This window comes from Nyctereutes procyonoides, unplaced genomic scaffold (assembly GCF_905146905.1).
Source record: "Nyctereutes procyonoides isolate TBG_1078 unplaced genomic scaffold, NYPRO_anot_genome, whole genome shotgun sequence".
Classification (NCBI taxonomy): Eukaryota; Metazoa; Chordata; class Mammalia; order Carnivora; family Canidae; genus Nyctereutes; species Nyctereutes procyonoides.
In genome coordinates this window covers 6,943,927-7,088,105 of record NW_026575122.1, presented here as the reverse complement: position 1 = coordinate 7,088,105, position 144,179 = coordinate 6,943,927, and positions in this window count along the sequence as shown.

The window sequence follows — 144,179 nt, the reverse complement described above, 5'->3', positions numbered from 1 at the left end:
CAAAAGTTCAGTTGCTTAAGGCTTCTCCATAATGAGACCATGTCCTCTGCATAGAGAGGGATGGTTATCTTCTAATTTATGGTGTTAGGAAGGGCTGCATCCAAATTATCTAATCAGTAGATAAGTTATCCAACTGATGTTTTGCCTCACATTGATGATATTTACCACATACTCTCACGGATGACGTCACTCATTGCACAGACTGATTCACAAGTGTTGGGGAAGTTGGAGGACGTATCACCCTAAGGTGATGCTTCTCAGATCAGGCTGTTCAACACAGTCACTCGTGGAATTAATAAAAATGCAGTCATCTGATTTACCTTGCTACAATTTCATCCGATTAACATTCCTACATTTCTGATTGAGCGTAGCTGAGAAGGGCCTGGCTATATGATATGTTTGTAGAATTCTACTCACTTCGAAAGCACAAATGGTCATGAAAACTATTTTTCAAGGAGGATCTAGAATCTTTTGCATACAGAATAGAAGAATTTCTTTGATTAAATAACAATGACAATGAGATTCCAAATATAATGCTGTCACTCTGCCTGAACTGAGTATTCTAGAAGGGAGCTGATAAAAATGCTGGATGGTAGGTGTATTTACAGACTCTGAGTTCCAAGTCTGTGCATGAAAATGCCCATTTTTCTTTCAACCATGGTCCAAATCTACTTGAAATAGCAACAAACAAAATGTAAAATATAATTACTTAAAAGTCTTGAGATAAAAAGTTTGCAATCCCACAGAGTGAAAGTGAAGAGTAATTTTTCCCAAACAAATCCTGGAAAGGAGCAGGAAGGGCAATGATATCTGAGACATTGGGATCAGGGAAGATGTGATCACGAAAAGAATTTAGTGGGTGAACCAGGGGGTTCATCCCCTTAGGGGATGCACCAGGACCTGTCTGAGAGAAGCTGACTGTAGTTTATGTTCCCTTCCTAAAGACAAGACTGTTTTAATAACGTAGAATCCTGTAACTATTCTAATGAAGTGGAAAATCTGTGATGGTGGTTCTCTGTGGAGGTATTTGGGTCTGGAGAGAGTGCCTGGGAACTGCCCAGATGTCTTCCATTTGATAAAAAGAAAAAGAAGCTCAAATATCCAAAATGTAAGCCGGTTATGTCATCAGATGCTCAAGCCAAAAATCTAAATACAGCTTTGATTGATCATTTTTCATCACACCCCCCACCCCGACACCCAGTTTATCAGACATTCTTAGCGGCTTTAATTGCAAAATTTATGTCACCTTTATACACTTCTCTCCATTTCCACAGCTACTACCATTCTGTTCTGTGCCAGCATCATTTCCACTTGCTTGACTGTGGTGTCTTTCTAGCTGGCCTCATAATTTGCATCCCTATTTGATCGCTATCCATCTAATCTCCACACAGCTCCCATAATAATATTTTAAAAACATGAAATCAGATTGTGTTCTGCACATGCTTAGAGCCCTGTCATGGTTTTCTCCTTGAAAGTTGAATTAAAAATCAAACTCCTTTTAGTGGTCTAAGGGGTGTTGCTGTTGCATATTCAGTCCTTCACATCTCTCCTTAGCAACTGTCCTCCCTCCCACGCAGGAGAGCATTCTTGATTTTTATGCTATTTTATTGTCCCAGGTATATGACTCAGGGTAGGACATGTCCTCCTTGATTATACAATAAATGTTAAATAGCATTGCCAGAGCTATAATTGTAATAATTTATGTCAACCTACTGATGTCCTATTGCTTGAGAGATGTGAGTTATCTTTTTAAAAAGTGATGAATAAAATATTTCTGTGTCTTAGATCACAAGAAGTTATTACTAAATGGAAAAAATATTTCAATGTGAGAATATATTTGCAAATTTATAATCTCAGATAAACATCATTTAGTGGGGAGTATATGGCAATTCTTGGGTTATTAGCTTTACATTTCTAATCAAGGGTTTTGTATTTCTGCTTCTTATTTGCTGAACTTTACTTCAGTAATGGATATATTAGAACAAGTTGAGAATTAAAATTCTTGCTTTTAGTATTGCTCCTCCCCACAGGGAATCATACTCGGCAAAACATGGATACTGGAAAAATAAGAGGAGAAAGAATGTTTTCCAAGATGTATGTATGGAGAAATCCATATTTCCTATGAATGATATTTTGACAAACCAACAGAACTGAATGTAATCTAACCCCTGAAATTTTATTTATTTATTTATTTATTTATCTATTTATTTATCTATTTATTTATCTATCTATTTAAAATATTTTATTTATTTGACACAGAGAGAAAGAGCACAAACAGGGGAAGCAGCAGGCAGAGGGTGAGGGAGAAGTAGGCTCTCTGCTGAACAAGGAGCCTGATGTAGGGCTCAACCCCAGGACCCTGGAATCATGACCTGAGCTGAAGGCAGATGCTTAAACGACTGAGCCACCCAGGTGCCATAGCCCCCTCAAATTTTAAAATTCAGATGATAAATGCTTAGCAGATGGTCATAATGGTTCTAGACACATCTGAAGGATTGCTATGTGCATCAGTAAGAATTCCGTATTCCAAGCCATATCAAGATCATCTTAAAATTATAGTAGACAAGAAGTTATCTTAGGTAGATAAGAGTTTAACACATAAAAAGTCAAAGAAATTTTATAACTTGCTGTACCAAATTTGTATTTGTTGAAATCTGAATAAAGAATGGCATAAAGGGGGATCCCTGGGTGGCGCAGCGGTTTGGCGCCTGCCTTTGGCCCAGGGCGCGATCCTGGAGACCCGGGATCGAATCCCACATCGGGCTCCTGGTGCATGGAGCCTGCTTCTCCCTCTGCCTGTGTCTCTGCCTCTCTCTCTCTCTCTCTCTCTCTCTGTGAGTATCATAAATAAATTTAAAAATAAATAAACAAAATGTCTAAAAAAAAAAAAGAATGGCATAAAAAAAGAGAATGACATAAAACATTAAACAAAAAAGTGAATCCGTTTAAAAAGATATCAAAGTAACTATTTGGTTTTTGTTGTGGTGGTGTTTTTTTTTTTTTTTTTTTTACGATTTTATTTATTTATTCATGATAGAGAGAGAGAGAGAGAGGAAGCAGAGACACAGGCAGAGAGAGAAGCAGGCTCCCCATGAGGAGCCTAATGCAGGACTTGATCCCAAGACCCCGGCGTCACACCCTGAGTGGAAAGCAGACGCTCAACCACTGAGCCACCCAGGCGCCCCCCAAGTAGCTATTTGAAAATGAAGTTAAAAACTCAGAACTGTCAAGTGGTGAGCATCACTTTTTTTTTTTTAACTCAAATTACCATATCAAGATACTTGGAGTAGTGTCTTCAAATATCTTTGTGATCAGAAAAGTACCATCTTTTCCTTTGGGGCTTAGTAAGTTTTTATACCATAGTAACTGAGTGTTACCCTCCTAGAATTTGATAGGCTTGACTACTCCAACTTAAGTAAATATATTCTTTTCCTTTGGTTGCGGGATCATGGTATGCTTAGCCAGGTAGGTATATGACTGAAGAACAAAGGCTAACTAAGAAATTAGGCACAAATTGATACTCATGTTCTATTGTTTATTAAATGTAAGTTGGTAATGAAAAAATGGCACTAAAGAACCAGGATAGATAATATTTTTGTCAAGGAGTTATTGACCTGGAAAGCTTCCAGTGGTGTGATAAAATGATTAGTTGTTAAAAAATCAGACAGGTAAGGAAATTTGTTGTGGAGGAAGGGGATGTAGAGCCTCCAGATTCTGACCGTAGCAGAATAGCCTATAACAGACTCAAGTGCTTACTGAAAAGCACTGTCAGCCAGACTCACTACATACAGCTTCCTCTTAAAAGCACTGGAAAAGGGCCAGTGTAGCCAGGATTGGCAAGGATAAAATTCCTGTCAGAAGAGAGATACTCAGAAGAGAGCTACACAAGCTACACATTTACTCTGTTTTGGTTTCCTGGAGGACCAATTCACAGAGGTATTCACAGAAGAGAATGCTAAGACTTAAAAACGAGGTAAGTAGGATAAAAATACATGAGTCGATGTTTAGAGCTGCTAAAGTGGCTGAGACTTGAGTAAAGTCCCAGAGTTGGAAAAACTCCATGGACCTGAGTCAGTGTACTACCCCTGAAGCTATACAAAGGAGCTAAGCATTGTGAACTGAAGGATCTATTTCCTTGAGAGTGATTTTGAAATCTTGGTGAAGGAAGAGGCCTAGCACCTGACATGGATATTGACCAGAAAATTCTATGAAATGCTTAATGCATCTAGATCTGTGCTGGGAAGCAATACGTATGCATATTTAGGAAAAGGTCATGCTTACGACAGTATATAGCCAACAACGATCTGGTGCCTCAAGTATCAAGTATTTTTGCCATGAAATTGGATTTCTAAAAATGGAAGCATTCTTCATGGCAGAGGTAAAGTTTCTTTAAGCAGCTTCAATGAGAGGAGCCATTGCAACATGGAACATGAGTAAGAGATGAAGAGCAGTATAGAATTTATATACTGAAAGATCTCTAAACATACACATGTGCTCTTTAACAGTTTCCAAGTAATTAGGAATTTCTTGAAAAAGTCTGCTTTGTGTGATGTATGCTTATGCATGGGTATATGTAAACAAGAAGACTGGAATCTATCCTACTTTGGTTATGATTAAAAATATGATTTAAATCCTGGTCATAAGTTAACCCATGGACATCCTGGCTCGATTACAAGCATGGATAAAGCCTTCTAAAGGCTTCTTTAGAAGTCAATAAATACATAGTAAAACGAATGCAGGCATTGTCTATTGCGATTGCTTCCACATAAATCTCCCGCAATCTCAGACCAGCTAACATGAGATTATTACTAAAACCAATAAAAGGCCTCTATCTTTACAAGAGCGATTTACAGGATAAAAAAACCCAACAAACAAAACAATGGTCTGGATGATGTCTTAACATATCACTTGAAAATAAACAGGCATGGAAATTAAAAACAATAATTTCTAATCTTAGTGTTGGAGAAAAAAGAAATTCAGATTCTGAAATTGTAGGAAGCGGTGGCATGTACATATTTCCCAGTCAAAAGGTCCTTAGTTCCATGAACAGATGATCTTCAATTGACTCCCAGTCACCAAAACGCTAAAAATCTTTGAACATAAAATAGCCCTGAACTAGGATTTGGGAAACAAGAATTCTAGTTTGAGCAAATCAGTTAACTATTGGCCCTATAAGAACAAGGAAGTTGAACTAAATGCTTCTATGCAATTTTCCATCTGGGACAGTCTGTGGTTTTCTTTTTGTTTTTAAGGACAATGAGTTATTCTTGCAATAACTGCACTAAGCATAAGTAAATGGTAAAGTCCTCGTTCTACTCAGCAGCTTATACTTTGTAACTTCATTGATTCCTGAGGGAGAGAAGAAAGGATCAATAGCCAACCTTGTGGAGTGAATGGCATGACTTCTAGTTAATTATTCTTTAGCAGTCATTTTTGTTTGTTTGTTTGTTTTCCTGAGTCTGTACCTCCCAGGTAATATCTCGAGCATTTTGGAAAAACCCTGGCTTTTTCAGATTTTGGATACCATCGTACTTTGTCACAGGTAGAGTAACTCCTCATTTAAATGGCATAGTTGAGAATTAATTTGATCTCTACATAGGTGAAATTAGTTCTGAGTGCATAAGCTTTAGGGTATGAGCTTATGGCATCCTTTTTGGTGGCTTAGAGGTCTATCTCATTCCCTGGTTTGGGAGTATCTTCTGAATAATAAAATTTGTTAGAAAATGTGCTACGCTAACTAGTACCATCGGTTGGAAAATTTTACTTTCCTCGAAAGAGTATAACGTAATTTTAAAGTGATTCTGATTAAAGAGAATAGACAAAATTTTACTTAACACTAAAGAAGAGCTTCATGCTTGCAAGGAAGATTCTGCTAATCAGAGAAGTACATGTTCATTATACTGTTTTAGCAGAAATCCCAGGTATTAGAACCTAGCTGTAAGGGATTTCTTTTCTTTCTTTTTTTTTTTTTCTTAAAAAATTCCCTTCTTCCCCTGCCCTTAAAACTTGTATAAAAGGAAAGTTTGTTCTAGACCCAGAAATTAATGGAGAAATTACCCTTGGGTAGTTAGTAATAGGAGACATAAGTTTACAATCTGGTAACTCTAAATTTCACATGTAGATGCAGCAGTTGAGAGTTGGAACATAGATTGAAGACGTAATGAAATTATCATACAGAGGAAACATCTAACCCACAGAAATCCAGCAAGAAGCTACGACTATATTGATATCACTTACAAGCATGTAAATAATGGCCTTAAAATTTCATAGGGAATTCGGTAGAAGTTTTCTACAAATGTGAAGGGATGATACAAAATAGAACTTGCTGTAGTATCACCTGTTAAGAAAAAGACAGTTTTTTCTTTAATGTAAAAATATGTATTTAACCTCTAACACACTTTGAAATCCATGAAATTGTAATCTACCTTGGAAATCAACCTGAGATGGAATGATTCGCAAACCGAACTACTAATTTCATTTTGTTAAAGGGATATTAGTGTAGTAGAAAAGTAACCCTACAAAAAAATTGAATTTACAGTAAATTATCACTGATACTTTTGAGACACAAAAACTACGTTTATGTGGATAGCACATACAGTATATACTTTTTCCTTTTACTTTATTAACACACTGTGATAAATTTCTGAAAAATAATATCACATGTTTAAGTTATGCTTCAAATAATTCAATTTTAAGATTTAAATAACTAAATTTTATGCTTCAAATAATTAAAAAACTATAACAATTATTTTCTTGATGTGTAGTAAATCTTTTCAGATGCAATTCTATCTGCTATAAGATTCCTTTATAAAAAAATCTTTAAACTTTACTCAGAAATGATTAGATTTCTAAGAATTATTTTTGTAAATTACTCATGTCTCCTCTGTACTAATGATATACATACTTTTTCAGTAGGTATAATTTAGAACAAAATAAAATATAAATTGATTATAGTGGTCTGAGGTAAAGTTAGATTATCATGGATTGGTACAGTCCAAGAAAATTTGGTGGAGAAAATAGTTAAGCTTACCTAAAGCAAGGGAATTATCAGAACTGAGAATTGTGTCCTGGAAAGGAGAAGCAGGATATGGGAATTAGCATGGCATACATAGGCAGGAACAATGAAGAATAAAAGCGTAGAAAATAAGGATTCATATAAAAAGAACTGAGGTAGAAGGTGAACAGATGCTGTTAGTTTTTAGTAGAAAAACAAACTGATTTAGGCTTAATGTAGAAGAAAACAGGGAATCAATGTATCTGATCGTTACTTTTTAAGGCTGGATAAAGACATGATGTTAATGTGATTTTCGGAAGATTAATCTTGGAGCAATATTCAGGCTGATGCTGAGAAAGGAAAAGAAATCACCAGAAAATACAGGAGAAAAACCCATTTTAATAATTCTAATGTAAGAGCATGAGCACCTGTTCTTTGTACAGATAAAATACAGATAACAGGGTGGCAGACCAAGGACCAAACAATGTTCAGGCCAGGTCAGAGGCTATGGGGAAGTGTATTGCTTGCAGAGGATTTGAAAACAAAAAATAAAACCGAGTAACATTTTCTCTGCTTCTAATGTCAATGATAAGATACTTATTCCTGAAAAAAGGAAATCTTATTTTTGGTTTCCATGCCTAACAATTGCCCTTGTTACTGAAGAGTTTCAATCATATATATATGCATGTTTTAACTCAGGCCATTTTTAATAACATTTCATTTAATGAATGTTGTGCCTGAGAGATATTAATTACAAAGAACTCCAAGTTATAAAATCACCTCCCATTACCCGTGCCTCAGTTACATCAGTTAATTTCAAGACTCAGTTCATGAGAACTTGAAATCTTTGAGTTCACTGCAGGTAGAGTCTGTGTTTCAAGCCCCATGGTATTAGATATTTCTGTAATGAAAAGCAACAAGTTTGAAATAAGCAAAGAAGGTAAAGTGATTTTTTAAAATAAAGAAACAATTTGATTATTTTATTTCTGTGATATTTACATATCAATTTGTATATTTTCACATGACATGGTTAGTTATATGAGAGTCAATAAAACAAAATGTTCACTTTTTCGTGGTCATCATTATTATTTGTTTATTTTAAAATAATAATTTTCCTGCCTGGAGAAGGTGGGTGTTAAAAAATAATCCACTTCAGGTGTCAAATATACTAAGTACGCTATAGAGATAAAGTGCCAATAGAGGCATTTGTAGGTCTATACATGAGATAAGTGAATTTAAATCATCAAAGGATTTTGTGGTCTTTTTTTTTAAAGATTTTATTTATTTATTAATGAGAGACACAGAGAGGCAGAGACATAGGCAGAGGGAGAAGTAGGCTCCATGTAGGGAGCCCAGTGTGGGATTCGATCCCAGGAGTCCGGGATCACTCCCTAAGCCAAAGGCAGACGCTCAACCATGGAGCCATTCAGGTGTCCTGGATTTTGTGGTTCTTATTTAGAGATTGGGATATTAAACATAAAGAATTTGGGGGAAAAATCAATTGGTTAGCTTGTGAAGAAAAAGATGGGGAGAAAAGTTAGTGAGTTTGGGTTTTTGTATATTTGATTTGATACAATGATGGCTACTCTAGAGGATAGAACATATCTATCCATACACACACATATATTAAGGCACTGGTTATATGTTGCATTAAGTGACTTGTTGAAATGTTCATTTCTTTGGACTTACTGTGAATCCCTGAACTCAGCAAAAAGCATGACATAGATCAGCCACTCAAAAGCGCTCAAAGATTAAGCACATGAACACATGTGAATCAGTATTGGTCCTGAAAATAGATGAGCTGTGAGGATCAGAGTATGTAATTTGAAATCATATTATTCTCTTCCCAAGGGCTAACCAATACATCCTTTTTTAAAAATTTAATTCAATTTAATAATAAAAACTTTATATTTAAGACATACAGCATGTTTTAATATACAATATGCAGTGAAATGATTACTCAAGTCAAGGTAATTTATTCATCTCACGTAGTTATCTTTGTGTGTGTTGAGAGCACCTGAAATCTACTCTCTTAGCAAGTTTCCTGCATACCGACAGAATTATTACCTAGAGTCACCAAGCTGTACATTAGACCTCTTCACATAATTGTAACTTTGCAGCCTTTGATCAGTATCTCTCCATTTCCCCCACCCCTCTACACCTGGGAACCATTGTTCTATTCTCTGCTTCTATGATTTCAAGTTCTTAAGATTCCTTATGTAAATGAGACCATGCAGTGTTTTTCTCTGTCTTAATGTCTTAGCATAATGTCTTCCTGACTCATCCATGTTGTCACAAGTAGCAAGATCACCTTCATTTTTAAGGCTGAATAATAATTTGATATCTATATATATGTATGTATAAAGTGAATTATATATATGTATATAATTTCTTTATCCATTCATTTGCCAACAGATACTTAGGTTATTTCCATACTTGGCTCTTATGCATAATGCTGCAGTGAACATTAGAGCACAGATATCTCCTTGAGGTATTGATTGAATTTCCTTTACATATATACCCCGAAATGAGATCGCTAGATCATATGGTAGTTCTATTTGAATTTTTTGAGGAAATCTATGTGGTTTCCATAATGGCTACACCAATTCACATTTCCACCTATAGTATGGAAGTGTTTTCCCCACTTCCTTGCCAACTCTTGTTATTTATATCTTTTTGATAATAACCATCCTAAAAGATGTGAGGTGGTACCTCATTATGGTTTTGATTTGTATTTCTCCACGATTAATGATATCGAGCACCTTTTACATGTTGGCCATTTGTATGTCTTATTTTAAGAGATTTTTATTCAGGTTTTGTGCCCATTTTAAAACCTGGTGGTGATGATGATGATGATGATGATGATGATATTAGGTTATATGAGTTCCTTATATATTTTGGATATTAAACCTTTATCAGATATATAGTTTGCAAATATTTTCTCCCAATCTGTACATTACCTCTTTGTTTTGTTGATTGTTTTCTTTCCATGCAGAAGCTGTTCCATTTGGTGTATTCCCATTTGCTTATTTTTTTTTCTTTGGTTGTTTAGCTTTTGGTGTCATATCCCAAAAAATGTTTGCCAAAGTCAATACTGAGGACATATTTTCTTGTTTTCTACTAGGAGTTTAATAGTTTCGCATCTTACATTTAAGTCTTTACTCTATTTTGAATCAATTTTTACATATGGTGAATGATAGCAGTCTAATTTTATTCTTCTGCATGTGGCTACCCAGTTTTTGCAATACCATTTAATAAAGAAACTATCATTTCCCCATTTTGTATGCTTAGCTTTATTTCTGGGTTCTTGATTCTGTTCCCTTGATTTATGTGTCTACTTGTTATGCCAGTATCATACTGTTTTGGTCACAATTGCTTGTTTTTCTCAAGATTTCTTTGGCTATGTGGGGTCTTTTGTGGCTCCAATGAATTTTAGAATAGTCTTTTTCATATTTGTGAAAATGCCATTTTATTTGGTATTGTATTGAATCTGTATGTTGCTTTGAGTAGTATGGACATTTTAACAATATGAATTCTTCCAATTGATGAACATAGAATATCTATTTATTTGTATTTATATCCCAATTTATTTTTTTAGTGTTCTACCTTTTTCTTTTTTTTTTTTAGTATACAGATCTTCTCTATCCTTCGTTAAATTTATTCCTAAGTATTTTTTATGCTATCATAAATAGAATAATTTTCTTGACTTCCTTTTCAGATAGATTAGTGTTGGTATAAATAAATGCAACTAACTTTTACATGTAGATTTTGTGTCTTGAAACTTCATTGAATTTATTGGTTTTAAGAGTTCTTTATGGAGTTTATAATTTCTATATGTAAGATCACGTCACCTGCAAACAGATTTTTTTTCCTTTTTGAATGCTTTTTATTTCTTTTCTTTTTTCCTTTTTTTTCTTTCTTTTTTTTCTTTCTTTCTTTTTTTTTTTTTTTTTTTTTTTGATTGCTCTTACTATACTTCCAGTACTATGCTGAATAGATATGGCAGGGATGGGCATTCTTGCCTTGTGCCAGATTTCAGTTTTACCCCATTGTTTATGATACTAGCTGTGGACTTTTCATAAATGGCTTTGGTTGTTAAAGTAACTTCCTTCTAAGTCTATATATTGAGAGTTTTTATTATAAAAGGATGTTGAACTTTGTTAATGCTTTTTGCGTCTCTTGAGATGATCATGTGTTTGTCTTTCATTCTTTTAATGTATATCACATTGATTGTTAAACCAAACTTGCATCCCAGTAATAACCCCAATTTAGTAATGATGTACAATTATTTGATGTGTTGTTAAATTTGATTTGCTAGTATTTTATTGTGGATTTTTGTAGCTATCCTCATCAAAGATATTAGCCTGTGCATTTATTTTCTTTGGGTTCCTTGTCTGGCTTGGTATCAGGATGATGCTGGCCTCATAAGTTGAGTTTAGAAGCATTCTCTTTACTTCTATTTTTTGGAAGAGCTTAAGAAAGATTCCATTAATTCTTCTTTGAATATTGGGTGGAATACAGCTGGAAGCCATCTGGTCTTGGGCTTTTCTATTTGGGGAAGATTTTTATTTCTACTTAAATTTCCTTATTTGATATTGGCCTGTTCAGGCGTTCTATTTCTTCTTGAACTACTCTTGGTAGGCTACATGCTTCTGTGAATTACCCGTTTCTTCTAGGTTATTCAAATTCTGCATGGCTGGACTCATCCCAGTATTCATCTTTAGTTTAGATTTTAGTCTCTCAAAGAATTTCTCTGAATATCTCACTAAAGTTTTCCCAGTCATGATCTCTGAGTTACTTTCTATATTTATTTTCTGTATAATTTCAGTTGACATTAGTTGAAATTATGTGTTTTCTTACATATTTGCTCTCATTAGAATAATTTCCATTTTTGCCTGCCTTGCACAATTTTTTATTAAAAAGGTAGTACAATGTTTAGCATATATTTTTTTAGAAGAAATAAGTAAGGAAATATATTTTTCTATAGATATTTAGAGGTACAATGATTATTAGTACTTTATAGTTCAAAAGATTTTCAACTAACACCAATTTTTAAAACATTAAACATTGTACAAACTTTAAAAATAATTATTTGAACACGAGAAGCACTACCATGTACTTCATTCAAATTCTTTACTTGTGTGAAAACTTCAGGTGATGTCTTATAATATTTACCAAAAATGTATCATTGGTTATTGCATTAATAATTAAACACACACACACAAAATTATTAAACACATGGCATTTCATAAGATGTGCCTCATAATATAGAAATTATGCAATGATATTGTGGAAGAGCTAGTTATAGACACTATGGAATATATACAGCTTCCTTTCTCTATTTAGTCTGAGAAACTGGAACAATGAAACTGCTCCTAGAGGAGCCTAAAAGTCAGGTAGGTTTGTTGCTAATGAATTAGAATAGTAAGCTATTTTTTATGTATCATTGCCTCCACAAAGGAAACGTAGAGTTTCTTTTAGTTTCGATGCTTGTCTACTATTTAAATTATCTGATTACATGATGTATCATTGCCTCCACAAAGGAAACGTAGAGTTTCTTTTAGTTTCGATGCTTGTCTACTATTTAAATTATCTGATTACATGATGGCTTTGGTAAAATTACTCATAAAAGATTATCTGTAAAAGGCAGACTCATGATCATGGCTGCTTCTCAGAAAAATAATGTGTTTTTTCTAGATGCTATATACATAATATTTCTCTGTTGTGGGTAACTCATGATACAGCATGAGTTTGATATAAAGATTTAAAGTTTTGAAGAAAGAAGAATACAAATGCCTTTCATTAAAATCTTATATGTATATTTTTACTGTTTACTTCTACCATATATATGTTGACTCTACAAAGATTATTCTATGTCATTCTCTACCTAAGCTAATATGACTTAGAGTCAAACTGAGTTGTATAAACGTTTACCTATGTATAGATGGTAGCTAGAATCGGGATCAAGACTTTCCTGTGTCTCAGGCAGGACTATCCTGAAACTGGAGTTTCATTATCTGGTAAATATTACCCATTATGCAGCTACTTGCCCACCACTTAGCCTTAGCTTGCTATTTTGGCATACCTCAAGTAAAAAATCAAACATGTCTCTTCTTTCAATTTTCCTTTCAGTCAATTCTGTCAAACTGAGAAGACAAGAAAAAAAAACAAAGAAAAAAATGCAGTATATTTTGATAGCTCTCCTTTGAATGGACATGACACCTGTCTAATTATAAGACATTGAAATGCAACAAAGTCCTTAAACAGACAGCCATCCTGTCTATCCTTGACAACCTTCCCCTGCCATTTCTATCATGCTGAGCATAAGGTAAAACTCATAAATATGACCTCACTGATTTGGAATTTGTTAAGACTAATCCATAAGCAACACAGTTATTTATTTTTATTTTGTTTTAATTTTCTAAATTTTAGGACATTTTATTGAGGATTCAGTAACATTTCTTTTTTATAAAGGCATAGTTTTAAAATGTTGCATGACAAAATATATAGGGTCTTGGAGATAACATGTGGTCAATAATTAATACTTTTAAAACTTAGGAAAATTTGTAGTTTTATATATTGTTGATAATTCCTTTTTCTTAAGAGAAAATTACTATTATTTTTAGATTAATAGACATACTTAAATATGTACCTATATAATTCTTTTTACTAAAATGTGTGATGTCTAATATTAAAAATATATTCTGTATCTTACTTGTTAATATTTTATATTTATAATCATATTCATAATTATAATCATAATTTATATTATTATAATTAGAATTATAATAATTTATATTTATTCATAAAACAGTTTAATGAAATATGCCTTCATAGTCATATTATATATTTATATGAGGTATACAATCCATTATCTGTTAGGTTATCTGTGTGTGGATTCCTTGACAGTTATTTTCTTCTATTATATTCAGTGCTTGATACATTCATCAAAATATGCAGCACAATGTTGTGTGCAAGTCAGCTGAATCAACTGACTGGTTTAAAAACTGAATTGAAGGGCAGCCTGGGTGGCTCAGCAGTTTAGCGCTGCCTTCAGCCCGGGGTGTGGTCCTGGAAACCCAGGATCGAGTCCCACGTCAGGCTCCCTGCTTGGAATGGAGCCTGCTTCTCCCTCTGCCTGTGTCTGTGCCTCTCCCTCCCTCTCTTTCTCTGTGTGTGTGTGTGTGTCTCTCATGAATAAATAAATTAAATCTTTAAAAAAATTTGAATTGTGAAAAAAATTATATCTACATTTTCTCCTTTAGTCTTGAAGTACTGAGAGCAAAACCCAATATCAGATGAATTTATCCATGGGCCCATTTGACACCGAAGACATTCATACATATCATGAAAAATTTCTGTTTCCAATTCTAATTAAAAAAAAAATTAGTTCTTTGTAGCTTAAGAAGAAAATGGGAAAATGGGAAGGGGGGCCACATCTTAGAAAAGATAAAGACAAAATCATCGAACTCAAGAGATTTGTAGTGAAATTAAGGATTTAGTCAAAAGCATATCTTGCTATTTGTTTGATTAACTCTGTTAAAAACAGTTTAATTATATGTCTTTAAGCCAGAGTACTATATTCTTCTAATCTGACGATGGAAGTGTTCATTTCATGCAATAAAACTAGAGCATGTAAGTGTGCTTCTTCATTATAGTAGAATATGGCTTTCTCATTTTATCCCCAGAATGTCTCCATGTCCCTCCTGGCCAAAACTTTGTTTCTTCCACTGTTTGCCATCTTAGTAACTGTTGTTACCGACATCACTTCCCTCACTGGAAACTTGAGAGTCACACAGGATTCCTACTCCTGAACTCTTCTCACATGTTGAAAACAGTTCTCTATTCTCATTATCACCTCTTTAGTCCAACATGTCATAGTCTCCCCCAGTGACAACTGCCAGTCCCCCATCTGGCCTCTCTGCATCTACTTTTGTGTGCCACGGTTTCTTCAACAAATCACAGAGTACATTTTTTAGAACAAAAATCTAATTTTTAAAAAATCCTTTAATGTCATCCTATTATTCTTAAGGCAAGTTGAAAATTCTTGCTTTGATTTCTGGATTATTTTCTTATTTTACTATCAGAGTCTCCTTCTCCTGATTAATCCTCAAGATAATTTGTGGCTCCCAGCAGATTATCACTTTCATTTCTCCTGCCCTCTGTCAGTTCCTTTCCTGCCTCCTCCCTTTCCTCCCTCCCTTTTTCCTTCTTTATTCTTTTCATTCCCTTCCCTTCCCTTCCCTTCCCTTCCCTTCCCTTCCTTTCCTTTCCTCTTTCCTTTCCTTTCATTTCCTTTCCTTTCCTTGTCCTCTTTCTTTCATCCTCTTCTGTGTTCTGTGTCTTCTGATAAAATTTTTATTTTACAAGTCCTTAGAATATGACTGAAGCTTAGTTCCTTCCTTATTAATCTCTTCTCCATAACTTCAAAACAAATATTGAGTCACACTTGTCCATAAAAAAGGAAAAAATATAATCATTCCAGAATTTTAAAAGAATTTTTCAACAAGAGTTGTCATTGGTCTTTATCAAAATATATTTAGCTCAGAACCAAGATTTTTTTCCTTCAAAATCATATTAACTTCTGTTTTATTTGTTTATACAAGAAGTTTTAAAAACTAAAATCAAACAAATCCCAAAATTTGCACTGCCTCCCCACCCCTCACCTTTTTATTTATAAATAACAAAGCCTTTCCTTTTGCTTTCTATGTCTGACACAATATTGGATGCTAGGTTATAATATAATAAAATTGAAAAAAAATAAATTAAATTGAAGGGAGACTAGATAACAAGTCCAATTAGGGCTTTATCTATGTTCTCATGGCTGTAGTGCTTGATAGTATTTACATTGTTCCTGATTACTCAGCATGAAGATGGATTCTTGAGTCACGATGAGAGTTTTGGGCTCTTGAGCAGCTGCAGAAAAATCTGACTAGGCATAAGGACTGCAAAGGAGAACACCATCAACCTGCAGCTAAGCATGATCAAGTGACTACCCAGGGAAGGGTAGGAGTATGGGCAGTAAGAAATGTCTTGACTCCAATTTTCTTTTATTCTGTATGCAACTGTACAAGCATAACAACCTGAAACACAATCTTCTGTCTTATTTAGAACATTGATAGATGGATTTCTCAATAATCTAGTCTCAATATTTTTATAGTCATATATGGATGTCTGTCTATTAATACAATATAAAGGTTGGTAGTAATCCAGCAATTCCACTTCTGGGTATTCACCTGGTTTATTCAAGCAAATGCTTGAATAAATTCATATATGCATGTTCGTAGCAGCATAATTCACAATAATCAAAATGTGGAAACAATCCAAATGTCCTTCAAAGAATGAATAGATAAACAAAATGTGGTGTACACATGTAACAGAATAGTAGTCAGCTTCAAGAAAGAATGAAATTCTGATACATATCACAAGACAAATGAATCTCAAGACATTTTACAAAATGAAATAAACCCCCACAAAAGGACAAATATTTTATGATTCCAATTATATTAGATACTTGGAATAATAAAATTAATAGAGATAAATAGTGGTAAAAGTGTGGTTTTCAGGGGGCTTGGGTAGGAGAGAATTATTGTTGAATGGATACAGAACTTCAGTTTGGGATGATGAAAAAGTTTCAGAGATAGAAAGCGGTGCTGGTTGCACAACAATGTGAATGTATTGCCACTGCATAAAAAACTTAAAATAGGTTAAAATGATGAGTTCTGTGTTATATATATTTTACTGTAATAATAAACTTATATAAAATGTATTTTCATGCAGGCATCTTACTGTCTCAAGAAATCCCTATGTCCTTTTTAATGTTTATTCATAGTAATTTATGGATTATTCATTCTCATACACGTGAACACTGACATAATTGTCCATCATCAAATTGTTTATGACACACTTACATTATCCAAGATATTCCTAGATTTGTATATTAAATGGTGGTTAATAGTTCCTTAAAGTTTTCAAAGCCATGCTTATGCCTAAAGTATTATATAATTTTATTTAATTCAGGACAAAAATAATATAAGGCATAACACACACTTGAAACTGAATATTGTTCCCAATAATTCTTGGGTATCTAAGATAATTTTTAAATCTTAAGTGGAAAATAAGATTTGAAAAAAAAGAAGGTGGAGTTCAAGTATGGATGGATAAAGACATTGTGTTACTAACTGTGGGACATAGTGAATCACTCAAGTTGCATGTACCAGGCCAGAGCAAGGAAATAAAAAATAGAATTTTAAAAGAAAAGCTGTAGGATGCTAGGCAAGGCACATAGAAGAGAAGGCAAATTCTTATGTCGCTTGGTTTTCACTTCCTTTGCTCTGTGTATTTGTTAGTTTTTTGCTGCATATCCAACTGCCCCAACACTTAGTGGCTTGAAATAGCAATCATTTATTTAGCTTCCAATTCTGTGAGTCAGTGGTTTGGGTTGTGGTTAGATGGTGGTTCTTTTTGGTGAGTCTGAGCTCGGATCACTCATACATCTATGGTTAGTGACTGGTGTAGGCTGAGGGTTATCTCGTGTTGGTAGTTTGCCTTTACGTCACATGGTCTCTTATCCCCCAGCAGGCTAGCCTGTATTTATCAACAACACAGTGACAAACTTAAGCATGCTAAGACTTTTTTTTTTTTTTTTAAATTTGTTTTTATTTTTATTTATGATAGTCACAGAGAGAGAGAGAGAGAGGCAGAGACATAGGCAGAGGGAGAAGCAGGCTCCATGCACCGGGAGCCCGACGTGGGATTCGATCCCGGGTCTCCAGGATCGCGCCCTGGGCCAGAGGCAGGCGCCAAACCGCTGCGCCACCCAGGGATCCCCATGCTAAGACTCTTGAGGCTGAGGTTATAACTGGCACAAAGCCACTTCTACATTTTATTAGGGGAAAATATCATAAAGAAAAAGCAGAATCAATTGTGAAATAGGCTACATTTTAATGGGAAGACCTTCAGAATCTCATTTTAAGAGAGTATGGATAGAGGGATGAAAAATTCATACATTTTTTCAATTTGTCACACTCTTTAAGAGAAGAATTAAAGTCAGTTTTACGTTAAAATGAATAAGACATGATCTTTGCATTCTGGAATCTCTATAATATGATTAGAAAATGGTGCATTTCATAGGAACTGGGAGGATGAAAATGCAATAAGAATGTAGTAAAAATAAATATCTTCACAACATTAGAGGAGGTCTTCTGGAGTACATATAGTTTTGTATTAGTCTTGTCTTAAGAGTCCTTGTAAGAGTTCTAGCAATGCAGTACTGGTCTGACATAATTTGTACCTTTTCTCAGTTTTAAAACTGACTTGGAGAGTGGCATCAGTACTGAAAGAAATGGTCTATAGTCATGGTTTAGTGGCAACAACAGCAAAATGAAAGATAAATAAGTTTTTTTAGAGAATGACTCAAAGCTATTTTAAAATTTCAGTATGTATTTCACACACACACACATATATGTGAAAGGAGAAGAATTGCTAATTTAAAGAATAGACAGAAAAAGGTCAAATGAACACCTATTTCAATTGCCATGGCAGGGAGAAGAAAATATTGTACGGAAAAAGCTCAACTTGACACTGAATTCTCGATTTTAACAGAATAAACGAGCAATGGAAATGCAGCTTATCTTATGGAATATTTTTAATATTTCCCATAGTGTAAAACGCAGCTTCACAAGAAAAAAATAGATAATGACATATAAATTGTATTATTCCTGTAGTAGTTCTTGGAATTTTTTCCTTGACAAAAATGTGAAAATGATCTTTTTCTTTAGAATACCAATTTCCCAGGCACATAATCTTCTTCAACTTCTAGAATTCAGTGGTGTTTATTATTGAGACGTTCTTACCTCAATCAACCTGAAGTTTCAAGATAGTCTGTTATTGGTTGATAATTTATTATTACAAAGCTATACTGTGTGTTTGAAATTTTCAAATGTCAGTTTAATTATGTGTAAAGTAGTAAGTAATCTTTTAAAGTCATTTTAAGGAGTGGCCTAATCAGTTAAGCGATGGCATTTGATTTTTCATCTCCTCACTTTTACACCTTCTCCTTTGGTGCAGGGAGTGAGGTACTGAAAACTTCATTCTCCTTGGTTAGCTGACTTCTCATTGAGTACTGCCAAAAAGAAATGCAAGAGGGCGGTTTCAAGACATGAAGGCACAGAGAATACTAGCTTCTTCCTGTTTTGTACCACCCTAGTAGTGGCTCTTTCTTCCCTTAGCAATCGTTGCTTTTAGTTTCCAGATTCTAAGTATATTGATATAGCTGCCTTTACCCGGGATTCTAGATTTATGAATTAGATCAAGCACCTGGAAATGCCTTCAACAGTATTTGTTTAATTGATTTAAGTTTGGATTTATAATGATTGAAATGGTACAGGAAATTCAATGGCAGAAAGATTTCTTTGGAAGAAAGAAATGGTGGAGTGCATTTATCATGTTTGACCTGTGTACCATCCTCCATTACATCCCTAATAGGGCCTAAAAGATACTCCATTCACTAAGACATTGATGAATACATTAGTGAAGGAAACACAAGAGAACATGAAGATCTGTGTGGTGGCAGTCCCCTGTAGGCTTGAAGTGACCATGTGAAAACTGCCATTAAAAAGGCTTCACCTGGGATCCCTGGGTGGCACAGCGGTTTGGCGCCTACCTTTGGCCCAGGGCGCGATCCTGGAGACCCGGGATCGAATCCCACATCGGGCTCCCGGTGCATGGAGCCTGCTTCTCCCTCTGCCTGTGTCTCTGCCTCTCTCTCTCTCTCTCTCTCTCTCTGTGACTATCATAAATAAATAAAAAATTAAAAAAAAATTAAAAAAAAAAAAAGGCTTCACCTATTTTAGTAGGTATAATATGGTCTTGGAGCAGTGAGGGTCCAGTGCTAGTACTTAACTCGGATAGACAGGTGTCACAATTACCATAGTGTGCAGCAGGGACACAATAGTGATCAGAATGTTTTGATATCTTGGGACTCTTGCTAGTGGTTAATGGTTAATTGCATATAATATCCCTGAGAATAAACAGATTGTCAGCCTACCGAAATATTCCTCAATCTCCATTACAGCAAAATGCCAGATCTAGGGACTCCTGGATGGTTCAGTGGTTGAGCGTCTGCCTTCGGCTCAGGGTGTGATCCCAGGGCTCTGGGATCGAGTCCCACCTTGGGCCCCCTGTGAGGAGCCTGCTTCTCCCTCTGCTTGTGTCTCTGCCTCTCTCTCTGTGCCTCTCATAAGTACATGAATAAAACCTTAAAAAAAAAAAAAGCCAGACCTAATGCCAGAAACTTGATAAAGGAAAGTCACAATCCAACACCATGTTTCCCTTCTTGTCACGTGACATATTGAAGTTTTCTGTTGAGAAGGAAATTGAGGCAACTGGGTGGCTCAGTCAGTTAAGCTGTCAGACGCTTGATTTCAGCTCAGGTCATGATCTCAGGGCCCTGAGGTAGAGCCCTACTCAGGCTCTCTGTTCAGCATGGTGTCTCCTTCGGATTCTCTCTCTTCCTTTCTCTCTGCCCCTTTCCCTGCTTGCTTTCTTTCTCTATCTCTAAAATAAATCAATAGAATCTTTAAAAAAAAAAAAAGGAAATGGTATTCCCTGAAAATTTCAGGTTCTCTCACATGACTGTGAGACTGTTATTTTCTTTGAACTACTGATGAATATAGGGTGCTATTTTTTCCTGATCAAATATCAGTCTAGAAAACAAAGAACCAAAGAGGGATTGGCAACTTTTATTATTATTCCTTATGACTCATTCAAAATTTAAAAAAAATATGTTTCTAGCCTCATAAATTTGGGATTTAGTGAGCTGGAGGTACTGGTTCCCAAGGGAATAATTTGTGGTTCCATGAAATTGAATGCTCAGACTAATCCCTGGTTATATTGAGATCTCTTACCTTTATTTTCACAAACAAATATGAGTAGTATTATATTGTTTGTGAGGATTACAAAGGAAATTAGGGGATCCCTGGGTGGCACAGCGGTTTAGCGCCTGCCTTTGGCTCAGGGCGCTGATCCTGGACACCCGGGATCGAGTCCCATGTCGGGGTCCCGGTGCATGGAGCCTGCTTCTCCCTCTGCCTGTGTCTCTGCCTCTCTCTCTCTCTCTCTCTCTCTCTCTCTCTCTCACTATCATAAATTAAAAAAAAAAGGAAATTAGTTTTCTACTCTACAATGGTGATAGGGAGATCCTTTTCTGGTTTTGTTTTGTTTTAGATACAAGTAATTCTCTGGACGATACCTTAGCTTCTTTATGTCCAGTAATAACAGTTAAAGAGACCCACAATAGCCAAAAAAAGAATTGCTGAGGATTTCAATTCTTCAGGAACATAATTTTGGGCCAACCAAACAAGTAAAATCCCCAACCACTGCGGTTGTGGCTAAGGATAAAGGGAACAGGGAATGAATGAAATGGGACGTGGAACAATAAACTAATAGATATACAAGGGTCGTTATAGAATTGCAGCACTTATGCATATTGTTTCCCTGCTTGTTAAATGTATGTGTGCTTGAATTTTTTTATTTTCCTCTTTCTATTCCTATATTATTTTACATAATTATTTTTCTAGGTTAAGAAGTTGGCATACAAATTGAAGAACAATTAACATCACCCAAAATGTGATTAACATGATGATTGAAATGCAGGGATTCTCTTCCTTTGGGGAAGAGAGTAAAAATATTTTTATTTGTAAGAAATGTTTACATTGTATGGAAGTTCGCATCTGTGCATAGGAGTGGACTGTGAGGCTGGGGTTAATTCCACCTTTCTTCTTTGCTGACTTCCTGTTAGCTTCTACCAATAAGTGATGCAAGAGCAACACTGGAAAGCAGGAGTAAGAAAAAGAGACATGGTTCTACCCATTGGCTTCCGATTTCTGCCGTTGTCACCTCAGCCACTGTTTTTCATACCAGGAGAGGCAAAAGGTTTGTTTCCAGCTTCTTCCAACACTCCCGGATTTAGACTCATTCTCCTTAGAGCATCATCAACTATAAGCTGTCCTTTGGACACATCAATGTGACAAAAGCTTGAAATTTCAGACAACACAGAGCAAGGAACTGGAGATCTGCCAACAGCCATGTGTATGACGCATCTTGCAAGGGGCTCCGCTAGGCCCAGGTAAGCCTTCAGGTACATTTAAGCCCCAGCCAACACTTACCTTTAGAAACTATGAGATATAATAAATTTGCACTTTTTATGATACTAAATACAGGGATAGTTTTTTACATATCAAAAAATATGCCACATGCTTTCTATCTTGTAAAATTGAGTTTTAATTGTCAGAGTATGTCCAATATTTGAAATGATGTTTAGCGTTTGTGGCAACAATGTCTAGAGCTTCAGAATGTGATGTAATTGTGTGTACGTTATATCTGTCTTCATTGCTCTCCACAGTTAGAAAGTTTTGGGAGCGGAGGACCCAAAAAGATGAGACCTCCTGAATTACTTAATTACTTTGAGCATGTTATTAAAAGCGTTAAGCATGTATTATGTCTCCCTCTCTGAAATTTTTAATAGTAACAGTTTGTATCTCTTTATTTAAGCGATGAAAATGAAGCTGAAATTTTTCAAAAGGAATATATTTAGGAAGAAAAAAGTCCTCCAGAACCATATGGAGCTCTAGGGCTTGATATCTTCCCATTCTTAGATTCATACTTCTTTGTTTTCCTAGTCTGTAACTTCTAATAAATCTTAATCTCATGTTAGTATTGTTTTGCTTGCTTAAACTCTAAGTGTTCCCCTCCTCTCAGCTCTTCAATTTTTATATTTCCCTTTTATTTCTTAAGTCCGTATACAAGAATTGCCTGAAACTGTATTTGCTTCTAAAATATATATATATTTTCTTCCTTGTGAGGAACCACGCTAAATTTAATTTCTTTTGGCTTAATATTCTTGGTTTATAAGCCAAAGGTTTCACATTTATGTCTTTGCTTTTCTAGTCTTTTCCAAAACTGCTGCTCATGTAGTCACTTACCTTGGTCACTTAGCTTGATCACCTAGTGATAATTCATTCCTAAAATTACAACAAATTTTTTTTAAAAATGTGCTTTCATAACAGGGCTAATCAGAAGAATTTTAATGGAACAGAATTTTAAGTAGAAATATATTTTATTTTGTTTGATCTTGTTATAAGTACTAAGACATGCTCTGTACCTGCTTTCTCTGCAGTGCCTGTACATAGAAGCATTATAATTAATTTCTTGTGCATAACTACATATGAACCAACCTTCATTTATGTGAATACATGTTTTCCATTTTACTACCTCTCCAATTTTGGAAAATAATTGTGGCCCAGTGCTATATTTATTTAGTAACTTTACACCTTTATTCAACAGGTATTTACTGAGTTAAATCACCACATCACATATAACATGGACAATACTGTCTTGGATAATGAAAAAAAAAAAAGAACTATATTGAAGGAGCCTGAATTTCAATAAAAGAAATAAGATATCCATCCAAATAACTACTGGCATTACCAATGTTGGGGACGAAGATTTTTTGTTTACCCTTCAAATTTCTACCAGCTGATCTAAAAAATTAAATTGACCTAAAACAGATTAATAGGAGAAAGTCAAATTTAATTTTGTACATTCAGGGACTGCACACACATGAGAGGTTAAAAGACACAAAGGTATAATGAAATAAATACAGATATGCCATCCTGAGCTAAGGAATGAGATAGGGGCTTCAAAAGTGAAGAGGGAAATTCATGGAGCAATAAGTTGAGCAGATGTTTGGTAATTAGATGTTTGTCCTGTCATACAGATGGGTCACTCAGATAAAATTTTTCTAGGGTAATAATTCTTATTCTAAGAAAGACACCCAATTTAGCTTGCACCAGGCAGTTAAGGGAAGGGCAAAATTTCTCTAGAGTCTGCAGAGCCTTGATTGCTTTCAGCTCAAAATAGTCCACATGCCAAAGTGGCACATTTATGGAAAACCTTACTTGAAACCCATCACTAGGATTTTACTATCAATTTAATATATTTTGATGAGTTATGGCCATAGGATATTAGATGTCATCAATAAAATTATATATTGCTAATACAAATATATAAAAACATAAACAATTTGATAAAAAATTTGTTAGTTTCTCTGAGACATATCCAATGTTTTAACTTTCAACATTATATGAGGCAATTAATTAGCTTAATAAAAAATTCCTTCTATTGTTTTTTCTCTAATTCTTTCTTTTCTTTTTTCTCTCCCTTTCTGTCTCTCTCTCTTACTCTCTCCTCTCTCTTTCTCTGTCTTCTTTTTTCTCTATCCTCTCTCCTGACTGAGGCTTTTCTCTAAGTTCAAACATTCTGAAATACCAAGGTGGATGTTCTATGGATCTTCTGCTAATCCTGTAGTTCATATTTATGCAAAGATTTAAAAAGAGGAGAAACCTGAGATTGGGAATAGTTTTTGGCAGAATAGAAGGAAATACTTTTTAGCAGATCTTGGATGTGATTTATGAAAGAAAAGGAGAAATCTGGATGTCAATCAGAGGATGCATAATCAAAGAGGAATCCTTAACTTTGGATTTGGAGAATAACATCTACTTATAGAAATTAAATTAAGATGGAACCATTTCAAAGTATGATATTATTTTATGGGTCCTTAAATTTTATTTTATAATTCTTTCCTTTCACTAACTTTAAAACAAAATTTTGACGTACAGTTTGGTGGCTATATAATAATAATACTGAATTGTATATTTGAGATTTGTTGAGAGTATTCTTAAGTGCTACCCACATTTCTCAAAACAAATCAAAAAACAAGCATAACTATGTGAGGTGATGAATGTTTTAACTTGCTTATTAAGTTAAACAAATATGTTTTTACCAAGCCCCCTTAATTTTAATTCCCCGATGCAAATAAATAAGATTAAATGGAAAGCAATAAAAAAGGTAAATCAGAAATCCTAAAAACTTGGGAAAAATTTGAAATATTTCACCAAGACACTTCTTGTTAAGAAAAGGAAGTCGAATTTTTCAGGACATGTCCAGAGGATAACTGAGAAGATGGAAATTGAGTTTATAATGATGTGACATCCAGGGCTGGGTTCCAGGTTTAGCATCCCTCAAAGGATTTAGTCAGATTGCCTGGGGTAAAGCACTCTTTGACATATGCCAAAGGCTTGCGGATTACATGCCCCAGGGAAGAGAAAAAAGACTGCAATCACTCAAGTCAAATTCCAACTGCTTCTCTAGTTGGCTTTGGCATAATGAGAATAAATATCAAATAAATTGTTTCTCTCCTTCACAGTAAGTGGTAAGACTGATATTCCCTGTTCAGATGCAAGGCTGTCCCTATGAAAAGATGTATGAAACTCTTCAGGTGGAGTGATTTATGGAATATTAAACACTTCCATCTGGCCAAATAATTTATCTTGAAATGTCTTTGTGTTGGGGAGCAGGATAGTTGTCCAAATCCCCACCTTTAACATTGGAAGTCTTTGGATTAAAGCAGTGCATATGTCTATTTCAAATGGAAAACTGGCAAAGTTTAATAAATTTGATAGCATCTATACTGCCTAGTGTATATCATGTACTGTTAAGGCATATTTTCATAGCTTTTTAGGGGAAAAAGAAATATATAAGCATCAAAATTTAAAATGAAAAGAGATTTGTATATAAGTTGGCTTCAAGGTTTTGATAGTACATGCTGCTCTATACACATTGTAAAATAGAGTAAGTACTCATATTTATTATTTACAAGTCCAAGAAAACTGTGAATAAATGTTCACTAGTAAAAAAAAAGAGGTTAAAGGAATCAATACAGATGTATATAATGAAGCAATTTGAAAAATACATCTGTATGAGTTTATTAAAGAAAGATTGCCAAGACAAATTTTTGAGATGAAAGGTACAAAGAACAGAAAACAGTGGATTTTTTTTATAAATACACTTGCAGACATATATTTATATATACATGAATTATAGCTAATTGCCTAACTTGAAATATTTCACATGTACATAGAAATTCCTGAATAGCTACATAAGAAGTTGTTCTTAGTGGTTACATATGAATGGTTAGGATAATTAATTTCACATTTCATTTTATACCCCAAATTCTCAAGTCACCTGTTTCTTAGATTCTCATCTCCAAACATTTTTTATATCTCTTAATCTGCCCCACCTCTCATTCCTTTCCAAAGACTAACATATTTTGCAATTCACAGTCTACCATCAATAAAACTTCTTTATCTTCCCCAATTGTTCCTTTGCTTTGTCACCCTTACCCAAACTGAAACTTGTATCTCCTGTGAGCACTCCACTTCCATTGGGATCCTGTCACATGGTGATTAGATGGCTAATCCATTTCTCCCTTGTTTCTCCTTGTCATTTCTGTCCTTACTGCCGTCCTAACACTCAGATCTAACTTTCTTGTTACCAAGTAGTATCTACACAGTCTTCCCTTGGTTCCATCGTCTACTGAGTCATTCTTGTTTTTTTAACATACTTTGCCATGGAAAATGAGACTCCTGCATCATTTTTAAAGATTTTATTTACTGATTTTATGGGGGGGGGGGCAGATGGAGACAGAGGGAGAGAGAAAATCCCAAGCATACTTAGACCTGAGTGCAGATCTGAATGTGGGAGTTAATCTCACAACCCTAAAATCATGATCTGAGCTGAAACCAAGATTCAGAGGCTTAACCAACTCTTGTTGGCATACAAAAATAAGTAAGGAGGGACATTTTATCTTCTCATAGTTGTGCTTTTTGGAAATTTCCATCAGCCTCAAGTAAAATAAATATCAGTTTGATATTGGAAGCTGTGTGTAAGATTGATTCAGCATTCCACATGCTTGCTTTAAAAATTGAGTCCTGAGCCATCCAGGCACCCCTCTCATTCCTCTTAAACTTACTCAGGCCATGCTTAGTTCTTACAACTCTGCATTACTATTGATTTTTACATTACTGCATTCAAAGATTACTACTTAGGCCATGTCTTACTAGACCTATTAGTATCATTTGAAAGGCTGAACACTTTTCTTGAAATCTATTCTTTACTCATCATTGAGGACACAATTATTCTGTTTCTTTTCCATCTCATCAGCTTCTGTGTTTCAATTTCCTATGATGGTTCCTATTTCTATCTCTGATGATTAAATATTGGTGTGCATGGATATTAAACTTTTTGAATCCCTGTTTAGATAGTAAGGTTAATGGGTTGCAAAACTCTCTCATTTATGCCCCAACCTAACACTATGCATCAGCAATGTGACGCTGTGGCTGTTGCCATCAAAAGGTGGAGTCTATTTCTCAATCCCTTCAGTCTGGGCTCACTTTAATAGACCGAGACAGAAGTAATATTATGCCTGTTCTAAGTATAAGCTTCAAGAGACTTTGCACACTTCCATTTTCTCTTTGGAAACACTATGACCATCGTATGAACAAGGCTGGTTTAGCTTCCTGAATGAAGAAAACATCATGATTCAACAATATCTGCAGTCCTGGATGAATGTCAGTAATTGTCAGATACATAAAAGAAGCCAACTTGAAATAGCCAGTGTCTGGTCAACCTAAGATTGACCACAGGCTTATAAAACAAACACATACAAGATCAATGAGCCTGTCTAGATCAACAGAACTGCATAAATGACCTATAGATTTGAAAACACTAATGGATATGTATTTCAATGAATTGAAACCAATTCATTAGTAGCGGTTGTTCTAACTACTCATATGTGAAGGAAGGAAGAAATGTGTGGCAAATCCTTCAAACTGTTAGACTCCTGGACTGGAGAAAAATTAATCCCTGCATAATTGGTATGTTAAAGCCATCAAATAACTAGAGACCTCTTTGTTCTGTCAGATTCTAAGGCTTATTCTTTTAACCAAGAATGTGAAGGAAGGGATGTAGAAGGGTCTGGGGCCACTAGAGATTAAAGCTTAAATAAGATTTAAAGGCCTTGTGAACTAAAACTGAGAGGTCTCATCTTTCTCAATTCATTGTTTGCCTTGTAGAGAGCCTAGGGACTGTGCAAGAACTAGATAAAATAAATGTAAAAGTTATGTCAGTAAGTAGAAAGTGATGAGGATAATAGAAGTTATCTGAATATTGGTTTTAAGAGAAAAAAAAGTGACTATATAAGAAATTGGAAACAGTTTATCGCAATAGTCAATTTGGGACTTTCCTCCCTTCCAAATTTCTTTCTTTAAAAATTATAAACTTCTATGCTAGGATTATTTTAATCCTTTTGCTGGTATCTATAGAGAAATAAACATTTTCTTAATTGTTAGATGAGTTTCTAACCAAGTGAGTTTGCTTTAATTTCTTTTAAACTACCTTTTTCTAGTTTTATGTGAGATATGAGAATTGGTTTATCTAAATAACTTCATTACATAACATATTGCATGATATTTACATAAATAAATAATGTTGATATATTATTAGTTTATATCTAGGAGAAAATGTTGCCTTGTAGCAAGAAAACTTGAAATTTTTAAGAAAGATGGAGGAAGGAGAAAAAAATCTAGAGGTTGAAACATTTTGGGGATGAGAATTTATGATGCAATGGGGGCAGACATTACAAAACTGGATATCAGGATATCTGATTCGGGGACACACACTCACGATCGATTTCATATACAACGATTTAGCTTTTATTTTTTTTTATTTATTTATTTTAAAAGATTTTATTTATTCATGACAGAGAGAGAGAGAGGGAGAAGCAGAAACACAGGCAGAGGGAGAAGCAGGCTCCATGCAGGGAGCCTAATGTGGCACTTGATCCCGGGTCTCCAGGATCATGCCCCAGGCCAAAGGCAGACGCTCAACCACTGAGCCATCTGGGGATCCCGATTCAGCTTTTACATTAGCAGCTGTGATTTATTGTTTTTTTCTACTAAAATTGAATGTGGACTCTCAGTGGTAGGATTCTCACATCCAGCAACCAGAAAGGGATTTTATATCATTCCCCAATAAAAGAAACTGAGAACTCCTGCATGATGCTAGGACTGGGATAAGAAATACTCATAGTTTCCTTTCAGGAAGTAAGGAAGTACATATACACATACAAACACACACTGATGTAAGTATGTCAAAGGGACATAGGATCCAATGAAATAGCTCTCAACTGCCAAAGCTAGAAAAATTTAAGCGAACTTTAAAAGAAAGATAGTAATAAATAAATAAATAAATAAATAAATAAATAAATAAACAAATAAACAAACAAATAAATATAGGTTTGGCTTATACCCAAAGTATGAATAAAAATGTATGGGTTCATTCTGATGCAAATAATTGATTGGATAAATAAATAGATACATAAATACAAATATCCCACACAGAATTCCAAATAATTAATGTAGATACTCCCTTCTCAAGAAGAGAGAGCCTCCACAACTTTTTCCAAAGAGTAAAGTATAAAAATGGATGACAGATTACAGCGGGGAAGTATGACAAAAACCTCAGCCGGGTGATGAAGGTTAATGTCAACATTGGCAAGCATATTGGTAGAAGGGACTCTTGATATGATGCTATGAACTTGGCATTTCATCTCTATGAACTTTTTCTAGGCTAGTAATCAGAAAAACATCAGACTATCTTCAATTGTGGTACATTCTAGACATTATCTGATCAATAGTTCTCAAACTGTCAGGTTCATCAAAAAACAAGGAAAATCTGAGAAACTGTCACAACCAAGAGGACCCCAAGGATATCCAAATACTAAGTGCATTGTGAAATGTGGTATTGGATCCTGGAATAGAGAAAGGACATTAGGTAAAAATTAAGGAACTTTGGGTAAAGTATGGATTTCAGTTCATCAGAATGTGTCAAAATCAGTCATCAGCTGTGACAAAAGCAACATACTAAAGAAACATATTACAATTAGAGAAAATTAAAAAAATAATAATAATAAATAAATCCATATATATTTCCCTGGTAGACTGAGTGCCCTGGACATGTTATACTCCTGCCCTTTACTCCAAGACATAGTTTAGTTGGAATAGGTATAGAATAGGAACAGATAAGGAATAAACACATCTTGCATGAAGAAATGAGAGAATCTCCTCACAGAAGTTGCCAGTGATGAGAGAAAGAACAGAAGCAGGGAGCTACTAGCACAGGAATGGAGGAGGTGGGAGAGCAATGTTTTCTATATTCTGAGATTGGGACCATTTGTGGGGTCAGACAATGGTTTGTAAAAATAGAATAGAATAAATAGGGATGAATATAAAAAAAAATAAAATAAAACTAGAGAAAACTGGATCTACTGCATAGGGGAAGCCCTTGGAATGTCTTCACAACTTTTCAGTAAATTTAAGGCTACTCAAAAAGAAAAAGAAAAAAGTAAGAATTAAATGTGGAGCTCAGTTATACACAATAGAGACAAAACTGTGTTTGCTTTGTGTAGAGTGAAAACACTGGGCTTGTTACTTAGCTTGCATGGGTTCTACAGATGCTGTAAATCCCTCTCAGTGGCCTGAAGGCTCTACTAGGTTACACTGAAGCTGCACAAAACACTATTAAGAATCCCCTGACCCGGGGCCCCTGGATGGCTTAGTCAGTTAGGCATCTGCCTTCAGCTCAGATCGTGATCCCAGAGCTCCCCGCTCAGCCTCCAGTCTGCTTCTCCCTCTACACCCACCCTCTGCTTGTGATTTTTCTCTCTCACGCTCTCCCTCTCAAATAAATAAATAAAATATTTTTAAAAAGAATCCACTGACCCAAAGAATAGGATCATGAATCCAATACATTCTAGCAGGAAAAAAAAGTTATGAATTTTAGCACTCGTTTTTATTTCCCCCACATCATACACTGGTCCTGTACTGGCATGGAGAAGCTGCCTAGGAATGGGGAGCCAGCATTCCTAATGTGTGTAATGATCACTATGTTATGTGTGTGTGCACAGAAAAAGGAGAGACTGGTAAGTGGAAAGATAGAAGTAAGATCTTTACAGAATTCCATCACTTCATAATGCTTACTATTTCCCTTATTTGTTCTAAGGCACTGTGCAGATAAGATTTATGATTGTCTCGTTGCCCCAAATCATAAAACCATATACATTGCTTCTATCATTTAGGGGAACATGAGTCAAATAAAGCTCTGGAAGCATCTATATTGGAGCACTCCATCTTTAAAGATGTTACAAATGGTTCTTGTATCTCTCTTTTCAGTTGCAAGGACTATTCTTCACTCCATAACATACACCATACTATTAAAGATGCATATTTCTCTTTTAGGGAGGATGACAAGATGGTATTTTGGTAGCTAGAAAAAAAACCCGAATTGGATATTTTCTAAATCCAGTGTGGACTGGCTTTGTAACAGTCCCTCAGTGAGTGATATCTATGAACAGAATTTGGTTTGCTGATGAAACAGAAAGGGTAATATAACATTAGCAAAGGCATTTGGGGATCATTATTGGTTTTGATAATTTTGTGAGTTGATGGAGAGCTGCGGAAAGCTGTGGTCTGCACTTTGATAAGATATTTTGCCATTCCATCTAGGAATAAACTCATTTTTTTTCTGACTGCTTTAGCACTGATATGTTCATTTAAATTTAAGATGCTCTCAAATCGAACAAGCATCTAAACAGCAGTAAAATTCAACCATAAAAAATGAATTCCCTGACTGACATAAATGAAGTAACTGTGACATCTGAAGGGAACACATGTCCTTAGATCATTGATGACTTTCACTTCAAAATGCTGATTTTTCAGTACCACGATAAATTTACCTGTAATGACATTATCACCTACACGGTGTTTTCATAGCTTTATCCTCTATGTTAGGTTAGTTTCCTCCCTTTTTCTTTAGTACAATGGATCATCAAAAGATCAACTCAAGGAGAAATAAAAAGAAGAGCACTTGAATCTAATAGTTTCATGGATTTTAAAACCAGGCTTAGACTTTGATCATTTTTCGTTTGATCAAAGGGCATTTGGTATCCTTTGAAGGAAACTGTATTATTGTTGTTTCCATCAGACTTGATCCACAATTTAGTTATGACAAGAACAGGAGAAAAAAATCTCCTTTTATTGTGCATTGAAGGTGTTTATATGAAGCAAGCACAGATGTATATACATACCTAAATTTAATTTAAAAATATCTAATCACTGTTCTTGAGTAAACAGATATCATCCATTATAGGCAAAAATAACTGAAATAAATAATGTAACGAAAAATTAAATAAATGCAGTAGTATTCAATCTTCCATGAGTATTTTTAATCAGTTCATGTCTTACTATATGTGTAAGTTTGACAATGACTTGTCACAGTATTTCTTAAAGAATCACTTAAGTAATAAATACATTAAATCTAACAATGACTTTTTTTTAACTTCAAACTTAAGTACTGATTGTTCTTTAATTTATTATATTTTTTTTGAAGCACTGATTCTTTAGACAAATTACTAAATATAAATCTGCTTGGGTTCTAAGACACTCCCTATAAAGTTAGGTACATTAGAGGGAGAAAACAAATAGTTTCATATCCAAAGATATCTAAAAATAGAAAATAATTTAGTTATATTTCAAATGTTTGGCCACCTGTGTAAATACTTTAACATTTTAACTGACAACTCCATGGAAACTTATATTATTTATTTTAATATGGTGTTTAATTATTTCTCATACTGTGATAAATGTCGTGAGGTATGTACGTGTGTGCGTGTATGTGGGCACACGCGCATGTGCAGGTTGAGGTCTTAAAGCTTACAGTATAAGTCAGAATGCATTTTATTCTCTATAGTGTCCGGGACATATATACAATATAGAATATCTAAGTTGAAAAACAAGATAGAAAATCTGAGAACTTTGTTTATATAAATTCATAACCTCATCTCATTAGAAATTCATGACTTTTTGTGGTCTTATTGAAATATTCTAAGCTATTGATTGAGAGCAGTTTAGATATTAGAACCTACTAACCATTGGTTTACCAGTGATTTTGCCTCAGTAAATAATACTGATAGGATTATTTGCCTCAGTGTATAGTTTTGCTACATTTTTTTTATTTCTTAGAAGGAAAAAATGGTATTTAGAGATCTAAGTATATAAAATTGTATATTTTGCCAAGTGCTGGTAAAACCCATAGTTGTCTTTTTCTTTACTTTGTCTCAAGATCAATTTAGACATTAATAATTCAGATTAAATTTGGTAATGCTTGGAAAGTAAAATGTTATCTTTTTGCTTTAATCATTTACTTTATTGAAAGGAGGGTTGAACATTTTATTAGGATAATTTTAACTTAAGTTTTCTTGTAAATTAAACCTTTCTTAGAGTGATTCAAAAAATTATTTGTAATCCTTTCCTTCTAATTTAGTCTTTTTTCACATTTAGGTATTATTATTATTGTAGGGTGACTTTTTAGGGTCTTCTTTTTTAATATTTTATTTATCTATTCATGAGAGACACACAGAGAGGCAGAGACACAGGCAGAGGGAGAAGCTGGCTCCATGCAGGAACTCTGATGTGTGACTTGATCCCAGGACCCCAGGATCACGATCTGAGCCAAAGGCAGATGCTCAACCACTGAGCCACCAAGGCATCCCACAGGGTCTTCTTATCCTCTTTTGTTAGTTCTATTAATTACTAACTGAAAGTAATAGACTGTATTCAGCCTTACTAAATCTACAGATACGGTTATTTTTTCTGCCTCCTCTACTACCACACAACACACACACACACACACACACACACACACACAGATAAACACACATTAATAGATAAAATGTTTATAGATAGTTTATCAAAAATCTAAGCAGCAAATAGAGATAAAACAACGGTCAAGAACAGAGTTACAATCAGACACAAATGATAATTAATGTTGGCAAAAGTATGGAGAAATTGGAACCCTCATGCATTATTTTTAAAAGTGGAAAATAGTACAACTACTCTGGAAAACAGTTTGGCAATTCCTCAAAGCATTAGCCACAGAGTTATCATATAACCTAGCAATTCTATTCCTAAGAGTACAAAGGAAAATGAAAACATACCCTCACAAATAGACTCACACATGAATGTTCATCACCTTATTATTAATATCAAAATCTGGAAAAAAAACCCTCAAATGTTCATCAATTGATGAGTCATTAAACAAAATGTGGTATATTCCAAGAGTGTTGTATTATTTGGCAATGAAAAAGGGTAAACTATTGATACATGTTACAACATGGATTAACTTTAAAAATATTATACTAACTGAAAAAGTCACCGAGGAGCACGTATTTTATGATTTCATTTAAATGAACTGTGCAGAATAGGCTAATCTATAGATTTACCTAAGGCAGGTGGTGGGAGGGCAGGAGGAGAGGGGAGATAATTAGGAATGAATACTAATATTTTAGGGAATTCTGAGTTAGTAATGATCTAAAATTAGACTGTGTGGTTCCACAATATTTTGTAGTTGCCCCATGGATGTTGGGATCAAACTCCTACCCAAAATTAGTTTATATATGGAGACTGATGATGTCACACACATCAGAAGGATGTAAAAAGGTTTATTACTCACATCATGGACTCTCTAAGGAGAGTAGAACTGACAAAAGTCTTTCCAGGTGACAAAAGTGGAGAGGCATGTGATTTTGGCTTTTTTTTTTTTTTTTTTTTTTTTTGTGACTAGGCAGTAGGGCCAGAGTGAGAGGTTCTTGCTCAAGGGGCAAGTTTTGTGGCTTGAACTTTGAACTATGTCAAGGGAGGGAGAATAACAGCTTTCCCGTTGCCTTGCTCATATATAAGACAAGAAAGGGAGAAAGAGGGTAGAAAGAGATAGTGTTTGAAAGCTTTCAGGATCAAACACCCAAAATTGAGTCTCTCTCTTTATTACACATAATTCCGTATACGTGAAAACAATAGAGTTGTACATTTTAAATGGGTGAATTTTATGGTCTATATATTTCAACAAAGCTTCTTGAATAAGAAACTCACAAACACAACATTTTGGCTAAGGTATAGAACAAGCAGAAATCTCATATATTGCTGATGGGGATATAAAATAATAAAATAACTTTGTAAGATGTTTTGGGAAATGTCTTTTAACTTTAAACATTAACTTACCATTTGAGCAAGCAAGTCACCTCTTAGGTATCTTATTCCAAGAGGCAATTCTATTAAAAACATATGCAAGGATATTAACAGAATCTTTACTTATAATAAATTGAAACTTTAAGAAATCCATCAACAAGGGAATGGATACACAAATTCTGGTATATGCACACAATGGATTAAATATTGCAACATGCAACAACATGGATGAATATCATAGATATTATGCTGTGTGAAAGGAGCTAAATACAAGTTATATGATTCAATTTTTGCTATATTCTTGAACTAGCAAAACTGATCCATAATGAAAATAATTAGAAAGATGATTACCCGTGTTGGGAGGAATTAACTACAATGGCCAACATTTTAGGATCACAAGGGCTTTAGGTTAAATAATTGTATTGTATTAATTTGTCAAGTTTATACAGTTTGAATGAATGAAGTTCAAGGTCCATTATCTTTGCCTCAAAAAAAGACTATAAAAATAGTAATAAATAGGGGAGCTTGGAATTGGGGTAGGTATCAACAGTATCAATAGTATCAATTTATTGAAGGTAGGAGATGTGTACATAAGATTTATTATTCTATTTGGTTTGTTTTGTCTATACTTAATATGTCCCATAACCAAAAGCTTTTTCAAAGAGTTTCATGGGCAAGGTGCTTGAGAGAGCCCGAGTTCTCTACAAAGGAAAATGATTTGGTAGACCAGTTCTTTTACTGACAACATATAGCTCAGTCCAGTGAGTTAGAGGCTTTACTGTGATAGAAAGCTACACACATGGGACACCCGGGTGGCTCAGTGGTTGACCATCTGCCTTCGGCTCAGGGCATGATCCTGGAGTCCCAGGATTGAGTCCCACATTAGGCTCCCTGCAGGAAGTCTGCTTCTCCTTCTACCTGTGTCCCTGCCTCTCTCTCTATGTCTCTCGTGAATGAATAAATAAAATCTTAAAAAAAAAAAAGAAAGCTACAAACAAGGATTAAGCATCCAATGAGGAGAACTCATTCAGATAATAGCAAAATAATATCAAAAATTATTTTTAAAAATTATTAATGTGCTTGAAGAGAGGTACAGCATTCTTTCAAACACACTATACTCCCATGGGATGGCCTAGTTTGTACCTCTACATACCTTTGTACATTTAAAAAAAAATATTTGATTTATGTATTTGAGAGATATAGAGAGCAGGAGGTGTGGGAGGGGGTTGGCATGATGGAGGGTGGGAGGTAGAGGGAGAGGGAAAAGCAGACTCCTCTGACCAGGGAGCCTAAAGAGGGGCTCAATCCTAGAACCCTGGGATCATGATCTGAGCTGAAGGAAGTTGCTTAACAGATTGAAGCACCCAGGTATCTCTCTTTAAGGATTTTTAAGAATCTATTTAATATATTGTGGTATTTCCAAATGCATAAAGTTGTGAAATACATAACATTTTGGGTTTTAATTCATAACACTCTATTTATGAATTATAGATTTAAAGTATCATTAAAGTATCATATATTTTACTCATGCATATATGCACCAAGTCATACTTTTAGGCATTGGCAAAGTCAACTTTGGAGTCTCCAAGTCAACTTTGTTTTCACTCAATTGTTTTTAAAATTATATTTTAAGTGCATTATTCAGGGTTATAACATAAACTTGTTGCATACTTAAGGCTTGTTCTGAATTTTTAATTCCCAAATCAATTCTATACTAAAATGAATTTCCTGTTTTTTCCATGTTGGAAGGTAATGACCACATTTGAAAAGTCAATTATTATGCCTCACAGTAAGATATAAAGATATTGCTTCAGAAATTTACCTTTTGTAACTTCAGATAAGTATTTTTGAATATTTAAGAGTTCATATATTTTCTTCAGAAATCACATAAATATGTATTTGAGTAAAGTATATATGTAAATATGTATACTATAGTTTAAACCAGTTTTGTGCAACTGCATGTATATTATTTTTCTTATCATTTTTGTTTATTTTTGAAGGATCAGTAGTCAATGAGGAATATAAGATGAAAAAAGCTCATTATCTAGACTTGGACATAAGCTTCAGTTCATCCTCGGATCGTTCACAAGGAAAAAAATCAATGAAATTTCCATACTTTTTCATTATTAGCATATCGATAAGTTGAATCAAAATAATGCTAGGCTTTAAACTCACAACACATGGAAATCAGATGATATAGTTGAATCATTAAATTATGACAGCTTAATCTACAATTTTTGAAAATAGAGTGTTCAGTATTCAGAGTTATAACTAACAGAAAAATAAGATTATATGTTTTAAATATAAAGAGCAAGAATGAGAGTGCTAGTACATGTCAGGACGTATTCTGACTACAACACTGACATGATTTTGTTTTAAAAAGCAACTCCTATTTTTCCTTGCCTTCCTTCTCACCTTATTTTTTTCACTCCTCACTCTCAAAGGTCCTGCTTCAAACAACCTGGTAATTGTCAGTGCATACTGATAAATCAAGTTGAACCTTCACATGGCTTTTGGGAAACTACTATCAGTTTTCTTATCATGATGGCTGCTCCTTCTCAATTTTTTTTTTTTTCTGACTTTGCTTCATCACTTTGGCATCTTAGGACTCAGTTCTCTTCTCCTTCTTCATTTAGACCTTTGTAGTTTCTATCCAGTCTTTGGCTTTAAATATCATCTTTGTGCTGATGACTCACAAATTAAATCTACTTTTCCTTGAACTTGAGATTTGTATATACCTGCCTACTTGACATCTCTATTTTGATGTCCCAGAGGTATCTCTAACTTAATAAATGTCCCTCAGACATTTTTATATTTCCTACCTCCAAGTATGCTCTTCCACATTTTTACCTATCTCAGCTAAGGGATACTGCATCCTTCTAGTTACTTAGGATAATCAATTGGGAGCCATCCAAGATTTGTCTTTCTCTCATATCTCACATTCGATCTTCTACTCTTGATGCCACTTTTATGTATCCCTAGAGTCTGAAACTTTGTTTACTTCTCTTCCCTCTATCATCTTAACCCCAGTCACCATTACTTCTGCTTAGAACACAACAGTAGCTCCCTAATTTACTTTCTTTCCCTAAATTATTCCTTTTGTTTCCAGAAATCCATTCCTAATACAGAAGCAAGAACAAACCTTTCAAATTTTAAGCATATAATATCACATCTGGGCTCAAACCTCTCTAGTGATATCTTATTTCACTCAAGGTAAAAGCCAATGTCCTTAAAATGCCCTTTAAGTCCTATAAGGTATGGACCCTTATTACTTTTATGACCTTGGTTTCTGTTTCCTCCACCATTGTTCACTGGATTGCAACCAGACTGAATTTTTTGAAGTTCCATAAGCATGACAAGCATTTTTCCATTTTTCCACCTCCTTTACTTTGACACTTTATCAGAAATGATATTTTCTATTCCTTTGTCTTTAGGTTTCCCATGTCTCTGTTCAAATATCACCTTATAATAGAAATTTTTCTCTTACACTCTATATAAAAATGTAACTCTTTCTCAATATTGTCAAGATGTCAATTCTTCCCAACTTGATCTATAGATTCAATGCAATCTCAATCAAATTCCCAGCAAGTTATTTTATGGATATCGACAAACTGATTCTAAGTTATATAGAGAAGTAAAAGAGACAGAATAGCCAACATGAAATTAAAGAACAAAGTTGGAGTACTGATGCTACCTGACTTCAAGACTTACTAGAAAGCCACAGGAATCAAGACAGTGTGGTATTGGTGAAAGAATAGACAAAGAGATCAATGAAACAAATAGACTCCCATGAATATGGTCAATTATCTCTGAGAAAGGAGCAAAAGCAATACAGTGGAGCAATACAGTTTCTTCAAACGATGATGAAACAAATAGATAACTTCATAAACATAGACTTTACATACTTCAGAAAAATTAACTCAAAATGGATAACTGGCTTAAAACTAAAATGCAAAACTGTAAAAGTCCTAAGAAGAAAACATAAATGACTTTGGGTATGGTGATGCCTTTTGGATACAGCACCAAAAACATGATCCACGGAAAAACTAATTGATAAGTTGGACTTCATTACATGAAAATTTCTGCTGTGCAAAAGACAGTGTCAAAAAATGAGAAGATAAGCCCCAGATTGGGAAAATATATTTTTGAAAGACACATCTGATAAGTGATTGCTATCCAAAATATACAAAGCTAAAAAACAAAACAAAATATACAAAGCACACTTAAAACTCAACAATAAGAAAATAAACAACCCAATTTAAAAATGGGCCAAAAATCTCAACACATATCTCACCAGAGAAGATATACAGATGGCAAGTAAGCATATGAAAAGTAAAGCAGGTAATATGGTATCATATGTTATGAGGGAAATCTAAATTAAAACAACAATGAGATACCACTGCACATCTATTTGAATGGCCAAAATCTGGAATATTAACAACAGCAAAAGTGATGAAGATGTAGAGCAATGGGAACTCTCATAGATTTCTAGTGGGAATGCAAAATGGTACCGCCACTAGGCATATTGTTACTACAATCCAGCAAATGTACTACCTGATATTTATTTACTCAAAGGAGTTGAAACTTAAGTCAACAGAAAAACCTGCACATGGGTGTTTACAGTACATTTTTACATAACTGCCAAAACTCGGAAGCAACTAATATGTTCTTCAGTAGGTGAATGAATAAATATAGTATATTCAGACAATGGAAAGCTATTTAGCATTAAAAAAAAAAAAAGAGCTAGTGAGCCAAGAAAAGATCAATGGTTGCCATGTTTCTCATCTTTCTAAGGTTAACCTTATCCCTGGAAAGATAGGGGGTCATTTTGTTCTCTTTCATAAATTACAGAATTATGGTACATGATGATTGGCATCTGAGTAAAATAAAATTTTGTGAGCTAGGTAGGCAATGATGTAATTGTGGTGAGAATACAGATGTGTATACATATTTAAAATAGAGCTTAGTACTAATTCCAGCTCTTTCACTTAACCTCTTTGAGCATAAGTTTTCTTATTATCCTAAATGAAGACAATAATGCCTGCATTGCAAGGTTATTGTAAGATGCATTGGTTGTCTATTGCTGTGTAATACATTATCCCAAATTTAGTGTCTTTTTTTAATTTTTTTTATTTATTTATGATAGTCACACAGAGAGAGAGAGAGAGAGAGAGAGAGAGGCAGAGACACAGGCAGAGGGAGAAGCAGGCTCCATGCACTTGGAGCCCGACGTGGGATTCGATCCCAGGTCTCCAGGATCGCGCCCTGGGCCAAAGGCAGGTGCCAAACCACTGCGCCACCCAGGGATCCCCCAAATTTAGTGTCTTAAAGAAACACAAGTTTGTCATCTCACAATTTCTGTGGGTCTGAAGTCTGATGGTGGTATTATGGTTTCTCTGCTTGTTTCTCACACAACTGAAATCAAGGTGTTGGCTGAGTTTGAGATTCTCATCTGGATCTCTAGTTCCTCTTTTCATTCAGGTTCTTGGAAAAGTTTAGTTCCTTGTGGTTGTAGGACTGAAGTGTCTCTCTTCTTATTGGCTGTCAGCTGGGATTCACTTTCAGCATCTAAAGGTTACCCTCACTCCCTACCTGCATGTTCCCCTCCTTAGGCAGTTTATAATATGGCTGTTTGTTTTTCACCTAGTCCAATAATAGTGTGTTGCTGCTTGTCTTTGTAAGGACTCACTTGAATAGGTTATGCTCACTCAAAATAATCTCCCTTTGGATCACTTCAAAGTCAAGTGATTAGGAACTTTAACTGCATCTACAAAATCCGTTTTATCCTATAGTGTAATCTAACCACGTTCGAAGGTCTCAGTCCTGCTTAAAGAAAGAGCATTATACAAGGGCAGGAATCACTGATGGTTATCTTAAATTCTGACTACGATTTGAAAATTAAAATAATTATTGTATATGAAGCCTTTCTCCTTGACTCCTAGACTCTTGGTGCTCAGTAAAGGAGTTCTGTCATTACTTTCATTGTTTTTAACCTCCAAATATATAATGTTTTCATACTTTTGGGAGTAGCTTACACTTTTCTAATATTTATAATTTAGAAAAATTACTGATTGCACAGATAACGTAAAAGTTTTTTAGGTCTTGAATTAAAGAAGACACTGATAAGATGTATGAAATACCTGTTCAATTTTACCTCCATTTTAACTGACTATTTCTTCACTTGAGCAATTTGCCCATTATGTTCCCTAGGGAACTGTGAAAATTGTACGTGTGAGATGTTGCAAAAAGAAACTTCCATGGCCTTCAAGTACAAGTTACATTATTTATTATCAGATCAATGTTCTGGCAGTGTTGCTTGTGAGTAGATATACTGATTTAATCTTAAGATCAGTCAGGTGAGCTGAATTTTGCCTTGGGCTATAGGATAAGGAATGCATCTTACTTTGCTAGTACATTTGAAGTCAAGTTCATTGAAGAAAATAATCAGATGTACAGCAATTGTTAACAATATACTCTGCTTCTTTGGCTAATGTAATTGAACAAAAATGAAATTTTTAATTGAAATTATTCTCATATATATATAAAGAAAATTATTCTCATATATATCAACCATGAAATTTTGGCAAAGACATGATTCTCAAAGTAAAGATGAATATTATTAATTGAATATGTAAACTAGTTCCTTTATTTTACTTTGACATAAGTGTTATTAAATATATGTTTTTCATTGTTCTATGTTAGTGTTACTTATTGCTGATCTTTTATTGTGCCTCATTTAAAAATTAAACTTTATTATAGGATGTATGTATAGGAAACATACATTTTAGTATTATCCATGGTTTTAGACATCCACTAAGGTGTTTTGGCATGTGTTCCCTGTAGATAAGGATATTCTGTATACAGAATATTTGTTTGTTTGTTTAAACTTTTAAAATTTGAGTATATTTCACACAATGCTATATCAGTGTTAGGTGTATGATATAATGATTCCACAACTTTATACATTGCTGTGCTTACCACAAGTGCTGCAGTGTCTGTTACTATACAACAATTTTAAAATATTGATGGCTATATTTCTTATGTTGTGCTGTTTATTCCATTCATTCCATAACTGGAAGCTTGTATTTTCTACTTTTTTTTTTCTTTTAAGATTTTATTTATTTATTTATTTATGACAGAAACAGAGAGAGGCAGAGACACAGGCAGAAGGAGAAGCAGGCTCCATGCAGGAAGTCCGATGTGGGACTCAATCCTGGGACCCCAGAATCACACCCTGAGAAGAAGGCAGGCTCAACCACTGAGCCACCCAGGCAACCCAATTTTCCTCTTTCTTACACTCATTTTGCCTATTCACCTACTTTTCTCCCATCTAACAACCATCAGTTTATTCTCTGTACTTATAGATCTGATTCTACTTTTTGTGTAAATAAATTAATTCTTAATGCTATGTCTATGAATATAAAAAGCTCCTAATATATAGCTTCTCTTATGATGTTCAGCTTTTTTGGTTATATCAGCAAATTGTTGAACATCATCAAAAATTATTTATATTACATAACAAAGTATGATGCCTTCATAAAAGCACAATCATTAATGTTCATAACTATTATTAAAACAATCCTTATATAAAAGATAGGAAATAAAATAGCATTATTTAGAAAGATTACAACATCAACTAAGTGCAATCTGCAAGAGGCAAATCCCATTTGGACAAAAGAGAATATTGTGTTCTCAGTAGAGTAATGCAGTTGGTCAAGGAGCTAACCCATGTCAATGTCTTGATCCAGGTGAATCTCTGTGAGAAATGAATAAGCCATTTCTCAAGATATTTCACCCAGCTAATGATCTTTTTTGTTTTTTTAAAGTGGCTTTTGATCTGCTCACTAAATTTAGTCTTGGGTGAATTTTGCTATTGCTCCTCTTATTATTAGTTTTCATTATATTCTCTATATTATACTCATTTATAAATACTTTCTTGTCTATAACTCTCATGCTTCCTATTAATAAGTAGAAATATTCAGGGGCACCTGGGTGGCTCAGTCAGTTAAGTGTCTGTCCTCAGCTCAGGTCATGATCCCGGGGTCCTGGGATCAAGCCCTGCATAGGCTCCCTGCTCAGAGGGGAGCCTGCTCCCTCCTCCCCTCTGACCCTTTGGTCCTGCTCTCTCTCTCACTCATGCTTGCTCCCTCTCAAATAAATAAACAAAATCTTAAAAAGCAAAAAAAGAGGTATAAATATTCAGCAGATCCAAACGTTGATTACTTATTTGTATTATTCTGTATCTTTTTTACTACATTTCCACTGTCTTTTGCTAAACCTAATAATTCCCTAGTAATTTCCAAATACTATACTTTTTCAATAATTATCATTATTTCCAAGTACAATACTTCCTTCCAATATGTGCAAGTATATTTGACAGTTGTTTTTGTATATTCAATTTTGTAGGATTGGCTTTACTTAAACATGTTCTTCTGCTATCTGTTCTCAATGTCTAATAGCCTAACCCCCAGACTAAATGCCTCATGCATTACAGCAATCAATTTATAAAATGCTTGCAGATTTTTAGGAGATTAAAAAAAGGTAGGGAAGAACCTAAGAATGCAAGAGGGAGTAATCCCTTTTTTATTATTTCAGGATTGCTTCTCTGCTCATTCAAAGTTGGATAATGATACAGTTTCTTTACAATTAACCATATTTATTGATTTTGCCTGATGACATAGGCCACATGATAATTTGAATTTTAAAAATTATAATTATCAGCAAGAATTTGTATTTAAATTTAAACTAAAAATCTAGACTGCTTCAAAAGATAGGAACTTTGAAATAAAATTATTTTCTTTGAATTAATATTTTTTCTTCTAGACATTAGAAAAAGGAGTCTATTTTATCAATTTTATTGAAGAATAGTATTCATATGTAAACAAATATAAATAAAAAATGTAGAATGAAAATGCTTTGCAAGAACATCTAGGATTTCTTTTTACTAAAACAAAACATTATTTGAAATCCAGAAGTTGATCTTGAGCGACTTTCCATTCTCCACAATCATTTTTCTAACACTGTAGATTAATTTTGTGTATTTTGAACCTTATACAAGCAGAATTAACTTGTACTTTTGTTTTCTGGCTTCTTCCAATATATGTCTGTGAAGACAAATACAGTTTTATTTTGTTAATATTTAGTGCTGTGTATAACATTCTGCTTTATTTACATTTTACAATATACTTATTTGCTCTAGGATTCATGAACATGTATTTTATTTTTGCTCATTATTAGAAATAATTCCTTTATGAAGAGCTTGCTCCTATCTTCAATTTGGGATAGAGGTCAAGGTTCTTGTTTTTTAGTTTGTTTTCAAATGAAATGCAATTGACCCAGAACAACTCTACTGTACTTCGGTATCACCTTTGTAATCAATGAAATTTAAAGGAAACTGTATCTCAGCTATTTGAGACCTTCATCTGCTTTTCTATCCTTGTGCAAATACCACACTGTTTAATTTATATCACTAAATAAGTCTTGATATAATTCGATTGGTCTTCCAGTCATATTCATTTTCTTTGAAATTATCTGTATTTCCATGTTTTAAATAATAATTCATCCTGTCAGTTGTTTTAAATAATTTTTTAAATGTTTTTATTTTAGAAAGAGAGAGAGAACAAGCAAGGAAAGGGGCAGAAGGACAGAGAATCTCAAGTAGACTCTGAGCTAAGTGCAGAGCCAATGTGGGACTCAATCCCAGGACCCTGAGATCATGACCTGAGCCGTAATCAAGAGTCAGATGCTTAACTGACGGAACCCCCCTCATCTTGTCAACATTTAAAAGAATTCTTCTGATATTTTGTCTAGAATTGCTTTGACTAGGTAAGTCATTTTGGAAAGAATTGATACTCTTACAATATTAAGATTTGCAATTCATGGACATAGAAATATTCCTCCATTTATTATGTCTTCAATTTATGTCTATAATAAATTTTATATTAAAGATCATACACATTTTTAAAAGTTTAATTTCTAGATTTTTACCATATCTGATGTTACTTTAACTGACCTATTTGTGTTATCTAGATATATTGACAGTTTTATTTTGTTCTTTCTGATGCCTATGCCTTTTAATTTATTTATTTTATTTTTCTTCATTGCATTGTTTAGAACTTCCAGTATGGCACTGAGTAGAAGTGATTGAGGACATTATTGTTCCATTCCTAATGTCAGAGGGTGTATTAGTCAGTGTTCTCCAGAGAACTTGAACTGATATGATAGAAATATTGCATGTGGTTATGGAATCTGAGAAGTCCCAGGTTGTGCTAGGTGCAAACTGGAGAACCACGGAAGCCAGTCGTATAATTCAGTTTGAGTACAAAAATCCCACCAATCAAAAGGCCAAGGGTGAAAATTCCAGTCTGAATTCAAAAGCCCAAAACTAGGAGCTTATGTCCAAGAGCAAGGGAAGATAGATATCTCAGCTTGGGCAAAAAAGCAAGTTTATCCCACCTCCAAGTTTTTGAGCTCCCAATAAATTAGATGGTGTACATCAGTACTGATGAGGGTGATATTCTTTACTCAGTTTATTATTCATATGCTAATCTCCTGGAGGCACCATCAGGGACACAGCCAGAAATATTTTACCAGCTATTTGGGTATCCCTTAGCCTGGCCACATTTTCACATAAAATTAACCATCAGATATAGAAAATTCCACCAATTTATTGTTTAATATGATTTTTCTCTAAAATTTTGTAGGCACTATTGATACAATTAAAGAAAGTGTTTACTTCCAAATTGATTCCCCCAAAATCCACATGTTTTTATGCTTTTGAATTCTTCCTTTTCTTTGAGTATGGGATAGGTTTATTGACTCATTTCTATTTAATAGAAGAAGGTAAAAGTGACTTGGAGAATAGGTCAAAAAGGTCACCTTTGGTCTCTAATGAGTTATTTATTCCAAAAGGCAGTTGCCATGTTGTGAGATAGCCATATGTTAAGAACTTGAGGTCTCCAGCCAACAGCCAGCAAGGAACTAAGACCTGCCAAAATCCTTGTGAGTGATCTCAGAAGAGATTCTTCAACCCCGGGTAAGTCTTGAGATAACTGTGGTACTGGCAAACAGCTTGACTACAAACTTATGAGCGACCCTAAGCCAAAATCACCAGCAGAGACTCTTTCAGGTTCCTGACCCTTAGAAATTATATGAGATAATAAATATTTGTTGTTTTATGCTGTAAGTTGGGAAATATTTGTAAGGCAGCGATTGATAACTAATATAAGGAAATTGCCTCTTCCCTATTTTCCTAAGATTTTTAATTATAAGTGGTTATCAATTTCTCCTTTTTTTCTGCATCTGTTGAATTAGAAGTTTATTATTTGCGTTTAACAAATTTCACATATGGACAATAAGAACAGAAGAGCAAATAATTAGATGTGAATATTGAAAAATTATTTTATTTTCATGATAAATGATCTCTGTCTTAATGAGTGCAATATGTGAATAAGAGTAAGAAGACATATCTATCTCATACTTTTGTCTACATGTGCATATTGTCTCTGTGGTTTTCTTCATTTAAAAATGTAAAACATTATATATATATATATATATATATATATATATATATATATATAATGATGTGTTCTAAAAGCTAAATAATGCTAATTACTATGTTAAAACTTTCAGGACAATATTAGTAAACTGATATATTTTCTTCTTCATCACTTTAGAGATGAGAGTATGTTTTGCTTGCCAGTAAGACTAATAAAGATTCCTTTGGGACAGTCGATATGTTCTTTATTGCATAGAGGTATTTCTAAGCCTATTTGCTTTGCAACTCATTGCAATATTTGAAAATTAACTTTATCTTCTTTTAGAATGACTCCATGCTTTAACTGACTGTGTTCACACGCTCTGTCATAATGATATTTTATTTTTATCTACTGTGTATTTGCTAATCGTTTATTAGTTTGGTTTTAAGCTAGTTTATATTTTAGGACTAGTACCTTATAGTATACATTCATATTTCTCAGAGTTCCACAGAAGCAAATATAATAGTGATTGCCAAGGCATGGGAGTGGGGAAAATGGGGAATTGTTCAATGGGTAAAAACTTTCAGTTTTACTGCATAAATATCTTCTAGAGATCTGCTCTACAACACGGTGGCTTTTTATTAGCAGTAGTCTGTCGTATACTTCAACATTTGCTAGGAGTAGATCTCACGTTACATGTTCTTATCACACATACACACACAAAACAAAAAACAAAGATGCACAGGAAACTTTTGGTCATAATGGATATATTGATTATCTTGGTTGATATCAGGGATATATGTCAAATTAATCAAACTATATACATTAAATATGTGCAGGGTTTTGTATATCGATTATCTCAGTAATACTGTCATGAAATATTCCTTGGGCTCTGAAGGAATTTAATAAATATTTACTGATGTGCTGCAAATAGTCATGAGAAACTCTAGTTAAATGTAAATATTAGCTAAATGAATTTACTAATTCAAAATAGTCATTTTTCTAAGCTCCAATACTAGAAGATTTGTAACTCTAAGTTTTTACACGCAAAAAAAGCATTCTTCTTAATATGACAAGCTCACCTTTTGAATTCTGAGTATAGCTCGATAGATTCTTAATTTTTAATTTTAAAGACCTAACTTTTTGCTGAATCTCTTTATAGATTAAATTATTAAAATTCTGGCTGTTAGTAATATTGTTTAAGTATCAACTTTCCAATTAAGCCATGACCAACAATATTGGTTGATGTTGCTACTGAATCTGTGGGTAATTTTGTTTTAAATAAAGCTATTTTCTGAACAATATTTAAAAGACAAATATATGTAAAGAGAAATACAGCAACCATAATTCAATAAGAAAAACAATGATGAAAACCTTAATAGAAAAATAAGTGAAAGGTAAGAACAAGACATTCAAAAAAAAAAAAAAAAGAGAGAGAGAGAGAGAAAATGAAAGCTTCTCCTAAGCTGGTGAAGAAAATATTCAACCTCAATTACAAAAACTAGTTTTAGGATGGAATTGTGGAAAAAAGGTTAGAAGTTCAATGAGTAAATTATTATTGCAGACTGGATAAAGGGAGGTTCACGTTATGTATTGATGGAACATCAGAAGAGTGTTGCCTTCTGTAACTTGGAAGACAGAAAATCTGCGCAATAAACCTTTGGATCTAACTAAGAAGAATTTTAGGCAGAATGTTGAAGTGATAATTGTGTTTTCTTAGTGGTGAGTCATAAGGTATTGCAAAAGAAATATAAGGTAAAGAACTCTCATTGTCAAGAAAATTTTCAATAACTAGATTGGAAAATAGAACTGTTTCTCATTTCCAACTTTCTAGCTAGTAGCAATTCCTCAAAATAATAAAGGCCTCAGGGCAAAAAAAAATCACATGTAGGGTATACTCTAGGGTATGTAGGGTATACATGTAGGGTATATCCATATCCTCTCATCGATAGAAAAGTTAATGAGCAGAAAGAATAATTGAGTAAAGGGTTTTAACCTCCATATTTATTTATCTTGAAATCAAACATGAAGTTTTTGGACCATAAATCAGATTTATTATTGCTTACAACAATAGCCATGCTTGTTCTTCATACCCTGTTTTCTCGCTTGGAGTGACATTATGAGAGTAGATGGACCCAACATGTACAGAGAGGCTCTATGCCAGAGAAATCTGAAATTATGGAATTCAGAGCTGATACAAGAATTCCTGCAAGGCAGCTCCTCCCTTCCTGAGAAAGGGAGAAAAGTCCTCATTTTTACTATTGTAAGTGTACCTGCCCTGGGAAATTGGGAAGGCCCCTAGAGCATAAAATACTTTTGAAAGCAAACAAATAAATGGCTCTGGGAAAAATCAGCCTGTAAATCTCAACAGGTCTCCAACTTGCAAGGCATGCTTACCATGTAAACATCCTTTAACCCAAGTGGTTAGGAATTTTTACACAGAAATCCCTGACCATTAAGAAACATGGAGATATTGTCCCCCAAATTTTTGCCCTTTGTTTCTCATGATATGGCTTATATCAGATTTTCCATTTCTTTTTTTTTTAAGATTATTTATTTATTTATTCACGAGAGACAGAGAGAGAGAGGAGAGAGAGAGAGAGAGGCAGAGACCCAGGCAGAGGGAGAAGCAGGCTCCATGCAGGGAGCCCGATGTGGGACTCAATCCTGGGTCTCCAGGATCAGGCCCTGGGCTGAAGGCAGGCGCTAAACTGCTGAGCCACCCGGGCTGCCCAGATTTTTCCGTTTCTATGCCACTCCATTGGCCACTCTGATTGCTCTTACCAACAAGGAATAGTACCAGTATGTTTGGTTGGTCTTACATAGCACTTATCAAGAATATTACAGCAGAACTCCGAGCAGTAGTCTGAAGACGCCGTGGTGTTAATCTCAGCCATGCCCACCAGTGGGGTCAGATCCCACCAGCCAAACAAATTCCATTGACTTTTAGAATCTACCTTAAATCGCTATGTGGCCTGACCTGTCCCTCTGGCTCAATACATTAATCCAAATACGAGAGGATATTTTAATAATTTGCACAGACTTCACTTCGGCCTACAAGGAGCAAGTCTATCACCCATAACAAACCAGAGATGAGGCTGACCCGAGTGCCTTCAAGGGCAAAGATACTGTCATTTATCATGTTAGCTCAAATTATAGACAGATTTAATATCACCCTTTCTACTTCAATGACTCCCATAAAGGTAAAATTGCCCACAGATTATGCATCTAAGATATTTCCTTAAAGACTTGAATGTTTCTGTTAACTACTCCTACAGACAAATCATAGCTAGTACTGAAGACAGGAACGGCTCCTGCACACACTACCTAGTTTCAAATTAACTACACATTTCTGAGACAGACCCATGACTTCAGGGGAACCTCTGAGTTAAAGGTCCCCAAAGAGCCAGCGGCTGTGGTTTTGCTTCAGCCACGAGAGTGCCATGTAAGGCTTTCTCCTGAAAGGACCAGGGCCACTTTCTTGTGTAAAGACAAAATAAATGCTGGGACTGAAGAGCTTCATTCTTATATACCAACTCCATGTGGCAGGCAAAGCACTTTCTTCTTTCTTTTTTTTTTTTTTCTTTTTACTTTTTACCATGTCAGCCATAGAGTCCACCCCAAAAATGGATATTCACGCCTGAGAGTCACAAGCCTGTATGAGTCAACCATTTAATTCCAGCAACAGCTCAGTGGCAAGTGTTTCAAAAGAGACATAGCTAGTGGTCCTGGCCAACACTCCAGATAGGTACCTCTAGCTGAAGCCTGTTTTCCTCTACATACGGTCTCCCTTTATATATCACTTGCTTTTTGGTGGTAAAAAGTCAAAAAGACAGCAGTTTTTCTCTGATTAAGGGACTTCAAAGGTTAGAGGTATCTGTGCTATATCCTAACACCCACTAGTGGCAAGCAGCAGGGCTTTCATTCAACTAGCATGTATACTTTCCTCCCTGCAGATTTTCCCAATTGGGATGATGCGCTCAGGTATTTTGAGCTGGGGACTTAATGGATACGATACACCGCATCAATTTCCAAGCATTTATATAGAAAAAAAACAGAAAAACACAAAATCCTTTGAACTTCATTGTTTTCTTCAATACATATTTGTTCAGTACATGCTGAACATGTACTATTTAGTCAGCATTCAAAGGTTAAAATCATAGCTTCTTCTTACCTCCCACCTGGGAGTCTGGGAATGCTGGGGTGAGAATTCAGCAGAGGTTAGGTGACAGGGATGACTGGTAAGGTACCTTTTTTTTTTTTTGTCTTTTCTTTTTTTCCTTTCCTTTCGTCCTTCCCTTTCCTTTTCTTTCCTTTCTTTTTTCTTTTCTTTTTTTCTTTTTTTTCTTTTCTTTCTTTTCTTTTCTTTTTTTCTTTTCTTTTCTTTTTTCTTTTCCTTCTCTTTTCTTTCTTTTATTTTCTCCTTTTTGGTTTCTAGCTCCATGATTCACTTCTTCCTCTGAATACTTTCCACAGCCTGGGATGGGCTCAGGTCTCAAGAGATTTCTCTTTGCCTTCCAACATGCTACCATGGTTCCATCCTACATATTTCAGTATTTTGGGTCATCCTTAAATCTAGCACTTTTTACCCCCATAGATCTAAATATGTAGGCATATTTATCCAACAGAACCGCAACTTCAAATCTCTTCAAATCTCTGGTTCAAATCTCTAGTCTCCTTGACATTTCCCAGTATATTCAGAAAGTGTGGAGCAGTGCTGTTCTACTTGGGACAGGTTGACTTGAGCCCCATCCTGAATCCATAAGGCAGTTGAGGTCAAGACAGGAGGGCAATGAGAATTAATGGGCCAGGGTAGGCCACTTTATACTAGTAGGCATGACACATTTGCATGGTTTGAGAAGCATAGAGGCTGCTCTGCCCAAGCCTTGCTCAGCTTTGACCACTAATTGAATCTTTCTCCTCCCATTTGGCAGAGAAATCAATATGCAAACCTTATATGATTGGCCCATGCAAGGCACAACTTTGGGGATTCTTAGACCCATCTGCCTTCTTATTGGAAAGAAGAACCTAATCTTAGAATATTCTTATCTCTCCAAAAGTCTTGTGTTGGCTTTGGGAACTCCCAGACTCTTTTCCTTCTCTTTGAGAGGAGAAAATGAAAAACAAAATCACCATCTGGGCTGCTTCTTGTAAACTTACAACCCAGGACCTGGCTAAAAACCATCTTCCTGATTACTTCTTAAAAGGTAACAAAGTGCAGAAACAGTGTAGTCAACATACCTGCTATCAATTTTCATCTCCGCAGGTCTGTGAAACCCCTTTCTCTTTCAGAAAATTATATTTCCCAAAGGATCCTGTTCTTATCAAGTATTAACACTGGTGTCTAGTATCTATACTTATTTATTTTTTTTCCGAAAGTGAACACACACATAAAGATCAGCCTTATTGGGAATTTAAAAAGTACAAATTAAAATGTATTGTAAAATATCATCTTATTTTAATGTTTTATACCCACTGTTAGTGAAGAAAAACATAAAATCATTGTATAACATATATCATACTCTAATCATACCATGTAAGTTTAGATGTCTGTGAAGTGGAATGAAGTTGTTCTAAGTGTCCTGGAGGGAGAATATATTCAGAATTAATCCATTATTATAAAATCCACTGTTTAAGATAGAATCCATTGGATGGCTCAGCCAGTTAAGTGCTGACTCCTCATTTCGGCTCAGGTTATGATCTCAGGGTTGTGAGATGGAGCCCCACATTCATGCCCAGCATGGAGCCTGCTTCACATTCTATATCTCCGTCTGTTCCCAGAATAAATAAACTAATTAATCAAGTAATGAATTAATTAATTTAATAAAATGCATTGTATTGTCCATTTTTGGTTGTTAATAAAAAAGACAAAAACCTCTGCATATGTATATAGAAAATATTTTTCGGAATATTAACTGAATAATTAAAAGTGTTTTTTCGGGGATCCCTGGGTGGCGCAGCGGTTTGGCGCCTGCCTTTGGCCCAGGGCGCGATCCTGGAGACCCGGGATCGAATCCCACGTCGGGCTCCCGGTGCATGGAGCCTGCTTCTCTCTCTGTCTGTGTCTCTGCCTCTCTCTCTCTCTCTGTGACTATCCTAAGTAAATAAAAATTTTTAAAAAAAAGTGTTTTTTCTTTGGGTATAAGGATGGGAACAAAAGGAAGTTACAAGGCTTTACTATTTTTACTTTAAACCTTTCTCTACTATTTGTGATTTTAAATAAACATCATTTGGGACGCCTGGGTGGCTCAGTGGTTGAGTGTCTGCCTTCGGCCCACGGCATGAACCTGGAGTCCTAGATCGAGTCCCACATCAGGCTCCCTGCATAGAGCCTGTTTCTCTCTCTGCCTATGTCTCTGTCTCTCTCTCTCTGTGTCTCTCATGAATAAATAAATAAAATCTAAAAAAATAAAATAAAATAAACATCATTTAGGTTAATATTGAAACGTAAAGAAAAAAGAAATGATCATAGAGGATATTTCTTTTTGAGTATAGTGAACAGTGTGATTCTATTTTTCTGATGTTTCTATAATTCCAGGCTTTTATAATTAAAAAATAATAAAGAAATTCCAACAAAGATTAGAAAAAAAAATTGATTTGCTTCATGGTCCTACTTTCAGCTACATTGTTTCAGTATATTTCTTATTATTTTTCGTAGTCCTGGGGCTAGCTGCATAAAATATGTCCTACAATCCCACTTTGAGAAAGTAAATACCAGCTTGATTAGGATGCTGTGATACAGGCTCCTTCCAACTGTCCTTTATGTCACATAGTCTCATAATGAAAGACTTTTTATTTTTTTAAGATTTATTTATTTGAGAGAAAAAGAGAGGGAGAGAACACATGAGGGGAGGGGCAGAGGGAGAGAATCTTTCAAGGAGATTCCCTGCGGGGCATGGAGTGTACGACATGGGGCTTGATCCCATTACCCATGAGATCATGACCAGAGCTGAAACCAATAGTTGGATGCTTAACCGACTGAGTGTCTCACCTCTCATAATGAAATATTCTTATTAGCCCAATTTCTTCCTCTTTGTGGCTCCCATTACATGTGATGATACTATCACACCTCGAGGATATGGCTTACTTCATTCACTCAGCAAATACTTAGCATTGACAATTTGCCATCTGCTTTGCAAGTTCCTAAAATAAAACCATGAAGAAGGTAGCTGTTTATTTCATTAGTGTGGTAGACTAAATAATGACCCTCCAAAGATGTCCATGTCATAATCCTCAGAACCTGTAAATAAGTTACCTTCTATGGTAAAAGGGAGTTTGTAGATATGACTCAGGGATCTTGACATGGAGACATATCCTTAAATTATCTGGGTAGACACAGTATAATCTCAAGATTACTTACAAGAAGAAGGCAAGAGGATCATAATCAGAGAAAGATGTTAGGATGGAACCACAGGATGTAGAGATGTGCTTTGAAGATGGAGGACAGGACCATGGACCAAGCAGTGCAGGCAGCTGCTGGAAGCTGAAAAAAAGCAAATAAACAGATTCTCCCTTTGAGCCTCAAAAAGACAAACAACCCTGGTGACACCTTGATTTTAGACTTCTGACCTCTAAAACTAGAAGAGAATAAATCTTTGTTGTTTTAAGAGACTAGGATTTTGGTAAATTTGTTTTATCATAATAGGAAATGAGTGCAGTTAAGAAGGAGTTATCAATTTATGAAGAAATGAACTATACTCCTTTTGATCTATTTGAAATTGTGACCATATTTAACTTTATTTTAGGTTTGCCATTAAATTTCTCAGAAATAATCTTTTATTTTTAGACTTTGGATATAAGCTCTACAATCTGTTCCAAGGGACCATTGCAAAACAAGAGTGAAAGAGCAGAACATATTCTATTCAAATATTAAAAGTTGGTGTAGAGTCCATAGTACTAGTTTTGTCAGCCTAGAAATTGTGATATTAGTGATAGAATTTATAATTTTTCTATGTCTTAAATGCTACACAGTGTATTATAGATTATGATTAGATGTTTTGTTTATATATTTTATTCTGAGCGGTATGGAAGTGATTGGAGTAATTTTTCTCAAATCCTGTCCTTGTTCGGAAGGGAATTTGGAAAAGAAACTACACACTCAGTATTATAGTCATATAAAAGTATTTTTCTTGCATATTATGTAGTTGTTAAATAAAATATTAAATATTTTTTCTAGATAGAGTAGGTGAGATTACAATAGGTTCAATGACCAGTTACCATGTGTGTATTTCCTGGTTTCTTGCAATCAGGATTTAGAGTGATACACACATTAAGCTCCATTGGTTAGTTGATTTGAACATGGGATAAGGCACGTTGACAATGTTTGGGGCTGGAGAAGGGTCAGATCTAAGTGAGACCCATCAGTACAACAATCTCTGGATCTGTCTGGTTTTGACCACAGTTTGGACATTTTTATTAGTCCATAACTTTCCTTAGGATTGGCTCTTTATCAGAGTCTTTTAAGTCTATCATGCAAACAGAAGCCTGGCAGATCTACTCTACTTGTCTGTGGAATCTCTGTTGCCATGTCTAATCATTAGTGAATAGAGCTATGATCTCCAGAGGTCTGAAGATATGTTTGTTCAGTTAATGCAACATTAGAAGATAAAAATTAATAACTTGGGATGGCCCCCTGCTCTCAATTTATAACATTTCATACCATATACCTGGTGTATGATATCCTGCTGCTTTTATATAACTGGCCTACATCACAGAGACAAATGATTTTGCAACCCTTGGGCTATTTCTTCTGCCAATTAAGCATAGCGCTTCTTCCAATTATGTTATGTAGTTAAGGCATCCAGAGAGCAAGAAGTTGTCACTTACATTTTTTGTATCCTTTTCTTCACAATGTTTCTCTCCCTTAGTTGCTTTAAATAATTTTCAGTAAAAATCTATTAAATGATAGATGTCTATATTGATTTCTCCTATGTCTCTAAGATATCCTAACTACAGGAAAACAAGTGAAAATTGATGTGAAGAGAAAGAGCCTGTTAAATTCTTTCTAGAAAGGTGAAACATGAATTCAGAGATAGCTTGTTTCTTGAAATTTTTCTTGAGATAATACTTGATTTTCCCCAAGCAGAAAAGTTTTCCATTTCTAACTATGTATCTTTTATGTATTTCTACATTTTATAGGTATTTTCATGTTCTTTTTTTTTTTAATGTGTTTTTTTTTTAATTTTTATTTATTTATGATAGTCACAGAGAGAGAGAGAGAGAGGCAGAGACACAGGCAGAGGGAGAAGCAGGCTCCATGCACCAGGAGCCCGATGTGGGACTCGATCCCGGGTCTCCAGGATCGCGCCCTGGGCCAAAGGCAGGCGCCAAACCGCTGTGCCACCCAGGGATCCCCTATTTTCATGTTCTTAAACATGATTTTACTATGCTGCAAAAGATCTGATGTACATCCTATTTAACATATTGGAAAGGTTATTTTGTTATTTTTTCCAGTCTTTTTATGTCAACAAAAGATTTATGAAAATTATAAAAGTTCAAAATTATAAATGTATAAAAATATGCAACAGCAATGTCTATATCAAATTATCATATTTCTGGTCTTGACTATGATACTGTGTTTTCAAACATTATTTTATTATTTTTGTTATTTAGGATTCTAACATTTTATATTTCTTTTATTCGCCTTTTTTTACCGCCTTGGTTGGAAGATGTGGCTTAACTATAAAGATAGTAACAACGACTATGCATTCTAATATTGACTAAATTTATGTGTTAAATAGAAATATTCATTATAAGGTTATGAAGTCTTTTTATGATTTAACATCCTCTTGTATTATTATATTATCTCTAAAAGTTAAGTCTTTCTTAATGTAAAGTAATGACCACTTGCTCCTGCACTTACATTCCTGTCTTGGTGCTCCCATGGGCTTTTATACATGCTTCTTACATGTCGTGGCACATTGTATTTTGACTACACCTGTTATCTTTTTTTTTTTTTAAGATAGATTTTATTTATTTATTCATGAGAGACACAGAGAAAGAGAGAGGCATAGACACAGGTAGAGGGAGAAGCAGGCTCCACGCAGGGACCCTGATGTGGGACTCAATTCCGGGTCTCCAGGATCTCACCCTTGGCCGAAGGCAGACACTTTAATCCCCGAGCCACCCGGGCTGCCCTGTTTCTTTTTCATCTTTGTGATGAGCTAGAGATCAAAGAACATTCGTTACTCATCTTTGGATCACCAGCTCCCAACAAAACAATGTTTTAAGAACAAATACATGAACATGAGAGTTAAGCGAGGCCTTGTTGTTTACCTGAGTTGGATTCTCTTTGTGTTACGGCAACTCTGTGGAGTCTACATTGTGTAAAATGAACTCTCCTATAGTGGGGAATTGTAGTCCCAATTTAAAGATCTGACCTGTGACATATTTCCATGAGTTCTATTAGAGGAGCCACTTATTCTCAGTTACTGATATTTTCTTCCATGTGTAAGAACATCTATTCTCACTCCTCACTCACTCTTCCCCCAGGGAAGTAGCATGATTGTTGTGTTATTTTGAGTTTGGTACAGAGAACCGGGTATCTCAGCCACTCCGTTCTGTGAAACTTCCTGCCTGCAGAGAGCAGGTCCTCTGATTTGCTCCCAACCAAAAGAGGCTTAGAAGTCAAGGCTCTGCCTAATTGGTAGATGCCTGGAGGTTCTCAGCACGGCCGTGTCTGGGTGGGTTGTCTGTCTAATTCTACAGTTCACTATTAGAAGTCCGTAATTGTCTCATACCCAAGGCAGTATTAAACGTGCTATTTTGATCTCACTTTTGCTATGCTCTTCAGTGCTTTAGGTTTTATAGAGAAAGGCTCTCAGCAGGAGAGGCCTGTGGTTTGGGGAAGATGAGTTCAGATCTGAGATGAAGTGCTAGTAACTTGTGTATCGATCAAGGAACATTGAGACTTAAAGGAGAACTGCATAGATCAAAATGGTTTGGCATGATTGAGGCTCTGGTGCTGCCAGGGAAGGGACTAAGTGTTGGTGGCACTGAACTAAGTAAGGCAATGGGGATTAGTTATTATAGTTAGAGGAGGAGTCGTTGTTTTGCATGGAAAGTTTATAGTGGCCTATATTATGCCATATGACTATCTCAGCCACATGGTTGGCTTTCGATGGCTTAAATTTTAGACTTCAGGCAAGTGGACTCCATGGGATTTTGATTTAGGCAGGTCTGTGCATCTTATGGTTCTTTTTATATGGACCAGTGTTCATTTTTATAAAAAGCAGCCCTCATTAAGATAAAATTAGTTGGAAAGATGGGCAAAACACAGGCTTGGCACCTTATGATGCAGACTATTATTTTAGATTGAACTTGAGCAAGCATAGGCTGAAACACAAAGTGAGTTTGGAGTAGAAAGTTGTGTTTTTGTTTTTTTTTTTTTTTTTTGTTTTTTTTTTTAGGATTTATTTATGTATTCAGTCATGAGAGAAACAGAGAGAGAGGCAGATACACAGGCAGAGGGAGAAGCAGGCTCCCGCAGGGAGCCCCGATGTGTGACTCAATCCCAGGACCCCGGGATCACGCCCTGAGCTGAAGGTAGACACTCAACCACTGAGCCACCCAGGTGTCCCTGGAGTAGAAAGTTTTTGATTTGCACTGGCAAAAACAAACAAAAATACCACTTTCCTCTAGTATTAGGCATATCTGCAGGATAGGATATCAAACATCATGGCATTCACCTTGTGCCTGAGCCACAGAGCACTGGTGAGCTTCTAGATTCAATCTGTTTAGATGGCCTTGACATACTGTGTACTGCATTCAGGGACAAGAGTGAACACTGTATAAGACGATGTTGGATTTCTGTGGCTTATTCATAGCTCAGTTTTACCTTTTATGACATGACTTCATTGAGCAATTAATTGGGTTTGAACTGACTATGTATTCTATGACCATAGCTTTGAGGTTTAAAGACCCAAATTAAATTGTTTTGAGGAGCATATGGCAGGGACTTATGACTCCTTATGACTCTGGGGAATAAGCTTTAAAAGCATCAATAGAAGCATTCAGTTCAAGAAACTCCTGAGAATAATTCTTAAGGTAAAACAAACAGTGAGATTACACAAGACTTGAGTACCAGAAACACAGGCCTCAAGTGGAAAATGCAAGTTATGAATTTTGCATATACAGAAAAGCAAATGGAATATAATTCTGTTAAGGCTCAGTGACTGGAACTATCTCCATATTAAATTACTTAATTTTAAAAGAAGGCAGAAATGGCTCTAATATGTTCTCTGAATGTTAGCCTTCATCTCTACACAAACACACACACATATCATAAAAATGGATTCTGGGTAAGCAGCATCAACTGACAACATGATAACAAAGTTAAAATCACTAAGTATTGGGTCTTAGTAACAAAATATGGGATAAGAATCTCGGTAACACAACCGCTCTGGGCTCTAGAGATTGGCTTGTTTTCTAATTTCAGTGCATATGATGTCAGTGTCGTAATAATCTTGTGTCCTTTTATCAGTATGTGTTCTTAAATAGTGAGTATATTAGAGTCCTACCAATAGACTAACACTATTCCTGAAGCTCTAAATGACCCACATTTATATCAGTTAGAAATAGTTTAGGCAGTAACTATACAAAAAGGAAGAAAAAAAGTCTACTTAAACATTGATAATCTTTCTAAAAGTCGAAATAATTGATTCTGTGGGTGGCTCAGTGGTTGAGCATCTGTCTTTGGCCCAGGTCGTGATCCCAGAATCCCAGAACCCAGGGTTCGAGTCCCACATCAGGCTCCCTGCATGGAGCCTACTTCTCCCTCTGCCTATGTCTCTGCCTTTCTCTCTGTGGGCCGCTCATGAATGAATAAATAAAAATCTTAAAGAAAATAAAATAAAAGTCAAATAATTTATTAATAAATTAGGTAGATTACATTTGGGCTTTAAAAATTGTTTTTCAAATCAATATAGAAAAAGAATTTGTCTTTGGACTTAAATTCATTTAGGCTTATTTCTCAAGAGAATTTAATCTGTGGCCTTAACTTCTCCATGAGAATTTGATAATAGAAGGTAGTTAAATGTGGGGAAACATTTTCTGAGACATTGGATTGGAGTATTTTGTGAAGTCATTTGATTTCACTGAATGTTTTCTAGTAAGCAATATTGAAAAATATGGCTAGAAAAAAATTAGCATGGGAAGTAAAAGAAGGAATAAAATTTCAGCTTTAGAAACAGAGTGACCTTGCAACTAAATTAATATGGTATTATAGCCCATTTCTGGCCCTTATGTTTTCCAAAGGCCTTTAAAAAGGAGCAATCCTTGTTTTGGGGTCCTTCCTTTCTGCGCCAATAGACCAAGTTATCCTCTTTGATCATAGTATTAATGGTTGAGCACAGTGGATTAAAACACAAAAGTCTGGGGCTTTTTGAGGGGAAAATATTTTCATTTTTCACAATTACTTCCAAGTAATTAAAGACTCTTGGACTCTCTCTGGTCTTTTAGATACTGACTTATCTCATCGGAGAGACAATACATGTTTCATGGCTAATATGGCTCAGATCCTTCCTTATAGGATATTTGTCTGCAGAGACCATGTGATCAGGGTTGCTCTTGAACTTATACTAACTTAGCAGGTAAAGGGCCCTACTCTTCGGAGAAAGCCTTTCAACGGGCTGGAGCTGCTTGTGACTGATAGGGTGGGAAAGTTGGTAACTGTTGTTTAGCATTAACATTTTTGCTGTAAACTGAAGTTTTGTTCTAATACAGCACTATCAAGAAAAAAAAAATTCACTAGCATTTTACTTCCCATCTGGCTGACTCCTGATTCACTCCGATTTGTTTCAGGATGTAATTAGGAAAAAGGATATATATTCACCACCTATTAAAATCCCAAAAGACTCTAGGGAATTATGATCATTAATCTCATTGATCCTGTGTCAATTTTTGACAATTTTGAAGTATAAAATATAAAGAACATAAATGAGTAAGAAAGATTTACTATGAGTGATGAAGTTTTAGGTGAGGTCCGGAGCCGATGACAGAGAAAGAATCCTTGAGATGTCTTTGGTGCAAAATGGTAGTTTTATTAAAGTACATGAACAGGATATTTGGGCAGGAAAAGCTGCTGCCCCTGGGTTGTGAGGGGTGGCTGATTATATACATGGGAGTTGGGGGAGGTAAGGAAAAGAGAGATTTCAAAAGGATTTTCAAATGCTAAGGAGGACCTACAGGATACTGAGGCCTTGCCATTGTCAAGTTAAAGATTGCCTTTCCCTCTAGCAAGGTATTAACATTAAGACAATTGGAAACTTCCTGAAGAATGTCACATATATCATCCTGGGTGGGGTTGTTTGTGGGATATCAGTTTGGGCTTTGTCCCCTGTTAACCCTGTTCCCCATCAATGAAGAAGTTAAGAGATCATTGTAAAGTGTATTATTTATGACTTTGCCTAAAAGAGACATTTCAGACATAAAGTCATTGAAGATCCTAAAATCGGCCTCTTTTTGTGAAAAAAGAAGAAGAAGAAGAAGAAGAAGAAGAAGAAGAAGAAGAAGAAGAAATCGCTTAAAAACCCAACCAATTGTTTCTTTTAGATATTTGCCTAAAATAAATGATCAAAAAACTTCAGGATTTTCAGACGACTTTCACAAGACATGTGCTTTCCCAAGAAAAAAGGAATATGTTGATATTTTAATAGAATGGCTGATTCTGGAATAGCAATAGCTTGATGATAAACTAGCTGAGTCCTGTTGCCCAAAGTACAGATACCACAGACATGCTGTGGTCTCATGACATCAGTCAAGAAATTAAATGTTAACCTGCTGATTGAGGTGTTTCCCTAAAGAAGCTTAGAGTGCCTTACCTTACAGTTTGTCTCATCAGATAACTAAGAACTGATTTTTTCCACCTCATGACCCTTTGAGTTAGTTGCTTTTTTCCAAACAGCTTTTCTCCTTTATTCCAGCTACAATATTGATGTTCAGTTAGTTGCATCACTTAACAAAATAAAGAAATAGACAAAAGCAAAACTACAGAAAGAGTATTCTGCTGGAATTCATTATGACCATTGAAAAGCTATGACGCAATATTTCAGTATATTTTTATCATTTCCCAAGTAAATGATTCACAATGTGATGCAAGGTTATGTAACTCTTTATTTATTTTTTTATTTTTTAAAAAGATTTTATTTATTTATTCGTGAGAGACACAGAGAGAGAGTCAGAGACATAGTTAGAGGGAGAAGCAGATGTGGGAAGCCTAATGAGGGACTCCATCCCCCGACCCCGGGATCATGACCTGAGCCAAAGGCAGATGCTTGAGCACTGAGCCACCCAAGTGCCCCAGGTTATAAACCTCTTTAAATACAAAAATTGATATCTGCTATTCTGCTTATTTTTCTTACTGAAAACACAACATGTTTCATATTTATTTTTTAAGGACAAAAATGCAGCTTAAATGTGCATTGAAGGCACAAATGAAATCCAACATATACGTTTCTGTGAATACACCAGATTTTCAGTTTTTAATTTGATAAGCCTTTTCTGAATTTTTGAGTTTGACTTTAATGATTGATCTCTAGTCTTAAAAGGAGAATAATTTTTAAATGGATGTGGATTGATGTTCTCTTTGGATACATTTTTCTCTTAGCAGAATTTGATTGATTTTACTTAAGTCTGCAATTATAAGGGACATATATATGTGTACTGTTAAAAATGGGTGGTGGCAAGAGAAGCTTCAGTTTCATTATTTATTTATTTATTTATTTATTTATTTATTTATTTATTTAAAGCTTCAGTTTTATATGCTGCCTGTGTATTTGAGTTTTTATCATGAGGAATGTTAGTGGAAAATGATAAAAAATAAAATATTTTATTTCATATTCCACCTGCAGAAATGAGAAATCATTTTAATACCTGCATGAATATCTTTTTCATCTGTGATGATGATGCCAGTTTGATATTAAGGAGAGAAAGTGCTCATAGATTTTAGATTTCATATAAATTGAATCATCTATAAAAAATGACTGCCTGGCATTTAAACATTCATATCAAAACAAAGATTCCAAAAAAGTAACAACTGCAGCAAAATAGATTCAATGGGGACTCCTAAAAAAGCAACAAAATTTTTGACATTGCTCAATAAAAGAAAATTTAGAATCACTGTATTAGATGCCAAATTGGCAACATTTCTTATACTGATGCTTCATCAGAGTTGCTCATTAGCATGAAAAATAAGTCTTTATGACATTTTTGCTCATGTTAGAAGTATGTAATGAGTGAAAATAAGAAAGCATATAAAAGATGTCAGTGTTTCAAAGCAAAGCAATAAACAAAAATAATAAAAAGAAACAACCATCTTGACTTACATGCTAATTAGGATGATTTGTTACCAGTTAGCAAATGAAGTTAGAGTTAAAATATGTTGAATCAATGAACAGAGCAGAAAAATTCAGAGGAAAGATTAGTTAGCTACATAACCTAGAATCTCAAATTAAATCTGTTTGAAAATACTGCAGTAAAAGCTCAGTTTTACATTTAGCAGCATCTTTAATAAATTAATTTTGCACAATAAAGTTACCATAGAAATCTAGGCCCAAACTTTCATTGAATTTATCAAGTGATATATTCTTTAAATTTTAAAAGCAACAACTTGAAGAGATCAGTTCATCTAACTACTCATTTCACTGATGAGATGAACCCTATTTAGTTACTCAGATTTCCCACCTGAGAAAAAGCCACTTCTAGAAAACCAGCACCAAAACCCAGTTTTCCTGAACTTGATCCATTTAGCTGACGCAGAACTGATGATCTGGAGATACCACAGGAACCCAAATGATGGTCAACCTCTCAAATCCAGTTGAGACAATAACCAAATTCAGAATGGAGAAATTGTTTGCGTAAGACTCAGAAGACTCAGACCCCAAAGCCATGCACCATTTCCTCTTCCCATTGGAACAGGAAAGCCATGCTTCTTTGACCATCATGGAAAGCCCCCAGGTACATAACTGAGGAGAGAGAGACACAATCAAAGACTGCCGGATGTCCCCAAAAGCCAACTGGAATGCATTCCCAGCTTCCCTAAAGCAGATCTTAATGGAAAATCCCACCTAAAGAAAACACTCACCAAGCCAAGATTGTGGATCAAATGCTACAAAATCCCACTTTTCACTGAGATCTAGCAGATTTTCTTGAATGAATCTTTCTCAGTTTGCTACATGCTCTTTTCCAGAGACTTTAAAACTCCAGAAACTTTAAATGATTGATCTTTCTTATTTTCTCCAGCTAAATGGTAGTTTGTTGGGAAGATGATCCTGCACTTTACGGGACCCCCAAGACCAGATTCTTGAGTCTCGATGTCATAGAAATGAACCCTGAACTGGAGACAAAGAAAACAGGCAGAGTTTATTAGAGATAGCCTGTTTACAAGAGAAGCCACAAGAGAGAAGAATGTCACTCCTGGAAGGGGTGGCATGTGGGGCTTATGAAGGCACTTTTCCAGAGGGCGTGGGGCTGGGAGCGTGCAGGCTTTCAGTCCCACAGTCATTATCTCAGTGGACACAAGACAACCACAGGAGGCCTTTCTTCATGCTCAACATTGTTTTAGGGCTCCCGGAAAACAGAAATACTTGTGCAAGCAGGCCTTAAATTGTTACTTCTAATTTCGCCCAGACAACCACTACTCTCTGAAGGCTATCATCTCACCTCTGCTCTCTTTCTTAGAAGGAGATATTTGTTGATAAGCGTATGGAAACTTCTGATCCTTGCCTCAGACCAGTGGCTTTGCAGGAGTTAAGTCCCTCTCACTTTCCCTCCACTGTCTCAACCACATTTATTTTTTAAATAGCTACCTTAATGATTGTTGTGTTTTAGAGTGGACACACGTGAATTTCCTCCTCAAGTTTTCCTCTATGGTACAATTTTTTCCTGCTTTTGCTTTTAGTTTTAGTTCTTCTGGTGATTCTCTCTTTAATCCTAAGTATTAGATACTTTTGAAATAAGGATTTGTTATTGAGATATTTGGAGAATTTGTACATTCACTTGTCTCTACATAGTGCTCTGTGGAAATCAGATTTAATGACAATACGGAGTTGTTCCAAAGCCAGCCATGCAGATTATTAGAGAATTTTTTAAATCAAATCTATTGTTTTGTTTTGTTTTATTTTCTGGTCAATCCATCTCCTTTAGTCTTTGATGATGTATTTTTTTTTTCTATGTTTTGCCAACTAGCTATTTATAGTTGTACTTTCTTTGAATAAAAAAAGACAGTGAAATTTGGCTTTAAGCCACTGCATCTCTCTTAATAAAACCTCCATTTTGCTTCTGTGGTCCGACAGCCTCCTGGCTTTCTTCCAACTTCACGTCCATGCAGCTTTCTGTCTCCTTCACTTGAATTTTAAGTTTTGTGATTTTTTGGTACTCTTACCTTTCTTCATCTTCTTTCTAGCTTATCTTTTCAGTGGTCTTAACCTCTAATCCCACATTCTCCAAATTAGATATTTTGAGCCAAGACTACTAGACTAATACGTAGGACTGTCTACATAGGAAACTTACTTTTGTTAAAATGGAACTTAAGCCCTCGCACATATATGCTGGCTCCAAACTTGGCACACGTCTACACATTTTTTTTTCCAGTCAATAAGCTATCACAGAATAATAAGCATAAAACTTCTCTTCGAAATTTTCCTCATGAATGTTTTATCAGCCAAAGTTACATAAACAAAATAATTTTTAGAGTTATTATTTTTTATAATTTTAAGGGAAAAGATCACAGAAATGGCCAAGTTAATCTCCCTTTTGTTTCCAACTTTATCAACCCACTTCAAAGAAAATTGCCAGCTTACCATCATTATTTTCTCAATTCATTTTTTCTAGTAATACTTTTGAGAAATTTATAATACATCTTTGACTCTGTCATTCCATGGGGGCACATTTTCAAGCTTGGCTGCCTTTTTTCAAACTGAAAAATTTTGTCCATATCTTTAGCTTATAGCTTCAATAAATTTTCATCAATTGTTTAAGCTTCAAATTTCAAGGTGATATCAAATTTAATCTGGAAGCTAAGTTTTAAGGTAGCCTTTATGGCTTAGTTAACCCTACTTTGTATTATATTTTTTTATTTGTATCTTTATTTCTTTCTTTATTTTTTTTCCATTTTCATTGAGAAAAAACTGATTCACATCACTGTATAACTTTAAAGCATGATTGTTTGATTTACATATATAGTGAAATAATTACAATAGGTTCAGCTAACATCCATCTTGTCATATAGATACTATTTTTTTCAAGTTTTTATTTAAATTCCAGTTAGTTAACTAACAGTGTAGTATAGGTTTCAGGAGTAGAATTTAGTGATTATCACTTACATATAATACCCAGTGCTCATCACAACAAATGGCCTCTTAATCCCTATCACCCAATTATCCATCTCCCCATCCACCCCCCCAACCCCAGCAGCCCTCTGTTGGTTCTCTATAGTTAAGAGTCTGTTTTCTGGTTTGCTGCACTCTCTTTTTTTCATACAGTCATCAGTTTTGTTTCTTAAATTCCACATATGAGTGAGATCAGATGATACTTATCTTTCTCTGTCATATAGATAGTATTAAAAAAAAAAAAAAGAAGGAAGAAAAGAATACAGAAAAAAAAATTCTCCCTGTAATGAGAACTCTTAGGAATTACTATCTTAACTTTCCCATGTGTCACACAGTAGTGTTAGCTATAGTCTTGTTGACCATTACATCCCAAGTCCTTATTTCTCTTATGATTAGAAGCTTATACCTTTTGTCCACTTTCCTCCAATTCTCCCTCTTCCCAGCTCTGCCTCCACCTTTGGTAACCACAAGTCTGATCTTTTTTTCTATGATTTTTTTTTTAATTCCACATGTAAATGAGATCATACAGCATTTGTTTTTCTCTGACTTATATTGCTCCTGGAAAACATATATTTCTTATATGTTTCAAAATAGTTTTGGTGAATTTTCTTCACATTTTAATAAAGCCCCAAGAGTTCTGACTCATTAGAAGATTTAGATATGTATGTTCTATTCTATTTCTAGTACGAAATACCATATTTGAAATAGTCATATGAGTATATCCCATAGTTTTAAGTGATCTGTTCGTGCTTTTCAGTAATTCAATGTTAGTTGGATCGATGCTATCATCTTCTGCACCGTGAAGATGGTTTTGGGATTTATACTTAAATTGATCCTGAGTTTTTCACAATCTTATTAGTCATATCTTTGACTTAAAGAATTTGACATGATTATTTTGGAGTTTAAACTTTTATGTTTCTCTATCCAAATGAAAATCATTGCTTCAACTAACAAGGGATGGGTATCTTGTATATCTCTGTTTCTTACTCCCTGCATATCTACTACAGCTATATGAAAGTTTCACCTTCCATTTTAGTGTTGGTATTATTCCACATTCCTGAATGTGGCAAATTTATAATCTGAAAAGAAAAAGCAGAGGTTTTACAAAGTTAATTATAAACACTATAATTTTTTCATTCTTGTAGATGCAAGATTCCCTCTGGTATTGCTTACCTTTATCCTGATGGACTACTATGATGGAGTAGGTTTTCCAGAAATAATTTCCCTTTATTAAAATATTTCTTTATTTCCATTTTAAATCTAAAGGACATCTTCACAGAACGTGGAATTCTAGATCAACAGCTCTCTAATTTAAGCACATTAAAGGTCTTCTATTCAGAGTGGTTACTGATAAGAAATTCACAATTATGAAAAATCAACTTAACACCTTTTGCTTTCAAATTTTTCTTTTTCTTTGGTATTTAGGAATTTGATTATGATCTATGTAGGCGTGATTTTCTTTAAGTTTATCTTCCTTCTGGAATCTGTAAATGTACTCCTTTTACCTTATGTATGAAGTTCTTAGATGTTATTTCATATATGTATGTATGTGTATGTGTGTGCTTGCTGTGTGTGTATATGTGTATATTTATAAAAATAAATATATTTGTATGGCATATCTTGTTTTATTCTGTTTCTTTTTATTGCATGTTTACTGATATTGCAGCTTTTACAAATTGAAGGTTGTGGCAACCCCACATTGAGGAAGTCCATCAACACCATTTTACCAACAGTATTTGCTCAGTTTGTGTCTCTGTGTCACATTTCAGTGATTCTTTTTTTTTTTTTCATTTCAGTGATTCTTACAATATTTCAACCTTTCATTATTATTGTATTTGTTATAGTGATCTGTGATCAGTGATTATGACTCAATGAAAGGTCAGGGAGTGATTAGCATTTTTTAGCAATAAAGTATTTTTTAATTAAGGCATATATAAATATATTCAAGACATAATGCTTTTGCACACAATAGATTACAGTTTAGTTTATATATAACTTTTACACTAGGAAACAAAAAAATCCATTTGACTCATTTTACTGCAATATTTACTTTATTGCAGTGGTCTGGACCAGAACCTGCAGTATCTCCAAGGTATTCCTATGCACATGTACACACATAAGATTTTCCCTCCAATCCTCTTTTCATTTCATTCTGGGACTCTAATTCCACATATCTTAGGCTTTATGGTAGTTTCACATGGGTATATTAAAATCTGGTCCTTTATTGTAAATTTTTCTTTGTTTTTCAAATTAAAGAATTTTTGCTGGTCAGTCTTATGCTAACTGACTTTACTGTAAGTATATTCTGCTACTGAGACCATACAGTGAATTTTTCCCCCAACAGACTGAATTATTCATATCCAAACTTCCCATTTGAGTTTTTTTTTATAGTTTCTTTTCACTGGTGAAAATCCTTATTGTTTTTCATTTTGTTTTTTCTTAATTTCATGTTTGCTTCCCTTTATTGCTTTAAGTTTTTGCTATATTGTTTTGATCTGCAGTCTTATGCATTATTCAGAGGTTAGTCTGAGACATGTAGGTGGTTCAAATGTCACTTCAGCTTTCAAAGTCTTCATTATACTATTTGGATCTCTTTCACGCTGTGTAGTTTAGATGTTAGGCTAATATACATGGGGGTTTATACATAAAATTAGGAAATCTTCTCCAGCTCTCTTCCTGGAATTATCCTATACTCTATGCCTGCAGGGGATCCTTTCTCTGGACTGAAAGATGGAATTTTGAGTGTTTTATTCTCTATACACTGCTGCACTTCTTTACAACTAAGTTCCACCCTTGGGGTAAAGCCATGATAGAAGAGTACAATAACAACTATGGCAATGGGAACATTATCCCTATATGAGTTTTGACAACCTTCTGCAATCAAATCTGCTTTTATTTATTCTATAAGGATCCCAGACAGTTGCTTTTCCATTTTTCATACAGAATTTCAGGCATCGTCCTTGGAAAAGATGGGTTTGGGAGGACCTATAATCATAAGACTGTACATAATAGAATCAGAGCTTCTTTTCATATTTTCCTTCAATATAAAATATTAGACATAATTTTAAAAGTTACTAGAGGCTGTTTAGTCCAAAGTTTTCAATTTACAAATGAGGCAATGCACATCTGAATTAAACTTAAGTTATTAGCATAATTAATATTATGTAGACATGAATAATTAATATCTTCAAATAAAATGTTATATGGGAAACATGAAAACTGAGGCTCAGATAGGTAATTAAAATGATTAACATTGTGAAGTAATATATTTTTTCCTTCAGTCAACAATTTTTTATTAAGCACCAACAGAGTACCAATCACTGTCCCAGTTTTAATTTCAAATAAAATCTTGAAAGGTAAGAGACATTTAACAAAAAGGGAAAAAAATTATACATCCTGACAAATTTTCCAAAAGTGATGAAGTTTGTAAGGTGGGATAAAAATTAAATTTTCAACAATAAATCTAGAATTATTTTCAACATATATGCTAAAATTCACATTAAAATATATTTCATGGTGGAACCCTGGGTGGCTCAGCAGTTTGGCGCCTGCCTAGAGCCCAGGGTGTGATCCTAGAGTCTTGGGATCGAGTCCCACATCGGGCTCCCTGCACGGAGCCTGCTTCTCCCTCTGCCTGTGTCTCTGCCCCTCTCTCTCTCTCTCTCTCTCTCTCTCTCTCTCTCTGTGTCTCTCATGAATATATAAATAAAATCTTTAAAAATAAATAAATAAAATATATTTCTTGCCAAAAAAAATCCTATATTGAAATACATTTTAATTTATTACATTATGTTGAAACCAAATAATCTCAGGCTTTTGGTTTGTGTATCTGTCTGTAAATTTAATAATAGAAGAAATTATTCTTGTGATATTGTCAGTGCAGAGACATGGTGATGTGGACAAGAATGAAACAAACTCCATGATGTCAAAATTGTGAGATATTGAATTCTATCACTGTGGATGTAAGCTTATTCATGAACTCTTCTCCCACCCATCATATGACACATCAAGAGAATTTTCAAGAAAATATCCTTTCATTTTCCAAGAGTTTATTATACCATTTCCAAGACAATTAATTATACCATTAGGTGAGGAGTGAACCCAGTTTCCATCAATCACTTAAACAAAATCTTAAAAAAAAGAATCTCAAAGTGACTCTTTGGTGTTCTGCATATGCTTGACACTATTTTTTTTTTAAATTTATTTATTCATGAGAGACAGAGACACAGACAGAGGGAGAAGCAGTCTCCATTCAGGGAGCCCGACGTGGGACTCAATCCCGGGTCTCCAGGATCAGGCCCTGGGCTGAAGGCAGGTGCTAAACCCCTGAGCCACCCAGGCTGCCCTGCTTGACAGTATTTAAATATCTGTGGCTAACTGATTTTGGTACCCTGAAATAAAATGAATAAAGTTAGTATGTTACATTAAAGATCTCTGGATGAAGGAGGATGCAAAAAGATGTTAAGTGTCTCCTCTTCCTCATCCATGCATGTCTTTTTTTTTTATTTTTATTTTTTTAAGATTTTATTTATTTATTTATTAGCAACACAGAGAGAGAGGCAGAGACACAGGCAGAGGGAGAAGCAGGCTCCATACAGGGAACCAGATGTGGGACTCAATTCCGGGTCCCCAGGATCACACCCCGGGCTGAAGGCAGGTGCTAAACTGCTGCGCCACCAGGGCTGCCCATGCATGTCTTTTTATTCATAAAATTCATTTCTTACTCTGCTGTTGTTTTATTCTATTTTAAATTGAGAGGAGGAGTAAGTGTTTGGGGGAACTTAGGAATTATAATTGGTGCCATATGACAAGTGTAAGCAGCTATGAAGCATGGGCTGTGCTCTTTTTGTCAGAAAACTGTATTATATTTTTCATGGCCCAAGAAGAGGTTGTGGAGTATTTTATTTGCTAGTTAACTACAATGCAGTTTTTTTTTCCTCTTAACAGTTTCAGGGTCTATTAATTTATCTTATAAACCATGTCTGCTTGCTAACTTCAGCCTTCATACTGGCAGTTCGTCAGTCCAATGGTTGTAGAACATTCTCTAATGGAATTTTTATCTGGGCTGATAAAGTGTTCTTTACTTAGTGTTCAAACCTGAAAATCCTAAACTAAGTTATTTCTAACAGTTTAAAATAAGACCATGGAATAAATGGCATTGCAATAGAGTGTTAAATTATTTGTATAAATTTGAACAATTTGTCTAATGTAATCATGTACTAATTTTGAGGCATAAAATTTGGAAAAGTATCTTTCTCATTTCAGAAACCGTGTATTTGAGTAAGTTCAGTATATTTTTAGGTTTTGAGAGAAGGCACAAATTAAATTTATGTATTATATTAAGGAAGAATTTTGATTTTGAATGAAAAATGCTTTTATAATTACTAAGTGAAGAGTATATGCTTAGGTTTGTTTATTTTAATAGAGAGGTTTATATGTCCAGTTTCCTATATAAAGATGTAATTAAAGATATAATTTTTGATTTGGGATTAAGGACAATATTCCTCAGATGCCAGATGTTTCCATCAAAATACACCTGTTGGCAAAAAAGAATGATTTGTATCCTCTAGACCTTCCTGACATCACTTCATTCCAGTTACACATGAAAATAATCTGCAAAAACGCTTGTAATCTATTTTATATGAACGCAAAGTTTTCTTAATTTGCATTAAACCATAATTTACCATTCATTCTAATTTTTGTACTCAAAACATGTAGTAACAAGTCAAGTTTCAGAAAGATGTGGTAAGCTTAGCTGAGACACTCATATATTCTGAAAACATGAGGTATAGGCAAATAATTCAAGCATCAACAATTAAATAAAATTTTCACATGATGATTGTGAAATCCTTAGGAGGATTTCATAAGTTTTCCTTTTTAATCCATGAGTTAGATAACGGATAGTCATGGTTAAAAGTGAAGTATCCTAATTTACCCTGGCTGTTTTCGGCATTGTTGGGCTGTTGGTTCTCCCACCTTCTATTGAAAGGATTTTCGGGTATTAACTCTTAAGGAATGGGGCAGTGTCTGACAGAGTTTTACCCAATACTCAGACACATAAGGAAATCACTGATGCATTGGTACATTTATTTTTTTTAGCATTAAAAAATAATGTTTTTATCCTAAGAATATACTTTAAGTTTAGGAGTAAAGTGGTCTTTCTATGAAATTATGGTTTTATTTGATAAGATAACAAGTTGCTTTTTCTAAACAAATCCTATGCCTGAAGATTTGCTAGCCCATAAGGCATTAAAGTCTGGAAAACCCTTGCATATTGCATATTTAGTATGCAAGGAAACTTGCATTGTGCTCCAAGACAGAAGAGAAATACTAAATGTGGTAGGTGCCATAGAAATTGCAAAGAGCTATGAACCTCTGATCTGGGGACACCATTGGAACTTCTGGTGAAAGAGTGAGGTGAGGGAAGTTGAAGTAAATCTGATAAGAACATTCATAGTCATCTATTTCCAAAATGACAAAGCCCAGCACTGTGGAGAGAACACTACTTTCTCCATTTCTAGCTTTAACCTAGTCCTTCTATGGCATCTAGTGGATTGGTCCCTCAAAACAACAGCATTCTCACAACCAAGTAGAGCTCCTTCAATGAATATATGGAAAATTAACATCAACAGGAAGATGGTGGAACTGAAAAAGAAAAGACTGCAGTGGCTATTTAAAAGACTATAAAGGACACTGGTTTGTCATATAAACAGGGAATATTGATTTTCGCAAATGTCAAAAATAACTGAGTTTGAGGTTAGAACTCTGAAAGCAATCTTGTAGATCCTAAATGAATACTCAAATTCTAAATGAATATTCAAAGGTACTTCACTTTTCTTCCCTGCATGATAATAGCTGCTGACATGGGAACACACCCTAAACATACCATATGCTCTTAAGTAACAAAAAGTAAATATCTTCTCAACTCTTCTCTGCTTTTCGTATACCTGTTTTTCATAAGAGACACTACATAAATCTAGAACTATCCAAAACATATTCGGTTTAAATTGTTTCTCTATCCCAGTTGCAATGTATTTACCTAAAGACAATTTAACCACAACTACCCATGCAAAACATTTTATTTCCATTTTTCTTTTCTATTTTCAGGTTAGTGCTTTATAATTTTTTTTTTTGCCTGAACTGTATAACATAGTTTAAATGCACGTCATATTTCCCCTTTCCAATTGAGCAATAAAGCAATCTAATTCTACAGATGGACTCATATTTAATTTATTTTCAAAATGGCTCAATAGTCCACCAGTATCTACAGAATTAAGGTGAAATACCATGTCATACATTTATCTGGGTTTCCATCTGGCCCTTGCTTACCTGACAGCCCTCATTTCTAACCGTGTTGCCCTGTTCAGTCTATCCTCTAATCATCTCAAACTCTGCATTATGCATGGAATATGTTACATGCTGTCACATTGCCAAGCCTTTGCAACACATAGGCTGAAAGCCACCTGACCTTCTCTGTCATTAATGTTTTATTTAGGTTTCAAATCTCAGGTCAGATACATCTCCATCATGGTATTGTTCTTAATTTTTTATTTGTATTAATTGTTATATTTTCTTTGCGATCATAAACCTTGCTTCTACTTCTATTATAGTCTTTGGTTTTTATACAGCTTCACACTTATTTTAGGTGTTTGAATGATCATTTTTTTTAAAATGGAGGTAAAATTTTTATGACATGATATCAACCACTAGCCATCTTATGTGTATAATCCAGTGACGTTTAGTACATCCACAATGTTTACAGCCATCACCTAGATGTCTAGTTCAAAGACATATTCATCTCCCCCCAAAAGAAACCCCATACTCATTAAGTAGTCACTCTACAATCTCTGGCCCTTGCAAAGTCTGCTTTCCGTTTCTATAGTTTATCTTTTCTTTGTTTCATATAAATGGAATCATATAATATGTTACCTTTTGTGTTTGACTTACTTCACTTAGCTTAATGTTTTCAATTTTCATCCACATTGTAGCATACATCAGTAATCAATGCCTTTTCATGACTGACTAATATTCTATTGCATTAATATACCACATTGGCTATCAATTTAACAGTTGATGGGCCTCTGGATTGTTTCCACCTTTTGGCTTTTTGACTATTTTTTTTTGGACTATTTTTGACTATTGCTTATATAAAGATTCACACACCAGTTATTTTTGACATATACCTAGAAATATAATTACTGAATCATTTAGTAATTCTATGTTTACCTGTACGCTGACATGCCAAATTATTTTTCACAGTGACTGTACCATTTCACATCTCCCCCAGTAATGTATTAGGATCCTAATTGCTCCTTATCTTTGCCAGCATTTGCTACTTTCTTGTGATAACAATGATAATGAAGGTTTTTGAAACCTAGTGGTGTAAATTGCATCTCATTGTAGTTTTGATTTGCATTCTGCTACTGACTAATGATGTTGAGTATATTTGTATGTGCTTGTTAGTAATTTGTACTTTTTTTGGAGAAATGGCTAGATCGAAAAAGACATGCACAGACTGGGAGAAAATATTTGCAAATTATACATACTGATACATTTTAATAACCAGAATATATAAAGAACTTGTACAACTCAATAACAAAGTATCAAATTAAAACTAGGCAAAGAACTTGAGCCACTATTTTTAATCACTATATTTTAAGGGAGTGGGAGCATAGGGACTGAGTTCATTCTCATGACCCACAATAAAGTACACAGGACAGTTATACTGATGCTTAACATCGAGGAGAGTCAGATTCAAATTTTTGGATTTATTCAAAGTCTGTTTTTGTCAAGGGTCTGGGTTGAGGGCTGCGTCAAGTGTCAAAGGTGGGATGACAAATTCAGGATGGATGGCTATAAAATATGTAATTTGACTTGATTCATTAGTGCTCTCAGAAGACTGGCTTCGAATAATACATTTTTTTCACAACATATGTGATTTATTATTTTCTTAAAGTTTTATTTTTATCAAAGTTGTTATGGTGGTTGAGTTTATGTCAATTTGGCTGGGCCACGGATATCTAAATATTTTTTCAAGCACCAGTTGATGGCGCTGTAAAGGTATTTTTTGATAATATTTGCATTTAAATCAGTACACTTGGAGTAAAGCAGATTACCTTCAGTAATGTGGCGGGGCCTCACCCAATCTGCGGAGAGCTTTATGAGAAAAAGACTCATGCCTGAACAAGAGGGAATTCTGCTTCCAGACTGCCACAGCACTCAAGCTGCAATATCAGCTCTTCCCAGGCTTTCCAGCCAGGGGCTTACCTTGCGGATTTTGGATTTGCCAGCTCCCATAATTATGTGCGTCAATTCCTTAAAATAAATCCCTCAGTCGATAAGATGATAGATGGATAGATCGGTGGCAGTGAGAGACAGAGATAGAGATGATAGAGATAGGGAAAGATACATGAGCATATATGCACATCTTTCTCTGTTTTTGGTTTTGTTTTTCTGGAGAACCCTGATTAATACAATTACTCATTTCAAGGGTTAAATGATTTTTGTAAGTTTCACTATTACCTTAAAAAAGAAAAACACAAAACAGTAGCTATTATCTTTCTCCTCTCCACTTGCTTGAGAAGCAATGACTTTCAAATCTTTTAGCAAATGCTAAGGATTTTTACTCTCAACTTTCTTCCTTTCTTCTTTCTTTCTTCTTCTACCAGTTGAAAGAGTTTATTCAACAAATATTAATAGCTACATTCTGTGTCAAGGCAGGGATTATAATTGACACAGATGTGAATGAGAATGACTCATAACTTCATAAAATTTACAACATTGTGAGAAAATAAGAAAAACAGGGGGGCCAGAACTCAAATCAAGTGTATAGGCTGTCAGAACTCGCTAGTCTTACACACCATCTAAAAGAATACTCTCATACTTTTTTAAAAAGATTTTATTTATTTATCCATGAGATACACAGAGACACAGGCAGAGGGAGAAGCAGACTCCCCATGGGGAGCCTGATACAAGACTGGATCCCAGGACCCCAGGATCATGACCTGAGCCAAAGGCGGGTGCTCAACCACTGAGCCCCAGGCCCCTCATTTTTCTAACTAATATTCTTTTTTTAAAATATTTTATTTATTTATTAGAAATGGAGAGAGAGAGAGAGGGAGAGACACAGGCAGAGGGAGAAGCAGGCTTCATGCAGGGAGCCCGACATGGGACTAGTTCCTGGGCCTCCAGGATCACACTCCAGGCCGAAGGCAGCACCAAACCTCTAAGCCATCGGGCTGCCCCATCTACTAATATTCTAATCATATTCTTTTTTTTTTTCCACTTTAAGGACTTTTATGATTTTACTTTACTATGAAGGATGAAAATATGCTAATTTTATTCCTTTTTTTTCAACACATAAATTTCTAGTTTCCAAAACTTCCATTATGATTGGGATAAGTGATCATTTGGTGTATATAAATATGTGTATATGTGTGTCTATAAATATATATATGTGTCTATATGTATATTCTAGTATATTATATGTATATATGTGGATGTACATTTTCTAGTCTTACTGTAGGTCTTACCCAAAATGGGATTTCTCTCACCTTTTTCTTGTAGGAGTTTAACTATTTCCGGAGTCTTCCATTTCTTGATTTATTCTCCTGTTTTGGTGCAGTGTATATTCTAGCACTTTCTGAGAAAAATTTGAAATGGAGGCATTTGTTGAGATACTGACTTTGTGAAATGTATTGATTTAGTTTATTCTTACAATTAGTTAAAATCTAGAGACATAAAATTCCTTTAGGAAAAGTTTGAGACATCATTTTAGTGTTCTCTAGCTTCCACTGTTGCAGTAGAAAATATAAAAGTCTATTTTCTTCTCTCTGACCTGTTAAGATTTCTACATGATGGGATCCCTGGGTGGCGCAGCGGTTTGGCGCCTGCCTTTGGCCCAGGGCGCGATCCTGGAGACCCGGGATCGAATCCCACGTCGGGATCCCGGTGCATGGAGCCTGCTTCTCCCTCTGCCTGTGTCTCTGCCTCTCTCTCTTTCTCTCTCTGTGACTATCATAAATAAATAAAAATTAAAAAATTAAAAAAAACAGCTTTATATATAAAAAAAAAGATTTCTACATGATTCCGAATGTTCTAAAATTCACAAAGATATGGCTTTATTTGGAACCATTCTTATTTACTACCCTGATATATTTACATAGTAGGTTCTTACAATCATGGCAATGTTTCTTTATCAAAATTTTATTAGAAATTTATTATTTAAGGCTTAGGTTTTTCCACACTGGTTCTATAACTTTTTATATATTTAGTAACATTTTTCATCTTTCTTCTTTTTTGCTCTATTTCATCTTGACTTTCTAATCTTTCTATTGAATTTTCTTTTTTATTGTTATTTTTTATTTTTTAAGTTAATTTTATCTTTTAAAAATCATTTATTTATTTATTTATTTATTTATTTATTTATTTATTTATTTATGAGAGAGACACAGGCAGAGAGAGAAGCAGGCTCCATGCTGGGAGCGCAATGTGGGACCCAATCCGGTGGCTCCAGGATCATGCCCTGGGGTAAAGGCAGGCGCTAAACTGCTGAGCCACCCAGGGATCCCTGTATTTTTATTTTTTAAGTGGTCTTTTTTTCTGTGAATGGTCTTTCTTTATAGGAGTAGTATATTCTATTTTTCATAGATACACCACTGTCTTGTGTCTTTAAGGTTATATTAATGATATCACCTTTGAAGATTTCTTTCCCTGACTTTATATATTTTCTAAAAGTTATTCTTTTCTATTCACTTCCTTTGGTTTTTGCCTTATTATTAGATGTTATTTTCCTCAAGCACTTGGGATTCCTTAGCTATCTCAACATATTTTAGAATTATGCACTAAAAACACATTTGGAGGGGGAGGTGCCCGGGTGGCACAGTCTATTAAGTGACTGACTCTTGTTTTCAGATCAGGCCATGGTCTTGGTTGGGGTCCTGAGATAGACCTCTGCTTTGGGCTCCTTGTTGAGCATTGAGCCTGCTTAAGATTCCCTCATTCCCTCTCCCTCTCCTTCTGCCCTTCCCACCCACTCTAAATGAATAAATCAATAAGATTTGGTATTACCATGTGAGTTAATTTACTTTATCAACTGTGAATTTGATTTGATGATCTAGCGGCACTGTTTTGTTTAGAAAACTAAAACACAAGTATCTTTAGGATTTTTCTTGGGGACAGTTTATTTTTCCCTCTGAAGATGACTTCCATCTGCCAAAAAGATACTAATTAGCCAGACATGATTGTTCTGGGAGTTCTTAGAGTTTAGTGAGGGACAAAGAGGGGGTGTTCATGTGTTCATTATTCATTAATGACAGCTAACATTTATGGAGCACTGATTCTGTGCCAGGTGCTGTTTTAAAGTTCTGCTTTATTTCCTCATTTATTTCTCACATAATTCAATGAGTTTGGTATAAGAATTAGCTATACTTTATGAATGATAAATCAGATCCAGATAGATTAAATAACTTATCTAAAGTCACAAAACTGAGGAGTGAGAAAGTTGTGTTAATTTTTCAGCAATATGTTTTTTTAATTTTTTTTTAATTTTTTTTATTTTATGATAGTCACAGAGAGAGAGAGAGAGGCAGAGACACAGGCAGAGGGAGAAGCAGGCTCCATGCACCGGGAGCCCGATGTGGGATTCGATCCCGGGTCTCCAGGATCGCGCCCTGGGCCAAAGGCAGGCGCCAAACCGCTGCGCCACCCAGGGATCCCAGCAATATGTTTTTTTTTTTTTTTTTTTTTTTTTCCGTTTTGATCCTGTGACTAAAAAATCTTGGCTTCCACTGCATGTGTTAGAATGGCTTATTGTAACTTTAGCTTGTGGGGTTTTCTTTACTATTTTTTAATCTCTTCTAAAAGGAAAACTTTTGCCAATTGTGCAGACCATTTTTTTTCCAATCTAATATATGTGATATAGGTGAAAAGATGAATATATGATATGTTTTATGTTGTCTGTGTATAAACACTATGCCTCCAAAGCCATGAGAAATGTTTTGGATATCCACATTTTGCTATGAACACAATGCATTAATGAAAAAGAGAGCTACATTATCATTATTCTATCTAGTTACAGCATAAGCATTTTTTGACCTTTCATTAAAATATTCTAACTTTTCTTATATAGCTACAGTAGTCATCTTTTAACAAAATTGTCAAGGGAATTTGATTTTCTATTTATGAAGAAAAAAGTGAAGACAAAATTAAGATCTATGGATGCTGAACTTAAATATATATATATATATTTGCATCTTTTGTTAACCAAGGCTAGGTAACAGGGTAGAGAAAATGCCATTTTATATGTTTCACAAAAGTCATTAAATAACTAAATAAGGTAACAAAGTGTTGAGATTCTATAAACTATTGGGAACAATGATTGTGAGTCAAGAAGTTTGTGAAACACAAAGAGATGATGTGAATGCAGAAGACTCTAATAATATAAGTCAATAGTTGTGAGATGAAAAGCATGTAGAGAAAACAAAAGAGAACAAAAATAAAGAAGCACATTTGTTACAATACTCTTATAATTTCCAAAATAATGATTGCTCCAAATTATGTCTTTTACTCCCATGTTTTGATTCTTAGCTTCTATTATACTTATATATCTGTGACCTCGTATTTATTTATTTTTCCTTTTTATTTGCATTAGGTATGAATTTTGACAAATGCTAATCTACCAGGTTCATTTTCAGTCCATGTGCAAGAATTCATCAAGGCTGTGATTTTTTGAATGCAAATAAATCTCTAATGCAGGATATTTATTACTCCATTGCTTAAATTTTCCCTTGAACTATGTTTTCTTCTATATCTCATTATTTCTAATTAAATATTCCTCAAATCCTAACAACTAGCTGCATTGAAAATCATTTCTATCATCAGGAAAGTACAAATCAAAATTACAATTAGATATCATGTCACACTTGTCAGAATGGCTAAAATCAACAACACAAAAAACAACAGATATCAATGAGGTTGTGGAGGATGGAGAAATTCCCCTCTACTGTTGGTGGTGCAGCCACTGTGGAAAACTGTAGATAGTTTCCTTAAAAGTTTAAAAATAGAACTGCCTTATGATCCAGCAACTATACTACTAGATATTTACCCAAAGAATACAAAAATACTAATTCAGAGGAATACATGCACCTTGATGTTTATAGCAACATTATATACAATAGCTGAAATTATGGAAACAGCCCAAGTATCCATCAACTGATGAAAGGATAAAGAAGATGTGGTAAAAATACACACACACACACACACACATTATGGAATATTAGTCATAAAAAAGAATGAACTCTTGCCATTTGCAAAGACATATATGGAGCTACAGAGTATCATGCTAAGTGAAATAAGTCCATCAGAGAAAGACAAACACCATATGATTTCACTCATATATGGAATATAAGAAAGAAAATAAGTGAGCAAAGAAAAAAAAGAGAAGGAGGCAAACCAAGAAACATACTCTTGACTATAGAGAACAATCTGATGGTTACCAGAGGGGAGGCTGGATGGGGGATGAGTGAAGTCAGTGATGGGGGATTAAGGAGGGTACTTGCTGTGATGAGCACCGGGTGTTATGTGGAAGTGTTGAATCACTATATTGTATACGTGAAACTAATACTGTATATTAACAGAAATCTGAATAAAAATTACTTATTTGTATAGACACCATTTATCTTATTTTCTATCAAATTATTTTTAGATTTTAAAGGGAGTTTTCTTGATCCATCAACTAGTTATCTTACTTTTGTCTTGTCAAATACTTAATCATTAATTTCTAGATTTGTCATCTACTGGTCCCTATAAAACTTATTGATAAAGAGCATGAAATTTTGAATGTAAAGATATTCTGTAAAATGCCATAATGGTATTTCACTAAAACAATTATATTTATTGAAATTGGATTTATTTTTATTTCATTGTTCATTGCCTCAAATTGGACTTTTATCACAGGAATTGTTATATAATGTTAAAGAAAATAAGCTAACGTGCATGCAATGCATAATAATCAGATGGATAAATATATTTATGGGCGTATAATTTAATGGTATTGGGAAGAGGCTATTTTGCATAGATATTGAGAGGGAGAGAAGAGAGCAAATGAAAATATTCAGCACATAAGAGACACAGAGCAAGAACAGGATCAAATAATGCTATTATCTGTAATTTAACAACTATTTCTTTATTTCTCAGAGATGTCCGTAACACTTTTCCAATCCATGAGCAAGACATATAATTTTTACTCCAGAAATCAAATTTAATTCTATTTATTTTCCTCATCTTCATTTCCACCACTATAGTACAATCCCCAGATAGCTTACCTAGAATTCTTCAACTAAGAGCCTCTTAATTTATTTCTCATCTTCTGCTTAAACTAGGTTATGTCACCATTGTGCTTAAAATTTTCAAAAGCTTCCCATGACACTTAGGAAAAACAGCTAAAGTCTTTATGCAGCACCTGCCCTCAGACGACTACCTAGATTCTTTACTGCACATTTTTCCTTTCATAACTGTCTCCGCCAGCCTGACATTTATTTTATTTATTTATTTTTTTCATCCTCCAAGCTTTTCTTCTCCATCAGGAACCTGTACCACCAGACCTCAGAATAACTGGCCCTTCTGCATTCTCTGTCTTGGCTTTACTGTGACCTGCTCAGAAACAGCATGTGTTACATTTTCCTCTTTTCATCACAACTTTATAGTTATTCTGAATCAGATCTTACGCACTTTAAAAAAGTTATTATTCCATCGTAATTATTCTACTGCTCTCTCAGTCACTGGTTTATTTTTGTCTCTCAGAACTGGAACATGAGCTCTGTTAAAGTCCTGGCTACATGGGACGTCTGGGTGGCTCAGCGGTTGAGTGTCTGCCTTTGGCTCAGGTCATGATCCCTGGGTCCGGGGATCAAGTCCAGCATCAGGCTCCCTATGGGGAGCCTGCTTCTCCCTCCGTCTGTGTCTCTTCCTCTCTGTGTGTCTCTCATGAATAAATGAAATCTTAAAAAAAAAAAAAGTCTTGGCTACGTAGTATCAGCACTTCTAAATGGAACAGTACATATTAAACAAGTCAATATCGTAGTCTATTTATGAACAAATTACCAAGACTTGATAACAACTTTGAAACAAGAATTTTAGAAGGAAATAGCATATTTTCTTTTCTCTCTTCCCTTTAAAAATAACAGACATAATTTGTGATTTTATATCTCTGCGCTAACATATTTAAAACGTGAAGTATCCTGCAGCTGAGGCGGAGAGTGAGCGTGTCAATGGAATGGACTGAACAGATGGTGAGACCAGTGTCCACAGAAGCAGGAAGAGCATAAGAGAAGTAGAGCTGTCTGTAGAATACTAAGCAGATAGTAAGGTAAAAGGAGTATGAAGATGATTGAAAAAAATCTATAGGACTCTCTCATTCACAATCATATGCTTACCAGCCTGATACTAAAAGGAAAAGTTCACATTCATTACTATAAAAAAATTACAATTTCTTTACCACTAAGTCAAACACTTGTAGTTCTCATACTTAGACTGTTCCAGAATAGGACAATTTATGCCATGCACCATTTAAATGACTCACCACATCGGAGCAACCTTTATTTGCCCTAGTTACTTGATTTGGAATATGGTGAAACATCCTCCAAGTAATCGCCAAGTGTGGTTATAACCACACGCTGAGAATACAAAACTGTAATAACAGGGGCAAAGAGCATAAGGTCACTTTTATACCTGTTGTTAGTTTACCTTTTAACCTTCTTGAAATTATCATAATAATGGGAAGAATGTTCAGATTATCTATGTATCTCTACAGTTGCATTTATGTTTATATACAACATTATCATAGGTTATGATCAAAATTATGTATGAGACTGGGTGTCTTGTTGCTTTGTTGGCTATGAGACAGGACAAAAACCAGTGAAACAAATTGTCATGAGTTTCTTCCTTTTTGGATAGAAGTAATATTGTATTTTAGGGGTAACTTTCTTTTAGAGGTGGATCTGAAACAGAAACCATGTTAACCTTAATCTGCCCGTGTAAGGAAAGGGCATATCCATTGTGAAGAGTTGCAGGAATAAAGCAACCTAAGAGCAGATGTTAAAGATGATTATTCTGTTTGATAATGTAAACTATGCGTTTGCAAATTATGAGATTCATAATTTCTAGTAGTATAAGTATGTTGCAAGAAGTGACTCAAATCCCCACAGTCCTTTTTTTGCTGCTCCGTTGCCTCCTCTCTCTCTCAATCCATATCTATATCTTCATCAAAAGTGTCAATTTAGGAAGAAATAAAAGGTGGGCATAGTTTACATATGGTTTGGAAGATATGCCCGGCACCATCTGAAGGGAACAGCTGGGGTACCAAAACCCCACACAGGGATGCTTCTGAAGAACAAAACTAAAATAAGTTCTTCCCAGTGGGCAGATTTTTTAAGTTACGCATTAGATTGTTCATGTTTCCTGGGTGGAAGGAGAGATTTATAAACATATAGATTTGCCTTGCTTGATGGGCAGTGACGCATCGTTTGGCTGGATGGTGGGTAACTTGGAAAGAATACAATTGGGAAATTTGACACAAGGATTTTTGCTGAAGAAAGTACGGATAGACTTCTCCAAATTCACAGAGAATGTGCAGAGATACGTGTACAACATAAATGTTAACCCAGGGGAAATCTCAGCAAAAGAGAATCTTAGCAATTAGATAAACAATATTCTGTTCTGTAGACACCACTCAACCTTTTCCCTAACCATTCTGTCCTCACAAAATTGGCTCAGGGACACAGTGGCTGTGGCAGCAGGAACTAAGTTACGCATGGGCTCACTAAACAATACCTACTGCTGAGTGCCTGACTTGCCAGCAGCAAATTGGCACTTGCTGTGTGCATTCTCAGAGGTCACACTGAGCCTCCAATATGGCATCATTCTCCAAGGGATTCATCTGTCTCCTTGTGGCAGATTGCCTACACTGCGTATCCCTATCTTAGAGGATAGAGTTTCCACTTAAGCTGTGTATGGATTTACCTTTCCTGCCTGCAATGCTTCTGCCCAAAGCATTCTTCATGCATTACAGGATGACTTATTCACCGTGATGGCATCCTTTACTGCATTGTTTCTGACTGATAATTTCCATTTTCTCCAAAAATAGGAAACATGTTTATCCCTAGAATGAGAATGGAAGAGGAGATCTGGAAGGGTATGGAATAAGGAGAAGGCATGCGACAGTCTAGGAGAATAGAAGAGCGAATGCGCTAGGTCATGTAGCGGGATCCCAGAACAGCACTAAAGGCCCACCTGACATTAGTCGTTGTGAATTTAAAGTGAGACTAAGCATGTCTATAGGTATTTCTTTAGCCAGATTCAGTCATGAACTGAGTTGGATTTAATCATGATTGCTGTTTGCCAGAAAGGTGCAGCAAAGTGATAGAGAAGCAAAGAAATTTAAGTTTCTCCAACGATGGGATTTTAATGAGTGATCATAGAGTCTCCTTTGTGTAAGAGATCCTAGCGTCTGTGGGTGGTGATTTTAGGGTTGTGCTTCTCAAACTCTACCATGCTTCAGAATCCCTTAAAAAAACCTTTTTAAAAGACAGATTACAGATTCACAAATTTAAGAGTTCTGTATTCAATAGCTTTGGGGAGGATCCTGAGAATTTGCATTCCTAACAAGTCACTGGTTGATGTTTATGCTGCTGTCCTGGTAACTACCCTGGGGGACCTGGTCTATCAAGACAGTCTTAAGGCTGACTCATTATTTCCCTGCTCCCTCGCCTGTTGTTCTCATTCTCAGAGACCACTTCTCTGCATTTCATGTATTTATTGATTAGTTCACCTACAACATGTTCCTTCATATACTAATGTTAACCTATTTGAATTTCCCCTAAAGGATTTGAGATGAACAAATAACCTGTACTCTATTTTTTGTTAAATATGTTATTTATTTATTTTAGGCAGAGAGAGAGAGAGAGAGAGAGAGAGAGAGAGAGAGGGAGTCAGGGGAGGAGCAGAGGGAGAGGGAGCAGCAGACTCAAGACTACCCACAGGAGGCTGTTATCCCATGACCCCTGAGATCATGACCTGAGCTGAAATTCAGAGTGGACCACTTACCCAACTGAGCCACCCAGGTGCCCCAACCTATACTTTTATAATTATAAAAGAGTAAGGAAAAAAATATTACCACCTCCTCATCCATCCTTCTTTTTTTTTTTTTTTACCAGTCAGTCCTTTTGGCTAGAGTTTTGTTTAGTAGACTGCTTCTCATATAATTTTTTTTATTAATTTTCCAAATAGTGATGTAATGATTATCCATCTTTAAAAATAACTTAAAAGGTTTATATCACTTTGCTAGTCTAATCTGTAAATGGGTCATAACATATTTTCAAAAAAAAAAAAAAAAAAAGAAAGAAAAAAAAGAAAAGAACTTCCCCAAAGCAAACCAACATAAAAATTAACAAGGTATCTTTTCCACAGACCCTTACTCACCTTTAGCTCTTAGAGGAAAAATAGAAAGTCTGTGTTGGACCATTAATGGCAGTTTAGCTAAGTTACATGGTGCCAGAAAAATGCCTGGTTACTTTTAAACTCCAATGAGTATAGAAAAAAATACCAGGAGGTTTTCTCCAAATCAGCATGCCAAATCTGGCAGTAGGATGATGTTATCTTTGAAGAGAGTCGACAGGACTCCAGAAGGAACATTTGGTGAAGAATCTGCCAACTGCCTTTATTACCTTCTGAGCTACCTCGAAGTTACAGGTATTTCCAGTTTGGTTCTGCAGATAATTTGAGCTCCATCTGTGGTTGATGAATTATTTTTTAGTGTGCTATTACAAATTATGGCTTTAGGCACTGTCGCACCTTCTCCCTGCAAATTCAACTACATAAAATATTGTGTTTCTTGATTCTGGGTATATTTCCACAGTGGGAAATGCAGTGAGGGAAATGGGAGCATTATTTTCTGTTGGAATTTGTTGGCTAGTTTGTCTCCAACAGAAGACTGTTTTAAATTTTACGCCAAAATAAGTGATTATTATTTCTTAAGTATAAAATCCCAATAGAATCTATACTATATAGTCTTTAAGGAAATCAGAGGTATCGATAAATAAATTTTAATTCAAATAGAAATCTAGGTAGTAACTAACTATGTAGTTACTTGATTTAGTTTGAAATAAGGAAGATTTGGCTATATTTATATTGTGGATAATTTATACGATGCTCAGTTTCTAATTAGTTATCTGAGTCATAGTGGTGGGGTTATTTTTGTAATTTAGGAAAATGTGAAAATATTTTGTGGTTTGATGTTGTATTACGTTGTGGATGCATTCCTGAAGTAGTTTTAGAACATGAGCCATTATATACCGATCTGTTTTACACGGGGGGCTTAGAAACCTGGCGGGTCAATTAAGGGAGAGGTCAGAATAAGGCAGACAATTACATACTGCATGATAGAGATGGAAAGGAAGGTCAAAGTAGATGATTAAAAAACAAAGTATAGAGACTTGAAGATTCACATTGATTAGGATGTGATGCAAGTACAAAACAGCTCAGGGCATCGTAAAATTAGAGGGATTTTGAACTTTTTCTCTCCCGTCCCATGGTGTGTTAGAAAGTAAGTAAGTGTCTTACTTGCGAATAACTGTGTAATTCACAGTCAGGCCTGGGTTTAAACTCACACTTAGCTTGGCCACTCACTGAATCTGTGAATTTAGAAAATGCTCTTCTTGTTTATTTTTCTGTTAAGGTCATAAATTGCATTGCTTGATATCTTGATAAGCCCTTCTTACATTCAATGGATAAATTTCAATGATCATGATTTATCTTGGATAAACTGCTGGATTTAATTTGCCAAATTATAAAAATGGCTAGCATTTATATTGATATAAAGGAGCTAATTTATGTGATTTTTCTCTTCTTATACAATCTTTTACTAATTTTGGTATAAAGATCATGTAAATTGGATAAATAAATCTGGTAGCTAGCCATTTTACTCTGCAAAAGTTTGTGCAAGGTAAAAATTAAGGATTATTTGTTCTCTGAAGTGTTAGTAAAAATTGGCTCTATATGTATATGTGTATACATGAAATTTTCCTATTTATACAACATGTTCTGCTCATTGGTATGTTTTTAGAATTTTACATTATTGAATTAATGTAGTCATTTATGTTGATCTGGAAATACATCCATTGTGTTTGTATTTTCAAATTTTGATCCCTGAATTATTTCATAAAATTGTCCTATGACTTTTAAATCCCAAGTATATATGTAGTTAAATTTAACATCCTTATTTTACACTTACTATTGGATTGTCTTGGTGTCTTTACTGTTTTTTGTTAGTTTTATTTTATTTTGACTTTGATTAGTTTATCCTATGGTTTCTTTTTTTATATTTTATTATGATTTTTAAAGAGCTACATTTTTGTTTTGTTCTATTTTGGAGGCAGTTTCTTTTATTCTCTAACTTATCAAATTTATGCACATACCTTACTCTTGCTTCCGGGGTTGAGAGTTTACTCCACTTATTTTTAACTTTTTCTTTCTCCATATGTATTAAAAGCTACAGATTATTCATAGTAACAATTTGTCTGCTTCCCAAAGCTTTTAGATACAATGATTTCACTGTGACCTACTTCTAAACATATCTTAATTACCATGATAACTTATGGATAATTTATGACAATATTTTCAATTCTTAAGTGTGGTATCATTGAGTTTAAACAATCTGATTTTTAATTATTTCTACTTTCATTATTTTGTTGTCAGAGACATAACACTGAGTGCCCAGAGTTTCTTAAGTTATTCTTTCTGGAATATAAGATGACAATATTAGCAAATGTTTGATGTCGATTTTAAAATCATGCATATTTTGTACTGTTAAAAGTTCTATTAAAAACAGAATTACCCTATCATCCAGGATTGTACTACTATTTACCAAAAAAATGAAAATAAAAACAGTAATTGAAAGGAATACATACCCGACCTCCCCCTAAGGTTTACTGAAGCATTATTCTCAATAGCCAAACTATGGAAGCAGCCCAAGTGTGCATCGATAGATAAATAGATAAAGAAGATGGGGTATATGTACAGAATGGAATATTATTCAACCATAAAAAAGAATGAAGTCTTGCCATTTGCAATGACATGGATAAAGCTAGAGAGTATAATACCAAGCAAAATAAGTCAGGCAGAGAAAGGCAAATGCCATATGATTTCCCTCATATGGGGAATTTAATAAACAAAACAAATGAGCAAAGGAAAATAGAGAAAGAAAGAAGCCAAGAAACAGGCTCTTAACTATAGAGAACAGTCTGATGGTTACCAGAGGAGAGGTGGGTGGCAGTATGGAGGGAAATAGAGGATGGGGATTCAAGAGTACACTTGTAATAATGAAAAAATAAAGAAATATTAATCACATTGAATATGTTATTTTATTTTAAAATATTTTTTATTTATTTATTAATGAGAGAGAGAGAGACAGAGACAGAGACACAGGCAGAGGGAGAAGCAGGCTCCATGCACCGGGAGCCCGATGTGGGATTCGATCCCAGGTCTCCAGGATCAGGCCCTGAGCTGAAGGTGGCACTAAACCACTGAGCCACCCGGGCTGCCCATGTTGTTTTATTTTAATTCTCCATGTAATTCCAGTATCTGTTTCTTTAGAAAATTTGAGCCTGTATTTTTAGGTACATGAATGTTAATTATATTTATATTTTTGTGGGGTTTTTTTCTTATTGCAATGTGATATTCTCCTTTCTATCTAAAGTCTTTTTATATGATATCTTGGTATGACAACCGCATTTGGTCAGTATTTATCTGCTATGATGTTGTCCTTACATCTTTATTTTTAATAATTTTGTTTTAGAAAATGTTGTGGTATAATATATATAAGGAGAATTTTAAGGCTATTGTGAAAACCTCAACCTTTTATTTTTTTATTTTTTTAAAAAGATTTTATTTATTTATTCATGAGAGACACAGAGAGTCAGAGACACAGGCAGAGGGAGAAGCAGGCTCCATGCAGGGAGCCTGATGTGGGACTCAATCCCGGGTCTCCAGTATCACCCCTTGGCCAAAGGCAGGTGCTAAACCACTGAGCCACCCAGGCTTCCCAAACCTCAACTTTTTAATATTAAAGTTAACTGAATTGATTTACCTTGAAGTATTTCAATGGATTTCTGCTATCTTATCTTACATTTTCTATCTATTTTTTCCATTGCCTCTTTTTCTTCCTCTCATCTTTGAAGGAATCAACCTTTATTTTTTTCTCTTCTCTTCTATTAATAAGTGCTTTAGGTTTGTAGAAATTCTGAATTTCAATTATAGGTTTTTACTAGTTATCTACAAATTTTAGGTTACATAAGTAGTCATGATTTTCTTACAAAGGTGAACAGATATTTGGTGTTTCTGTTCTCTGCATTCATGGGATAAAAACATTTTGTATGTTTTTCTTTTCCTTCCATGCTTAACTCCTATGTTATAATTTTCTAAAATAGAACTTCCTAAACTCTGTGGCACGCAGTGAAGGTGTGGTATGAATGGTTTACAGGTGTGAACAAGATGGTTATAACCCCTTCCTCCACCAGGGGCCAAGGCAGGAACTGGGACAACTGGAGCTCCAGATCTAGTGGTGGGAAGTCTCCTTTATCTCAGGTTTAATTGAAATGTTTTGATTTTTTGTTTATGTCATGACATGAAAAAGATTGGTATCACAAATCTTATCTGTGCTTTTTAAAAAAATAGAACTTAGTTACCTTGAATAATTACTAGATTTACTATCAGAATATTTGAAATCCTTGGTTAGCCTTGGTCTTTGCTCATAACTCATTTGATCTAATATTTATTTTTATTTTTTTAAATTTTTAAAAAAGATTTATTTATTTATTTATTTATTTATTTATTTATTTATTTATGATAGACATAGAGAGAGAGAGGCAGAGACACAGGAGGAGGGAGAAGTAGGCTCCATGCCAGGAGCCCGCGGTGGGACTCGATACTGGGATTCCAGGATCGTGCCCTGGGCAAAGACAGGCGCTAAACCTCTGAGCCACCCAGGGATCTCCTAATATTTATTTTAAATAAATTAATGAATTTTAGGAATTGAAAATGAATGAAATCTAGCCCAAATATGCTTAAAGGAAATAGATTATTTTATATAACATTTAAGATTCAATGGCTCTAGATCCAGCGTGATGGCCATGATGGATTTCTCAGTTTTTGGCTTTCAGCTTTGGAGTTCTTCTCATATCTGCAAGCTGGCTGTAATCATGTTCTAAGGCTACATCTTACCATGTTCATAATAAGTAATACAAATTGCTTCTCTTTTGCATTGACTTATGAATATAAGCCACGTGCCCATTCCTATAGTAATACACAATAGCCAGTCTGGGTGAATTGTATTGATCATCTCAAACATAAAGGTCACTAATACTTCTAGGCACAACTATTATTTTAATTTTGCAGATGAAAACTCAGGAAAAATTCACAAAGCTAGAAAGCTGTGTTTTAAGGATTTGAAACCAGGTGGTTTGATTCCAGAGCGTGGGCTACTAAACAGTATACTATCTCATTATTTCCCTTTATCCTAGGCAACCTTGTGTGACAGGAAAAAGTGGGACCAAAGATAATTCCTTAATATCTCATGGCAGAGATATGATCAAGCTGTAAATAACTGAAGGGTAATTTTGATACTGAATATTTGATGCCAAATACGAGGAAGCTTGCATACTTCCCATTCTCAAGACTCTACCACTTGGGTCCTTTTGTGAGTATACATCCACCTGGATCTTAAATGCCACCATGTGACTGGGCAAATTTATATCCATCAGGGATTTTCATAATCATTTCCAAATCAGGAAGAGAGAGGTGACATTTCTCTTCTCATCCGAGCCTAGGGCTACATTCCCAGACCACGCTCTATTTTAAGATTTGTCATTCTTCCAGCTATGAAAATGGCTGTGTTACTTTCTTCAGGAATTATCCTATGCGCTACCCACAGATGTTGTCCAACCATATGGATCCAACAGCAGCAGCAGGAGAAGCAGCAACAGCTACAGAACATAAAAGTTGCACAAGAGCACATTTTTACTATTCAGAGTTTTCATCATTAGTGCCATAGGTGGGCCTACTACTCTGAGGAATTCAGACTCAAGTGTGCAACAGAAACTTTTACCAGAATTTCCAGTCTGCCTGCCCTACAGAGTTTGAATTTGCTGTCCTGCACAATGGTGTGATCTAATTCCTTAAAATAAATCTCTCAAGAGAGAAATAGACTGGTGGGTAGATAAAGATATATTGGCATCTGTATATCCTATTGGGTCTGTTTTTCTAGAGAACCCTAACTAAAACACTTTAATTCACAATATGTTGTAATTGCCTTGAGGGAAGTAATTACTTTTGTCTGATACATTGCTGCAGGACAGTGTTCAGTATATAAAGGGTTGGCATTAATTTTTTGTTGAGTGAATAAATGCTTTTATTTTGTGTCTTTTTTTTCTGGATAAATTCTCTGGTGTTCATATATTAAAGTTGACTTGTATTAAAACTGAAAGGATGCTAAAATGTAAAAAAAATATTTAAAAGGGGAAGACTTTTTAAAACATTTTATTTATTTATGTTAGAGAGAGAGAGAATGAGAAAGAGTGTGCAAGTGGGGGAGAGGGAGAGGAAGAGGGAGAGGAAGAGGGAGAGGAAGAGGGAGAAAGTGTCTCAAGCACACTCAAGCACAGAGCCCAACTCTGGGCTCAGTCTCACGACCCTGAGATCATGACCTGAGCTGAAATCAAGAGTTGAACACTTAACCAACTGAGTCACCTAGGTGCCCTGGGGAAGAATTTTTAGTTCTAAAAATATAGCATCTTTGGGGTCATTGGAGAGAACTTGGCTTGTTGCATTGAAGTGATTTGTAAGTGAACACAAACCATAATCAGTGGACATGAGGGAAATACTTTACCCTTAGATACACTCATCACACAAACTGTCCTGAGGCAGTAGTGATGATTTTAACCTGCAAGACGCAGTGAGGGTAGGAAGTGAGAGAGAGGGAGTGGGAGACCTCATGGTTCTCTGGGGAGAGTCAGTAAACAAATGCTTTGCCCCAAAGATGAAAAAGGAACTGAAGGGATAGTGTGACATGACTGTGTTGGAAATGTTTGTGTTTCTTTCTTAGTTCAACCTGAAATTTTATATGTATCATTAGACAAGTTATGTTATACCGTCATTGTTCCTGGAGTATTGAAACCCTGTATTAAGCTTCTACTCTTTGGAGAGATGTTGAAGTCGGACTTCTCTTTGAGGAGCTTAATAACAATTTCAAGAAAATACAGACATAGTGACTTGAAAAGGCTGCCCAAACCTAGCACCATTATGAACTATTGCCTGCAGTATTTATTAAATGTATTTATCTATCCACATACCATCTATTAGGTATACACATATACATGTTTGGTTTTAATTAATTTCAGGATATTTGTGGTTCTCTTAGAAAGGTTTCTCCTTAATAATTATTCTGTTCAGTAGTTTGGATCTTTTTTATTTGGATTAATATTATCATCATTAGAGATGCCTGGGGGGCTCAGCGGTTGAGCATCTTGCTTTGGCTCAGGGAGTGGTCCCAGAGTCCCAGGATCGAATCTCACATCAGCCTCCCCTTGAGGAGCCTGCTTCCCCCTCTGCCTGTGTCTCTGCCTCTCTCTGTGTCTTTCATGAATAAATAAATAAAATCTTTAAAAATATATTATCATCAGTTCTCAGTTTATAGCATATAATTAAATAATTATTTTCAGCTTTACTTGGTTTAAAACTCTCAACATCTTTAGTTCAGTCTCTTTTTTTTTTAATTTTCATTCACTATAACATGGTTTTAAAAAGATTTCAACCACTGTAATTGGCATCTGTGAAGAAGGGCATCAAATACTTGGCATAAAATTTTCACCTTGATATAGGAAATTTGTGCTAGTATTCCTCAATTAATTATTACTACCAACAAAACTTTTATTAACAATTTAAAGACTTTTATTCACATGTTACTATTTTTATCACCACCAATATTGCCCACCCCAAAAATCATACAATCATACAATCATACTATTTTTATTACCACCAACATTCCCCACCCCCTAAAATCATACAATCATACACCTAAAGTTAAAAATTTTGGTTCTACGTAATGGTCTTATCAAAGAGTAAACTCTTGATGTTTCTTACAAATCCTCCAAATATAAGGAACTTAATAGGATATTTAAAAGATTGGTGAGATACCTGGGTGGCTCAGTGGTTGAGCATTTCCCTTTGGCTCAGGTTGTGATCTCAGGGTCCTGGGATCCAGTCCTGTATCAGGCTCCTCACAGAGAGCCTGATTTTCTCTCTGTCTGTGTCTCTCACAAATAAATAAATACAATCTTAAAAAAGAAAAAAAAAAAAAGATTGGTGTTGGTAATGGTGTAAGGCATTACTAGTTTTTTTCAAGGTAAAGTATTTTGGAAGAATATAAAAATGATGTTGAAAATATATATTTAAAGTCTTTAGTCAATTCATAAAAACTGAAACTATATTCTGGCAAAAAAAAAAGGATGCCTGTCTAAATAGCAATTTTTAGCTAGCATAAAACAGCATATTTGAATATAAATTCTCTAGATTATGCATAATTTGAAAAAGCATTTTTCATATTTTACTATACTTTATATCTAACTAAAAAATACCTATGTATATAGACAGAGAATATACAAAGATAATTTGCTTTCTGCAATTAAGAATATGCAAAATAGGAGCACCTGGGTGGTTGATTCAGTTAAGCATCTGATTCTTGGTCTCAGCTCAGGTCTTGATCAGGCTCATGAGTTCAAGTGCCATGTCGGGCTCTGTGCTGGGCATGAGGTTTACTTAAAAAAAAAAAAAAACTATATCTCAAAATAATGCACATCTATTTTGAGATATTTGTATCTACTGAAAGAGGACATGAATTTTTAAAACTTTGGAGAAATTTTGCCTAAAAAAGTCAGTTATTTAAGAGGTCAAAGCCTGTGAAGTCTAAAAGAAATACAGACATTTGCAAGATACTGCTTTATTATAAATTCTAGAAGATTGAGATAATTTCGAAAATAAATATATTTGCAAAAAGGACGACTGATTCTATCTTATTTAATTTTCTATATTTTTTCTTTGTTCAAGATTGATCAATTTTTTTTCAAGTTGAAGTAATTTTTTAAAGTATTTCATTTTTTTAAAGACATGGAGTATAAATATATTTTAAATGTTAAAAAATAATCAATGCATCATGTCAAGTATCTAGATCAATAACCTAGATAAATTTTAACTAATTATAACCAATTACTTTTTCGGTTGAGAGAAACTTACACCAATCATGATAAACATAAAGATTATTTTTAAAAATGTCCTTGCGAATGTGTCTGTAGCACATATATCTAACCTAATTCATATCATTTATAAGCTTTGTGAAGTAAATTTCTCAGACTAATACTAAATAGGGCCACCTGGGTGGCTCAGTGGGTTAAGCATCTGCTCAGGTCATGGTCCCATAGTCCTGGAATAGAGCCCCAGGTTGGGCTCCTGGTTCAGCAGGGAGCCTGCTTCTCCCTCTCTTCCCTACTCATTACCTCTCTCTCTCACACACATAAATAAATAAAATCTTAAATAGTAATAATAATAATAATACTGAATAAACTTACCTTACTTGAGACCCATTAAATCAACAAAAACAACATGAAAATAGATACAACTGCTATCTCTAATACAATAAAAAATGATTGTGACACCAAATTGACTCTTTCGAAAAATACAATAACATTTTGAATTAAATCATAGAAAGTCAAGAAATTATACTTCTATTTGAGAGTGGAAATAGATTTCTCTTCAAGAAGCAATAATGTCTTGAAAAATCCTACCAAGGGTACCTTGGAATAAAAGGGTTAGTGTTTGAGGACAATCTGGGAGCGAGGAAGGAACATCAATGTAAGGCTTTTTACTTATTTTTTATTTTTTATAAAGATTTTATTTAATTATTTGACAGAGAAGAGAGAGCACAAGTAGGGGGAAGGCAGAGAGAGAAGGAGAAGCAGATTTCCTGCTGAGCAGGGAGCTTGACCTGAGGCTCCAGCAAAGGACTCAGGGATCATGATATGAACCGAAAGCAGATGCTTGTTTGAGTCACTGGGCGACCCTGTAAGAATTTTTAAATTGCAAAACAGCCATGCCCTCTCCAATGATGGAACTTTGAATGCTACTTTTCTGCCAAAGGCCTGAGAAACCATTCAAGGAAAGAGAAACAAAGGGCTTGACTAACTGTGAGCAATATGTTATATTTCTATTTTCTCTGAAAATGAACAAAACAAAGCAAAAACACACAAAAACCCCTCAAACAAACAAAACCCAGTAAATAAGCAGGTAGTGAGCTGAAGTAAAATAAAAAAGTATACCAATGGTCGCTGTGTTTTAGGAAAAGTCGTTGAGCTGAATAAGGCCAATTAAAGTCAATGAGGTTTAATTTTTGGACTTCTTTTTGAATTTTGATACAGCAAATTCTAGCATTGAAAAGGGTGTGGTAGAAATATGAAACCATCTATGTAGAGACCCCACAAGTGAAATATCAAGATAGAAGTGACCCAAAAATTCAGAGCTATAGTCTTGAATCAGGTCTCTCTGGGGAATATGGTGTGAGCACTGAAAAAAACTGGTCCAGAAGTATCCCTTTTATAAAGCTTTCCAGAGTTGGTATGTGTTCCTTTTGTTTGAGTCAGTTTGGTTTGTGTTTCATCAATGGAAAAACTCCTAAATAACAAACAAAACCATTTCAAACATATGTAGCAAAAGCAACCAAAAAGCATATTGTAGAGTACAGAGATTGAGTAGAATAGCTTCAATTAAATAAAGAAGGAACGATAGAATTTTAAAATTGCCATTTGCCAAATTTAATGAAATGAGTGGAGACAATAATCAACGACAATAAAACAGGTAAAAGGCTTATGGGAAGCTTCATAATAAATAGATTAGTCTAAAATCTTGACCAATCGTAACATAAATTAAAGTAGAACAACCGGACATTACATCTAACATGATAATGGGAACCTTGTAGCACCATGTATTTTTGCTCCCCCAAATAAACCCAAATCTAAACAGGATACATAACTGATTATTGAAATATGGGACAAATAACACCACAATTTAAATTCTATGGCCAAAGGACATATTTTTATGGTAATTGGAATGGGGTAGAATGGTTTCCATCTATGGCAGATTTCTTGCTTACTTATTGGTTTATTTATCTCAATTCTGTAATTTCGTTTTTATCTACTTTCAAACTGTTACCAATCGCATGCAAATTTAGATTTTTACAGCTGCGTGATAAATTTTTTTATTAAGTATAGACTTGATATATTTTACCTGATATTAATACAGCTATCGGGATTTTATGTTGCTTCATATTTGAGCATACTCACGTTTCTACTATTCTTCAGTTATTGATCATGACTGTTATTACTCTAGCTACAGTGCTTTTCCATTGGTATTAGCCTCTTGTTTTTTTGGCTTTCTTGTATTCTATCTCCTTAAAGTTGGAGTGTTCCTATTAAAAGCATACAGCTGATTTTCCTCTTTTCTTTTCCTATCTTACTTGGAAAACATTTTCTTGTCCTCCAGGTTCTCTTTCCCAAAGTATTTTTTGTACGTTATCAGTCAGGATTTAGTCATGAATATAGAGAAGTGAAAGTCTGGAGGGTATGTCAGAAGATCAGCTACATTTATGGGTGGAGGAGCTGAAGCTAAGCAAATTCTAAGAAAAATTTTGTGATGCTTATTCTAAAAGAAAGATAAATTATCTCCTAAGAAAGACTACATGCTATGTAGAAAATATAAAATCTTTCTAGAAATATAAAATAAATTAAATGTTTAAGACTTGCCTTACAATAAAAAATCTACCCCCGATATATGTATTAAAGAATCCTATTAACATTCCAGGAACAGAAAATCCCAAATTGATACAAATTCTTCCAGAGGATAAAAAGAAGTGTTATTTTTCAATTTCTTTTATAAACTAGTAAATTATGAAACCAAAATTCCACAAAGATGCACAAAAATAGTCTCGGTTATGATCATAGATGTAAACATCGAAAAACCCAAATTAAATATAGAAATATAATCAACAAAAAACAAAAAACAAAAAAAAAACAAAAAAAAAAAAAAGAAATATAATCAAAAGTCAGGCTGAAATTGAGTTTAAACTCAAGAATGCAAGAATATTTTAACATAACAAAGTTTAATAATGTAAAAAAAATACCAAAAACTAACTGCAGGGACACCTGGGTGGCTCAGGGCGTGATCCTAGGTGCCAGGATTGAGTCCCTCATCCGGCTCCCTGTGGGGAGCCTGCCTCTCCCTCTGCCTGTGTTTCTGCCTCTCTCTCTCTCTCTCTGTGTGTCTCTCATGAATAAATAAATAAAATCTTAAAAAGGAAAACAAAATGCATTAATGTGATTTATATTTTTAAGGCACTATGCCAATAAAAAAGATACAGTTTATTATAAATATGAGGAAAAAGGTGTCTCCAACTTATCACCAACAATAAAGTTAATTGTAGAAGGACTAAAAATATAATGTGAAACTCCTAAGATTTTAGAATTCCTAAGAAAATATATGAAAATATCTTTAAGATCTCAAGGTATTTATGTATTTTTTGAAGAAAGCATAAAGCAAGCAGAAACCAACCCAAAGTTTATTTAAAAACATGTATTTTAAAATTCTCAAATATAGGCCTTAGATTTACATGAGATATTTTCTGTACTTATAAAAACAGTCATTATATAAATGATGCAAAGAAATTATACAAATGAATAGAAAAGACAACCTAAATAGAAAAAAAAAAAGAAAAAGAGAAAAAAAAGAAAAGTAATTCACAAAAGAGGAAGTACTTATGGCCAATAAATGTATAAAACAATGCTTACTAGTGATTCAGGAAAATCACATTATAAACCCAGTGACATTTCATAAATTGGCTAACAGGTAAAAAAACCTAAAAATTAAAAAAAAATTCCTAGGATGAGAAGAATAAGAGCACATATATTGCTTCTGATAAACAAATTCATATAAGAGCTTGTCATTAGAGCAAAATTTAATGAAATTGAAGGGTATATATCCTTTGATATAGCAGCTCAATTCTTACACAAATTCATGAAGAGATGCGTACTAAACTGCTAATCGAGTCAATGTTTTCAGTATAAAACACAACCTATATATAATGAAATAATAAGCGACAGTATTTTCTTGCAATAGAAAACTAAGCAGCAGGAAATATGAAGTAATTAATGCTGTCTCTATCAACATGAATTAGTTTCACAAATATAATGATGGTAAGTGCACAGTAGTAGGTAGACACTGTTGCTAAAAAAGACTTTTAGGACCCAAAATGACAATGCTTACCAATCAACAATTCATTTCAGGAAAGAAGACAATATCTCAACTTAGATTAAGGGTTTATTAGGACGCCTGGGTGGTTCAGTGGTTGAGCACCTGCCTTCAGCCCAGGGTGTGGTCCTGGGGTCCTGGGATCGAGTCCCGCATCAGGCTCCTGGCAGGGAGCCTGCCTCTCCCTCTGCCTGTGTCTCTTCCTCTGTGTGTGTGTGTGTCTCATGAATAAATAAATAAAATCTTAAAAAAAAATTAAGGGTTTATTTCATAACCCCAAATTGTCTCATCTCTGGGGTCTTGAGATGCCAGGTCATAGTGCCTCTTTCCTTACTTCAATAAAGAAGAAATATGTAAATATTTTTCTGTGTTTTTCCTTTTGATCAGAAATCATCAGGTTGTGCACAAAATATCTCAGAATCAAGAAGTACAAAATGGAATTTCGGTTGGGTTTCTTCTATCATACTGGTCACACAGGTGTGTTTTTTTCTATGCAAACAGCTTAGCAGTAAAGCCTTCTGGCTTACCATTATCAATCTTGTTGTTATCAATAAACAATGGTGACAAGCTGGTACAAACCACGCAGAAACTCCATGTACCCATGATTACAAAGACACACTATCAATCAGTAAGTTCCATGACTTTCCCAGGGTACTGGCATATGAGAACTTTAACAAAATTGTTCGGGTGAATTTTAAGACTGGAAATTAACCTTCACAGCATAGCAGGGGAGAGAAAGTTAAGTGGGACATGTGCAGTACACTATCATTCATATGAAGTTTGAATTCTACTAAACAATAAGCCTAATGATGGTAACTGTAGATATACTTAAGTTGGTTTTTAAGATTATTTTTATTATTATTTTTTAAAGATTTTATTTATTTATTCATGAGACACACACACACACACACACACAGAGAGAGACGGAGACACAGATGGAGGGAGAAACAGGCTCCATTCAGTGAGACTGATGTGGGACTTGATCCCAGGACCCCGGGGTCACGCCCTGGGCCGAAGGCAGGTGCTAACCTGCTGAGCCACCCAGGGATCCCCTAGTTAAGTTGGTTTTAACCGGTGTTGTTAAAATATAATATAGAAAGCTTAACATGTGTTGTTAAAGTAGAGGGAAATACGTGGGTATTATAATCACTAAGTATAACATAATAATAATTCTGCATAGAGGGCAGGGCCTGTGAGCAGAGTTGTATACACTGTATTAATATATTGTATTTAAGTTGTGATGAGTACATGTCTATTCACTATCTTGGCCTTTCTAACTTTTTGCCTTAAATATTTCAAACATTTTAAAAATAACTATGGAATGATAAAGTCAGAATGAAAGAACTTGTGGTAAACAGTTTAAATATAGAATAAAGAATAAACAACCATGGGAATTATAACTTAAAAAAAACTATTTATATAAGGATGTCATGGTTGTCATAGAGTGACAATGATTGACGGAAGGAAACACAAGCAAAAATATAAACAAGTAATTTTAATGTGGGTTTAGGGTCTAACAAATTAAGAATTTACATGCATTAAAAAAAAGAATTTACATGCGTAAAAATGCCTGGGCACAATAGGACTCAGAACCACTGAACCAAGGAGAGAGCTGTGGCATCATAGCGCTCACTGTGACTCCTACTGAAGTGTGGATAATGGTGATGATGCCACCATTGGGGTAAGAACTGGACTCTTCTGCTTTTTTTTTTTTTAAGATTTTATTTATTTATTCATGAGAGACACAGAGAGAGAGAGAGAGAGAGAGAGCAGAGACACAGGCAGAGGGAGAGGCAGGCTCCCCACAGGGAGCCTGATATGGGGCTTGATCCCAGGACCCCGGGATCACGCCCTGAGCCAAAGGCAGATGCTCACCCGCTGAGCCACCCAGCCGTCCCAGAACTGGACTCTTCTTAATGTGTCTCCATAAATCCTGACCGTCCTGTGATACCCTAGTGATTGGACTCTGTGCCGGCCCGCTGGTGTGAAGGAGCCCAGGGCAAACTATGGTACATCTTCTCAATGTGTCAGTACTTCTTTCCTTGAACATACACGTATATGGCATTAGCCAGCTCCTGGGCCGACTGGTCTACTTTATCTCTGATGCTGAATATCACGTGGACTCTCCAACCTGACTGGCAATCAGCCTGCATTTCCTTAACTCCTTAACTCCTTCGTTCTCTCACTCCCTTGGAAGACTGTTCTATACCCCCTCCTCTGTCCTCAATCTCCCTGTACGTCCTCCTCGTTCCTCACTCCCAGCTCATGGATGGGTGTCCTGTCTACCTCAGAATATCAGAGATATCAGAAAAGAAATTCTGCACCCATTACTCCTGCTACACTCACTTATGAAGCTGTGGTCGCTTATCTACAGCCCCGTCTGTGGCCTAAATTTCAAGTTATGTGTTGATTGTATCCTCTTTCACTGACTCAGGGACAGAACTACATGAATTTTCTTGTCTTTTCCACTATCAAATTGTCCTTATCTGCTTTGTCATTCTCATAAAAAATTCTTTTATTTCTTCCATCTTCATAAACCCTGTGGACCCCATTTCTATCACCAGATAAGCCCTATGTTCCCTTTATAGAAAATATCTGGAAAGAATTGCCTATACTTGATATTCCCAGAGTCTCCTCCTGTTATAAAAGTCGGGCAGTCAGTTCTTTCTTCCTTTCTTCCTTTCAGCTGAACAAATGTTGAACCAACACAGCGAGTGTTTCTATCGATCTCCATGTAGCATAGGAAACCATGGATGCCGCTCTCTCACCTGGAACAATTTCCTCCCTTGATTCCAGACACAGTATCCTAGGGTTTTTCCTCCACTGGTGACTCCTCCTAATCAGTCTCCTTTGCTAGCTCCTTCTTTTCCCTGGCCAATTCACACTGGAATAATCCTGGACTCCATCCCCAAATGTGCATGTTAGATTAGAACTTCCCTCATACACAGTCCTTATTCCCCATCCTTCTTTATTCCCTGTAAAATATTTGGCAGTGCAACAAACTATATGCCACATGCTTAATTTCTGTTGCCTATTTTCCTCTAAGCTCCAAGAAAGAAAAAAAAAAGTAATTTCTTCTCTCTTTTGTTTACTATTCTATTTCTAGTACCTAAAAAAAAGTACCTGGAGCAAATTAATGCAAATAAGGATCTGTTGAATAAAGGGGTGCTTAAGATGCCTCTCCCGACACTACTGTTTCAAATATTCTCCAGGCAGTAGCCGTTAGGTGTGGGTTAGGGGGTTGGGACGAGCACACAGACCTATTGTTAAATACAGGACTCCTAAGTCTTAACGACTATGTATGAATAAAACAATTGGATAGGTTTGCGCTTAAATAAATTGAACTCATTCCCCACCCACTCACACACAAATAATTCAGGAAATTGTATTGCCAAATAAGGCCTAATGATCAGTCACTTTTGCTTTTTAACCCATGATCTGGTCTTCCAGGGTCTCAAACTTATACTGGGAAAGTGATTTGTAAATGCTTTGCATTTCTGGAGAGGAGGATCGCTCTCAATGCTCAAGTTAGATACGACCATAAGAAAATAAAACAGGCGAGGGACCTACTTTCTCCAGAGGCAGGCAAGGCAAGAGAGGGGACTGGCAGGCAGAGGCCACTACAAAGACGTCTCTGAGTCCCCTCATCTGCCACTGCCTTCCAGACCTCTTACAGGTGTGTATCACCCACAGATGGTAAGCACCATCTAGAAGGTTGGAGGCGAGAAAGTCTGTAAAACATGATTCTAAGACTTTCAGCCCCTAAAGAAAAATACAGGGAAGTCAATGCAAAACAAACAAATCCTTTCCTTTCCTTTCCTTTCCTTTCCTTCCTTTCCTTCCTTTCTTCCTTTCCTTTCCTTTCCTTCCTTTCCTTTCCCTTCCTTTCCCTTGCCCTTCCTTTCCCTTCCTTGCACTCCCTTTCCCTTCCCTGCCCTTCCTTGCCCTTCCCTGCCCTCCCCTCCCCTCCCCTCCCCTCCCCTCCTCTCCTTTCCTTCTTTTCTTTCACTTTCCCAGTATAAGTTTGAGACCCTGGAAGACCAGATCATGGGTTAAAAAGCAAAAGTGACTGATCATTAGACCTTATTTGGCAATACAATTTCCTGAATTATTTGTGTGTGAGTGCGTGGGGAATGAGTTCAATTTATTTAAGCGCAAAACTATCCAATTGTTTTATTCATACATAGTCGTTAAGACTTAGGAGTCCTGTATTTAACAATAGGTCTGTGTGCTCGTCCCAACCCCCTAACCCACACCTAACGGCTACTGCCTGGAGAATATTTGAAACAGTAGTGTCGGGAGAGGCATCTTAAGCACCCCTTTATTCAACAGATCCTTATTTGCATTAATTTGCTCCAGGTACTTTTTTTAGGTACTAGAAATAGAATAGTAAACAAAAGAGAGGGATCTCTGGGTGGCACAGTGGTTTGGCGCCTGCCTTTGGCCCAGGGCGCGATCCTGGAGACCTGGGATCGAATCCCAAGTCGGGCTCCAAGTGCATGGAGCCTGCTTCTCCCTCTGTCTATGTCTCTGCCTCTTTCTCTCTCTCTCTCTTTGTGACTATCATAAATAAATAAAAATTAAAAAAAAAGAGAGAAGAAATTACTTTTTTTTTGACTTTTTGTTTGCTTATATTAGACATTAATTAGACCTCAAGATGTTTCCCTTAACAAAACTATGATTTGACATAAACTGATAACTAGTATAACTTTTATTAAATATGTACTTAAATAAGTAGAATATTAAATAATTTATTAATGTATAAAACACTAGAAGTCAAGTGAGAAGTTGAAAATACTGCTATGGCACTTTTCTTTGAGAAGCTAAGCTGCTTTAATTTTAAATGGTCTATTCTTATAATACATTTATGCTAGTATAGAATTATTTTATATCATTTACATTATGGAATTATATTCCAAAAGTGTTATTAGTATTACCAGCATTTAGTTTTCTTTTTTAAAATTTGTTTTAATATAAATGTAACTCATATACATAGAATATTCAAACTTACAGAATAAAAAGAGAATCCTATCTACTTTTCTAGTTGCCAAACACTAAAATATTCCTTCTATTTTCTTGCAGAAAAGTTGTTTCAATTTTATTTATACCAATAAAACAATGTAATACATATTTTTATACTTTTAATTTTAAAAATATAATAGTCCTATTATCACTACATGTAGTACCAATAAACTTTTGTATTCTTTATGTTGAATACCTTCATTGAAGTATAAAATTATAAAAAAAAAACCATAGGTATTTAAGCTGCCCAGTGAATTAACATCTTAAATCTTTTTATGTATTCCAAATCTCTTTTTCCTAGTGTTTGTAATAATTTAATACCAGTAAGGTATTGTGTCAGAATTCACTTATTCCATATCCTCACTAACAATTGGTAATTTTTACTGTTTTTTTTTCCTAAGCAATTTTAGAGGGCCTCTAAAAGTATATCACTCAAAACTTGCATTTACATCTTCCAAGTGACTAAAGAGTTGATACATTTTCATGTTTTAGTCATGTGCACATTCTATTGTGAAATTATTGTTCAAGTCTTCATTGGATTATCCTTCTTCATATTATTTTACAGAAGAGATAGATTAGAATCCTTCGTTGCAGTGTGTTGCAATTATATACTCATATATACAACACATTATAATTATATACTCATAGTCTATAATTTGTTCACACTTACATGTATCTTTTGAAGAAAAGAAATTCTTAATAATAGCATAGTTTAACTCATTAATCTTTACCTTTATGGTAAGTGCTTTCCCAACCTCAAAATCATGAAGATATTATTCCAAATAACCCTCAGTAATTTTATTATTTTACCTTTACATTTATATTTACAGTATGAGTTATAATTTGGAAGTAAGCCTACAATTGGGAACAATATGAATTAGGGGTCGACTTCTTTTGTTGTTTTCTTCTTTAGTCTGGATATTCAATTGATTTCATACTATAGACTATCTCTCTTTTTTCAAATGTGATACTGTTCCATTTTTGCCACTCCACTGATAACTGATAATTTCAAACTGATTTTTTTTAAAAATCATAATGATGATTACTTTACGTTACATTTGAAGACATATGATCTTTCATTTGAAGTGCTGGATTCAAATACCCAGATATTTTGCTGGACATATCATAATGGTGAAATTTTGTATGTCAACTTGGCTAGACTATGGTGCCCAAGTTGTTTGGTCATACATGTCTAGATATTTTTGTGAAGGTATTTTGTAGATCTGACTAGCATTAATAAGAAGAAGTAGCTTTATGTCAAAACTACAACAGACATCCTGCCTGAGTTTCCAGCATGCTGGCCTGCTCAACACATCCAGATAAGAACTGAAACACCGATGCTTACTTGGGTTTCCAACCTGCCCCAGGATGTGCCATGGATTTTGGACATTCCAGTTCCCATAATCATATGAGTCAATGGTTTAAATCTTTTTATACACACATACACATTCATTCATTGTACTGGCTCTGTTTTTTGTTTGTTTGTTTGTTTTGTTTTTTGTTTTTTTGTTTTTTTGTTTTGTAAAACCTTGACTAAATCACATGTCTTTGAAGAATTATGTTAAATAGCATTCATAACTCCATGGAAGGAAGGCAAAGTCCTGGTTCAAGACTGAATCAAAGAGAGAAAACTAATTAAAGAAAGTAAACTACATGAGATATAAAGAGATTAAAATGTCATAACCTGCTTTTCCTGAGTGCTATTCATCTTCTGATATTCCTTAATATATATTAAGAGATTCAGCATTATACTTTGAAGCATAAACTATCTAAATGTCACTGAGATTGTCTGATAGGAAATTATTATTTAAGGAACTAGTTAGGACAGCAGAAACAGTTCAAGACTGAGAGAAAGGCCATTATATAAATGTATGACTAAAATTTAAAGATACTTTTAGATGCTTTCAGATGGGATAATTGACTTATCAATTAAAAAGTCATTTTTGGTGAATTTTTTCAATTTTATTTTAATATTAGACTGGAAATTGAATTGTTTCATTTATCATTATATACATTGTCTCTTGTAAACATGAAACAAAGCCACTTTACAAACACCTGTGATCTCTTTCATGCCTATAAGTAATATCATTATTAAATTGAATAAGAAGTAGAAAACTCTATCAACTTAAACTGAGAAGATAATTTTAAAAAATTGGAAAATAATAGTACATATATATGACTAGGCATTATGTGAAGATATAGGTGCTAAATTAAATATAAAATAGGAAGTCATCAGGAAATATTTTAGGATTCCTTTTGAAGTCAAGATTAGGAATAAACCTCCTAAAGTTTTTCCGCCTTTCTCCCTGCATGTGTTGAGAGGCAGTAGCTCCTGAGATGCAACAGAGTAGGAAGGTGACTATTGGGGGGTCTTTGCAGGTCTATGTGATGGAATAATATTTAAGAGCATCAAAACGGCAGAGACAAAGACAATATCTACGTTCTTGAGTACACTATCCCAAAACAGTTTTCAGCCAAATGAAAGATAAACCAAGATTAGTAAAAGAGGGATAGAAAATCTGTAGAATAAAAAAGTTGGCAGTGAACAAACAGAAATATGTGTGTATGTGTGTCTACTGGGAAATAAATGTTAATAATTTATAAATGCACATCATATGTATTGCTCTCCCTAGTGCCCTGTAAGCCACAGAAATGAAACCCAGTCCAGGTGATTCACCCAGTTTAATTTAATTGACCATTTAACATTAGCAAATTGGATGTTTGGGCAGAGAGGAAGGTGCTATCAACTTCTCACTTCTCCAGACCTTACAGGAAAAGATATCTTAATGACCAAGAGTAACTTCTCTTGTCCTTTAACTTTAGCAAAATGTATCCATGCCAAGACTCTTCTACTTGGATGTTGAAGTGGCAAAGTAGATCAACCAATTTTTTTTTAGAGAAACTGATTTCTAATTATAAGTAGCTCAATAGCATACTTGTGGTATAAATTTTAACCTATATTGAAATTTAAAATATTTATTTTTTCAAGTTAATACTAACTGGTTACAAACAAACAAACAAACCACATATCCATGTATTCTATACGTGAAAACAAAACATTATTATATTCATGCATATTTTTTATACTGATATCCCATTGATATTCTTTAAGTTGTTGCATCAAGTTACTCAATTTCAATAGCTTTTATATGTGATAAAAATAATAATATCTAAAAATCAGGAATAAATTAACAATCACTAAAACTGGGAGAGAGAAAAAAGTTCATAAATATATCTCATGTTGTTTATTAAAAATCATAAAACATATTTTCTTATTTTGATATTTAGAGAAATAGGGTGTCATTTGCATTTGATAAGTTTAAAGATAAAAAGTCACTGGAACTTAAAATACAATTCTTAATTTATAAGCAAAATAAGATAAAAGCAGACAAATATGTTCCACATAGCAAGGTGTGAGGAAAATTTAAAGTAAATAAAAACAGCTTTATATTAGTCTTGACAATATATGTATTAACTCATATTAATAAGAGTGTTTTAAAACATTATGCAATTAAATATAATATTCTTACATGAAAAAAATGTTTAAAACCAACTGAAAATAAATACAGAAATAAATCATTAAAATTGGAAAATCAGACAAAATAAATAAATAAGAAGGATAAAATTAGGAACACACAAAAGCAGAATTCAAAGTGAAATACCTTACAGATAATGAAGAAGGTGATTTTATATCAACGCTAATAAATAATGAGGACATTGGTGTCATGAAACATAATGTGCCAAAAGAAATCCATTAGATAAATGTAAATGAAAAACTTAAGGTATAAAAAAATAATAATCAGTGGAATCAAATATATCTTTCAATTTATAGTTACTACCATTTGTGTATGTCATATTTTGTATCCAGAAATAGGATAAGGACATAGATGATTTGAGAAAAAGTCAATGTTTCAATGATTAATGAATGTCTAAAACGGTTTGTGTTCTAAAAACAGTAAGAGTTTGTGTAATGGGGGTAGAATATGTTTAAATTTATGTTGGTAGTCAAAAATATAAGGGAAAGCAAATGCTGATTTCCAATTTGGTATCATGTTTACCTGAAATCTGCAAAATCAAGGACTTGACATTTTTTCAGTGACTAATGGTAGATGAAATGTAAGTTAAGCTATATATCCTATATAGTAGTTGAGAATATAATTGTTAAAATTTATTTGCAACAAAGCCATTAACTCACTCATTCCAAGAATACTGATTGAATATCTGTGTTAGACACTGCTGTAGTGGCAGAAACACTGTAGGTGTTACTCTCAAGAACTTACTTTGTGGTTGGAGAAGATAGACAATACATATACAAATAAAATATGTACTATTATATAGTGTAATAAATTATATGGAAAAAGGAGTAAAACAAGTAGGAGACCAACCAGAATAAGGAATGATATTTCTTATATAACATAATAACAGGACGCCTGGGTGGGTGGCTCAGTGGTTTAGCGCATCTCTTTGGCCCAGGGTGTGATCCCGGGGTCCTGGGATCGAGTCTCACATCAGGCTCCCTGCATGAAGCCTGCCTCTCCCTCTGCCTGTGTCTCTGCCTCTATCTCTCTCTCTCTCTCTCTCTCTCTCTCTCTCTCTCTCTCTCTCAGTCTCTCTCTGTGTCTCTCATGAATAAATAAATAACATCTTAAACAAACAAAAATACCTAATAAGAGAAGACTGCATAGTGTAATGTGCATTAAAAAACTGAAAGAAGGAAGGATACCTAGCTACCTGGGGCAAGGAATTTAAAAAAAAGAGAATGTCAACTGTAAAGGCAGAGGTATGAGAGCTTAATGTAATTAAAGAACAGCAAGCAGACCTGTGTGAGTAGAGCAGAGTGAACAATGCTAAGTAAAGTAATATGTGAAGTCAGAAATGAAGTCAGAAAGGGCTAGAACTTGTAAGATTTTATAGGACAAATTTAAGGAGTTTGAATTTCACTCCAAGTGCACTGATTTGGCTTACATCATTTCCTCTGATTTTTGTACTGAAAAGAGAAAGAGGAAGACAAGGGTGAAAGCAGAGAATTCTTTGCGGGGAGATTATAGCAATAAACGAGGTGGGGAAAAATACAGTGATTTGGACTGAGTTGTTATTGGGAAAGGTCATGTGAAAAGGACGTATTTTTAATGTTTTTTAGTGTAGAGAAAAGATTTAATGGTGGTTTTGATATGAAGTATAAAAAGAAAGACAGGATTCTAAAATAAATTCAAGATTTATTATGCCTGAATAACTGGTATGATTTCCATTGACTAAAATGGAGAAACTAGAGGAGGAGTAGGTTTTAAGATAGAAATCAAGAGTAAAGTTTTATGCATTTGAGTGGAGATGTCAAGCAACTAGCTTAATATTCAAGCTAGAGTTCTGGGAAGATATCCCAACTAGAAGTATTTGTCAATCATCCACAAATAGATGATATTTCAAATTGAGTGAAGGTGATTGAACAGAAAATTGTGCACTGGATTTAGCTAAGTGGATGTAAGTGAAGATTTTTTTTTTTTTTTTTTTTTGTTGGATAAGAAGAGCCAAAATTAGTGAGTTCATGAAAGACTATGGGAATTGCAGTTTTGCTGCAAAGTAGTACAGCAGGAAAGATATTAATGGTGTCAAAAGATGTTCTTTAATGGGAATAATTACATTGTACAAAGACAGTGTACGAAGAGATGAGCAATGTACAAAGAGACAGGATTAAAACAGTAAAAGAGGGAATGATTTCTGAAGTTATGTCCCTGAAAAACCAAAAGTAGATGGAATCTAGTGAACAAATGGAACCATCCATCCTTATTAACAGGAGTAAGAACAGAGTATATGGGAATAGTGGTGGATGCGTTAGAAACAGGATGCTAGATACATATAGAATTTCTGTTCTGTGATTATTTCTCTTTCTTGGTGAGATGGATACAAGTGGGATAAGAGTGCTGGTGGTGCTGGTCGTGTAGCATTTTGAAGAAAAAGACGATGGTATAAAACACTTCTTGGAGAAAGCAGGAGAGTTAGTGGGCTGGGGAATTCTAGGATTGCAGAGCACATTAATGGCCCACCCGAAGTTAGTGGTCATGATTCAAAACGAGACCAGTCAACAAGGTTAGGTATTTTTCTTCAAGCATAGAATTGATGGAAGATTCCCAGATTGGGGATTCTCTAGGCAGTTTTATGGGTGAAATAGATTATGTAGGCTGCTAAGAATGTTTCGAGGGAGTGATAATAATGATAAGTCAATGATTCTTATTTGGAAGTGGAGGAAAGTAAGAATAGGATAGGTATGAGGACCAGAAAATAGGTGGCAGGATTAATGTATTGTCCGTTTCTGTGGGGCCCAATAATATTAGAGTCAAGGCACTGCTAGAGATGATTGAGCTCTGAATAGCCATCACCAAGGAAATCCAATGACAGTAAATAAGGTCTATTTTAAGAAAATGACCACGAAAAAAAATGAGAGAATATAAAATATATTTACTGTATAAGAGAATAATTCCTGCCTGGTTATACCTTAGCATTAAAAATCCACAACTTGGGTTTTACAACAAAGAATGTAAGAATATATATCTTTAAAACAGTTTTGTACTTTAAGTAAGGTATATGAAGATAGATGATAGATATAGATAGATATAGATACAACTATATAGATAGATTTTAAATTGATGTATATATAAAGGACTCAGGGCATATAAATAATTTCAAAGTACTCATTCCATTTCATTTTAAGTGCACACCAACTGCCAAAGACTAGGAATTAAAATAGAGTGTTTTAATCTCCATTTTAAAGGGGGAAAAAAAAACATTTGGTTTCTGGGACGGTGGGGTGTAAGTTGTGAATATATAAGAATAAGTACAATGAGAGTATAAAGAAACTGGTAATTACAAAGAAAATTGAACAATTTAAACTCAAACTGTATAGCAATGGGAACTAGGACATATGGAGCAAATCACTCACTTAAATGAGAAGCACAGCTGAGAGTCTGCTGTATTTTTGGAAGAGCATTTTTGTCTTCCTTTGTCTTGTCCTTTTCTTCTTATAAGGGGATGAGCTAAGGATGAACAACTTACAGAGCTTAGGTGAGAGACATAACAAACATTCTGAACCAAATTCCAAATTACATAAAATTTGACAAATGTAGGAGTTTATTCCCAAACAACCATTTAAAACCCAGTGCTAGTCGGGATAATATAACAATGGCAGTAGCTCATTATGTACTGCAAAAGACCAGAATTTGACAGCTTTCAGCTACCTTTTCCAACAAAAGGCTGTTATCAAGATTTTTTATGGTAAATGCTTTTAATGAAGCCCCTGTGGGCAAGTTGTCAAAGTGTACACATGTCATTTTGCATGTCCCTCTTTAAAAATGAGATGAAAACTGCTGAGAACACCTTGGACAGCACTTCTCTGCAGAACGAGTCCTCCACTGCCTCTAATGACCATACCCGTAAGACCTTAATAATGATACGATTTCCTGCTGAATTTCTTGTTGTTGCCCCACAGGGAGCACAGTTATACTGATGTATCAAAACTGTTTAGTGACAATGCCTATTATTACATTCTTGACTTTCTACCTTCTGAGTTTTTTGACACATTTTTATTATATAAGGATTTGGAAAGTACTACAAAGACACAGCTTTTTATCCCTCAGCTGGAGCAAAAATAGTTTGCCTGAGAACTTAACCAAATTCATCAATTTATTTAAATTCTGTAATAAGTTTTAATATTGGAGAAAATACATAACATATATAGCAAATGTTGAAAGAACACCAACACAGAAGCTATGTTTTAGATTTCTGAAAACTTTTATGCAACATACTCCTATATATGCCAATTCACTTTGGAGGAAGTAATGACATAAACTTCTAGTTTGTTCTTGAAGTATAAGGCAAAAAGGACAGAAATCTCTAATCTGCTCCTTCTCTATTTTTGAGATATTATATTTATCTGTATTGGAATAATGACTCCAAGTAATATTTTAATACATAGATATTTATGTTATCACTTTTAATATATAAAGGGAGACCAGAAAGATGGATTTTTTGATATGAATTTATGCCCAGACAAAAATGGGTTTAATTCAGATTTTTATTATTATTTTTTTAATAAGACTGCAACTCCAAGGTTTGGCTGATACCACTAGGGCCAGAAATAGTATTAGTTAAGGTTGCCTGGGGTAACAAACAAAGCCTAGTGCATAATGGCTCAAAACAAGCACATGTATTTTTGGCTCATGTCCTGGGGGAAAGGGATGGGGGGGGGGGCTTTTTTTCACATTAGGAGTCAGGAACCCAGACTGACAGAGGCTCTAAAATGATGGTGACTTTTCAACACACACCTTTGAAAGTTTCTCTGGGAGTAGCATCCATTGAGACATGCAGAAATGAAAAAAAAAAAGTTGGTGACAGGCACATGGAAGTTTCCATAGGTCAGGTGTGGAGGTGAAACTCATCATTTTCACTCACAGGGAGTTTGGCTCTAGACCTATAAAGTTTCCTTAAGCATCTTCCCTTAAGTTCATATCAATATGAATACCTTCTGCAGCAAACATATTCAATTGGGAATATGCCATCAAGTGGGTTAATCAATTTAAATATACTTGAATTATCTAGGAATATTGCATAGGTCTGAGGATATATTATTAAGTATCCATTTACTCTCAGCGGGACATTCAGAAAAATCTTACTCCCAAAGCCATATAATATCTATCCTATTGCTTCTGTCTTTTTCCTAGTTTGGTGTGATCTGTTGTTTGATTGTTGGATTCAGTGTGATAATTCCTGGCACATAAAGCTTTTCTAAGAAGTATCAATTAAACAGGTAGTTTCTTTGTCAGAGGTGATATACAAATTGCAAAGAATTTGTGTTTCTATTATGTACAGTTTAAATTCTAGTTGTGGGACCCTGGGTGGTGCAGTGGTTTGGCACCTGCCTTTGGCCCAGGGCGTGATCCTGGAGACCCGGGATCGAATCCCACGTCGGGCTCCCGGTCCATGGAGCCTGCTTCTCCCTCTGCCTGTGTCTCTGCGCCTCTCTCTCTCTCTCTCTCTGTGACTATCATAAGTAAATAAAAATAAAAATTAAAATTAAAAAAATAAATAAATTCTAGTTGTTTTTCTTTAAAGATTTTATTAATTTATTCATGGGAGACACAGAAAGAGAGGCAGATACATAGGCAAAGGGAGAAGCAGTCTCCCCACAGGGAGTCCTATATGAAACTTGATTCCCAGGACCCCGGGACACGCCCTGAGCCGAAGGCAGATGCTCAACCACTGAGCCACTCAGGTGTCCCAATTCTAGTCTTTATGTAACAGAAGATGTATTTATTTTTTTATGCATATGGCTATAATTTCAAAATATGTGAAATATTATAGATGTAACTTTCTTTTAAATCAGGATATTCCATTCACTCAATAAAAAATCCTTTATTAAACTTATACTAAGGGCTGTGTACATTATGAAGACCTGGGGCTACAAAGAATTCATGTTTTAAAGAAATTACAGCAAAACATGGAGACAGACCTTAGACTAATAAAGACTATGTGAAGACAAAGCTTTAAAGTGTTTCTGCATATCTTTTGATTTTGGATTACTGACTGGGAGTTTTAATAATATCTAAAAATACTACAAAACTACATAGGTCTGATCCAAAATTATTTTAAAGAACCTCAGTGCCATTTTTAACCAATACCAAATTTTCTAGAGATAACAAAATTCCTTCTTCTTCAAGATACCTAGTTTTAAAAGTACTCATTTAAATATGGGGCAGTACTAAGGAGTCAAGCTAGACTCCTAAATCCCCCTCCCCCCATAGAAGGGAATGTTAATAAGAATAAAAAAGGAAAACAAACAAACATCACAGGAAAACACCCTGCTAGCAGTTGGGAATAGAGGTGCCAACCTTATATTCTGGTCTAGTTAAAGCAATGATCATGGAAAGGCATTTTACAAGTCTAATTTGATTTCATGCAGATTTCAGATCTCTTTCCTCTGTTTTACATGTGAAGAGTACAAAAAGTAAAAGTAGATAAAAGAAATCCTAAAAAAAAAAAATGACAAGAATACACACACACACACACACACACACACACACACACACACACACTGCTGCAGAGACAGATCCAGAAGTATAGTAAACACCCATGGGGTAAATAGCAGACATTCTTTTCTTATCACTTTGTATCCTACCCAAGGCAAGAAATAAGTTTTGAATCTCTTTCATTTGGTAGCTCTAAGTTAAAAGGAGTAGAATGGATATATCCAGAGGTAATTGTCTTTAGCGATACTGAAAACAGAAGAGACAATAAAAATAATCCTTTTAGAAAGCAAGACAGAGTACAATCCTAGGTAAAATTAGATCTTCTAGGTGAATGGCATGCAGTTTTACAAAAGAGAAACATCTAAAAACTATAGTAACAAGAAGCAGATCATTGGTTTCCATAGGCTAGTGAGCAAGGAAGAGGGCCTGACATATAAAGGAGAATTAGGAAATTTTTAGTGTGATGGAAAAGTTCTAAATTTTGATTATTGTGATATTTACAAACCTATCAGTTTGTGTCCAAATTTATAAAGGGAACACTGAAAGTGGCTGAGTAGTATGGTGTGTACTTTATACCTCCATTACATTGGTTAAAAATTAAACAAAAATGAAAATATTAGCATAAAATGAAGTATTGCAGTCTTCATTTGGCCTTTGTGGAAGGGTCTCCTAAAAACAGAAGGTCAGGAGGAAGAGTTTGTGGGCTGAGACTTGAAACTGATAGAAGAAAACACATGTTAAAGGCGGTGTCACCCCAAAGGCAATCCTCAAGATCAGTATCTGTATCTGTACATATGTCACAGTTAGCAGACAAGATTTTTGCCCAGCAGCAAAGTGCAGGATAGAACTAGTAACCCCCCAAATTCAATCAGAACCCTTTGAAGTGTGCTAAAGTGGCTCTGCATAGTTACTAGATAGAAAAGGAAATTAAAAGAAAACAAAACTGAAAACATATGAGAGAACTTCAAAGATATTAAGGATACAATGGGAAAGCTTATCATGCATGGCTAATCAAATTTCTGAAAGCAAAGAATGGAGAGATGGGTGGAAATAAAATATTTGAAGATAGTGATTGAAATGTTCCCTGAAGATACATAAAATTCCACAGGTACATGAAGCACAGTCTAAAATGCACAGGATAAATATAAAGACATGCCCATCTAAAGGCATTATAGGAATACTGAGAAACACCAGACACAAAGAAAGTATTTTGAAAGTAGCCAGAGATTTGTGTAGGGTCACATAGACAGGAACAGCAATGAGAATGATGCCAGATTTCTCAGCAACTAAAGCCTGAAGTCATGGTTCTATAATTTGGGGTAAAATGCTGAGGGAACATTATTGCTAATACAAATTTTTGGAACCAGAAAATATATCTTTTAAAAATAAAGTCACATAAAGAAAACTCTCAAATGCACAAAAATGGAGTTTACCACTTGTAAGCTCATACTCATACTAAAGAATTTCTAAAGAAAGTTCATCATGAGAAGTAAAATGTGCCTATGGACTCAGTAGGGAAGTCTGAGATGCAAGAAAGAATGATAAACAGACTGGTAAGAATAAAAATAAATAAAATGTGTGGTTTTTTTTTTTTTTTTTGAGGTTTAATTTATGATAGCAAAATGACAGGATTGAAATCCTAGAAAAAGACTTAAGTCAGGAGGGTGTTTTCATAGACTGTACATTTTTTTTTCTAGTTGGTGACTCTTTTTTTTTTTAATTTTTATTTATTTATGATAGTCACAGAGAGAGAGAGAGAGAGAGAGAGTGAGAGAGAGAGAGAGAGAGGCAGAGACACAGGCAGAGGGAGAAGCAGGCTCCATGCACCGGGAGCCCGATGTGGGATTCGATCCTGAGTCTCCAGGATCGCGCCCTGGGCCAAAGGCAGGCACCAAACCGCTGCGCCACCCAGGGATCCCGACTGTACATTTTCTAAAACACTATATTTGGAAGAGAAAGATTACATTTAGATGGCATACAGTAAGAGTAAGTTATGCCTCGTAAAATTTTAAGGAGAACATGATACAGAAGGATTATGCCCCTTGTACATCAGTAATGGGGGAAAATTTAACAAGAAAATAAGCACAACACTTAAGAAACTTACTTTTTGAGTTATTTTTTTTAAATTTATTTATTTTCCTTTTTCTTTGAGATAGTTGACACAAGATATTATTTTAGTTTCAGGTATACAACTGAAACTTTTTATTCATTCCATAACTGAAAGCTGTTATCTCCCTCTCCTTTTCACCCATTGCCCAAAGAGTCATGGTCCTCAATCAATTCCCAGAGAGGAGCCACTTTACAGACCTAGAACCTCCTGAAGAGAGGGAAATTCTGGTTCCTTTAAGGAAGGATCCTAGTGTACTGTCAAACATTTATATTGTCAATATTTCTCCTAGCCTTCCCCCCAGGAAACTATAGCCTCTTATTTTTACCAGAGCAACAGTACATTGGGAAAATAAAATAATCAGACCTTTCAGGGACTACTTGACACTGGCTTTGAACTGACACTAATTTCAAGAGACCCAAAACTCCACAATGATCTGCCAGTCAGACCAGTGGCTTACAGAGGTCAGGTCATCAACGGAGTTTTTTTCTCATGTTCACCTCAATGTGAGACCTGAACCCATTCTGGGTTGTCCTGTTCTGGAATGTGTATTTGTTAAGATTTTCTCTGCAGCAGGCAAAATCCCTATAATGGTTACCTGACCTGTATGGTGAAGTCTACTATGGTGGAAAGGCCAAAGAGAAGCAAGTAGAACTATGTTCACCTAGGAAAATAGTAAACCAAAAATAATAGTGCGTTTCTGGAGAAGTTTTTGAGTTTAGTACCACCATCAAAAACTTGAAGGATGTGGGGATAGTATTTCCTACCACATCCCCATTCGACTCACCTGTTTGGCCTGTGCAGAAGGCAGATGAATCTTGACCAAGGTCAGTGGATTATCATAAGCTTAACTAGATGGGGACTCGAATTATAACTGCTGTACTAGAAGTGGTTTCATAGCTTCAGCAAATTAACATTTCCTTTGGTACCTTATTGCAGCTACTGATGTAAATAATTTTTTCTCAATATCAGTTAGTGAAGAGCACCAGAGGCATCTGGCAAGGCCAGCAAAAACAGACTTTCACTATCTGCTGCACGGGCATAGTAACTCTCCAGCTCTATGACATAATTTAGTTCTTAGAAATCATGGTTGCCTTTCTCTTCCATAAGATACCCCTGATCAATTACATTGAGGACATTGTGCCTTTTGGATCTAGTGAGCAAGAAGGAGCAAATTCTCCAGACTTACTGATAAGACATTTGCAGTGCTAGAGGGTGGGAAATAAATCTGACAAAAATTCAGAGGCCATCTGCCTTAATGAAATTTCTGGGGGGTCTAGTGGTATGGGAAATGTTGAGGTGTCCCTTCTAAGAGGAAGGATAAGTTGTTGCTTCTATCCCCTTCTGTAATCAAAAAGATTACACAGGCCTCTGAATTTTAGAAGTAATGCATTCCATACTTAACCATGTTTCTTCAGCACATTTACCAAGTTACTTAAAATATCTGCTAGTTTTGAGTGTGGCCCAAAAGAAGAGAATTTTCATACTTGTACAGATCGAGTAAAAATTTAGTAATCTTTCTATCAATTTCACTTCCAGGAATAACATGATTAACCGGCCAACACCAGGAATCTGAATTAGACTATTTTGACTGTTGCTTCGATGTTGTTGCTATTACAATAACCACATCCACTTTGGTAGTTGAAGGCCGCTTTTTGCCTCTTCCCACCTTGGGATCCAATTATATTACATTGGTCTGCCATTATAGTGACTGGAGATACCACAGAGAAGAGTGATTACAGTGCTCTTTAGGGATGCTGAGACTTCCCTCGCATATTTCTTTCTCACAGTACTGGTGAAAGATATGTCTCCTGTACTATTGTAGTGTGGGTGAGTAAGTCTTAAACAATAAATCCATTCTAACATTCCCCTCTAAGCCTTCGAATTCCTTCCCCTACATTAAACAAGGCAGGTCTTGTATTTCCAGTTTATTTGCTATGGGTAATATTTTGATCTATGTTTTAGTCAACCAAACAAATTTTTAGATACCTTTCCAACTTTTTTTTAATTTTTTTTTTAAATTTTTATTTATTTATGAAAGTCACAGAGAGAGAGAGAGAGAGGAGAGAGAGGCACAGAGACATAGGCAGAGGGAGAAGCAGGCTCCATGCACCGGGAGCCTGATGTGGGACTCGATCCTGGGTCTCCAGGATCGTGCCCTGGGCCAAAGGCAGGCGCCAAACTGCTGCGCCACCCAGGGATCCCACCTTCCCAACTTTTTGAGCTGCAATATAAGTGGAGATTCTCTCCTTAGTGAGTACATATCAATAAATTTGGCTTGATTCAACTTTATGTTTCTTCCATCATTATCCCACACCCTTAGTAGCCATTCTCATACACGTTCTCCAGAATTTCGTCCATATATATTAGAAAATTTGAGTAGTTCTTTTAGAGTATACTCATGGGTCATGCTTTATGCCTAATCTTCAGACGCCTGCCAGGGTTTGAGTCTAGTTTATGTCTAAAAGCAAACAATGGAGGGGTGCTGGATGGCTCAGTTGGTTAAGCCTCTGCCTTTGGCTCAGGTCATGATCCTGGGGTCCTGGGATTGAGTCCTGAGTTGGGCTTCCTGCTGAGCAGAGAGAGAGCTTCTCTCTCTCCCTCTGCCACTACCCCTTCTTGTATTCTCTTTATTTCTTTCTCAAATAATAAATGGAATCTTAAAAAATAAAATAAAATAACAGCAAACAACTTTGATAAGTTTAGAGCCTGAGAAACATAGACATGGTCTTGCATGACAACTGCCTCAAAAGAGGTCGGTACAGTTTCCTCAAGCAATGCAGATAATCTATTACCAAAAGTCTGATACCATTATGGATCGGAAATTTGCTTCAACTGAGATTGAAGAGGCATTTAGCAAAGAAGACTCATCAGAATGTAGGGTTTCTTGAAACAAACAAGCAAACAGAATCTTACATATATTGATTAACTTAAAATAAATAATAGAATAATTATTACTGGTGTATATTCAGGTACTTTAGTTTCTAAAAAAAAGAAGAAGAAAGAGAAAGAAAGAAAGAAAGGAAAGAAAGAAAGAAAGAAAGAAAGAAAGAAAGAAAGAAAGAAAGAAAGAAAGAAAGAAAGAAGAAAGAAAAGAAAAGAATGAAGGTTTCAATGTCCCATTTTCATCAACATCTCCTCAGTTGTGCTCATCCCAATTTAGAGGATCCCATTCTTTCTCAATCAATGCTGTTAACAGTAGGCATTCTGCAAGATTGGGAGTTCATGTTGTGCTCTAATTCAGCCAGTCACAGGAAAAGAGTTTAAATTTTATTTTAGCAGTCTCAGCCCTGCAGCTACAAGAGATAAGGGTCTCCTTCAGGTCACGCATAGAAGCATTCAGTCATATATGAGGCACCTGAGAGGAGGGAATGTGATCCCTGAGCTTATCCTTTCCTTTCATCACTTGTCCATAGACAAGGGGGAGCAACCAGACAATCTTATCAAATTTATTAGTTTTCCAAAAACATTTGGAAATATACAATCATCATCCCAGATCTTGGGGCTTATAAGTGATTGATTAGGAATATCCAATGGTGAGATTTTGCATATCTCTAGTGTCAGATCATGCCATGAGCTATTAGTGCTCTCTTTATCACTAGAAAGAGAGTCATTAGCTTCTTTAAATATAATCAGATTGGAGATCTAATTTCCAAAACCCTAGAACCAGTTCAGAAAACTAATTATTTTTCTTTCCTTTCAAGATTTTATTTAAATTCCAGTTAGTTAACATATAATCAGAAAACTAATTCTTACAATTCTGTTCCTTTAGAATCATTTTCAGCACACATACACACGCCCCTATATATGGTTTAATGTAAGGAATTGTCTCAGGCAATTATGTGGGCTAAGATATGCCATGATGTATGGTTCAAAGGCCTACAAACCAGGAAAGCTGATGGCATAAATTCCAGTCTGAGTTTGAAGGTAGAAAACTGATTTGTTAACTTGAAGACCAGGTAGAGAGAGAAAATTCTCCCTTTCACAGTTTTTTGTCCTATTCAACAGGTTTCATGAGGCTCATCGTTAGGGAAGACAATGTCATTTTCTCAGTCTAGCAACTTAAATATTAATTTCATCCAGGAACAATCTTATAGACACACCCAGAATAATGTTTCATCAAATATATGGCATCCAATGGCCCAGTCAAGTTGATATAGTAACCATTATATGCATAATTTTAAAATACTTACAAATGAATATTAAAATAGTAGTTACAAGTAGAATTATTTTTCTTAAATGCTTGTTTTTAAAAAGAAAAAATATAAAAATTAGTGAGCATGTTGTCTAATTTAAGAATTACAAAATAAATTTAAAAAGCAAAATATGCCAAAAAATTAGAAGGAGCAAGAAAAATTATAGGAGCAAAATTAATGAAATTAGAAAGATACATTGGAGAGGATCTGTAAAGGTAAACTTGGTTCTTAAATGTTTAGCAATATCAGGTTTCTTGAATGAATGATGTATCCTAATGTAAAAAAAAAAAATGAAATTATTTAACTTCTCCACCAAGGAAATACTAGAAGAAAATTGCTCTTCAAAAGTTCTCCATATTTTCTTTCTTTTTTTTTAAGTTCTCCATATTTTCACAAATTATACCATTATTACCTAAATTTGCTGAGAAAATAGGAAAGAAGAAGGAATGCTTATTTTGTTTTCTATGAAAGCAAGCCTAGAAGGAAGGCACTGGGTTTGGGTAGTTTATTTGGGAGATCTGATGTGCCACTCAGAAATCCTTTAAAAGAATCTGCTGCAGCCTAGGTAACTAACCACCACAACTATTGCCCTTTGGAACCATAATTTCATGTGTGCTGAGACCATACTATTGGCAAAGTCCTGGTCGAACGGGAACCTGTACCACTACAATGCTCTCTGTTGGATCACTTTTAAAAACAAGGGCTGGTGGTAGTAGAGCTGATCATAGAGCCAACCTCTTTAATATCAATAGGCCGAATAAGACTGAAGTAATAGGGCCAAGTGGCATTAGTTTCACTAGGTCCATGGTTCCAATCTGTGGTCACCTCTTCCATTCCTGAGTATCTTCTAGGGCTGTTATAATAAAAACTACAGACTGGGCGACTTAAACAGCATAAATCTATTTCTCACAGTTCTGGAGGCTGGGAAGTCCAAGACCAAGGTGACAATATATTTGGTTTCTTATGTCTCTCCCCTGACATTAGACAACTATCTACTGTTAAGTTCTCACATGGCCTTTCCTTGGTGTGTGTGTGTGTGTGTGTGTGTGTGTGTGTGTGTGTGTGTGCAGAGAGAAAAAGTGAAAGATCTCTCTTTTTTCCTCTTACTAAAAGGCTGCCAATCTTATGACATTAGGAACCCATCCTTATGACCTCATTTAATCTTAATTACCTCTTAAAGACTCTATCATCAAATAAAATCACACTGGAAGTTAGGACTTCAATGTATGAATTTTAGGGAGACACAATTCAGTCCAGAACACTGAGTTTATAATAGACATCTATATTTAAGATTATGTATTGGAGAGTCGGAGTATATTCCGATGTGATCTTTAACATACAGAGTTAAGTACTATTACAGTGAGGGAAGCTAAGTAAAAGTTCTGAGGATGCCCTCCTTCTGTCTCCGCTCCGTGCAGCCAAGAGAACAAATCAAAAGTCAAGTAACATCCTTGGAAGGATAATGGGGATAATGATGTCATTAAAGGTGTAAAGGATGCAGGGAGGAGCAGTTACATCTCAGTTTAATTCACCAATCTGGTTCTGGTGGAAACTAAGTGGATCTTGGACAATGACAGTAGCTGCTGTGTTTAGGTGCTATCATTGCCAGGACGGATTAATAAAGCCTTAGCCTATGACATATCAGTCATTGACATGGTGAGTGTGTCTTTTGTTCTCTATGCCTATTGGCATATAGAAGACCAGAAAGAGTTCACATTCATTTGGAATGGACAACGACACTCATTTATATATTTTTCCACAGGGTTATGTTAACCCTCCTGCCTTCTGTAATAGCATAATCCCAAAAGATGTGGGCCATGTTGGCCTACTGCAGAATGTTAAATTGATCCATGACATTGATGTCATCATGCTGTCTAGCTAGTGCAAGCCATAAGTGGCTCGTATGCCAGAAGTCTTGATAACAACATGCAGTCCAGATGGAAAGTTGGTTCTCAGTAAAATGGATATGCAAGGATATTCCTTCCAAATAAATGACAAATTGCTGTATCTTGCATTACCACAGAGAAAGAAGCACCTGGTAGACTTATTTCCCTTCTAGAGACAACACATTGTGCTATAGGTATACTGCTCAGGCCCATATATTGGGAGATATGAAGGCTGCCAAACTCAATTAAAATCCAGAGCAACAGAGCGCTAGGCTGCAGGGGTCTAGCAGCCCTGAAGCTTGGACTCTATGTTCTTTCAGACATTGTGTTATTGCAGGTCTTAGTGATGAAAAAAGGTACATCTTGAAGTTTGTGGCAAGTTTTGGTGGAAGAATTATAAAGCAAATCCCTAGGGTACAGGGACAGGGTCATGCCATTGGCAGTGAAGGATTATAAATGCCTTTTTAAAAACGTCTCTTAACATGTTTCTAGACCTTGATAGACAAAGAGCACTTGATCATGGCATACTACATGGCCATGTCTCCAGAACAGGCTATTGTAGCTGAATATAAGAATTGAGCAAATGAGACTAGAGTGTAGGCAGCAAAGGCAGAAAGGCAGAGATACGTCATAGAACAGGCTAACAAGCTTCAAATGCCATGGCAAGATAGGGAACCAACAGGGTCTGATCTTTAACTCTGAAGGAGCACTGTGGCTGCTATGGCCAGAATAGATCATGAGGGAACAATGTGGAGTGGGTAGTAGATCAGTTTAGAGGTGGTGGAGAATTGGATTAGTAACAATAGAGATAGTAAAAAGTTATTCTTTTCTGCATTTATTTTATACATAGAGTCCATAGTAATGGATATAAATTAAATGTAGGTGATGACTTGTGGAAGTGTTTCTCAAACTTTAATAATTCTTTGAATTATCTGGGGATCCTATTAAAATCTAAATCATGCATCTAAAGGGTTTGATTTGGGGCATATGGTATTCATCAGACAAGTTCCCAGGTGATGGTGGTCCAATATCACACTTTAAGTATCAAGTGTGTAAACACTGAAATTGAGAACAATTCTGGAGGTTTTGAACTGAGTAACTAGATGGATGATGAAATAATGCAGGTAGAAGATCATTGTACTGCTGCTGCTGATAGGACAGTGGATTGAGTATTTTGTTTTGGCCAAAATAAGTGTAAGATTATCATTAAGTACCCATGCAGAGATGACAAATAAGCAACTGGCTGTCTAATTTTGGAATGCAGAAGAGAGAGAAAGGACAGATTTGATATCTTAAGATCATCAATTTACAAACAGGATTCCAAGGCACATAATTGTATGGATAACTTACAGACAATGGGTAAATGGAAACAAATTGGCCCAAGTCCTGAATTCTGAATCACTCTTATATTTACTATATATATTATAAACCAAACACACATATTTTAAGGTTTAGAAACTGTCAGCTTTTTATTGCTTTGTTTTTAAACTTTTGACAAAGGAAAAAAAAAAAAGAAGCACAGTATCACAGCCATCTCAAAATACAAAGATATGTTGGAAAGTTATTTTATTTTATTTTAGGACAAAAATGACAAAGAAAATCAAACAAGCAAAGAAGACAAGTTATTTTATTTATAAATTAAGTGAACAATAGCAGGTACCATATTTTATATGACAACATCTTTCCTAGACTCTCATTCTCAAAAATATGACTCTTAAAAGCTTTCAAATGAAACAGCAGAAGTTTTTGGAGTTAATATAAACCTCAATGTTAAACTTTTATTTCAAATGACTAAAAACAGTCTCAGTAATAAAATAATTTGGAGGAAACATCATTCTTTTATATTGAATGAGAGAAAAATACAGTACAGGCATTTTGCCACTTATAATTGACCACAGTCAATTTTAGAGTTAATTGTTTGTCTCAACCTCATTAGACAGCAGGCAGACTCTAATTTTTTTCATCCATGGTTTGTAAATACTCTGATCCTTAGCTTTTCTGAATAGCTAAAGAAAATGATTTATAAAACAGAGTATGAACAATACAATTTTATAACTAGGTAAAATACATCATCATTTTTAAGTTAATGTTGATTTTATCCAATTCAATGGATACTTATATTTCTGATTTTTTTATTGATGAAAGAAGAGGATAATATTGTTTTGTTTTTATAAAATTTGAAAGCATTTAAAAATTTTCATTTATTTTTGAGGGACACAGAGGGAGGCAGAGACATAGGAAGAGGGAGAACCAGGCTCCATGCAGGGAGCCCGATGTGGGACTCGATCCCAGGACCTCGGGATCACGACCTGAGTCGAAGGCAGAGGCTCAACCACTGAGCCACCCAGGTGGCCCTAAAATCTGAAAATATTTAAGAAACTTCAGTTCTATTCTCTTAAGTTTCATTCTGATTAAAACGGATGGATCCTTTCTTAACATAAAAACTAGTTAGATATAGACAGTGGAAGAGAGAGTAGAGAAGTGCAGGAGACAGTTGTATGGAAAAGGAGGGTGTCAAAAGCAAAAAAATCTTTAGTAGTAAAACACAAGAAAAACTCTTAATAAAAGTTAAAGAAAGCAAGGATAGCCACTATCGCCGCATTTATGTAACATTATTCTGGACATCCTACTAAATGCAGTTAAAATTAATGCACACTTGTATGTGCATTGGATTATTTTATGATGTAAATGCATACAGTATTTTATATTATTAGATGAAGCAACATATGTCATTTTTAGATAAGACGTTCAGATCAAATTACATACAGCTGCAAAGCCCAAGAATAATAGCTGAAAAGTTTGCAAGAACAATGTAAGGAAACAGTATTGTGAGTACTTTCCTATATATATGAAGTAATACCCATTAAAATTACTGTAAAATACCATATTCGACATAGAAAATAAAACTCAAAAAATTGAAATTTGAACCCAATAAATGTTTAAGATATATAAAAAAAATTTAAAACTCTGAGTGCCCTAAAAAAGATTTTACCAATGTTCATGGAAAGACATCAATCTTTTTGGTAAATCATTTGACTATATTACTTAACTTGTCTTATAATTTCCATATTTGGGGAAATATTTGTATTGTATTCAATGCAACTTTTTCCAATGTTCTTGGTATGATAAGGAAAGCTTTAAATGAAAAGCTTAATAATTTTGTTCTCAAATTATGCCTGAAGCAAATAGGTAATATATCAGAATACTTTAAACAAAGATGAAAAATTATATACTTTATTTTCAGCAAACCAGCATGAATATCTTTTTTTTTTTTATAAATTATATTTTTATTGGTGTTAAATTTACCCAACATACAGAATAACCACCCAGTGCTCATCCCGTCAAGTGTACCCCTCTATGTGCCTTCTCCATGCACCCCACCCCCCGCCCTCCTCACCCTCCACCACCCTAGTTCATTTCCCATGAGTTAGGAAGTCTTTATGTTCTGACTCCCTTCCTGATATTTCCCACAACTTTTCTTCTCCCCACTTCCCTTATATTTCCTTTTCCGTATTATTCTTATCCCCAAATGAATGAGAACATACACTGTTTGTCTTCTCCGGTTTACTGTGGCCAATGTTCAAAAAGGGTGTTGCCTGAGTTCTTCTCTGGGATTTGATGAATCTTGTCTCACATTTAGATCTTTCTTCTATTTGGTTTATCTTTGTTGTATGAGTGCAAGAGAGTGGTCCAGTTTCATACTTCTGCATGTGGATGTCCAATTTTCCCAGCTCCATTATATTGAAGAGATGTCTTTCTTCTAGTGCATCGTCTTGCCTCCTTTATGTATATTAGTTGAGCATAAAGTTCAAGGGTCCACTTCTGGGTCTCTGTTCTGTTCCATTGTCTATATGTCTGTTTTTGTTGCCACGTACCACTCTGTCTTGATGAACACAGCTTTGTAGTACAACTGAAATCTGGCATTGTGATGCCTCACAGATATGGTTTTCTTTTTTTAAAATTTCCCCTGGCTGTTTGGGGTCTTTTCTGATTCCACTCGAATCTTAAATAATTTGTTCTAGTCTCTGAAGAAAGTTCCATGGTACTCTGCGCCTTTAGAGGGGTCATTAAGCCCATTCCGTTCAGAGTTACTATGACAGATATGATGTTTAGTGTCATATGAAATCATTGAGTCCTTGTTTTTGTGGTTTGTTCACTGACCTTCTTCTTAAAGGGAGTTTTAAGAGGCACCTTAAAATTTCTAGCAGGCTGGTTTGGATGGTCACCATATTCTTTCAGTTCCTGCCTGTCTTGGAAGCTCTTTATCTCTCCTTCCACTTTTGATTGGGCTTGCTGGAGAAGTATTTTGGTTGCATGTTCTTCTCATTTAGGACCCTGGAATACCTCCTGTCCAGCCCTTTCTGGCCTGCCAAGTGTCTGTGGATTAGGTTTGCTTTTACCCTAAAATTCCTCCCATGAACGTCAGGGACTTCTTGTCTCTTGCTGCTTAATTGATCTTCTCTTTTCTTTGGAATTTGCATGCTTCACTTATTAGATGTGAGGGTGTTGAACGGTTTTTATTGATTTTTAGGGGGGGATCTCTTATTCCTGGCTCTGAATGCCTGGTTCCTTCCCAGGATTGGAAAGTTTCAGCTAGGATTTGTTCAAATACATATTCATGGCCTCTGTCCTTTCGGGTCCTCGGGAACCCCAATTAAACGGTAGGTTTTTCTTCCTCTAGTTGGGGTATCTTAGTGTCATTTATTAGCCTTAATCTGTCTTCGGTGGTTCTTTAAATGTCTTATCTCTTTTTTCCTCAGTTTCCCTCTTTGCCATTAACTTGTTTTCTATGTCACTCAACGTTCTTCCACTCGTTAACCCCGTCGTTAGGACTGTCTTGTTAGAGATTGCATCTATTTCAATTGATTTTTAATTTCTGCCTGATTGGATCTAATTATGCAGTCATGAAGTCTGGTGAGTCCTTTAATGCTTTTTTCTAGAGCCACAGTTAGATGTAGAATAGTGCTTCTGAATTGGCTTTCTGACATTGAAGTGTATTCCAGATTTGTTACTCTGTGGGAGAGAGGGTGTTTCTGATCTTTCTTTGAGGTGAGGTTTTCCTTTAGGTTCATTCTTGCTCAGTGCAGACGTGGCAAAAACAAGTTGTATTGGAACACGGGGGTATCATGGTCCGTCCAGTGGTCTTTGGGGGAGGGGACCTTTTGCGCTGATTTTCAGGTTGTTAAGCATTGGGGGGGAGCTGCTCTGCCCTGCCTGCTGCCGGACTCAGCGTGGGTGTTTACCCCGTGGGCCCAGGAGGAACTGCCGCAGTTGCTATGGCAACTCTGGAAGCTGGATTCAAGCCTCCGCAGGAACTACGGGGCTCGGGGCTCTCGGCTCTCCGTACGCAGGGCCCTGGAGGGGCGTACGGGCCGGGGCCGGGCCGCTGATCTGCTCAGCTCGGGCTAGAGCGTCCTTCGCTGTCCTGGGCCCTCCGGCCTGCCTCGTTCCCGGGGAGGCCGGAATCTGGGCTGTTGTCCCGGGCCCTGTGCTCGGGGACCTTTGCGCTGTGGATTCGCGCTCCCGCCCCGCCGCCCCCTCCGCGGAGCCGACGCCGAGCCCCCTCCGAGCTTGCATCCGGTCGGTCCCGCCGTGTGCGCGCTTGCGCCCTTAGGAGCTCGGAGCATCTTCCCGGGGGCGCATGGTGTTCTGTTAGTGTCCCGGGAGCGCCGGGCATCCGCCCTCCCGGGTCCTGGTCCACCTCCCTGCGAGCCCCTTTCCGCCCGCCGGGACGGGTTGGTGCTGCTCCTGCTCTCCGGACGGGACGGGGTTCGTCCTGGGGACTCTCGCCCGGCCTCAGCCAGGCTCCTCGCGGGGCTCTCACCCTCGGAGGGCCTTTTGTTTCCTTTATTTCTTTTCCCGTCTTCTACCTGGATGGTAAGCGCGGACTCTTCTCACGTAGCGGTCAGCAGGGCTATCTTAACATCTCAGGCCGAATTCGAGATTTTCAGGATGGTTTGAAGGTTATCTAGGTAATTTGGTGGGGGACAGGTGATTTGGGGCCCTCCACTCCCGACCATCTTGACCCTCCCCTCGCATGAAGTTATCTTTTTTCCTTTCCTGACCTATGAAGAATGTGGAAATGAAAAACCAACCTTTCTTAGACACAGTAGAGAATTGAGATCAGGGCAAACTGCTGCCCCTAAAACTAGAGATACAGGTAAATACAGAGAATCACAGCTTACCAGGAGCAGAATCCTCTGGAGCCAGTAACTATAGGAACATTTAAACCAAGATTGATGAGTTACTGGAGGCTCGGTGTGAACTAGTTGAGAGTGAAAATGCAGGACCCAGTTTTATGAGTCCTACACTTTCTTGAGTTTTACATCCAGGAGACCTACCACGTTCACACTGTGAAGATTCAGGAAAATCCCATCATACTTCCAGCAGAGGAAGAATAAAAATAGCTATTTGAAATACACCCACAGCACTCTGTTCCTCACTATATTCTCTGTAATAAAATTTTAAGCTACTTTACCAAAGTCTCATTTCACCTGGGGAAAGGGAAATTAGGCAACTTTAACCCACTCTAGCCTTGCTGCTTCATGTAAGTAGAGAAAACAAAAGGCTAAGAAATTATCTTGCAAGTCACATCCCAGGGCTCTGGCATAGGAAAACAACAGAGATTTTATCGAAAGATTATAGAATGCTTCTCTACCCCAATATTATACCACCACCACTATAGAGCTTCAGGATAGCAGTTGATTGTAGCTGAGAAAACTGGAAGACACAAACTCTGATTCAGAGGAGTTTATAGAAAAATCTAGTAACAACAGCAAAGAAAAAGCAAGAATACTAGGGAAATTGAAGCTGCTGACAGCTTCAACTATAGCAAACATTAAACATAGCCTGGCTCCTCACCAGACAAACACAAAACCTCACACTAAAGGACTCTGTACTTCAATTCCTTTTATCCTGTATGTTGTACTTGGCTGTCAACAAAAATTACACAGCATGATAAAAGTAAGGAAAAAAGCCTGAAGAGATAAAACAAGCACTAGAACATATTCTGATAAAGAGAATTTTTGGAATAGTCATACCAGGAATTTAAAATATAATTAATATGGTAGGATCTGTAATGGTAAAAGTGGGTAATGAAGGAAAAACTTGATAATTTAAGGAGAGAGATGAAAAACCTACGAAAGGATAAAAAGAAAGCTAGAAATAAAAGTACCAAAGAATGCCTTTGATGGGCTCATCAGTAGACTAGAAAGCAGAGGATAGATTCAGAGATCTTGACGATATGTCAAGACATTCCCGAAACTGAAATAAAATAAGTGAAAAAAATGAAACAGGGTATCCAAGAACTGTGAGACAGTTATAAAAGGGGTAACGTGTGTAATAAGAGTACTAGAAAAGCAAAGGAAGGAAGGGAGGTAAGTAGGAATGAAGTAAAGAAAGAATAATTGAAGTAATAATGGCTGAAGAATTTCCCAAAATTAATAACGAACATAAAGCTACAGATCCAGGAAGCTCCGGAGAACACCAAACAGAATGAATTATAAAACAAAGCAAAAGAAAAACAAAACAAAAACACTTCACCTAGTTATATCATATTTAAACTGCAGAAAAACGGAAACAGAAAATGTTTTAAAGAAGCTGGGGGTAGGTGGGTGAAAGTATTATTACCTATAGTAAAACAAAAATAAGAAACAATGGAACTTCTCTTCACAGACTCTGTAAGCAAGAGAGAGTGGAATAAAAAGTTTAAAATAGTGAAAGAAAGAAAAAACACCAACCTAGAATTCTGAATCAAACAAACTTATCCTTCAAAAGTGAAGGAGAAATATTTTTTTTTTAAACTAACACCTAAGGAATTTGTAACCAGCAGAACTGTCTTGCAAAATGTTAAAGAAGTTGCCCAAAGAGGAAAACAACATATAGGTGAGAAATTCAAACCTACATAAAAGGAGAAGTTTATCAGGAATGTAATAAATTTAAATAAAATATTTTATTTTTCTTATTTATTTTTAAAAGATTTTATTTATTTATTTGAGAGAGAGAGAGAGAGAAAGAGACAGCATAAGCAGGCAGAGACAGAGGGAATAGACTCCCCACTTTGCAGGGAGCCCAATGTGGGGCTTGATCCTCAGACCCTGGGATCATGACCTGAACTGAAGGCAGACACTTAACCAACTGTGCCACCCTGGAACCTCTATTTTTCTTATTTCTAAATGATCTAGCAATAAGTGTTTAAAGAAATAGTAATAATGTATTGGTGATTATAGCAAAGAGATAAGTAAAATGGCAGCAATAAGGGATGGAATGGAGAAATGAAGAATATTCAGTTAAGATAACTACCACATTTATGAAACAATATACTGCTATGTAAAAGTAGACTTGGATTGGTTGTAAATGTACATTTCAAACACCAAGACAATCAGTAAAAAAGTAAAAAAAAATAAGGTATAAATGATGTGGTAAGAGAGAGAATACTAAATGAAAAATGTTTCACAATTAAAACCAGAGAAAACAGAGAAAGAATGAAAGAAGAAAAGTGTGTAAAAAACACTTTATTTCATGTCATCTATAAAAAACTAACTTTAAATATAAAGGCACGGATAGATTAGAAGTATAGGATTGGAGAAAGATACAGCATACTAACACTTATCAAAAGAACACTGGCATACTGTTATTGATTAGACATAAAGCAGACTTCAGAACATAAAGAGGAGCATTACATTATGGTGAAGAAGTCAATTCTGTAAAACAAACAAAACAAAACAAAAAGCCATAAGTCCTTAAAAATCTATGCATCTGGGACATGCCTGGGTGGCTCAGTGGTTGAAGGTCTTCCTTTGGCTCAGGGCATGATCCCAGGGTCCAGGGATCGAGTCTTGCATCAGACTCCCTCCAAGGATCCTGCTTCTCTCTCTGCCTACGTCTCTGCCTCTTTCTCTGTGTCTCTAATGAATAAATAAATAAAATTAAAAAAAATTCTGTGCATCTGGGGCAACTTGGTGGCTCAGTGGGTTAAGTATCTGTTTTTGGCTCAGATCATGATCCTAGGATCCTGGGATCAAGCCCCACATCAGGATCCCTGCTTAGTGGGGAGTATACTGCCTCCACCCCTCCTCTCTACTCATGTTCTCTCTCTCTCTCTCTGGCTAGCATACTCTCTCTCAAATAAATAAAATATTTTAAAAAATCTATATGTCTAACAACAGAGTATCAAAATATACAAGGCAAAAACTAGAGTATCAAGGAGAAATAGACAAATAACCAATTATAATTGGAGACTTAACCACTCCCCTTTTGGTAATTGACAGATACAATTGACATAAAATTTGGAAAGAATAGAGCTGAACTGAACAACCCCGTCAATCAATTGAATCTAACCGACAGCCATTAAATATCCAACAAAAGGAAAATTCATATTTTTCTCAAGATAATATGGAATATTCACTATGATAGATCAAATTCTAAGACATACCCTAACAAATATAAGAGAATAGAAATCCTACAGCATATATTCTCAGACCACAGTGGTCTGATTTCTGAGAAACAGAAACAAGAAATCAGTAACAAGAAAGATGACTGGAAAACTGCCAAATATTTGGAAATTAAATTAAAATAAAATGTTAAAAATAACATTTTAATCAAAGAAGTCTCAAATGAAATTAAAAATCTATTTTTTTCTTTTTGCACTAAATGAAAATAAGAATACAATTGCCCAAATTTGTGGGATGTACTGACAATAATGCTTACAGGGAAATTTATAGTATGGAATGCATGTAAGAAAAGGAATATTTAAAATCAATAGTTTAAATTTTTACCTTAGGAAACTAGAGAAAGAAGAGCAATATAAATCTAAAGCAAGGAGAACAAAAAACAAATAATAAAAATTATAACGGAAACTAATAAAATTGAAACAGGCAAATACTAAAGAAGATCAATGAAACAAATAGCTGGTTTTTGAAAAGATAAATTGAATTGATGAACTTCTAATCAAGATAACTAAGAAAATAAAGAAGAGAAGAACCAAAGTAGTAACATTAGAAATGAAAAAAAAAAAAAAAGGTCATCTCCACCTTTACTATGGACATTTAAAAACTCATAAAGGAATATGAACAACTCTCTGCCCATAAATTTGAAATTTGATAACTTAGATGGAAAGAACCAATTCCTTGAAAGATTCATCTTACAAACTTACACAAGATAATCTGAATATATGTTAAAGACATTGAATTAATAAATAATAACCTTCCAAAATGAAAGCACCAGGCCCAGATAGATTCACAGTTGATTTACCCAAAAAAAAATAAATAATTTAGATCAATTCTCTGCAATATTATCCAGAAATAGAAACAGAAGGAACACTCTAGCTCATCTATGAAGTCAGAATTATCCTAATATAAAAACTAGTAAAAGACATGACAAGAAAATAATATGCAAATCAATATTGCTCATGAATATAGATGCAAATATTGTCAACAAAGTAGTAGCAAATAGAATCTAATTATGTACAAAAATAATTATACATCAAAACCAAGTAGAATTTATTACAGGTATACAAGACTGATTCAACATTCAAAATCACTTGATATAATCAATTACTCATAAATATAAAATAGAAAAATGATATGATTCTACCAATAGACACAGAGAAACTATTTGATAAAATCTAACATCCGTTCATGACAAAAACTCTTAGTAAACTAGCAATAAAGAGAAACTTCATTTTGATAAAGAACATCTACAAAAACTTGCAGCTCACATCATGCTTGATAGCTGGAAACTAAATGCTTTTATCCTAAAATTGAGAGGAAGGCAGCTTTATGCTAAAATTCCTAGCTAGTGCAATATGACAAGAAAAAGAAATTAAGTATATTGATTGAGAGAAAAAATAAAAGTGTCTTTGTTGGTAGATAGATACAGTTACCTATGATGAAAATCCTACAGAATTCACACACACACACACACATCTTGGAAATATTAAATACCGTTGTAAAGCATAAGTTAACATATAAAAGTATTGATCTCCATTTTAGCAGCAATGAAAATTTGGATTTGAAATTTCAAACATAATGCCACTTTCATTATCACCAACAAATAGGAAAGACTTAGATAAATATATTTAACAAACATATGAGGAAAACTGTAAAGTCTGATAAAAATTAAAGAGCTTATTGGGATGCCTGATGGTTCAGTGATTGAATGTCTGCCTTTGGCTCATGTAATGCTCCCGGGGTCCTGGGACCCTGTTCTGCCTCGGGCTTCTGCAGGGACCCTGGTTTTCCCTCTAACTATGTCTCTGCCTCTCTCTGTGTCTCTCATGAATAAGTAAATAAAATCTTAAAAAAAAATAAAGTGACTATAAATGAAGAGTTATTCCATGTTTATGAATAGAACAACTTAATATTGTTAGTTTTTTTCCAAGTTTATGTATAAATTCAAAGCAATCCCAATCAAAATCCTGGCAAGTTATTTTGTGGATATTCAAATAATGTGCCTAATTTTTTTTATGGAAAGGCCCAGAATAGCCACCACAAGGGTGAACTGGCACTAACATTCTTCATGTATAATAAAGTTATGGCATTAATGAAATAATAGATCAATGGAACACAATAGAGAGGCAAGAATTGGACCCATACAAATACAGTCAACTGATCTTTGGTAAAGGCATACAGATAATTCAATGGGGAAGTGAAAATCTAGTCAACAAATGGCCTTAACCTAAATTACTGACAATACCAAATATGGAAAGCATATGGAACAATAAGAAATCTCAATCCAAAAAAAAAAAAAAAAAGAAATCTCATTCATTCCTGGTGGGAACGGGAAATGATGCCGCCACTTTGAACGACAGTTTGGCAGTTTTGACAAAGCTGAACATAATCTTAGCATCATCCAGCAATACACAAATATGTTGAAAAATTGGATACCCACAAAGTTCTGCACATGAGTGTTTATAGCAGCTTTATCCATAGTTGTTAAACAATGGAAGCAATTAGTATACCCCTCAATAGGTGAATGCATAAACAAATTTTAGTTCATCTACACAGAGGAGGGTTATTCAGCAGAAAAAAGAAATGAGCAATCAAGTCACCCAGTGATGTTGCCTAAATGCACATAGTTAAGGAAAGGAAGGCACTCTGAAAAGGCTACAGTACACACTGTGTATTTCCAGTTGTAGGACACTCTAGAAAAGGCAAAACTATAAGGACAGTAAAAAGATCATTTTTTTTCTCCCCACAGGGCATGAAAGAGGGTGAAGTAAATAGATGAACTGCAAGAAATTTGTAGTAAAGCTATGAAGGATGATACTGTCTGTAATGGTGTCTAAACATCCTTAACATGCATGATGTTATGCATTTGTCAAACCCCATGGAACTGGATGACACAAAGAGCAAACCCTAATGTAAATTATGGACTTTAGTTAATAATAATGTATTGGTATTGGGGAATTGGGGTGGCTCATTTTAAGTGTCTGACCAGCTCAGGTCATGATCTCAGGGTGCTGGGATTGAGCCCCACTTTGGGTTCTTTGCTCGCTGGGGTGTCTGCTTGTCCCTTTCCCTCTGCCTTTCCCCCTACTCTGCTCATGCACATGCTTTCTTTCTTTATCAAACAAATAAATATAATATTTAAAAAATAATAATAATGTATCAGTACTGATTCATTAATTGAAACAAATATATCACGGTAATATAGGAAGATGCCAAAAATAAGTGGCAATGCAAGAGAGGGTGGTTATATCTGATCTCTGTACTATCTGGTTAATTTTTCTGTAAACCTAAAATTGCTCATAAAATAGATTAAGAGGATGAAGTAATTTGCAAGTATTACAAAAAATGTTTTTTTAATATAAAGTTTAGCTTAATATTTCCTAAACTGCAAAATCTGTAGTAAAAATGTTTTTCCATTGCTGTATCTGTTGGAAATGGACTTTTCTTCATTATACTAAAAACAAAATGAAATATAGAAATATATTTGATATAATATGAAAATAAATACCTTCTAGACAATTCTGAATATTGAGCAGATAATAAGGACAAAAACTATATATATATATGTATATATATATGTATATATATATATGTATATATATGTATATGTATATATATATATATAAAATAAATGAGAGCATTTGTAATTTTATGTGTGATGAAATGCAAATGCTTACTTGTAGCTCTTATTTAATTCTCACTTCAGGGGCATCTGAGTGGCTTAGTCAGTTAAGCCCCTGGCACTTGTTTTTGGCCCAGGTCATGATCTCAGGGTCTTAACCGCAAGCCCCATGTTGCCTCCCCACTGGGTCTGGAATCTGCTTAAGATTCTCTCTCTCCATCTCCCTCTGCCCCTCCCTACTCATGCTCTGTCTGTCTCAAAAAAATATCAACTAGGCACCTGGGTGGCTCAGTGGTTGTGCATCTGCTTTGGCTCAGGACGTGATCCATCTTTCCCGGTATCAAGTTTGGCATCAGGCTTCTTGCAGGCAGCCTACTGCTTCTCCTTATACCTGTCTCTGCCTCTCTTTCTGTGTCTCTCATGAATAAATAAATAAAATCTTTTAAAAAAAAGTTTAAAAAATTATCTCAAAATCTATTTTTTATTTATGTATATATTCACAATGTAAAGTTTATTGTTGTATAGGAATCAAATTTTGATAACTTTGTGGTAAAAAAGAGAATTTTCCCATGAGACTGTTTTGTTTTGTTTTATCTAGTTAATCCAGATATATATTCTATATATGGGTTTTAATTAGTGTTTTGTGAACGTGGTGTTACAAATATACTCCTAGGCCCGATTTTTTTTTTTTAAGATTTTATTTATTTATTCTTGAGGGACACACAGAGAGAGGCAGAGACACAGGCAGAGGGAGAAGCAGGCTCCATGCAGGGAGCCCGATATGGGACTCAATCCCGGGACTCCAGGATCACACCCTGGGTGGAAGGCAGGCACTAAACCGCTGAGCCACCTAGGGGTTCCCCCAAAATATTTTTACATTAATCAACTCCAGCTCACTTTAGGACCACGACTTCTTGGGTGATACATCTTCAGGTTTAATCACAAACAATACATTTAAGATTTATTTTTCTCTTACTTTTCTCTATAAGCTCCCTGTGTCTTAGTCTATTTACTTATGTTTAAAATATGCTCAAGATGGCTAGTTTAAGAAATAGTGTGAATCTTAAACCTTTGTTTTATTAAAAATTCCCTGTACTCATTCAACATAGAGTATATTTCTCTGAGTTGCTCATGTAAAAGCAAGATGTAAATCAACTTGCAGTGCTCTTCTTTATAATTTAATTTGGGGCTTGTGTTCAAGGCCAGTGCTAATTTTCTCTGTCTCAGTATCCTACTACTTTGAATGTGTTCTTCTAATCATGATTATCCAGGCTCTGAATGCATCTTAGTTTTAGAAGCCTAGGCTGCCCCTTCCTTAGAGATGCCCAGAGGAATCCCAATTTCAAAAACAACCATTTAAGTATCTTAAAAACTATTTGACATCTTACGTTACATATGTAACAGGAAAAAAACCGGATGACTAGAGAGAAACCTGAACTACTGAAATACATAACAAGCTTTGAATTTACAGCCTAGATTCAAAATCATTATATTTATGTTTGTTTATTTTAAAAATTCACATTCTGTATCAGAGGCACCATATCCCCAAGAAAATGAATGAGAGGATCTTTATATGTATAAGAAGTCTTTGGCTTGTTCTTTTCACTCCTTATTATCCATAGATGTCACATGTGCATGATTTCTGGTGAGTTGGGGAGAAGCGCAGCTGGTAGCTCCCATCACAACTCAAATCCACATCTGCTGTGTTATTGCCAAAAAGATTCGTCACTAATTTTTATGATGAAACATCTTTTACCTACTACCTCTTCTCACAGAAGTGCAAGATATTTCCAAAAACAAACAAACATTTGGGCTCTCTGCTAAAAGGAGATATTTCTTATTTTATAAGACATTGTTTTCATTGGATTTACTAGATTACCTCATTAGATTTTATTATTTTTTCAACAATTTGGTATCATTAGCATTGAATCACTGACAACTATATATTCATGTCAGATATGTTAATTCAAATATATCTTTTTGAAATTTTTTTGAGGATCCTTCTTAATTATTCCAGCTAAGACTTTACAAGATACTAAGGAAGAACAAATTACTTCTTTTCCCAGTTTAGCAAATTCATTGTTTGGTCTCATTTTTTTTTTTTCTCAAGACTTGGCCTTCCATAAATCTTCAAGTCTCCAAAAGTTGCTTTAAAATGATTTAAAGACTAGAATATAAAATCAACTGTCTATAATCACATATTTTAAAAGTTAAAGTTTCAAATTTTGTTTTTTATTTGTTATATTGCACAGTAATTGTAGTTTTTATTTGTCCTTAAATATATCAGATTGGCCACATGATAAATGATAGAGTTAGCATTGCTCTAAGAGCTCTAACAGGCATTTTCTAAATTCTTTAAGTTTACTATTCAATACTTACTAGTTATATAAGGCACAGATCTATTTTAATTAGGAGCAATGGCATTAGGTGATATAAAATCATGGGCACTCTACTGAATTATAAGAAGTATTTCAGGAATCAAAATAATTCCCTAACTAGAGCTGTGTATTAAAACTCTGAGGTTTTCAAGTATAAAAAAACAGTTATGCTCAGAAATGTTCAAAATGAGAACATGAGTAAATTTATATAATAGTGCCCTTGAGTACAAACTATAAATTCTTTTCATTTCTAGAAGTATTTTTTTAATTATCATAGTATATTTTCAAAATTGCTCTAGTGCTATTAGTCATTAAACAGCTAATAAACTAGTCAAGTCAACTTTATGCAAAGTTTTAATCCAATCAGTAAATAAACACATACTCCCCCCACCAAATATTACAAGCAAATGAACTTACAGATTTCTACAGTGGTTATTGAGAGGAAGAGAGGTAGAAAATCGATCAGAGTCAGGAGCCAGATGAGGGGGCATACTGTAGGCATCTTAAAGAATTTGGATGTAGTTTCAATGTAATGGAAATAATTTGGAGAGATTTAGGCAATAGAGTATCTTGTTCTAATTCATCTCTTGTTTTTTCTTAAGTTACTCTTTCTATTGTTTTGAAAAAAGTTATAGGGAGAAAAGGGAGGAAGCTGGAGGATCAAAATGAGGCTATATTAATGTCAGTGACATGTTAAGTCAAAAATATACATTTTTGAAAGTTGGATTATCAGTAGTTTCAGACCGTATAAAGTATTTGACCAAATGTCCCATATGCCATATCAAATTCCCTGTTGCATCAATACCTCTCCTTCAGCTCATACCTATGGCATCATTAGTTTTTCTTTAAGATCTTCTTTGATGCAGTAAAAAAGATGAAGCCAGGTTCAAGATTGGATTATTTCTATATATTATAATAGAACAAAAATTAGGTGCTGCCAATGATAGTCCCACAGTGAAAGACAGAGACTAAGATATATAATACACAGAATTTCAAGCAGTACATCAAGTCATCATCTTTGTGTGGAGGAAGAAGTGGTTAAAAGCAAAGTTGTACATAGACTCATAAGAAGATGTAAATACCTGACTATTTTGTCTGGTGTTTGATGAAACAAGGTTGTAATAATTGACAAGAGAATCTTAGAAAAAAGGCTTGTGAATGAGTTCATGGGAATCAGCACAAATGTGTGAATTTTTATGTTGCATATCCTGAGAGCAGTATCTTCCACAGAAGAGATACTGAATCACTGTAATTTTTTTTTTCACCGTATTTATAATATATGGGTATTAACCATCCTTGGTCTCCATCTTTGGTCACTATTGTGTTGGTCTAACAGACCTTTGAGCAGTGTCCAATATGAAGGGTAATGCATGGGCCCGATAGTATGAGCTCCCTCTTGTTAAGGTTATTCTAGCTATTGCCAGAGCTAAAGTTACCAGCAGAGATCAAACCATCCTTCCGATTGCATGTGAACTCATGAGACTGACCCCTTTACCCATGGAGGGAACAAGAACTTGTCTGAGGTAGGATTATATGTATTTCAAGTATAAGGAAGAGGTAATAAACTGATAATAGCATTGTGGCCCTTTATTACTATTGTAATTATTATTCTAGAAGTTGTGACCAGTCGTTAGGGTGGATAATTAGTAACTTAGCATAATGAGTGCATCCAAGTTGTGGAAGGAGAGGCCCAGAGTACAGAATAACTTGTTGGTGACTCCATCTGTATATGCCTTGCCATATAGTACAGGCCAACTCGATTGTTTCCTAATGCAAACATTGATTCATTATTGCTGAAAACATTCTGATTCTTAGTCTGTACACTTGCCAGGCTAGAAATGCCAAGGGATTAATGACCCCAGAACCCCTCTCAATAGGAAATTATGACTTACTATTTGCATGTAAAAACTACTCATAAAACACACACTTTAGTAGCCATCCTTCCTGTGTGTTTCCTTTTATCACCACAACAAAATGTTTTTTTTTTTGTCTCAGATTTTGGTTTCTTATCTAACTTTGGGGGGAGCTTCCTGAAGGCAGTCAAATAGACATTCCCTGACCTTTGTTTTTATCAATATGTACAGCAGTACCAGGGAAAGGTCCCAGTTTACTAGAATCTTGTTTGTATGCAGCTTGGCACATCTCTCTGAAGAACACTGAAAGTTAAGAGGATTTTGTGTATTTTGATATTTCCTTCTCTATGATCATTAGGATGCTAGCTATATATGTTGGCCACATTCCCTTTTCCACAGCAATCACTATATCCAACTCTTGGTGATGATGTTCATTTCTCTTCTAATTCTGTTCCACACTGATATCCTAAACTAAAAGACTGAACTACAAAGTTTGTGGAAATATACACTTTATGTAAAATAACAGGGAAAGAGGAAAGGGGAATCTGGATTTATTGGGTCTCTTGGTTCAAGTAGCAGGGCCTGCACTGAAGTTTGGATCAGTTGAAACATTTTCTCTTGTCCTGAGCCTTATTCAAAATGTGTAGCTTTAGGGCACCTGGATGGCTCAGTCAGTTAAGCCTCTGACATCACCTCAGGTCATGATCTCAGGGTCCTGAGATGGAGCCCCGTATGAGGCTCACTCAACGGGGAGTCTGCTTGTCCTTCTGCCCCTCCCCTCATTTATATTCTTTCTCTCTTTCTCAAATATATATATATATTAAATTATAGCTTTAAAAACTTCTTTAAAACATGTCAGAGACACATGCCAACCGGAGATATTTATTTCCTCTGAAATTCAAGAGGATTGACCAAGTGTTTTACCACCTTCTTAGAGGTATAGAGAACAACAATTCAGCAATTGCTGTTTGATTTTAGATAGTGTTTTGACATGCTCCAGAGCACTGCATTCCAGAAGCTTCACCCTATTTTTTGTTTTATTTATCTTATCACCTGGTCTATCTATGTATTATCAGGTTAGCTCTGATACCTGCTACTTCTGGTTTTCCAGGTTTTGTCAGCCTGCTGTACAATCAATATGGTAGTTCTTTTTTTTTTTTTTTTTTTTTTTTTTTAGTATGGTGGTTCTTGATGCTGGTCCTCAGGGAGCCTGTAGACGAAAATATGACAGAAAGTTCAAGTACGGCAGAAATAAATGTTGCTGTTACTGTCAGTTAAAAACAAGTTGTTTATAGTATTTGTGGATGCTTGAGATAGAATATAAATCATTAGCCTGAGAGCTTATAAAAGATGACAGGATCTCTGTTGATTTGTTCAAGTGAAGAGATGATATTAGGAAATGATCTGCCATTTGAGCTAATACCAGTTATGTTTATAATAATCCTCATATATTCTCCAAGATTTATGTGTTTTCTACATAAGCCAAAGAAGACAAAAAATTAGGGAAGTGGTACCAATCACCAGTCCTCAACATTTTAACTCACTTACAGTGGCATTAATTTTTGAAATCCACAACTGACATGCTATCATATGTTTATTACTATTTTAGTAACAAGGGAAAGGGCTTGCCAGAACTTTTTTATCACCGGAAGCCAACGTGGATATTATGCCAGGTTCCAATTGTGGTTAAATCACATTTGCATGTAGAAATGAAAAGAATAAGCAAAATGTAGGCTCACAAATGTATGAGATTTTTTTGATATATTACTCAAGCCATTCTCTTCCTTTTCTGCTTTCCATTTGAGTGACAAATCACAATGACTTTCTGGGATTCCAGAAATTCATGTCAATTCAAAGTCCATAAGCCAAAATCCTATAAACTGAGTATTCTCTTTCTTCAGAACTAGAGGGTTTTTATATATCATCTATCTATTAATTATCTATCTATCTATCATCTATCTATCTAGTCTATCATCATCTATCATTTATCATCTATCTAATCTATAATCTATCATCGTTTGTTCTATCTATCATCCATCTATCATCTATCTATTACCTATCTATCATCTATCTATCATCATCATATATTTATGTATCTTTTTTTTTTTTTTTAACACAGGCCCAATAGGATTTTCTTTAGGTTGGTCATCCATTTTGGTTTTAGGGGCACCATGATCCATCCATTGTTCCCCACCAAAGAAACTACAGTTTAAACCATTTTGATTACAGGGTTAACCTGATCTTTATTATGGCCATTCTGTTTTTAGTGGTTACATGATGCAGTTATTAACGGTCTCAAGCACAATATCATTCCAGATTGATACAAAATCGGAAATTACTCCAGTTATTTCTAGACAAAAGAGATTTAAGATAAGCAATTAAATACTTAGAAAATCACACAAGACTGTGTCTGAACTGTTGGCCTTAAATTCAGTGAGTCCATAAGAGAAAGGTCAATAAGTATTGCAGCCACTGTTGCTTTTCTGTGCTCTCACTGTTAAAGCAGCTTCTGATGCCTATAAAGCTAGTAACCAGATAATAGAATGTGGGGTCTACATAGAATATATTCTCACATGTGGTCATCTCTGCCTTCATTCTGCTTTTCAAGTCTTATGCTTTTGCTTCTAATTAATTAAATCTACTTCTTTTCTAGAATGTTAGTTGCAAAACATCATGAAAATGTGTTTTTTGCTTAGAAAAGTTTCAATACAGGAAGAGGAAACCCCTCCTCAATAATTGCTTTGCCTCTAGTCTTTATTACTTTACTTGCATGTGTTTTGTTTTCAATAAAAATGACAAAAATGATGGAAAATAAAAGCATCTAAATCTTTTAAGGACTTAGGATATGCTGAGCAGCTTTTGGCATATTACATGTATTGACTTTTATTTTTCACAAGAACCCTAAAAGCTACTGTATGTATTTCATTTCACAGATAAGGAAATTAAGACATGCTATGTTATATAAAACACATCACAAATATTACAGCAGAAAGAAGCAGAATAGGGTGTGAAACTCAGGTAGTGTGTCTTTCCAGGGTTTGTGCCCTGAACCACTGTGATATGCCATTTCTAGTTTAATATTTTCTGAACATAAGGTTCTACCTGGCTGGACTCTGATTATTCTCATGGCTATTTCTCTCCAGCTGTTGGAAGACTATAAAAACTTTTAAAGATTGAGGCTCTTCACATTGTTTTTCAGGTTCTTTTCAAGGTTCTCTTGACCTGTTGCACTCTTCCCTGTATTCATTAAATGAATTTGTATTTTCTAAGTAAACTTGATACTTCATTTTCCTTCATAAATTTTTTTAATAAAAAAATAAGGATGTCTATTGGGTATTCCAAATAAATCAAATATCTATCTGTCACCTATCTCTTATGAATTTTGATGGTAGAAAAATTATGTTAAGTTGCTACAGGAAGAGAAGGTATAGAATTTATGGGTTTACAATAACTTTGGAAGTATTGAAATTAAATTTGGACATCAAAATACATTTCTAAATACATTGTTTTTCTTCCCATTATTAAAACTGTCATTTTTTTATCATCAGAGTTGTTTTGTTTATACATAAATGGAACGAAATGCTGAAATAAAAGAGAACAAAGATTAAAAATATTAAAAGAGAGCAGATGTTATGGACCTAATGTAAAAAGGATAGCTCCCAAGTTAGAAATCGATTAACTTCCCCATGAAAATATATATGAGTATCATTATGACCATGCCATATGTGTGATTCTCTCAATAGGGAAGAAATGATCAATTAGCTGGAACTCCAGTGTGGACATTAACTGGTATCCTTTGTTTGCACATCTAGGTTGTCCAACTAAATAACTAGCAGCAAATAGAGAGGTAATATCTATAGCAATTTAAATAAGCACAGATTTGTAAGCATTTGTAATCTTCCCTGAACAGATAACCAGGGACATAAGTCTGACTTCTCTAAGTGTCAAACGTTACATTTGTGAAGTTAGATTACTAGGTGCTAGGATCCTTTAACAAAAAGAAACAAACAAACAAACAAAAACAACAAAAAACCCACAAAAAACAAAAAAACAAAAAACAAAACACACTTTTTTTTTTTTTCTGAATCTCTGCTCTTCCTATGTAGTTGAAAGGATAGATCTTTGTCACCCATTTTTGATGGATGGTTCAATTAATGTATAGTCATATGATATAAATTATTTCTTAAAAAAGAATGATTGAAGAATCCCATTATAATAGAAATGACTGAAAACATTATTGTCATGGCCTTCCATTCTGAATGTCATGGCGACCTCAGTACATTTTTGTAAAAATGTAGCAGTTAGCACCCTCTCATGTCTAAAGTTGACCCTTTCTAATTCTACTAGTTATTTTTAAACTCAACCCAGATATTATCAGATCAGATCGGAACTGTCTCATACACTTAATAAAAAGAAATCTATTTTTATACTGAAAATTCATTTTAAAATTGCCTTCACTATTTCTTTGAACTTCAGAGGGCATGTAGAAACAGACTGCAAAATTCTTCTCATGCAGTTCTGATTTTCTACATTCTAAGAAGAAGTTGGTTCTCTCAGGAAATATTACTTCTAAACATTATTTTTGTCTGGAATTTTCTACATAGGAAAAAGACATTAGTGTTTGGTATCTTTTTGTTCAGAAGCAACCATGCCCCCTGTAATCTTTTTTCACTTTAAATACAGAATCTAGAAAATAAAGGTATTTTATGAGATTATCCCATGCTATCCTTCTACCAACCAGATTGTTCTCAATTCTATTGATAGAGATGAATGAATTTATTACCATTGATATCTAATATAAATATTTCATAATCATTATAATAAGTAATAAAAGGTATGAATGATTGTCAAACTGTTTAGAAATGACTGAATACATAAAATAATCAAAACTTTTTTTTTACCATGTGCTCTAGAATATATAATATCAAATAAAAGCGTTTTGAAACGAGCCATTGTGTTAGTATTCTGATTCGTATACAGTCTGCAACAAGAAAAAAAAGTCAGTCATTCTGACATATTGTAAAATGTACAATAAAAACGTCCCTCCTGAACACTTTTGGCTATTACAGGATAATGATACTTAGTATTTTTCTATATCACAAATGTACCCTTTCTCTAACCTGTGACAATTGACTTGGTCTAAATTAAGCCCATTTAAGCTGCCAATCTCATTGAGCTCCATTTTTCACTGAGCACTATTAATTCATTTATTAATATCCTATTTCTATTGACTGATTGAAGCTTGCAGTTTCTGGAGAAGTATGGATCTGAAACTAATATTCAACTTTCTTCCTTTATAATTTCAAGTTGCAATGATTGTTTCATGGTATGTCCGGTTTCCTATTTCAGATCATCAGGGGAACCTCATTTAGAAACAGAGATAGGTGGACTCCCTTTATCTTTTCAGGTTATGGACAATTTGCAATTATCAACTCAGATATCATTTGAAAATTTTTCTTGTTTAAATGTCTTTTCCTTTT